We start from the raw sequence: 131,507 nt of genomic DNA on the forward strand, positions 1-131,507 counted from the left end.
AGGGGTTGCTGGGATTGATCCCAGGGCCCCATTCATGTATGTTAGGCAAACACTCTACTGCCAAGCTACATCCTGCCCCCCTAACAAGACAATTGCTAGCAAAGGACTCTCCCTGTGTCCTGAGCTGGCAAGAACCATCCACCTACCCATGCATGGCGTCACAGGACAGAGACAGGACCAGGTTAGATTATTTGAGGTCTATGTCCTCAGACCTCAGCAGCCCATCATTTCTGCCATACCCTGAAATCACTCCTTGTTCTGTTTAACTCAATTGTTTCAATCGACTGAGGCCTTTACTTAAGGGGGAAAAAAGTAACACACCACTGGGCTTTAATGAGCTAAATACATTTAATATGTGGAATAAATACATGAATATTAAAATAATGTCTCCCCATGTTCCACCCTTGGGGTCCAGACACAGCCCAGGAAGTTCCCTTAAGGCCCCCAGACCCCTGTAGAAACTGAATCCTGAGCAGGAAGCTGGGTGGGGTTTGGCACCAATGCAGAAAGAGGCTGAGCTTGTGAGGACAAAGGAAACTATGGACCATCCTCACCATGGAGCCCCATGGAGGCTTTTCCAGTGCTTGGGCGCCCTGGAGACACTGGTCCCCAGAGGATCCCACCTGAGCTGAGTCCTTGCTGTGAGCCAAAGGCTTACCTGGTGAGAGAGCCTCATTTCCAAGGAGGCTTTGGCTTGGGGGAGCCGGCCCCTCGTTGAGGGGCAGCTGGCCCTGAAACACTGCCTGACCGTGCCTTGGGAGTGACCAGGGGACTCTGGACGGTCATCCCTGATGTGGAAGGCCGGGGACTCCAAGGTCCATTGGTCTGGGGGACACTGGGAGCTGGATGACCCATGCTGGGGACACTTAGGTGGGTGAGTGAATGGGAACGTCTCCGCCCCAGAGAGCGGGGAGCATCCAACGCCTCCTGGGATGTCTTTTGGGAGCCTGTCGCCACGCTGGACGCCATCCTGGAGGGTCCATCTGGGTGAATGGCTCGAAGTGGGGTCTCCCTGGGGCGAGGTGAGTGGCCGCCCCTAGGGGTGGCTGGTGGTGTCCAGAAAAGGGTCCGGAGCTTGGCAGCATCCCCTATGGCTGTCCGAGACCCCTCCTTGTTGGTGCCCTGTGGCCGGGAACCGAACAGTGACTCATCACAGTAGGATGGGGTGTGGCCAATCAACCTAGGAAAGGGAAGGGTACAGTGACCTGGGGTGACACACTGAAGCCGTCTCCAACCTCACTGCCCACCAGCTACTGGAAGCAGTTGGACCCTGTCTGGCACCCTCAGGGGGCCCTGACTTAGTCTTCAATAGGCTCATAGGTATTAGCCCAAAGGAGCTTGGGGCCTGGCTCCCTCTTCTCCTGGAGACAGACATGTTGGAGAGGGGAACAGTCCTAAGAGGGACCCTCCCCTGGAGCACCTCATATGAGCCCCACCATCAAGAGTCCTAACTACAGCCATTCCTTGGTATATGGGGGACCACTCCAGAAGCCCTTGTAAATATCTGTCCATGTTCAAGTCTTGGGCACCAAATGACAGACACCCTCCTGAATCTACTCAGCTCCAGATGAATGGAGTAATTAAGCCCGTTAAGTGCCACGCAAACGGTTGTCACACTGCTGTTTAGGAACAACAAAAAACTCTATAGGAGCTTGGGCCAGCAAGATGGTTCAGTGGGTATGGGTGCCTGTGGCCAAGACTGACAACCCGAGTTCGATCCTCAGGACCCACATGGTAAAAGGAAAGAACTGACTCCCCTAAGTTGTCCTTTGACCTCTACCAGTACACACCCCTCCCATACAAAATTAACCAAATACAAATGTACTTTTCAAAAAAGTCTATATGAGCTCAGCAGAGGTGCAAATTTTTTTTTTGGCCTCAAGTTTTGTTTTTTTTTATTTTAACCAAGAATTGCCTTTAAAAATATTTTAAATGTATTATTACTATGTGTGTATGATGTGGATACGTGGGCCTGTGGAGGTCAGAGGACAAATCCATGGAGTCATTCTGTCCTACCTTTATGAAGGTTCTGGCAATCACAGGTCACCAGTCTTTCGAGACAGGAACCTTTACCCACTGAGGCATCTCTCCAGCCAACACTACCATTTATCAAGACCTTCCTAAGCATTCGGGTGCTGTGCCACGGTATCCCCACGTCTCATTTAAAGGGAACATTCATTCTATTATCTGAGTAAACTGCGGCTCAGAGACGTCAAGGTGCTTGCCCACAGCCACACAGCAGGTGAACAGCAGGCTGTCCCAGGTAGCCTGACGGCTACCATGATGGTCAGTTTCAACTGTCAACTTGGCAGGACCTGGGATCACCTGGGAGGAGAGCGGCAGAGAGGGGCGTCTAAGTCAGGTTGGCCCTTGGGCGTGTCTACGGCGGACCTTCCTCTTAGTACCAGTGGTTTATGTGCACGGAAGTCCATGCACCACGTGTGTGCCTGGAGTGTCAGAAGAAGGGGTCGGACGCTCTGGGACTGAAGGGAAGGAAGACGGTGTGTAGAGGAGCAAGCATGTCACGTGACCTGTGGTCTCCAGACCCCACTTCTTAGAACAGCGTGCAACCCAAACTACCGGCCAGACTAAACCCATTCTGGCCTAAGTTTTTCTGCCGAGTGTATAATAATAATAAGAGAGAGACCAAGTCAGCCACCTTAATGTACCCCCACCCTGTTACCTGTATTTGTTTTTCTTCCGTGGTGTGAGGTTTGGGGTGCTGCCCCTGGAGGGGGTAGACTCACTGTCTCTCTTGACCAGAGAGACCTTGGGTGTTCCTGGGCCCACTCCTCTGGATCTGTTACAGTTCTGCACCCAGGGTGGGTCAAAGTCTGGTGGAGCGGGCCGGGTTCCGGTAGGGCTGCCAAACAGGGTCTCATCCACATAGGACGCCCTGGCCTTGACCCTGTAGCCGCTGGGGCTGCGGTGCTGAAGGTGGAGCGCCTGCATTTCCACCGCGGGCCAGTTCCACCAGGATCTTCACTTCGGTCGGTGGTCAAGGGTGGCAGTGGGTGTGCTCTGTCTGCCAGACTCAGCCTGCAAGGCTCCCTGTGGAAAGGGTCAGAGTGAGCTATAGCAGGGCCAGGTAATAGTGGCAACCTGGAGTCTCAAGTCCAAGGGCAAACGGCCTATTCCTGGTGAGGGAAAGGTCTTTTTCAAAGAGGGATTACCATTCAGGTAGCGTCTTGGAAATGAATCACTTTCTTGCCCCACCCCCACCCGGGGTTTCTTGTAGCTCAAGCCGGCCTGGAACTCACTATACTCTATAGCCAAGAATAACCTTTAACTCTGATTCCTGCTTCTACTCCCCACGAGGAACTAACTGCACGAATGCCTGGCGTCTGAGGCTCATGGGTTCGAACCCCGTGGTCTGTGCAAAACGCAGGCTAAGCAGGCACTCCGGTATTTTTAGTTGTCAAGACAGGGAAGAATGCCGTCAGCAAATATTTAATGAATAAATAGGTACACACTTTCAGCCTACAGTGTATGCTCAACAAATATTTACAGTACGACTACGGGCGTACAGGGGGATGGCACCAACCAGAAAGACAAACTATGGTGGAAGCGGGGGAAAGGGGCTCCCAAGCCACTGTCGCTCCCACGCCTACCTTCCGCAAAGCACTTTGCAAACGTCGTGCGTTCTAGTCTTCGCCCATAGCCCCGTTCTCTCTCAAAGATTACATCCATTTTTTTCCGACCACAACTCAAGATTCCAAACAGCGGAGTACCAAGCACCAGTCAGCCTACGAAGCTGAAAGCGCAGGCATCACGGGGACTCCTTGCCCGGCGATTTTCCTACTGGGGCCTCTGGCCAGCAAGCTCCGGCTCCGCCACAAATCCCCGCAGCGGTGCCACAGCGACACGCGCCCACGCTCGCCTCGCGCTGGGCAACAGGAGTGCTGGCCCGCCCCTAGGCCCCGCCCCCGTGCGGATGGTACGTTCTGCAGGCCACACCCCCCGTTTCGTTGGTACATTCTATAGGCCCCCCCGTCTCTCAGGGTCCGGCCCTGCCTAGTTGGTACATTCCTCAAGTCCTTCCACCCGCTCAGTTGGTACGTCCCTCAGACTCGGTTCCCAGTACAGTTGGTACATCCCTCAGAGCTTGATATTTGCACAATCGTTGCGCCCCTTTAGCCTCTATCGTTGGTATATTCATCAGCTCTCACCCCCACTAGTTGGTATGTCCCTCAGGCCCCGCCTCCTCCCAGTAGCATATTCCCGCAGGCCCCGCCCCATTGGTGAAGCCACGTTGACGCTGTGTCCTCCGCGCAGCGGGTTGGTCCCTCAGGCCCCGCCCTTCGCTCTGCTGGTTGGTCCCTCAGGCCGCGCCCTCAGGGGGGTGGAGCCTGGATCCCGCCGCTACTCGTGCGTCCCCCCCAGGCTCCTCCCCCGCGCAGTCTGTGCGTCCTGGAGGCCCCGCCCTCTTCCGGGTCCGAGTGTCCGGCTCGCATGGCTGCCGGCAGACGCGTGGGTCCCGGCCCGCGGTCGCGTGCCGCCATGGCGCCGTGGAAGAAGAAGGGGCTGCGGAAGCGCCGGAGCGGGACTTCCCAGGCCCGCGACAGTGACTCGGAGGATGGCGAGTTCGAGATCCAGGCTGAGGATGACACTCGGGCGCGGAAGGTAGGAACGTGGAGTCCCTTGGTCAGGCCCTCGGCCTGCGCCCTTCCGCTTGTCTGTCTCCCTGATTGTGAGCCCTCATTGGGTACCTTCGCTCAGGGGGCGGGGTTCAATTACCTTTCGGCCAATGGAAAGTGCAAGTGCGAAGGTCCGCCTGAGTTTGGGGCGGTCTTAAGGAGATAAAATAAAAGAGAGGCCGGACTAGACCTCCGAAAAGCTGGTTATAAACTAGTACTTACGGATGTTTGTCGTGGTTTCTGCCTTGCACGCCTAATCAGCACTGTCAGAGAAGGATAGCAGGATTGGAACTGAGGATGGTCTGGTTCCATAGGTGTGCACGTGGGGAGACAGGCGTGAGCGCCAAGGAGGCAAAACAGCCTAAGGGTCGTGACGCCCACCGTCCTGTGCACAGCGGGTGTATTCCTCCATTTCTCCTCCCCAGCTGAGTCAGTGCGCTGCTCAGTAGATGTGCAGAAACTGCTAAAGGCAATGAGAAGGCAGGTAGTCATTGCCAAAAAAGAGAAGGCTGCCCACGTGTTTCGGGACCAAGGGCTTTGCTGAGGCTAAACCTCACTGGCTGTGGGACACAAGAAGTTGCTCAACTTTTTTTTACAAATTAAAACCCAGCCTGCAGGCTCCGGATGTAGCTCAGTTGGTAGAACGCTTGCCTAGCGTGGACAAAGCGGGACTGGGTTTGAGCCCCATCACCACATAAAAGCAGGTGTTGTGGCACACACCTGTCATCCTAGCACCTGGGGTAGGAGTGGTGAGGGCAAGAGGACCAGGAGTTCAAGGCCACCCCTTGGCTATATAGCTGGTAAGAGCTATACCACCAATCCTGAATATTGTGCTTTACAAGGAACGTAAAAGGTCCTATATCCTGGGATACAAGCGTACTTGTTAAAGGTTTAGCATACCCTTGGTGTGAATAGGGCTGGGAGAGCAGTCAGTCCTCACTATACCATTGAGCTGGTTCAACACACACACACACACACACACACACACACACACACACACACACACACTGAAATGAAACCAAAATACTGCATGGGAAGCAGTCTGTCAACTTAGAATCAGTGGGGAAAATCTTTCATTCCCCCCCTCCCCGATCCTTTGTTTTGGTTGGGATAGAGACCAAATCCAGAGCCTTGTATGTGCTAGCCCTCCCTGTACAGGCTCTGCCAGCTCTATCCCCAGGGTCTCTTTCACGTAATCTTGGCACAGGTGTCTTCAAACGAAGGGAGTGGGAATCCCCAAGCAGAATACCTAAACTATTAACAAAAATTCCAATGAGCAAAGCTTAACAATTGTCAAGAAAATTATTTGCCTTATGTTAAGTTTTTGTATTTATTTATTCATTTGTTGTGGTTTTTTTTTTTTTTTTTTTTGGTTTTTTTTTTTTTTTTTTTTTTTTTTTTTTTTGGTTTTTCGAGACAGGGTTTCTCTGTGTAGCTTTGTGCCTTTCCTGGAACTCACTTGGTAGCCCAGGCTAGCCTCGAACTCACAGAGATCCGCCTGGCTCTGCCTCCCGAGTGCTGGGATTAAAGGCGTGCGCCACCACCGCCCGGCTATGTTTTGTTTTGAAAGAAGGTCTCTCTGTGCAGCCCAGGCTGGCCTTGAATTCACAGAGATTCTCCTGCCTCCACCTCCCACGTGCTGGGATTAAAGGTGTGCACCGCCACCACCCATCATATTAAAGTGTTAGATGGAGTCTTGTGCAGCCCTGGGTCGCCTTGGATTCACTGTGGAACAAAGGATGATTTTGCTCTCCTGATCCTCTGGTTTCCTGAGTGCTGGGATGACAAGTGTGTTTTTACATTCTTTCTAAGGCCTGTAATAAGTTATACATATAGTGACCTCTCTCAGAAGTTTTAGAATTTAAAAGTTACTTGATGAATTTCACCAAAAGAAATCCAGTGAAGGAATTGGTTATGGCGCCACACAGCTGTCATCCTAGCACTCAGAAGGTGGAGGCAGGAGGATTTAGGGTTTAAAAAGCCAGCCTGGGCACAGGAGACCCTGTCTAGAAAAAAACAAAACAAAACAGAAAGTTATACAAAGATACATAAAATATGTTGTGTATAAACCCGAAAATAGGTTGAGAGGCCAGAGAGGTGGTCCAGAAGACAGAAATGCTTGCCTGGTAAGCCCAACAAACTGAATTTGATTGTTGGAACTAGGCTGGATGTAGGAGCTAAAGAGATGATTCTTGGTTAAGAACACTGGCTGCTCTTTCAGCAGATTGGGGTTTTGTTCTCTCATTTCTAAGGGATCCAACACCCTCTTCTGGTCTCCTTGAGTACTGCATGCACATAGTGCACATAATCTATGCAGGCAAAGCACCAATACATTTATAAAGCTGGACATGGTGGCATGCATGTAGTCCCAACAAGTGAGTCAGAAGGTGGAGACAGGAGAACCACACAGACCAGCTACCCAGGAGTGCACCACCAGCAGAAACGAGAGAGCAGACTCCTGAAACTTGGCAGTGGGCGCCACCACCCAGGCCTTCACGCCCATGACATGTATCACACACACACATGCGCTAATGATGCACTTTAAAAGAACATAGGAAGAGAGCTTACCATGGCACTTTGTCCCGTGAGAACTCTGTTGAAGGAAATGGCTTACGTCTGTGTTGTTCAGTGTAGTAGACAGCAAATGTGGCATCGTAAATACTTGAGTTTGGTTCATACCACCAAATCCCTGGTATTTAGTTACAGAATCTTGAGTTCATCACATATTTATAGCTATATGACGGTAGGCTTAGAATTCTCTTCTGAGACAGACGACATAATGAAATAAGATTCAAGATGAAAATGAGAGAGGAATCAAAATAGGCCAAGCCTAATGGTACAGGCCTGTGATCCCAGCTGCTTAGGAGGCTGAGGCAAGAGGATCACAAGTTCAAGGTCAGCCTGGGCTACATAGGGAATTCAAGGCTAGACTGGGCAACTTAGTGCGACCTTGTCTCAAAAGTAAAGAGTAAGAAGAGGGCTGGGGGGTAGTTCAGTGGCAGAGGGTTCCGTCCTCGGCATCACCAGAACAACAGAAACATTTGGTCGGGGAGGGAGAGAGTCTTAACCTATGCTATAAAGTGAGATAAAAAGTTTTATAAGGAATGGAAAAAAGAGATAAGTTGTTATTTAAAAAAAAAAATAATCAGAAATTGGAAATGAGGTCCAAGCATAGTGGTGTATGCCTTTGATACTAGTACTTGGGAGGCAGAGACAGGTGGGTGTCTGTGAGTTTGAGGCCTACAGAGTGAGTTCCAGGATAGCCAGATGCCGTGGCCACTTCTCAGGCACACCCAGGCTGCTACACACACACACACACACACACACACACACACACACACACACCGTTGACTTCAGTTTCTAGAAGGGCGCCCTCAGGTTCAGGGAGGTGGCTGTACTGCTGGTAAGGGACGGAGTCTGGCCAGCGAGCCCCGTAGATTTTCTGCAGAACTGATCTGCACCTCTGCCCCAGCCTGGGCCAAGGAGAGCTTGTTGAAGAGTTGGTGAGCTTCCAGGCCTCACACCCTTGTCAGCCAGAGCTGGAGTGATGCCAACTCTCCCTTCCTCCCTCACAGCTGGGCCCTGGCCGAGCCTTGCCCTCCTTTCCTACCTCAGAGTGCGTATCAGACGTGGAGCCGGACACCCGGGAGATGGTGCGAGCCCAGAACAAGAAAAAGAAGAAGTCTGGAGGCTTCCAGTCCATGGGTGGGTAAAGAGGCCGGGGAGCTGGGGCCCTGGGGAGTAGTCTGGGGGTGGGGGTGGGGTCATTGTACCCTCTGTGCTTAGGTACTGACGGCTACCTGTGTGGTGGGCGTAAGTGGATTGAGGTAGTCGAAACAGTCTTCCACAGCAGGCCTGGAAATGGGGGCCACCCCTAGAGGCACAGGAGGTGGTAGAGGGTTCAGTGTCAGACAGGAGGACAGCTTTGAAGAGATGGGCACGGGATGATGGAGTGGTGTCAGGACACCTGTGTGGGGATTACAGCTTAAGTGCTCTGCCCTTGACAGAGCAGTAGCTGCCAGGGCAAGGATTGAGACACCCACTGAGTGGCTTTTAATAGCAATTAGAAAGGAGCTGGGCATGGTGGCCTATGCCATGGCTACATAGTAAGACCCCGTCTCACAACAAAACAGAAATATCTGCAGCCTGTGGGACAGACAGAAGGTTATCTACAATATGCAAAGAGTTCTTACAAATCAATAAGTAAAGGACAGAAGCCCTGAGAGAATGGGATGCAGAAATTGAACAGTTGATTCATAAAAGTGACCTAGGTGGCTGTTTAGATTTAAAGCGAGGTGCTGGCTCTCGTTGATGATCAGGGGGATCAAGCAGAGACAGACATGTAGGTGTGGCGAAAATGAAGCATTGACCAGAAAACAGTTGAAGTTGTTTGCTGGTCACTAGGCCTCCTCCTGCTGGCTCCCCGATCCTCAGCCCAGGTCTGTTAAGTACCCAAGGGCCACTCTCCCACCCGTACCGGTCTTGTTTCCCAACATCACTACCACACCTGTCAGAGTGGCACATGCTTGTGATCCCAGCACTCTGAGGCAGAGGCAGAGACCACAGGTTCAAGGACAGTGTGGGATACATAGCTCAGACAGAAAAACAAAAGTTAAAGAATTCCAGCAGAGGTCAAGTGAGGTGTCTCTGCCTGTTTGGTGTCTTACACTCCTTTGACCTTTGATTTTTTGCTTTCTGATTTTCTTTCTATGTGTTGTTGAACATGGTCCTTTGTCCTATAATATCTGATGGCTGCTGTGCCCGCACCCCACCCCCCAGCCCTCTGACCACTCCCATGTCTCTCTCAGGCTTGAGCTATCCTGTGTTCAAAGGGATCATGAAAAAGGGCTACAAGGTGCCAACGCCCATCCAGAGGAAGGTAAGGAGCTGGAGAGCAATGGGTCGGGGCAGCAGTGGGCAGTGGCCATGTGACAGATGTTCCTGGCCCCAGCTGTCATCCTGCTGGCCCTCTTCACTGCGGCTGAGGCTCCACGTAGCTTAGCCATTTCACGGGGGAGAGGGTCGGGCCCAGGAGAGCTGGAGTTTGAATGTGACTCTCTGCCTCTTGTTATGCTGCACCTGCCCGGGCAGGTCACAAGTGCCCGGGGATCACCCAGCACTCGCAGTGATGGGAGACAAGGTGGAGACCCAACTAGGGAGGCAGTCTCCCGGCACAGGGTGCTCATTCCTGGAGATAACACTGATAGGCCTTTGTAAGAATAGATCTAGAGGCATGGGACTCACCCACAGTCAGCCATGCTGAGGCTGGAGCTGACATTACCTCCCACATGTGTCCGACAGACCATCCCCGTGATCTTGGACGGCAAGGACGTGGTGGCCATGGCCCGGACAGGCAGCGGCAAAACAGCCTGCTTCCTCCTCCCGATGTTTGAGCGGCTGAAAGCGCGCAGTGCACAGACAGGGGCCCGGGCCCTCATCCTCTCGCCCACCCGGGAGCTGGCCCTGCAGACCATGAAGTTCACTAAAGAGGTGCGGTAGCAGGGTCTGTTGGGAGGCTGTGAGGAGGCTGAGGTGGCTGGCCCTCACCTTTGATCCCTTCTCCCTCTCTCCACAGCTGGGCAAGTTCACCGGCCTCAAGACAGCCTTGATCCTGGGCGGGGACAAGTAAGGACCCCTCATGCCGTGTCCCAGCTTCCCCGTGTGGGCACACTTCTGCTCCTCGAGGGTTTCCTTGTAGGCCTGTGCTGCTAGTCACCGACAGCAGCTTCTCAGACAGACTGGCCAGGCGACATGTGGTGGAAGCCGGGACAGGGATCGAGGGACCTGTCAGCTCAGTGTTGGGCCAGGGAGTCAAGTGAGACCTTAGTTGTACAGGCTGTGTCTTTCTCTGGGTGCCCCGCTCAGGCTGCAGTCAGTCTGTCCTGCTCCAGCTTCTAGGAAGGGATGTAGTCTGTGATTGTCAGAAAGCCCAGCCTCCCCAGGCTACACAGAGCCAGGATCCCCACTCCTACAGCTGCTCCAGGGGTGCTTGGGGGTGGGGGGAGGCAGGAACAGGCACTTAGCCATCAGGGATTCAGGGTCCAGGTGAAGCCAGTAGTTCCAGGCTAAGCCACTAGGTGGTACCGTGAGTTGGCGGCAGTGTCTGGAGCCACAGAGGGAGCCGGTGTCTTGAGGTTCTGCGTTGAGTTTCGGCCTGTGTCTCACAATAGCCATTTCTCACTTCCATGCCTGGGTGTGTGGTGTGTCCCATGGCGAGGTGTGGAGGCGCTTGGCTGGAATAGGGCAAGGACAGACTCAAAAGCTCTGTCTTCTCAGGCTGACCCTGCTTCTCCCCCTAGAATGGAAGACCAGTTTGCTGCCCTGCACGAGAACCCTGACATGTGAGTTTGTTGATGGGAGGTGATGCTGGTGCCCTGGGGTCCCTTTCCCAGAGTGCCATGGAGGAGACTAAGGGTGGTGGTGGGACCCTGAGCCTGGGGTGACCTGGGTTGTACATCTCTTCTAGAATCATTGCTACCCCTGGGCGGTTGATGCATGTGGCTGTGGAGATGAACTTGAAGCTACAGAGTGTGGAGTACGTGGTTTTTGATGAAGCAGACAGGTGAGGCTGCAGATGGACCCCTGAGCAGATAACTGTCAAGGTTATCCTCAGGGCCCGGGAGGCAGAGAGAGGGGAGGCCACAGGAGAAGGGGACTGCCTGGGGAGACCTGAATGTGTGTTTGAATAGTCCCATCCCTGGGGTACCTGCACTAGTGATTTTAAGTTTACATCTTAGTACTGAAAAGAATGTTATGTCAACCATGCTGGGCTGTACGAATTGGCGAGTGCTTGCCTGGGACGCGGAAGGCTGGGTTCATGCCCATCACTGGAAACACAAGACTAATCCCTGCACATGGCAGGGATTCTGGAGTGAGGGTAGCCAGGGTTCCAAGCTCTATAGAGTGGAAGCCCCTCTCCTGACCCTCCCTGCCCACTACTCTCTGCAGGCTCTTTGAAATGGGGTTCGCTGAGCAGCTCCAGGAGATCATAGGTCGCCTTCCTGGGGGCCACCAGACAGTGCTGTTCTCGGCCACATTGCCCAAACTGCTGGTGGAATTTGCCCGGGCAGGTGAGCAAGTGGGATGTGGTGCTGGAATCGGGGTGGGGCCTGGGATCCGCCCCTCAGTGACCCCTGCCATCTCCACACCCCAACAGGTCTCACAGAGCCTGTGCTCATCCGTCTGGATGTGGACGCCAAGCTCAATGAGCAGCTCAAGGTGAGGCAGTGTCGGGCCTCTTCCCCAGGCTAGTGGCCAGGTGGGCGCCGCCAGCCCATAGCCGGGAGCCCACGTCTGTCCCTCTCCCTGCAGACCTCCTTCCTCCTTGTACGTGAGGACACCAAGGCTGCTGTGCTTCTCTACCTACTGCGTAATGTCGTTCGGCCCCAGGACCAGACGGTGGTATTTGTAGCCACAAAGCACCACGCAGAGTACCTCTCGGAGGTGAGCGGGCTCTGTGGGATGGAGGAACCCCATTGGGTCTCAAACCAGTTTCATCCCGAGTCCGAAGCTGCACTTACAAAGAAGGCCACCAGAGGGCAGCAACAGAGCAGCCATGAGTCTGGGTGGGGCTTTTGTCAAGGGCCATCGCACACACTGACGTCTCAGACACACGGTAAACTGTCAGTGCCAGTTACGTGGGCGCATCTACTGTCAGCATGTCCCAGCTGGTCTCTGTCTGTCTGCCTTTCTGTCCAGATCATCTGCAGCAACTCCCAGTGGACTTGGATTTTTGGGGGTGGATTTCCAGTGTGTGATGTGCCTGGCACCTAGGCACGATACTCACATGTTAGTGGTATGGTGTGCCCTTGACCTTTTCTGTGAATTCACACCTGTGTGACCCTCAGCTCGACGCAAGTGTGGGGAGTCCTAGCCGCGTGGAAGGCTGGGGGAGGGGCTGACCAGCCGCTGTCTCACACCCCAGCAGCCACACCTGGGCACTGCTGGGGACACGGGTGGCTGGGTCTTGCTTACCCGACATGTAAACGGCGCCTTCCTCCCCCGAGCGTCTGAGACCAAAATAGTAACACCGAGAGAGTGGTTGATACCCTGACAGGCTTCCTGTGTTTCAGACTCAGTCCTCAATAGTACATTAACCCACTTCGTTCTGGGAGGCACAGAAAGACTGAATAATTTGCCCGTGGTCACGCAGATCCTTAAGGCAGCCCTCTTTATGTGTTGTACCCTTTGATGCTCCAATGGCCTCGCAGAGCTGGGAGGTGGTGGGAGTTCCATTTATGCTGTGTCAGGCCAGCCAGCAGGGCTGGGGTTCAAACCCACCACGCGGGGTGCCCCAGCTTCGGCCCGGCCTCCAGCGCTCATTCCTGCTAGGCTCCCCTCACCGCCCTGCCTTTGCTCCGAGCAGTTGCTGACGGCCCAGGGTGTAACCTGCGCCCACATCTACAGTGCTCTGGACCAGACGGCCCGCAAGATCAACCTGGCGAAGTTCACACACAACAAATGTTCCACCCTCATCGTGACCGACCTGGCCGCCCGGGGCCTGGACATCCCCCTGCTGGACAACGTCATCAACTATAGTTTCCCCGCCAAGGGCAAGCTCTTCCTGCATCGTGTGGGTGAGGAACCTGGGGGGCGAAGGACGGGCACAGTGCCATGCTGGCAGCTGAGAATTTGGGGAAACTGGGGCCTTAAGCGATGCTTACTGGGTGGATCCCGACAGGTAGCCCCCAGCTCTGGGAGTTTCCTTTCTTTTGGTGTCGGGGACGGACCCTAGGGCGTTTGCTCTGCCGCAGACCTCACTGAGGTGTACGCTACGTTCACAAACGTAGAGCGATTAAGATACGCGTGGGGCAAAAGATGGGCACAGGGTTTCTTGGGTGTGTTCTGTGTGTGACTGAGTGTGGTTGGCTTCATATGCACCGCTGTCAGGCAGAGGAGGGCAGTGGTGTGAGGACAGCTGCTGGGGGTCTGTCACTGCCCTGTCGGGTTCACAGGAGACCCCAGCTGAGTCTCCTACTGTGAGTCCCAGATAGGTCCATGCTGGTGGCCGCCTGCTGTCTCTCCATTGACAGCTGGCTCCCCATCTTGGGGGTTTCCAGAGCCCTCAGGGGAATTCCTCAGGTGCCACATGACAGACCACTCCCACTGAAACCTGCAAATGAGGGGCTGTGGTGTTTGCCTAAGACATGGAAGAAAGCTGGGCATGGTGGCCGATGTCTGTGGTCACAGCACTCAGGATGCAGAAGCAGGAGGATCAGGAGTTCGAGGCCAGCCTGGGCCACGTAGACCTTGTCACAAACAACAAACCCAGCTGAAATGTGACACTTAAAATTTAGTCGACATAATGTTGGGGCCCATGTTGGGTTACTTTCCATCATGCTGCTTTTCAAGTCACGACATAGTATTACAGATGTTGTCATTTGCTGTGACGTCACTCTTGGTGGGTGGCACATCTTCACTAAAGGGCTGGATAGTGAGCACTTTTATTTTGATGCACTATACCATCTCTGTTGTAGCTATTTAATCTACAGCCTCATGAGGAAAGTTCCCATTGGGAACATGTAAATGAGCGGGCATGGCCGTGTGCCAGTAAAACTTTATTGTACAAACAAGTGGTGGGCCAGGTGCTCACCCTTTCTTTCCTCAGCTCGGTAATTCCCACCTGGTAGTCATCAGCCTGGTGACCAGTCCCCTGTCCTGTCACCTTTAGTAAGTTCTGGCCCAAACCTCTTTTTGTGGGGATTTGCAGTCTTGAATATTCCTTGGGGGAAAGTCCCCTCAAAGTGGGAGTGCCAGGGACTTTTAAGTACTGGTCATGAGCGGTGCTTGCCCTGCTTTCGCTCCCTTGGGCTCTGTGCCCGCCCTGGCCGCCCACCCTGTATGGGGGACAGCAGTTCAGGAAAGGCCTTGGCCTAGCTCTAGCCCTCGGGGAGTTGGGGTGCCTCTGCTGAAACTCGACCCTCCCCTCCCCCGCAGGCCGTGTGGCGCGAGCAGGCCGAAGTGGCACAGCCTATTCTTTGGTGGCCCCAGATGAGGTTCCCTACCTGCTTGACCTGCACCTGTTCCTGGGCCGCTCCATCACCCTCGCCCGGCCTCATGAGGAGCCCTCAGGTGAGGGGAGGCTGGACAGGGCTCAGGTCCTCCTGGAGTTCATAAACAGGCTGGGTGCAGTGGTCTGGCTTTGGGAGGTGGCTGCTGGGTCTGACCATAAGAGATCCTGCCCACCATGTCCTGGGAGGATGGCCTTGGGCGCTGGGACTGCTCTTGGGCTCTTGTTGCCAGAGTCGGGGTCTGTCTGTTTTCCTGTGCATCCCAGGGACTGATTGAACATGCCATTCTAAATGTCTCTCTCATCCGTAACTGTTGTCCTGGGGTTCATAGGCCATGAGGGATAGACATAGGCTGACTCCTCAGTGTGCCCTGTGGCTGGCAGGTGCAGTTGGCCAGGACGGCGTGCTGGGTCGGGTGCCACAGAGCGTGGTGGATGATGAGGACGGCGGCCTGCAGACTGCCCTGGAGGCCTCCCTGGAACTTCGGGGCCTGCACCGTGTGGCCGACAACGCTCAGCAGCAGTATGTGCGCTCACGTCCGGCGCCCTCACCCGAGTCCATAAAGAGAGCCAAGGAGCTGGACCTGGCAGGGCTGGGCTTGCACCCACTCTTCAGTGAGATTCTGCAGGGTGGAGTAGGTGAGGGTGGGTTGGCCCTCCACAGCCCTCCCTGGCCTCACACATGTCCTTGCCCTCCAGGCTCCCGATTTGAGGAGGGGGAACTGCAGCGCCTGCAGCTGGTGGACAGCATCAAGCACTATCGCACCCGCACAGTGAGTGGACGGGGTGGACAGGGGTGGCTGGGGTGCCGGCCACCACACAGCGGGGATTTCCTTCTGAGCTCGCAGCTTCCTGACGTGTCACACTGGCTCTGTCGGCCACCATTAGATCCCCCTTGTTCTGGAGCATTCCTGTGAGCCACAGCAGGTCCGGGGATCACCACTCAAAGATAGATTGAATCTCCTTAAGGGAGTGATGTGTTTTCTGCCTTTCAGAGGCTGGAAGAGCTGTTCATCCTCAGCCTTGACCCTCCCTACCTGTTCACTCCGGGGTACCCACGGGTGGGCATGTGCTGTGGGGTTCATGTACAGAGGCAAGGAGAGCCCAGCCAGGTGGCCGGTAGCAAAAACAGCTAGTGGGTGACACAGAGGAATCAGTGGTTTCAAAGCCAGGTGCACTCAGTGTGAGCGAGCTCTGGGTTCTGGCTCTTCCTAGCTGTGTGGCATTGGGCGGTACTGATATCAAGGGTCCCACCTCCCACGGTGAAGACTTGAAGAGTACCCATACAGGTCTCAGCCGGTTTGGGGTGGGGCTGGGGTGGGTGGGTAGTAGGCAATGAACTTGGCATCCCTTTTACAGACCATCTTTGAGATCAATGCCTCGAGCCGGGACCCAAGCAGCCAGATGATGCGTGCCAAGAGGCAGAGGGACCGAAAAGCTATCGCCAGCTTCCGGCAGGGACGGCACGTGAGGCAGGAGGGCCCAGCTGACCCAGTGCCCCAGAAGGAGCCGCCTCAGAAGGAAGAGGAAGACGAGGACATGGCTGACAGTGTGGAGGTGTGGGCTGCAGGGGCAACCGGAGCTGAGGGAGAGACAGCCAGGTCCCAGCAGCCCTTGGGGCAGACAATGGTGCAGCCCCATGTCCCCATCTCTCCTGTCCGAGGAAGTGGGGCACAGCCTCAGCTTATAGTCTGCAGGAGAGGGGTGTGGAGACTAAGGCAGGAGAACAGCCACAGGGTCAAAGCTAGCCTAGGCTACAGAGTGACGCTGTCTCAGGCTAGCCTAGGCTACAGTGGTAACCAAAGGAAGGGGTGTGGAGCTGGCTCAGCAGGTACGAGCCTGTGCTACGTCACATCTGTCAGCGCACGCCTTTAATCTCAGCACTCGGGAGGCGGAGGCAGGCGGATCTCTGTGAGTTCAGGGCCAGCCTGTAAATAGCAGCTCTACATACTGAGACCCTGTCTCAAAAAAACAAAAAAAAGCCTTTACTGCTCTTGCAGGGGATTGGAGTTCAGGTGCCAGCACCCATATTAAGTGGCTCACAATTGTCTGTAACTCCAGTTCCAAGGAATCTAGCACCCTCTTACACACACACACACACACACACACACACACACACACACACACGAAAAAATAATACGAAAATCTGAAAAAAAAAGGAAGACAGACACACAGAGTCCCTTCCCCAGATGTTGTGGCCTGGGCTCTGGCTAAGCAGTACAGCCTGAGGTCCTGGTGGAAGAGAAGCCCCAGCAAGTGGGGCTGGAAGATATTGGAGTATCCCACTCACAAGGCAGTGGCCTCCTCCTACACGTCCACTCCATCTCTCCTGTCTCACTGAGGCACAGAGGGCCTTAGTCTGAAGTCCCAGCCACAACCCCTTGTGTGCATCCTATTGTACAGAAGCACCCAGAGCCGGGTAGGGTCAGGGCTGGTACTGGAGCACGGTATCATTATTGCTAGCATCCATCCTGCGCCTTCTGCCTGTCCTGTTCCCCAAAGCAGGGGCTGTTGTGTGTGCAGATGAAGACCCAGGGTCTTGCAGGAGAGTTTTTCTGGCCGATAAAAAGGGAAGCCCTGGTCCCTTGGTTCTAGTGGGGCTCCCCAAGGCCAGAAGGATGACACTGGGCGCCTGTTTGCCAGGATGTCTTCACAGAGGTTGTGGGCCAGAAACGGACAAAGCCAGGACCCAACCGAGGAGCCAAGAGGCGGAGGGAGGAGGCCCGTCAGCGAGACCAGGAGTTTTACGTCCCCTACCGGCCCAAGGATTTCGACAGTGAGCGGGGGTGAGTGTGAGCTTGTGGTCCAGCGTTAGGTGCATAAAGAGGGTCTGGGCCCCATTAAATCTCCCACTTCAATCTGCAGGCTGAGCGTCAGTGGGTCTGGAGGGGCCTTTGAGCAGCAGGTGGCTGGTGCCGTCCTTGACCTGATGGGGGATGAAGCGCAGAACATGAGCCGAGGTCGGCAGCAGCTCAGGTGGTAAGTGGTCAGGAAGTGCCAGGCAGTCCCTGTGTCCTTGGGCGTGGCCTTCGATGTCCCCATTTGGCTGCCCAGAGCGGGGTGGTGACTCCTTGCCTGCCCCATCTCCCTGGTCCACTGTGCCCAGGAGGACTCTGATGCAGCTTCCCAAACACTGAGGTCTGGGAAGTGGCGTGGGGATCAAACCCCAAGTCCCCAAACCCCACTCTCCTTTTGAGACCTGAGCCCTCCAGGAAAGGTGGCGAGGTGGTCGAGGAACTTTGAGTGTTCCGTGCAGGCAAGCGTGACTGGCTGTCTTTAATCCTCTACTGACTACATGTGAGGGGCAGGTAAGGGAACAGGTTCCCCGCAGTAGACTCCCTCTCCCTCTCCCTCTCCCTCAGGGATCGGAAGAAGAAGCGGTTTGTGGGGCAGTCAGGCCAGGAGGACAAGAAGAAGATCAAGACAGAGAGTGGCCGGTTTATCAGCAGCTCTTACAAGCGTGACCTGTATCCTGAGGGACAGACAGGGCTGCTGAGGGGCCAAGGGATGGTGGGGCGGCTTCCAACTGCTGCTCTTATAGGAGGGCTTCATCTGGGGGCGGGGTGGCTTCCAGCTGCTGCTCCTATAGGAGGGCTTCATCTGGGGGCGGGGCGGCTTCCAGCTGCTGCTCCTATAGGAGGGCTTCATCTGGGGGCGGGGCTGGGCAGCTTCCCTAGCTGCCCTCTAAGGGGCCTGCACCCAGTTGGATGCTACAGGTCACTTCCTTAATGAGATCCTCAGCTACCAGAAGTGGAAGCAGAAGCAGAAAATCGATGACCGGGACTCTGAGGAAGAAGGGCCCTCCAACCAGCGAGGCCCGGGGCCCCGCAGAGGTGGAAGGCGAGGGCGGAGTCAAGGTGGGCAGGGCAGGTGGTGTGGTCTGAATAGAGGTGCAGAGGTGAATATGGTCATGGCTAGGACACGCAGACTACCGTGTACCCCCATGAGCAAAGCCCCGCCCCTGTCCTGTGGTAACTTGCCCTGACCTCTGTGTCACAGCCCACCCAGCAGACCAGGGCCCCTGGCCTCTCCTACTCAAATGGTGGTACCTAGGGTCTAGTAGCAGGGTGGATGGATGATGGTTCCCTGTGTGCGCATGTGCACACCTAGAGAGGTGGAAGCTGGTGCTTGACCGCTTCCTACCTGGAGCACCAGTCTCCACAGGGGTTGGGACGGGATCTCTGGTGGCCACACTGGGCTGTTGGCAGCCACTGTTCAGGAAGTCCCTCTTCAAAGCTGGCAGCAGCGGCAGCTTTGGCCGAAGGAGCAGGTGATACCTAGGGAGTTGACACTGAAAATGTGGCCTGGCTGAGGTTCAGGTCACTTGGTGTTTGGCCTCTCTGATCCAGCCAGTGGGATTGGAGCCTGCTCAAGCTCTGTGGGTCAGAGTCTGAGCTCCCCAAATCTCTGTGCTGACAGGTGCATCTCTGCCCCGAGCGCCCAGTGCCCCCACAGGCCGCATGCGCTCAGAACTCAAGACCAAGGAACAGATCCTGAAGCAGCGGCGTCAAGCCCAGAAGCAGCGCTTCCTACAGCGCGGGGGCCTGAAGCAGCTTTCAGCCCGCAACCGGCGCCGAGCTCAAGAGCTGCGCCAGGGCGCCTTTGGCCGGGGTGCCCCTTCGAGGAAGGGCAAGATGAGGAAGAGGATGTAAGGAGCCAGACTCGGCCCTGGGGCTTCCTGGTAGCCATGGTGTGGACATCAGGGACATGTTCCCATGTGCTGTTGGCAGAGTCTATGAGGAGCAGTGCTGTATGGCCACAGAAAGCAGAGGGTGCTTTTGATGGGACATTGGATTGGGTCTTGAAGGATGTATAAGAGTCTACCAGCAAAGCCATGCAGACCAAGCTCAGCTGCCGCTGCTTCCCTGAATTCAGGGTTCAGAAGTCGGGACCATGTGGATGTGGGCCCTGGCTGTCTCCGACCCAGCTTTGGGTTTTAATGTAATAAACTTTTGTGGAACACCTCTAATAGCCAGGAGTGCGGTTTACTTGGGGTGTTGGAAGGGAGAGTTGCAGGTCTCAGCTGTCACGGTGACAGAGCACGTGGCCATGCCTGTGTCCCACCTGGCCGCTGAGGTGCAGTGGCCTCCACTGTCTACTGAGACGAGAAAAATGAGACTCTGGGCCCGGTTGCTCGAGGCAGCTCGGGGCCACTGCAGGGTGGAGGCAGGCTCTGAGGGTGGCACTGCCCTAACGCATATGGAGGTAAGAACCGGCCTGTGTCATCTTCATGTCCCCCAACCCCCTGGTGGCTCACCCCACCTCTTGCTTGAGATTCCGGGAAGGTCAAGCATCCCCCAGCAGCTGGACCCCAGCGCAGGCCAGACACACACTGGGGACTACCCTTTTGGGCCCCAAAGAGCTGATGCCACCAGCAGTCACCTCCACTTCACTTAGCAAGTGCCCATCTTGGAGTACACCAGCCCTGTCTAAGCTTGTCTGATGCCCCCAGCCTGCTGGGAGGGAGGCCCGTCCCCAGCCTGTGTGGCGCGTGAGGGACCCAGCACAGCTGTCAGCCCCCGCTGACGGTCTACTTAGTTGAGTGTCCTGTGGAAGTCTCATAATGGCGTGGGCTGGCACAGCTCCATCTTGCCTGGGAGGAAGCATATTCAGAGAGTCATCACGTTGAGCCTGCACACCAAAAGTGTGAGACTTGGTCCCTCAGGTCCCCTTTGCTGCTCACGTGGCCGCACTAGGAGGAAGTGGCTGCAGGCTCAGCCTGGGCAAGGCTGGCCAATGTGGCGGAGAGGTCCATGATAAACAGCTTCACCTGGGGGCAGGGGTGACAAGGCCAGATTACATCCTCTCCCCACCCCTACACAGGGATGGTGGGCCTGGATACTCCACTGGAGAGGCTCTGATGGCGTCCAGTACAGCCTCTCAAAAGTTTGTTATCAAGTACAGCTCAAACTTGTTCTCTAACTCAGGGCAATCCTCCTGCCTCAGTCTCCTGAGTGTTGGGAATACAGGTGTATGCCACTTAGTTGTTCGTTTGTTTTGTTTTTGTCTGAGATGGGGTTTTCTGTGTAGCCTTGGCTGTCCTGGAACTGGCTCTGTAGACCAGGCTGGCCTCGAACTCACAGAGATCGTCCTGCCTCTGCCTCCTGAGTGCTGGGATTAAAGATATGAACCACCATGCCCAGCCACCAAATGATTTGTAACAACTTTGCCGATTTACAACTGGCTACCTGCCAACCCAGTGTCCCACCCACATCAGGTGACATTTCCCTTGGATCAGGCTTTGTGTACTGGTTTCTAACCTCATCTCCATGACATCCTTTATCTTGTGCTGATTGTTCGTTTATATGAACTTAACAGACACCCATAGGCCCACTGCCGTGAACTAAGGGCAAGCTCACAGCAGCCTGTGGGACCCTCTTCATGTCCATCACCTGGGTAAATGTTGAGGACCCAGCACCAAAGAAGGAAAAAGCAGACTAGCCATCCCTAGTCATAACAGTGACAGTGAGGCCTGGTGATAGACAGTTCATCACTGCTCTGGGCAGCCTGATTCCTGGCCTGGAGAGTGGGCAGGAGAGGCCCAGCATCCTCCTCTGAGCCTTCCTCATAGGAGCAGAGGCACACTGAGGAAGGACTAACTCAGCCCAACCTGATGCACGGCACATCTGTAATCCCAGCACTCAGGAGATGGAGGCCGGACAGTGAGGTGTTCAAGGTCATCCGCTACATAGTGAGTCTGGGGTAAACCTGGGCTCTATGAGACTCTGCCAAAGGCAGCCTGATTCACATGACCCTAGGACCCTCCTGGATTTGGCACATGTATCACAAGAGCAACTCATGGGCAAACAGTGGCCTCAGTGACTCTAATCAACCCTGCAAAGGTCACACAGATCCATTTGCAGTGGTGGTGGTTACAGTCCTGGCAGCTGGGTGTAGCTTCCTGGCCCCATAGTAGGTCACTAGAAGGAACCCACACCTGTAAAGGACCCTTAATCCTGAGGTGTCCCAACAGTGGGGTTTCCTCACCTCCTCTAGCTGCCCCTCGGTGTCCTCCACATCCAGGGTTAGGGGCTGATTCTGGCGCAGGCGCACAAGCTGGTACAGGTTGAGCACAGACATCCGAGTGCGTCCCAGGAGCAGCGTCTTGGCCGCTGCAGTGTTCTGGATTTGAGTCCACTTGGATTCCTGCAGAACACACGCCCAGATCGCCAATGAGTCAGGACCCGGCCCTGAGGTCCGGAAGACCCCACCACCCAACAGGTGCACCCAGGTGTTCTGCCGGGCGGGAACAAGCACTGTCTCTGGTACCCTTGGCAATGTGGTGCCCCAGCCCTTTGGTTAGCGCAGAAGGTGGGTCCTCTCCAGCCCCGGGGATGCGCACCCATTGCAGCTTGCGCTCGCGGGCCGCCTCCAACTGCTCTCGCAGCTGCGCACGCTGCTGGCCCAGACGCAGCAGCTCATCCTGCTTCGCTTCCCGAAGACGGTGCAGCTGAGCACGGGTCTCGTCCAGCTCCGCCTGTCGCTTGCGCTCTGCCAGCTTCAGGGCCGCCTGTGTGTCTACCAGGCCGTCGAAGCGCGCCACCAGTTCGGGAACCTCCTGAAACTGGAGAGGGGAGACTCACATGGCCTGCAATTCCCCTGGGCCTCTACACCTGACTAGCCAACACACCTTGGGAGCATCCTCAGTTCAGATATGCCGTGGGACATCTCACGCCCTGAAGTGAGCATAGCAAGAGCCGCTGGATGGGGACTCCAGTGAGCCCTGTTCATGCCCCTCTCGCCTCCATGATCAAACCTAGCTAGCCGGGCGGTGGTGGCGCATGCCTTTAATCCCAGCACTCGGGAGGCAGAGGCAGGTGAAACTCTGTGAGTTCGAGGCCAGCCTGGTCTACGGAGTGAGTTCTAGGACAGCCAGGGCTACACAGAGAAACACTGTTGGGGTGTGTGTGTAGTGTGTGTGTGTGTGTGTGTGTGTGTGTGTGTGTGTAGTGTGTGTGTGTGTGTAGTGTGTGTGTGTGTGTAGTGTGTGTGTGTGTGTGTGTGTGTGTGTGTAGTTGAAGGGTAGCCTTGGCTATGTAGGGAGTGCAAGACTAGCCTGGACTGTATTCTCATGTCTCAACAAACCAACCAAATACACACACACACACACACACACACACTTCTCCCTAAAACCCAACCTTCCACAAATAATAAAATTTATTATCTGTCCCCTCTGTCTTTCTCTGTATCTCTGTCTCTGTGTCTGCCTGCCTGCCTGTCTGTCTCTGTCTCTGTGTCTCTCTGTGTGTGTCTCTCTGTGTGTGTCTCTCTCTCTGTCTCTCTCTCTCTAACACACACACACACACACACACACACACACACACACACACACTTGTTTAACTGCCTAACCTTGAATGTCAATGAACTTCCTGCAACTGTTTTTTGACCTGTAAAATGGGGTTGACAATAACAGGACCCACTTGATCGGACTTACGGGATGACTGGAGAACAAAGTGCGTCCCTATTATACAGTGAGCTCTCAGTAACTGCTGTCTCTTGTATATAGTCAGTGCTGATTACTGCACTGGAACAAAGCGGTCCCCGGCCCCCGGCGCCTCTCACCTGGGGCAGCTGCTCCAGCACGCGCTCCAGCAGGCGCGCACAGGGCTCCAGGCGACGCAGCCTGCGCTGCAGCCGCGCGCGCTCCCGCCGCAGCTCCTCCAGCTGTGCGCGCAGCCGCTGCGCCTCTGCCTCCTGGTGTCGCACCCCGCGCCCCTCCTCCGCTGCTCTCCGCTGCGCGCGGCCCCGCCGGGCCTCGGCATCCTAGGAGGAGGATGGAGATCAGGGAGCCTCAGGACTCGCGGCGCTCTCCCGCCTCCACCAAGCCGCGACATTGGCACTCTAAGCCACGCGCATCGTGGAGGTTGTGTGATTCGGGGTCCTCGCTCCTCCTCCAACCTCTGGAAATCTGATCTCCCCACTCCAGGCGGCTTTCCAAGGTGGGGGCCACTCTTAGAGTGGCAAGCAGGAGCCCCTGCGACCCGCCTCCGGCCCTCAGCATCCACTGACCTGCAGGAATCTGTCAAAGCGGATGAAGGACTCTTTCAGCGCCTGCTCTTTCTGCTCCAGCTGCGCCCAGCGCTGGCTCAGGGTGGCCATCGTGCTGCGGAACTCCTGGGCGTGGGGTGCAATTAGAGGTGTGTGCGTGTCAGGTCACCTAACGCTCCCAGCTGCAGCGGCTCCCTGGCTCACACGCTACACCCGCCCGTGGTCCCTGAATGCTAACTCCCAACCTCTTCACACCTCCTCTCCTCCAGATACTCCATGTTCCAGCCACCTGACCCTCTGAACTTTTTCTTAAAAATATTTTTTATGTTTTGCATTGTGTGTGTTTAGGGGAGGGGTGTGTGCACGTGAGTGCAGTGCCTTCAGAGGCCAGAAGGGGGCGTCGGAGTTGCAGGCTGTTGTGAGCCCCCTGATGTGGGTGCGGGAACCTGAACTCAGATCCTCTGTAAGAGCAGCGAGCGCCATCTGCTGAGCCATCTCTCCACTTCATGACCCTCTGAGCTTTGTCCTTGAATTTTGTTTGTGTGTGTGTGTGTTTAATGTCCTCCTTTCCTGTTTCTTTTTCCTTTCTTCCTTTGCTGCATTATCTGGCTTGCCCTCCTTCAGTCTCTAAGCCCTTCCTCACTTCCTCCAGGAAACCCTGCTTGTCCACTCTCACCGGGGTGTAGAGGTTCCCTCCAGAATCTGACAGTCCTTCCCCAGTGCCTTCCGGCACAGCAACCCCCACCTAGACACCTATTTTCCTCTCCAGACTGTGAAACTCCGGAGGGCAAGGGCCAGTGCAGAGCATGGTACATAGTAGGTGCTCAGTGCACACACATGCATTTGTACCAAGTGCTCTCACTAGATCTTCCTTTGATAGATAAGGACATCAGGGCTCGGAGTAGACTCACCCTAGACGGTGTAACCCCCCCATTGGGCGCCACCAGTGTGTGTCTGGGGAACCCCCAAGTTTCAGTAACTGAGGCTCACCTCCTTCTGGGCCTGTAGACCCTGGTCTGCAGCTGCTAGCTCTTGCTTCTTCTCCAGGAGACGCAGCAGGGGTGGAAAGTGGTCTGCATCCTGCTCCAGTGGCTTCCTGGAGGGATCCAAAGGGAAGGAGGTTACAAGGAGGGCTGGGGCTCCAGACTTCCCGGGGGTGCCTGGAATGGCCCCGCTCACCACCTACTGAGTTAGCTTTTGTTTTCAAAGGTCTCAAGAAGGCCAGATAGCCTTGAACTACCTTTGTAGCTGACGATGGCCTTGAACTCTTGATCCTCAAGCCTCTACCTCTTGAGTGTTAGGATGACGGACATGAGGCTGGCACACCTACTAGCTACTGGGTCTTTGATTTGTTTACAAGTTTGCTGAGCGCTTATTCTACACCAGGCAGTGTACATAGTCACAGCAGTTGCAGCCATCAAGAAGACAGAGCCGGTGGTGGTGGCGGTGGCGGCGCATGCCTTTAATTCCAGCACTCGGGAGGCAGAGCCAGGAGGATCTCTGTGAATTCGAGGCCAGCCTGGTCTACAGAGTGGGATCCAGGACAGGCACCAAAACAACACAGAGAAACCCTGTCTCAGCCGGGTGGTGGTGGCGCACACCTTTAATCCCAGCACTCGGGAGGCAGAGCCAGGCGGATCTCTGTGAGTTCGAGGCCAGCCTGGGCTACAGAGTGAGTTCCAGGACAGGCTCCAAAACTACACAGAGAAACCCTGTCTCGAAAAACCAAAAAGAAGAAGAAGAAGAAGAAGAAGAAGAAGAAGAAGAAGAAGAAGAAGAGACAGACACTTGTGTTGCTGGAAGCTGTACTCCACCAAGGACTACAGATAGCCAACATGGGTAATAATAGCAAACACTGCCCAGGCATGGTGGACTCTGTGGTGCAGACCAGAGACAGTTTTCAACTGGAGTCAGGGAGTCTCTCTGCGCAAAAGGCATTGGGACAGAGCCCCAGGGAAGGAGTTGTTCTGACAACTGCAGGGGACAGAGTCCAGGCCAAGGGAACAGCCAAGAAAGACCCAGGCTCCCAGCAAAACACTTGGGTATGTTGAAGGAGCCATAAAGTCAAGAGTAACTGGAGAGAGGAGGTGACAGGTGGAAACTAAAATCAGAGGTATCCAAGGTCAGACTGTGGTGGGCCATAGGGAAAGAAAATGTTGACAATGACCCTTAGTAAGGGATCTTAGTAAGATGGGAGCCCATGGGCAAGTTTTGAGTGGGGCAGAAAACGCTTGTGGCTGCTGTGAGGAGCTGGGGACCGTGGGTGCTCAGTGGTGGGACTTAGGGACTCCAGAAAGAATGTCATTCTGATCAGGGTGGACAGGGTGGGGAGGTGAGGATGGACCCATTCTGGGTACGGTTTGACAGCAGAGCTGATAAAGTGGGGCGGGGCGAGAGAGGGATAAAGGTGATCTCTGTAGCTGGGAGGATGTCACTTTGAGGGATGGCTATAGCCTGAGCAGGTGGGGTGGTAGAGACGGGTCCCTGCTCTAACCACACAGACTGGAGGCATTCCTCTGTGGGGAGTGGTCCAAGGGAGGCTGATTGTGGGAGCCTGGCTCTCCCGGGAGGATGGGGGGGAGTCAGAGAGAGTCTGACATCTCCCTCAACAAGGCTTGCCCAGCTTTGCATCAGAAGCATCTACTCCCAATTTTACAAGTACCAAGACTGTTGGGGCCGGGGGTGGGGGGGGGCCCCACTGTTCCCAAATAATACATTACAGAACCGACATCCTTAAAATGCAGCTTCTCGGCCGGGCGGTGGTGGCGCACGCCTTTAATCCCAGCACTCGGGAGGCAGAGCCAGGCGGATCTCTGTGAGTTCAAGGACAGCCTGGTCTCCAAAGCAAGTTCCAGGAAAGGCACAAAGCTACACAGAGAAACCCAGCTACTGGCCAGCTCGGCTCTAACGAGACCTTGGGGGAGATGTGTCTGAGTTACAGATTCTATTAGGTAGGGCCTTTGCACCCCACCCCAAGACTGCCGGAAGGCCACCGGGACTTTGGGAGAAGGGATGGGTTCTTTGTTTACTCCCCCCTCCTTCTCACCCCGTCCACCCCCTCATGGCACCACTCACGTAGGCACTCTCTCTTGGAAGGCCAGTCGGAAATACTCCTCCCATGCCACTGCCATTGGCCTACAGGTGTCTCCGGCCACCTTAGCACAAGCCGAGGGGCTTGGACGGAGAGTGCTGCCCCTGCCTGGAACTCCCAGAAACCCAAGCCTGAGCAAGCCCTGGTTGCCTGGGCAGCCAACAGCGCAACACCCTGTTGCCAGGCTGCAGCCTAGGACCCACCCCTGATAGGGACAGACAGCAACCAGGAAGGGAGGGGATGGCTATCCCCTATCTAAATTTGGATGCAGTGGACAGGACACGGGTCTTGGGTCAATATTTCCTTTTCTGGGAGGCCCTTGTCTTGGCTGGGTGGAGTTGGGCATCACTATGCAACACTATGCTCCTTCAGGCCCACCAGAGACTAATCAGGGCTGGACTGGAGCTCAGTGCTACAGCTTTCACTTGGCATATGCAAGGCCCTGGGTTCTGTCTCCAGCACTGTGCCCCCACAAAAGCGTAATTATTGAGTGCCTACTGTTTGCTCGGCCCTGTGTATATTGTCAGTCACCCTGGGGAAAACTGCTAAGGAGGAGCTCCAACCCTGTGGGTCTCTGTGCCCAGGCTGGTGATGGGGCTACATTGTCCATGCCTCACGGAGCCCCAGGCTGGTTTGGGGAAAGCACTGCTCTGAAGAGGTGCTGTGGGAAGGGATTGGTGGTTTTCACTTGAAGGGTGGAGCGGGGAGAGGCTGCCACAGTGTGAGTACTCTGATCAAACAGGATGCCCTCCCTTGTGTGGTGCAACATTTAACCCAAGGCACTGGGACTAGGGGAAAGGACTCAGTGAAAAGCACCCACAGCATATTCAAGTGGAAGTGGCGAGCAGTAACTGGTCACCAGCTCCAGACTGTTCGAATCCCTCCCTTCTCTCTCCTTCCCTCCTCCCTCCCTTTCTTCTGTACTTCCTTGAGACAAGGTCTGACTTTGTAGCCCAGCTTGGCCTTGAACTCACAGAAATCATCCTGCCTTGTCCTCCAAAGTGCTGGGATTATAGACATGAGCCACCTGTTTTTTGAAAATCTCAATTTCTATTTGTTTATTTATTTACTGTTTGTTTGTTTGTTTGTTTGTTTTTCAAGTTAGTTTCTTTAAGACAGGGTCTCACTCTGTACCAAGTATGTACTTACTTAACTATGTAGCCGAGGCTGGTCTCTAACCCATGTTGATTCTGCTGCATTAGCTTCCTGTAATTTCCTCTTTCAAATGAGTACATTTCCTTTGTTTGCCTTTAAACATTGCTTTTATTGCCAGGCATGGTGGCTCATGCCTTTAATCCCAGCACTTGGGAGGCAGAGGCAGGGGGATCTCTGTGAGCTCAAGGCTAGCCTGGTCTACAAAATGAGTTCCAGGACAGCCAGAGTTACACAGAGAAACCCTGTCTTGAAAAAAAAAATTTACTCTGTGTGTGTGTGTGTGTGTGTGTGTGTGTGCATGTGAATACAACTTGTGAGAATTGTTTCTCTCCTTAACCTCATGGGATCTGGGGATTGACCTCCCACCTCCATCTCCCAAGTGCTGGGATTACAGGTGTGCCAGCTAGATTTATGTCAGTTTGACACAGACTAGACTCATCTGAGAGAAGGGAACCTCACTTGCTGTGAGCAAGCCTGTAGAGCATTTTCTTAATTAGTGATTGATGATGGCCCAGTAAACTGTGGGTGGTGCCGTCCCTGGGCTGGTGGTCTGCGTTCTATAAGAAAGCAGGCTGAGCAAGCCATGAGGAGCAAGCCAGTGAGCAGCACCCCTCCACGGCCTCTGCACCAGCTCCTGTCTCCAGGTTCCTGCCCTGCTTGAGTTCCTGTACCCACTGCTTTTGATGCTGTGGAACTGTGAGTGAAATGAACCCTTTCCTCCCCAAGTTGCTTTTGGTCATGGTGTTTCATCACAGCAATAGTAACTCTAAGACCACTATCCTGCTCAATCTGATTGGTTTATTTATTAAGTTAAGGTTTCACTGTGTAGCCCAGGCTGACCTCAGATTCACAATCCCTCCTCCTCAGCCCCTCCAGCATCGGGATTCCAGCCCTGTGCCAACCTATGCTTACTTGTAATGCCTACATCGCTTGAAACGACTCCTAAGGAATTTTGTTAGGGGATATTTTTAAAAAAGAGATCTAAAATAGCCCACATTTTCCCTTTGAGCATTTTGCATTAAATTACCCACATCATCTTTCCGTGTAACCTGATGCGAAGCTTCAGCAAGAAACATGATCTCATTTTTCTTAATTAAAAAAAAAATGGAGGTGTAATTTCTACCTCCTGAAATTCACTCCCTTTTTTTTCACACACGTTTCCATGGTCTGTGGCAAATGTGTAAAGCTGTGTAGCCACCACAAGTAAGACAAAACCCAGGAGACTCTGGGCCCACTTGTAATCTGCCTGGGGTACATCCCAGCCTCCAAACCATCCGGTTTGGTACACATCTGTAATCCCAGCACTCAGGAGGCTGAGGCAGAAGGATGGAGTGTTCAAAGCCAGCCTGGGCTACATGTCAAGGTCCTGTCTAAAAACAAATCAAACCAAAACAAAACGCCCAGGCTATGCTGAGCCGCAATGCAGGTTCAAGGCCAGCCTGGGGAATCTACTGAGATCTGTCTCAAAAGGAAAAGAAACAAAAAATGGGACTCAGTAGAGTACTTACTTAGTATGAGAGAGAGAAAAGAGAGAGAGAGCTGGGTGGTGGTGGCACACGCCTTTAATCCCAGCACTCGGGAGGCAGAGGTAGGCGGATCTCTGTGAGTTCGAGGCCAGCCTGGACTACAGAGTGAGTTCCAGGAAAGGCGCAAAGCTACACAGAGAAACCCTGTCTCGAAAAACAAAAACAAAAACAAAAAAAGAAGAGAGAGAGAGAGGAGAAGCAAGCCTTTATAATTTTGCCTTTTCCAGAATGTCAAAATGGGTATAGTGTTCCGGGGTAGAGGGCTTAGCCAGTGTTCATGAGACCCTGGGTTCCATCCCCAGGATGAGGATGGAGGCGTACTGTGATAAGTGATATGCAGCCTTCTGGGGCTGCCGCTGTCATTCAGAAACATTGCCACGAAGTCAGTCCCCTTTTGTTCCTGGCTGAGCAGTATTTACAGTTTTGTCAACTTGACACAAGCTAAAGCCACCTGGGAAGAGGGACCTTCAGTTGAGGAAATGCCTCCATTAGGGCATTTTCTTTTTTCTTTCTTTCTTTTTCTTTTTTGGTTTTTCAGCACAGGGTTTCTCTGCATAGCCCTGGCTGTCCTGGAACTCACTCTGTAGACCAGGCTGGCCTCGAACTCTGACAAGCCTAGCCTCTGCCTCCTGAGGGCTGGTGCATGTGTCTCTATGGTGGGGTGTTTTCTTCATTAGTGATGGATGTGGGGTGGGCAATCCTTTGTGGGTGGGGCCATCCCTGGGCTGGTGGTCCTGGGTTCTATAAAAAAGCAGGCTGAGCAAGCCATGAGGAGCAGGCCAGTAAGCAGCACCCCTCCTTGGCCTCGGCATCAGGTCCTGCCTCTGGATTCCTGCCCTGACTTCCCTCGGTGATGGATGTGAGCTGTAGGACAAGGTAAGCCCTTTCCTCTTGAAGTCGCTTCTGGTTGTGGTGTTTTATCGGAACAATAGAAAGCAAATTAGGAGAGCTCTGGGTAGTGTGCACTGTGGTTTCTTCAGTCCTCGAATGAAGGGCAGCTCGGTTGCTTCTCATGCCCAGCCAGCCCCAGTGTCCTGTGTGTCACTGGATGGACCCCTGGGTCCTGTCAGCTGAGCACATGGTCCTCTGAGCTGCACTCCCAGGTGGTTCCCACCACCAACTGTCCGTTTCTTGTTGTTTTGCTTTGTTTTTACATATGTATCCCAGGCTGGCCTCAGTGTAGTTGAGGATGACCTTAGACTCTGGGTGAGTGTGTAAGTGTGCGAGTGTGTGTGTGTGTGTGTGTGTGTGTGTATAGAGGCCAGAGGACAACCTCAATGTCATTCTTTAGGCACCATTCACCTTTTTAATTTAATTTAATATTTTTTAATCTATTTATATTTATTTTTTTGTTTGTTTTTCGAGACAGGGTTTCTCTGTATAGCCCTGGCTTTCCTGGATCTCGCTCTGTAGACCAGGCTGGCCTCAAACTCACAGAGATCCACCTGCCTCTGCCTCCTGAGTGCAGGGAGGAAAGGCTTGCACCACCACCACCCAGCCCAAACATTTATTTATTTATTGTGTAGTTTGTGGGGCAAGCTGCGGGCACATTTGTGGAGGTCAAAGGTCAACTTGAGCTGGTTCTGTCACTCCACTATGTGGGGTTGGGAGTAGGGGTAGGAATTGAATTTAGGTCATCAGGCTTGGTGGCAAGTGCCCTTGCGGGCTGGACCGTCTCATTGTCCCCTCCCTCCCTTTCTGTCTCTGCCTCCCCAGTGCAGGGGTTTACAGGAGCTCCATGCTATGCCTGGCTATCTGGGTGGGTGCTGCGCTCCCAGCTCAAGTCCTCATGCAGACACAGAAAGCATTGCTCTGAGGGGAAGATCTCCCCAGCCCCAGCCACCCCTTATTTGGAATTCTAGAATCAGGGAACACTTTATTCCATAAAACAGAATAAATGTTCCAATCCTTGGAACAAAGGAGGGTGGCTTTTAACAGAAGAGGGAGGCGTGAAGAAAGCCAGAGCCGAAACAGACAGGAGGGGCGAGGGAGCTTTGAAATCGTGAGGACCCGGTTCCGATCGGATCCTCAGCTTCCCCCATCAAAAGCTGGGCGTGGCAGAGCTCTGGGGAGGGCAGCTGGGAGGATCCCTGGGGCTCACTAGGCAGCCAGCCTGCAGGGATGGATGTATGAGCTCCTGGGTTAGTGATAGACTCTGTCTCAAAACATGAGGACCCCTAGACATGGACCTCTGGCCTCCACACATACATACATGCACACACACACACAAATACATGAATGCACACATGTACATACATGATGATGCACATCCATGTACACAAGCATATGCACACACATATGCACACACACAGATAGATACAGATACACACACACACACACACACACACACACACACACACACACAGAGTCACTTCCCAGCTCCTCCCCTTGTACAGCAGAGACCGGGAAGCAGCATAGGAAGATGATCAAACATCCTGCTGTTACAGGGCTCCTTTGTGTGAGGAGTAAAGCTGAGAAATCTCTCTCATAATTTTCCATGGAAACTTTTTGGTTGTTATTGCCAATCCTCATTTCGGGGAAGGCCGGACAAACCACTTAATTTTAGCTCAGGGATGTGGAACCTTAACTTGACTGACTCCATTTTTGATTTTTAGCCTGGTTTGAGCAGGAGCGAAGATCAAAGCCACAACTTCCTGCAGTTCTTATTACCATCCTTTTCTTTTTCTTCTTTTCTTTTCTTTTGTTTTTCAAGACAGGTTTTCTCTGTGTTGTTTTGGTGCCTGTCCTGGAACTCACTCTGTAGCCCAGGCTGGCCTCGAACTCACAGAGATCCGCCTGGCTCTGCCTCCCGAGTGCTGGGATTAAAGGCGCGCGCCACCTCCGCCCAGCTACCATCTTTTTCTAGCCCGCATCATGCCCTCTCCCCTCTCTGTCCTCTAACAACCCCTTGTCGCCCCCCCCCAACCCCACCTGGCAGCATCAGCACCGTTTTACCACGTCAAGAATGCTGTCCGGGGTCTGGAGAGATGGCTCAGTAGTAAAGAGCACTCACTGCTCTTCTGAAGGTCCTGAGTTCGATTCCCAGGGTCTTACTGTGTAGCTCTGGCTGGCCTCAGAGCAGCCGCAATCCTCCTGCCTCTGCCTCCTGAGCGCTGGTATCCCAGGTGCCTTCTGCCCTACCAGGTATCCCGGTGTTTGCCTGTATGCTGATAGCCACCCCAGCCCTGAGCCTGTGCGTGGCTGAAAGGCAGGCACCATGTCTTAAGTCGCTGGCTTGTCTTCAACTGCGGAGGCCTGTGCACAGCCCTCCAGCTGCGCACAGCCATTCCCCTCCCAGAAGTCCCCTCTGCTAAACAGGAAAATGTATCTGGTTGGTTTGGGGGCTCCCCTGCCATGCTGTGAGCTGGCCCTCTCTGCCTGTCTCTGTCCCCAGCTAGGGTAGGGGCAGGGGGATGTTGTGTTGAGTGTTTGGTGACAGCAGGACACTTTCCCAGCTGGCCTTGCCCTTGGCCACAAACCCACACACTCTGGAAATATCCACTGCCCTCCTCCCTCAGCCTCACGGTCCAATGACTTCCCTTCCTACTTCTCCATTCCAAGGCGTGGGTGGGGGAGGCTGTCACGGACCTGTTTCCTGGGCAGGCAGCCTGGGGAACGGGGGGAGTATGCCAATCCTGTGTACACCTTCCACCACGGCTGCCTGTCCCCCATGGCGTCTCGCCCAGACTTGTGCCGTCTGGGCACAAACCGTCACAAACCAGGCTTTGTGTCTAGAGACAAAGAACTCCATCTCACCCCCTCACCTGTGCCCGAGACCTGTCAGCCCTGCCCCAGCCAGGGCATCAGATGCTGCTACTTCCCTAGGAGGGGAGACTGGGCCCTGGCAGGGGCAGGTCTGCCACTGGGTGTGGAGAAGGAGGCGTACAGGGCAGGACTAAGTTGCTGCAGGTCCGGACATCATCCCGGACACCTTGGGGACAGAGAAGTGACAATCAGTGGGCTCTGGCTCCTAGGGGCAGTGGCTTGTACCCATCAAGTGTGTTTTGAGTCAAGGTGCCAAGGGTGTGGGAGGCGGCATGAATCAGACATTGTCCCTGACATTTAGGCGATAAGGCTAGTAGGTAAACCAACACCAAACAAGCCATCAGGAAACCAAGGTTATGAGTGTGGCCAGGGGGACCCTGGGGACACTGGGGACGCAGGCCTCTCTGCCTGGACTTCCCAGCTTCTGGGGTGCCAAATGGCAAGGGTCAGAAGGGAGAAGCGTTCTTTCAAAAACAGAAGGAAGTATCTGTAATGCAATTTTCTGATCCTTGAATGTTGTTATTACCAACTATTAGGATATAAAGAAATGAAAGTTAGTAGTTAGACATTATAATAGAACTTGTAGTCATATTAGGTATGTTTTCAAGATTGAGCAGATATATTTTATTTTTATTTATTTTATTTTTTTTAAAGATTTAGCTATTTATTATATATACATATTCTGCCTGCACATATACCTGCAGGCCAGAAGAGGGCACCAGATCTCATTACAGATGGTTGAGAGCCACCATGTGGTTGCTGGGAATTGAACTCAGGACCTTTGGAAGAACAGTCAGTGCTCTTAACCACTGAGCCATCTCTCCAGCCTGAGCAGATATATTTTAGATAGACAGGTCATCTTCAAACCCTTCAGAGATCTACAGAATATGGCATTTAAAATGTTTTAATAACTTAGAAAATTTTTCTTTTTTGTTATGACTATGAGACATGTCGGCTCCTGGCAGTACCAATCTACTTCAGAGAAAATATGGGCGTTGAAAAAACTGCAATTGGAGTTAACTTTCATTGTGGCAAAAGTTAGCCACTGGACAACAAAGTATCCTCGAATCAACTGCTGACAAACAGGACAGACAGGACACGAAACAAAGGACTACTGATTCTTGCCAAAACAAGTGTGGTTATGGCTTTATCAAAAGGCATCTTCTGACGCCAGGACAATATGGCACCATCCCTGAAGTGGCCTTCGCAACTCGGAAAAGGTACAGTGCCCTTTTCTTCGAAGGCAGCTGCTGTGGGATGTATGGCAAATGTGTTGCTAATTAATCAATAAAACACTGATTGGCCGTTGGCTAGGCAGGAAGTATAGGCGGGGCAAGGAGGAGAATAAAGCTGGGAAGTGGAAGGCTGAGTCAGAGAGACACTGCCAGCCGCCATGATGAGAAACAGCTTGTGAAGATGCCGGTAAGCCACGAGCCATGTGGCAAGGTATAGATTAAAGGAAATGGATTAATTTAAGCTATAAGAACAGTTAGCAAGAAGCCTGCCACGGCCATACAGTTTGAAAGCAACATAAGTCTCTGTGTTTACTTGGTCGGGTCTGAGAGGCTGTGGGACTGGCAGGTGAAAGAGATATATCCTGACTGTGGGCCAGGCAGGAAAACTTAAGCTACAGGCAGCTGAACAGGCAGTGGGCCGATGGCTTCTGATGTGCAATGGAACAGCAGCTGAAACAGTTATTCTTGAAGAGTAATTAAGCTCACACCTCTCAATAGTAGAATGGCATTTAATAGAGGGATGTGGAGAAGAACAGGATGCTGAGATGAAGCCACATACACACATAGCCAAGAAGAATGGACAGCTGAATTCAAAAAACATCAACAATTTCCAGAATTTAAAATCCTGAATCATGACATGACACTAGTGGAATTCAGGTGTTTCTGGTATATAGACTGCTCTCACCCAATGTGAGGTTGAACTGTTGACCTTGTGTACATCCTACTTCACAAATGAGTCTGTCAGATACGCTAAGCCTATAGGCTGAAGATGATGCCCCGACACTGATGAGAAACCTCAGATGACTGTCCAAGCAGCTGACTGTTTCTGTCAACTCACAATTTTTTAGAATTTGCTTGCATGTACTTCTTGTTTTTATTTTTGTTAGCTAATATTATTTCCTTTTTGGGTCTCTGAGGGAGTTGAAGATTAGTTAGTTATAGTTGAAGATTAATTAGGATAGAAAGTAAATTAGATACAATAGGATAGATAATGGATTTATTTTCTCTGAATTTGTCAAATACAAATGAACTAGACATTGTTTAGGTATTTATTACTTGTATATATTGTATATAGTTATTGTACTTTTGTATATAGTTTTTCTTATGTTAGTTATAAGCTTTTTCCTTTTTTCTTTTTATTAAAATAGAAAAGGGGAAATATGGTGATATTTTATTTGTATTAAAATGTTATTTGTATGTTAATAAATAAAGTTGCCTGGGGGTCAGAGCTATTAGCAAGCCATGGGAAAGCTGGGCGGTGGTAGCGTACACTTGTAATCCCAGCACTTGTTAGGCAGAGCTAGGTAAGTCTCTGTGTGTTCAGGGATACAGCCAGCATTGGATACACACGCCTTTAATCTCAATACCAACCATAGAAGACCTGGAGGTCTATACAGACAGGCAGTGACGAGGCAGTCATGTGGTTGGGTTTACAACCAATGAGAAGGCAGAACAGAAAGTCTATATAAAGACTTTAACACAGGAAGTAGCTCTCGTTTGGAGAGGTAGGACCACCGCAGGAGGAAGGGTAAGGTTTTAGCTCTTAGCTCTGACCTCTTGGCTTTCTTCTTTGCATTGGTTCTGTGTTTCTTATACAGTAAGACGGTTGGTTACATCTACAAGTATCAATTAACTTCTGATTTTTTTTTTAATTTTTCTTTTTCAAACAGGTCTTTGAGATGTAGCCCAGGCTGGCCTCAAACCTGTAGTGGTCCTGCTAAAAAAATATTGTGTCAGACCCCTATAAATAAAAAAAGAAAATGTGTGTGTGTGTGTGTGTGTGTGTGTGTGTGTGTGTGTGCACTCACCTGTACAAGCCTCGGGTGTCTGCCTGTATTTTTCTCTCTCTTATTTTTTTTTGGTGGGGGCGGACAGGCTCTCTCACTGAGCTCAGAATTGAGTCAGGCTAGCCAATGAGTCCTCAAGATCCACCTTTCTTCCCCACACACTCCTCCCAGCCCTGGGGTTGGTTCCAAGCAAGCTCAACCATAGCCGGCTTTTTACATTGGTGATGAGGATCCCAACTCATGCTTTTCCTGTTTAGCCAGCTCCCAGCCCGGAAACTCCTTTTAAACAGCCGTATACTGTTCCATGGGCTTGGTCACTGAACTGTCTTTGGCCCCACCCTTCACAAGCTTTACTCAATTGTACCATAAGTAGCTGAAGCTGAATGAGGCAGGGGGCTGGATATAAAGGCTCCCCTTGGGTGGGCGGGACTTGAGGGAAAAGGCAAACTTGGGGTGGAGGAAAAAGTCTTGTTTACTCTGGTTTGCTCACAATGTTGCCTGTAGCCTAGGCTGGCCTGGAAGTTGTTACATAGCTGAGGTTATCCTTGAACTACAGTCTCCACCTCCTGTGTGCTAGGTTATGGACAGGTACCCTCCACACCCAGTTTGGGAAAAGCCATAAGGGTGAATTCAGGATTCCCACACCCAGTGATGGGTTGGTAAAGGGGCTTAACATCATAAACAGTCAGAATTTCAACAGGCAAGAGGATCGTGAGTTCAAGACCAGCCTGGCCTCCATAGTGAGCGTCTGTCCCTAAACCAAACCCAAGCCCAGTGTACTGGTTGCCAGTTTCCATGGAGTAAGTTTTCCTTTTCATGGAAGGTGGGATTCCAAAGGTGGTTCAGTCAGATCTCATGGTCAGGGAAGCCCCCTGTGGTACTGCCCTGCCTGCCCAGACCCCTAGAGTGATGTTAGGGTAGGGAGGCTCAGCTCAGAGCCTGTGAGTTCCCCTGGGCCCCTCCCTGCCAAGCATGTCGCACACCAGGATGAGGTGCTGGTATCAGCCAGATCTGAGCGGTGAGCCTTTAGGGGCAGCCAGAACTCTGACCTTGGGATCTCTCTGCCTGGGTTAAAAGAACAAAAAACAAAACCCAGATTTCCCCCAGCTCTACAGTCCAGAACGGACACTTCCTTGTGCTCGCTGGAATGTGGCACTCCCTCCATCCCTGGAATTCTGGGCTGGGCCTGGCACTCTACCTGGCCCCATTCCTGGGACCTGGCCTTGATGTTAAGCCAAGAGGGGCTTCTAGGCTCCGGAGTGAGCTGGGATTCTACATGAGGACCATTACACCTAGTGGGCACTTGCTGTATACCAGGTGTGCTGAGGTCTCTGGGATTCTACATGAGGACTATTACACCTAGTGGGCACTTGCTGTATACCAGGTGTGCTGAGGTCTCTGGGATTCTACATGAAGACTATTACACCTAGTGGGCACTTGCTGTATACCAGGTGTGCGGAACCGACACTTTCTCCATGCCCTCATGCTTCCAGTGAGACAGGTGCTGTTAACGGCCCCAATTCACACAGGAAGAAACGGAGGCATTGAGAGGGTAACCCACCCATCTGAGAGCACCCAGTGCTGGGATTCAATAAGAAGACCGCTTTCCTGAACCTTGAGCCAACATCTTCCCACTTAAGACTTTATTCATTTAGAGGTTATCCCAGGCTGCCCTTGAACTCATCAAGTAGCCAAAGATGAACTTAAACTTCAGATCCTCCTGCCTCTGTCTTCCAAGTACTGGTATTACCGCTGTGTGCCACTGTGGTGCCGGGAAAAGAACTCAGGGCTATGCACATACTAGGCAAGCACTTTACCAACTGCGTGACAGCCCCAGACCCTGATTTTTTTTTTTAAGATGGGGTTTGTCTTTGTAACCCAGGCTAACCTGGACTTCTCCATCTTCTTGCCTTAGCTGCCTGTGCTGGGATGGCAGGTGTGCGCTGTCATGCCCAGGCTTCACCTAAGTCTCCTCATGTCTGCTGTCTCCTGTCTGCAGCCGTGGATGATGTAGAGAGCTGACAGGAACTGTGTGTTTTGCCTTCTAGGAGATTGTGGGGGCATACCACGAGCACCTATTGTGTGCTTGGAACAGCTGGAACAGCTGGCCTCACACTGCCCGTACAAAGGTACATGATTGGTCTCATGCTTATCTGATGGCTACCAGGGCCTCTTCTCCCCTGTCCTGGCTGGTGGCTCCCAGCAAGTCACACACTCTCCCTGGTTGTCTTTTCCCCTGTGGTCCCTGGATAGGGGTTGTGTGAGCAGGATCTCAGCCTCCTGCTGGTTTTAGTTTAGTTTCTTAGAACAGGAAGTGCCTGAGGGAGGGTCATGTAGAATATTTAGAGAGAGTGGCCCCTTGACCTGGTGTCAAGGGAGTGGGTGACAGAACTGGCTCCTTGGAGGCCTAGCTTGACCTGAGGGGGGCCTGGAGTGGGGCTTCCTGTTTAGCTTTGGCTTAAGGATGGCTATGTGACTGTTTGGCCATTATGTTATAGGATCCAGGACTCCATGAGGGTCCCCGAGGACCTGGATGACTTGTCTGAGGTCTCTACAACTCCAGGGGCAAAGGATTCTCCAGGCAAAGGTGTCTGCCCAGGTGTGTGTGTGTGTGTGTGTGGCGGGGAGGGGGTGGGGTGGGGTGAGCAGGGGAGCCACACCCGGGCACACGGCAAGTCTTCTTCCTCCCTAGAGAGATGTGGAGTGATCTCTGAAGACGGTGGCAGGTGGTGATGGGAGCAGGGAGGATGCTGCCATTCTGGACTCAGCCCTGGGTCACCCCTGGCATCCCTCTGGGGATCTGGCTGCTCAGCCGTTCCCAGCAACCAACTGGGAGAGAACCCCAGGGCGCCCACCCACTTCCATCTGGGTTGGGTGCTGGCTGTGGAATGGGGGAGGGAGTGGACTCAGACCACTAGGCTGCTCCTGCTCCTGGGGCTGGGCAGGTGCTCCTGGGGCTGGGCAGGTGCTCCCAAGGCTGAGCAGGTGCTCCCAGGGTTGGGCAAGTGCTCCGGGGACTAGGTAGGTACTCCCGGGGCTGGGCAGGGGCTCCCGGGGTCGGGCAGGTGCTCCCAGGGCTAGGTAGGTGCTCCTAGGGCTGGGCAGGTACTACAGGGACTGGGCAGGTGCTCCCTGTCCTGCCAGTCTGGGCAGTGGCAGGTGACCTAATTCTGCCCTCCCAGGGTTGCCGGGCTCCAAGCTGGCTTGCCAGCCTTTTAAACACTCTCGAGTTAGGTAAGCCACAGACTGCAGGAGGAAGGAAATGTGCCCGTGTCTACCCTGGGACAAGCCTCCTGTTCACATGATCCCGTTTAAAACGTGCACAGGCACAAAGCATTTCGGGAACGGAGCAAAGAGGAAAAAGAGCTTTGCCCGGGATGGGAGGGCATCCTGAAAGCCTTGCCAGGAGATGTGACATTTCAGCCACACCTGGAAGGACAACAATATTAATATTGAATACTTTGTGTGGCTGATTAGGTGCCTACCCACTGTTCTGAGGCCCGTATAGGAGTTTCTCACTTAATTCTCTCTAAACCCTGTGAATGAGACACGTGTCACCCTCATTGAACAGATGAGAAAAACCAAACCAAGGCACAGAGAGGTTGAGTGACTCATCCAAGACCACACAGCTACCAAATCTACCAAATGGCCGGAGTCAGAATTCAGACCCATGCAGGGGACTTCTGGCAAGTGACCCCACCTCTCAGAACCCCAATTTTTTTTTTTTTGTTTTTTGCTTTTTGTTTTTGTTGTTGTTTCTAATCCGCAGATGGACGGCATACACGGCATGCACAGTTGCTGAGGGCTCGGAACTGAGATAATCCACATGAAAGGCTCGGGTGCGTGCCTGGCACACAGTTAAGTGTTCGAGGATTGCACATGGCTCTTATCGTGTCGCCCTGGCAGTGTTATCTCCGCGCCTCCCCTCCCCCCACGGCCTCGGTTTCCTCCCCCGCAGTGGCAGCCAGTGACGTGGGAGCCTCCGCTGGCACACTCCGGGTTTAATTGGAGCCGATGCAAGTGGGGGGGGATGTTCGAGGCCCCTCCCTCCTCTCGCATCAGACCCCCAGGGAGTGTGCGCCGCCTGCCGCCCAGCGGGAGTACTGTTCGGGGACCCCGAGGCTGGTGTTGGGTGGCAGGTGGCGGAGGTGGGAGAGGCGTGGAGGTGCTGGGTTGTGGGCACCTGGGAGACACCCGGGTTCTCGGAGGGCCCGATGCCAGCTCAGTAGCAGCCCGCTGCCCTGCCCGACTGCCCGCGGCGCTCCACTCTCTGACCCAAAGCTCCTGGGGTCCCCGGTTGGGTGCAGCGGGCTGGGGTGCCAGCAGGGGGCGCTCGAGTCGGGGCTCAGGGCGGGCGGGGCAGCTGTGGGGGGCGGGATCGGGAGGGACCTCCCGAGCTGCAGACGCCAGGCTCAGCCTGCCCGGAGGGAGCGCAGCGCACGGCTACCTGTGGCTCGGGGCGCATGTCCCCTTCTCGGGATCCAGCACTTCTCTCTCCTAGCCTCGCATCCAGCCCAGTTGCACCCCGGACCCGGACCCGTGGGAGCCCGGGGGGAGCGCGCCGGGCCCGAAGCTGGTGACATGTAGGGTCACCTCCTGGTCCAACCTTGGAACCTCGGCAGACTCCTTGCCTGGAAAGTTTGGGACTGTGTGCGCCATGGCCAAGAGCGGCTCGCTGAGTATTCGCGTGGTGGAGGGACGGGCGCTGCCCGCCAAGGATGTGTGAGTCCCCGGGTGCCCACTGGGGTGCGTGGAAGGGTTGTGGGGGCCTCCGTCAAGGACCCACCATTGGGGATCCGCCCTCTCTGTCCTGTGAGAGGGGGCACCCAGGCTTAGCAGATGCCGCGCCCTGCTGCCCTGGGAAAGGAAGATGGCTTTGTTCTAGGATGTCCCCAAGTGGGTCTTCCAGGACAGGAGAAGGAATCTCTGGACGAGTCCTCTTAGAGCCAAGGAGGGGACTGATGATCCCTTTCCTTACCTAGAGCAGGTGTTGGAGGTGGGGCTTCTCTGGACGACGGAGCAGGGCTACCCAGAGATCACGGGTAGAGCCCCAGAGGACTGTGGTCCAGATGGACCCCAAGATTTTGCCTGCCAAGGCGTTTAGGTTTGCAGAGTTTCGCCAGGTGTTCTCTAACCCCGAACCCTGGGTCCCCCAGACTTATACCTGCAAACCCATGGTGGCTGTCTCGGATCCCCAACTGCTCTAAAAGCCACTCACTCACATGTACCTCATGTGATGGGGCTGGGGGCGCTGGGTTCCTCTGCCCCTATCCTTGCTTGGCTCTGCTTCTCCAGGGCTGAGTCAGCAAGTGCTGACTCAGCAGAACGGGGTGGGTCGGGGAGCGGGTTCCCCTTCCTGCTTGGTCCAGAGCCAGAAGGGGCTCTGAAGGTGCCAGCACCTGAGACAGGTGCTGCGATCCTTGGGAGGAGCTGTGCTGAGTGACCTTGAACCTGCCTTTTGCTGGCCCTTGGTGTCCCATCTGGAGAGTGTAGAACTGGAAGGAGGTGTTGCTTGATCCCGTGTCCAGCTGGGCGGGTGGAAGACACTGGCTGGGGGGTCAGCTGTGGAAGGGTGAGCAGACGGGGGACCTGGAGTCCTTCGCTTGGGTGGAAGTCCCAATCACCCAAGCTGCAGATTCTGCATTTCCTCCCCCCCCCCCCGCCCCCCCACCTTTGATTTTGGGAACCTCCTTATCCGCCAACACTGCAGCTGTACCGAGAGGGAGCTGTGTGGAGTAATCTTAGTGTCCCACCTTTCTCATCAGCGACCATAAATAAACACACACCTGAATAAATGCAGGGAGCGCGGCACCAGCCACGAGCTACCCTCTCTTCAAGACGTCTCTGAGCATTAGAGATTGCAGAGCTGTGGGGCAGGAGCGGAGACCTGGCATTTGCTGGCTGGCTGAAGGGACCTGCCCAGAAATAGGACTCTTGCTTCACTGAACTCCAGCTGGTCCACCAGTCTTGGGAGAGACTTAGGAACCGATTGCAGATGCTGCTGCTGGGCTAGGATACAGGCTCAGGGGTCCCCTGCTTCTTCTGGAAGGGGCTTGAGTTTTCTTTCCCTCTTGCATCTTACCCTCTCCCTCCAGTTTTCTGGCCAAGGTAAGCTCTGGGGTGGGCCATGCCCCAGAGCAAGGCTGAGGAGGTATCACCGTGCCTGCTGGGCATCCTGCCTCAGTTTCTCTAGTGGTCAGCTCCCTTTCCCCAAAGGGATCTTCTCAAAGCAAGCTGGAGTTCCCCTGTCTGAGAGTGGGGTGTTAGCTGGGGTGTTGTCTCGTTCCCTCTTCTAAGGCAGACGGCCTAGATTCAGCCTGACCCTCAAGGTTAAGGGGGTGGCCGACCCTGCCAATCATCCCTGAAGGCTTACCATGGACAGGGATCGTGTTTAACACTTTGTGTGGGCCGACTGGTTTCTCTGTTTTACAAATGGAGAAACTGAGGACCAGAGAGGCAGTCATGACTGTAAGGTCACGAACCTAAGACATAAACACTAACAGCTTCAGTGTATGAACCATACTGGGAAGTGATGGCTGAGGGTCACATTTTCCCATGCTTGACTCAGACAGGGGCCATGGGAAAGGCCGAGAGTCTGGGGAGACCAGGGCCTGGGAGAGGCCAGCCCTGCCTGCCACCCTGGCCCCTACCTGATAGGAGCCTGATAAGGCCATGTAAGTCATGGCTCTGGAGCAGAACCCTACTCCCTTGAGGGACCTGGGGTCAGCCAGGTTGCTTGGGAGAAGCTGTCTCTCCAAGCCTCCATGCCAACTGATCTCAGTCGGTCTGGGCCACATCTGCCCTGGGGCGGCTGAAGAATGAGAGAGAGGAGCCGTGGAGGGAAACTGAGGGACAGGGAAGGACTCAGCCAGCTAGCCAAAGGCCCAGGTTGCAGCCAGCAGCATCCTGTTCCGTGTGGTTGAGTGGGTGGGTGGCCGGGAGAAAGCAGCTGGAGAAGCAGAGGGGACTTGGCTAGGAGAGCCAGGCTGAAATCATGTTTGGACCATCCATCCCATCCTCCTCCGGAGCCTGTGCTCCACACATCCATTCATCTTGATCTTTTCCTGCAGAACCACCCCAGACCCACGGAGAAGTAGGTATAGCTAGCATCCCTAGGTCACAGTTCAGAGGTTGTAGGGGATGTAGAACATCTATCTATCTATCTATCTATCTATCTATCTATCTATCTATCTATCTATCCATCCATCCATCCATCCATCCATCCATCCATCCATCCACCCACCCACCCACCCATCCATCCATCCATCTATCTATCTATCTATCTGAGCCTGGCTCTCACTATGTTGCCGAGGCTGGCCTTGAACTCCTACCTCACCTTCCCTGGAGGCTGGGACAGTGGGTGTGGCCCATCCCAAATGGCTTGGAGGGTCATTTTAGTCAGTGGCAGTGAGAGACAACCTCTCCAAGGAGATGGCTTTGGGAGCGAGGCAATGGAGACCCAGGTAGGCAGCCTGGGGTTTACTGGTGACTACTATTATAAAGGGGAGGTGGACTGGGGTTTACTGGTGACTACTATTATAAAGGGGAGGTGAGTGGGGCTGCCTTTGATTGGCCTAGGGCTCAGGGCTTTGTGAGAGGGAGATAGCATAAGTATTTTGGGATTTTTTTTTTTTTCCTGCTGGGGATGGGACCCAGGGTTTGAACATGCTAGGCAAACACTCTACCACTGAGCCATACTCCAGCCCTACAGCCATCTCTATGGGTTCAGTTTTGAGGTCCCGAACCCTGGTCTGTGCCTACAAGTCCTTCCTGCTGGAGATGGGGGTTGGGGCAGGCCGAGGAGCAGAGTGTTTAGCTCAGAAGTTGGCATTAGGGTCTTGTCTGTGGCAGGGATCTCAGGGTAACCCACGATCCCTCCTCCACACCTCTCTTTCTTTTAACCCCTCCAGCCCTCTCTGGGGGCTGGCTGGGTGGGTGTTAACATCTGTTGGAGTTGTATAGTAACAAAAACGAGGTCCCAGAGCAGGATGGACATGCAGGCTTATACTGCCTGTGGGTGGTAGGTGACTGGCCCGGGCAGCAATGATATAACCTGCTAATGTTCCCCGAGGTCTTGCCTTTTTGTAGGAGTTGCTGTGTGACCCAGGGTAAGTTCCCTCCCCTCTCTGGGGCTCAGCTTCACTCTGCCTGAGGTGGGAAGTTAGGCTTCCACCATGGCTGCCCCTTCCTATAACCTCCTGGACCTCCTCTTCCCACAGGTCTGGGAGCAGTGACCCCTACTGCCTGGTGAAAGTGGATGATGAGGTTGTGGCCAGGTGCGTAGTCAGCATGGGGTGGGGTGAGGAGGGGAGGGACCCAGTACTTTCCAGAGGAGCAGAGCGAGCAGGCCCTCATGGAGGTGGAGGTTGTCTTTCAGGCTTCAAGGAGGTTACTTATGTCCTGGCCTTTTGGGTACATACACCACCGTGGCTGATGTCAACTGGCCAATATCCTCTGTCTGGGGACCCATGATGTCCCTGGCTCCCTGGGGCTGACTCAGCCAACCACCAGGCTGTGCCTCCCCAGTGGCCTGTTGGGGAGGGGGGGGGGGCGGGGCAGGCATCTCATGCTTGGTTGGTTTGGCTGTCTCCGGGCCTCTGGGTGCTGCGGGTGTCTGGGTGTGTTTTATTCACACAAATGTTCAAGTGGGAACGTACATGTGTGTGTGTGTGTGTGTGTGTGTGTGTGTGTGTGTGTGTGTGCACGTGTGCATACCAGCCTGCTCCTCTGGGGTGCCACAGAGCTGGTGTGAATGCTTCTGATCATGTGTGAGCGTCCGTGTGGGTGTGCAAGTCCACAGGACTCCCGTGGGTACCAGAGCGGGGTGGGGGGGAGGTGGGGGGAGATATGTGCATGTGCCTCAGGTGTGAATGCAAAGGCAGGTGTGTGGAGATCCGTGGGCGCTGAGTCTGGAGGGGACATCAGCTGAGCTGGGCTGCTCTTCCCCCTCAGGTCAAGGGACAGCTCTCTCAGCCCCCATAGACCTGAGGGGGTGGGTGGGTGGGTGGCTGAAGCCTTGGTTTCTATGGAGACGGCAGGATTCAGGATGCTCCTGGCACTAGTTCTAGTCCAGATGGGCTGGGAGCTGGGGGTGGGGAGCCCCCAGGGAATGCTGACCCCTCCCATGGCTCCCCCTGTGTTTACGCTATTATAAGACGCTAGCCCCCAAGCCTCAGACTGGCTTTCTGTATGCCTGGAGGCAGCTGTTCTTCCTTCTCTGGGCTGCAAGGAACCAAGAGAATGAAGCAAGCTTTGCATACTGGTTTGGGCTGGGGCTTTGCTGGGCAGCGTAGAGTCTTTGTCCCCAGGAACAGCCGTATTGGGAGCCCTGTTGGGGTGCCAAACCCAGATGTTGAACATATGTATGTGTGCCTGTGTCCAGCTTGGGCTTGACCCTAGCTTCCCCGGACTTTCTGGATGCCACGAAGCCCTGAGTGTTCTGACCACCGTTGGTCCCACAGTGTCCTGGCCCCTGCTCATACTTACCTCAGGGCCTTTCCACATGCTGTTCCAGCCATCTGGAAGGCTTGTCTTCCCTGCCCAGTTCTCTTTTGCCTGACTAATTAGTGTGGGAAGCCCTCCCCTGTTCTCAGCCTCAGTCCTCCTCAGGCATCACTGAGTTTACCCCAATCCAGATGATGTCTACAGTCTGGGCGGGGGGCCAGGGCCTGGGAGAGAGTGAATGAATGGGCCACTAGGTATTGGTGACTAGTGTATTGTATGTTGTTATGTAAGCATGTCTTTGTGCCCCCTGGTCCAGGCTTGTGTCTATCTGGGACACTGTGTCTGTATTTGCAAACAGACTTCTGGACGTTTCTGAGGATGCTTGTGTGCATCTGTGTCTGTGTGAGTGTGACTCCCTGTGTCTCTGGCTTTCACGGCACGTCTAGGTGTGTTTCTCTGGTTGTATGTGTCTACGTGTTTCCGTGGGTTCTCTCTCTCTCTCTCTGTGTTGGTCTACTTGTGAACCTCTTTAGTTGGTTCTTGGGGACATGGGTATGTGCATGGGTGCCTGCATGTGTACATGCACCCGTCGACTCCCTGCAGCGGTGCCTGCATTTGTCTGAGTCTCTGGTGTGTGTGGGCATTGGGTCTGGATTTGCTTCCCTGTCTGGGCTCATGCGTCTGAGTGCATTTGCTGAATTCCTGGGATGAGGGGGGGCCTGTGTAGATTCTAGAAGCGTGTGCAGATTCTAGAAGTGTGTGCATGGCCATGGCTGTCATGTTTGTGTGTGTGTGTGTGTGTGTGTGTGTGTGTGTGTGCTCCTAGCTGTGTTTGTGGGGATCCCCAGGTCACCCACCGTATGATGCCCTAGCCCAGCACCCCTCTTGCAGGACAGCAACCATCTGGAGGAGCCTGAGCCCCTTCTGGGGAGAGGAGTACACCGTGCACCTGCCACTGGACTTCCACCACCTGGCCTTCTACGTGCTGGATGAGGACACGGTTGGGTGTGTGGTGGGTGGGTGGGGAGTGCCTGGGGATCCCAAGCCACACACCAATCCACACAACAGGAGGAAGTGTGCTGCCTCCAACCCCTGGCACTTGTCCCCACGGCTCCATGGGAGTGTGCTGGTCCTGCTCTGACCCTCTCCTGCCACCTCTCCACAGACATGACGATACCATTGGGAAGATCTCCCTGAGCAAGGAGGCGATCACAGCCGACCCTCGAGGTGAGCAGGGCCTGGCTGGGATGAGAGGAAAAATGGTCTGACCCACAGGGGCCTTGCAAGGACTTAGGGAGTGGCCTCAGAGCCTGAAGGGGGAGGATTCCCCCACTCTCCATCTCTCTCTCTCTCTCTCTCTCTCTCTCTCTCTCTCTCTCTCTCTCTCTCTTTTGTTTTTTTGAGACAGGGTTCCTCTATGTAGCTTTACGCCTTTCCTGGATCTTACTCTGTAGCCCAGGCTGGCCTTGAACTCACAGAGATCCGCCTGGCTCTGCTTCCCGAGTGCTGGGATTAAAGGCGTGTGCCACCACTGCCCGGCAATCATACATTCTTGTCTGTATTCTTTTTTTTTTTTTTTTTGGAGACAGGGTTTCTCTGTGTGGCTTTACCCCTTTCCTGGATCTCACTCTGTAGCCCAGGTTGGCCTTGAACTCACAGAGATCCTCCTGGCTCTGCCTCCTGAGTGTTGGGATTAAAGGCGTGCACCACCACCGCCCGGTGTATGTATTCTTTTTTAATACATCACAGACCCCATCAGTTTCAAGAGCCAAAGGAAAGAAGGATGCCTCAGAAAAGGGTGCCTGTGGGTGCTGGGCAGGTGGACATTTTCCTCCTCTTGGTGGGGCAGAGGGATATCACATCTTATCGCTGGGAATACCAGCGAGAAGGGTGGATGCTGATAAGAGGGACTTCCCAAGTTGAGTTTGGCAGTACATGCCTGTCATCACAGCATTCAGGAGGCTAGCCTGGGCTACATAGTGAGACCTCATTTGTGCATTATCATCAATCATCATCATCATCATCATCATCATCATCATCATCATCATCATCGTCAGTGCTGGGATCACACCAATGGCTCCATCACTGAGCTGCGCCTCCAGCCTCAGCTGCATGCTTGCTGGTTATTGTATTAGAGCTGCAGGGGCTGGAGAGATGGCTCAGCAGTTATGAGGGAGCGCCGCTCCTCCAGAGGTCAGAGTTCAGTTCCCAGCACCCACATGTGGCTCAGAAGGGTCTGTAACTGCATTGACAGAGGATCCGGTTCTGGGTTTCCTTCCAGCGGCAGTAGGGAGCCACCGAGGGTTGTTTGCTTGTTTGTTCGTTTGAGACAGGGTCTGACTTTGTAGCCCTGGCTGGAATTCGGAGCTTTCCATTCCCTGTGACTCTGACTGGAGTGGCCTAAGGGAGAGAGGGTTTATTCCGATTCACAGCTCAAGGGAGAAATTCATCGTGGTGGGAGCTGGTCGCATCCCACCCACAATCGGGAAGCAGAGAGGAATGGTATTTCTTCATCTCGCAGGGTCCAGGGTTCCAGCCTAGGGAATGGTTCTGCCCATATTGGGATGGGTCTTCCCTGCGTCCGTTAATCAGGAGAATCCCCCATGGGTGTCCTCAGGGGCTAACCTCGATCCAGCCGATCCTTCCTAGGTGTGCCTGAGGCCTGTCTTCCAGGCGATTCTAGAGTCTGTCCAATTGTTAACACTAGCCACAGTCACAGGCGCTTTGAGAAGTCGGATGTTTAAAGAGATAAAGGGGCAGCAGGGGGTGAAAGCGTCATCGAGCCAGGCATGGTGGCCTCGGCTGTGACCCCTGCACTCGGGAGGTGGAGGTGGGAGGGACAGGAGGTTCTGGTCTAGCCTGGGATACATAAGGAGACCCTGTATGGAAACAAGAAAGAGAAACAAGTGGGGAAGGAAAGATGTTTGCCAAGAGGGCTTGGGCTGGAAGCTGACTTGCTCATAGCTACAGTGGGAGTCAGAAGTCAATAAACAGTATGTTCAAAGTGTGATGAGGTGTGTGTGTGTGTGTGTGTGTGTGTGTGTGTGTGTTTCACGTTCTATAGCACCCAGGATGACAGTCCAAAGTGTCACCGTCCATGTTCAGACTCCTTCTCTGTCATTTTCTCCCTTTTTTTTCTTTTCGAGACAGGGTTTCTCTGTGTAGCCCTGGCTGTCCTGGAACTCGCTTTGTAGACCTCGAACACACAGAGATCTGTCTGCCTCTGCCTCCCTAATCTCTGTTGTCTCCCAGCTGTGTGGGGTAGAGGGCAGCCTAGTCTGTGCCTCAGTTTCCTCCTTTGACACGGGGCTGGTTCCAGACCGAATCCGAGGTCCTGCATGAGAAACCGCCCGGATCAGGCGTGGTCGTCAGCTGTGGCAGTGCTGAGCTCACGCGGTGCCGAGTGAGCGCAGGTGTTCCTGAAACACCGTGTGTGCCCTGCAGGGATCGACAGCTGGATCAACCTCAGCAGAGTGGATCCAGACGAGGAGGTGCAGGGCGAGGTCTACCTGGCTGTGAAGCTGCTGGAGGATGCTCGGGGCCGATGCCTCCGCTGCCATGTGAGACAGGCCAGGTATGCTTGCCCTGGGGGAGGTGTGGGGTGCTCTGAAGATGGGCAAGGAGGCTAGGGATGTGGCTCAGTGGGTAGAGTGCTTGCCTAGCACGCACAAGGCCCTGGATTCTGTCCGCAGCAGCACCGCCACATAAACTGCATGGTTGGTACACATGTCTAATCCTAGCACCCAGGAGGAGGAGGCAGGAGGCTCAGGACTTAAAGGTCATATTTTTAGGCCAGCCTGGGCTACAAGACACCCTGTTTCAACAAACAAAAACACAAAACCAAGCTGGGCGGTCGTGGCGCACACCTTTAATCTCAGCACTCAGGAGGCAGAAGCAGGTGGATCTCTGTGAGTTTAAGAGTCTCTCTATGTAGACCAGGCTGTCCTCAAACTCACAGAGATCCTCCTGCCTCTGCTTCCCAAGTGCTGGAATTAAATGCTTGGGCCACCACACCTGGCAAAAGCAAAATCTTAACCCAGGTGTTCAGGGACAAATAACAGTCCGCTAGATCCTCGAGGTGGGCAGACAGATGTATGTGGGGGGCAGACAGATGTGTGTGTGTGTGTGAGGCAGACAGATGAGTATGTGTGGGGCAGACAGATGAGTGTGTGGGGGCAGACAGATGAGTGTGTGTGGGGGGGCAGACAGATGTGTGTGTGGGGGGCAGACAGATGAGTGTGGGGGGCAGACAGATGAGTGTGGGGGGCAGACAGATATGTGGGGGGGCAGACAGATGTGTGGGGGGTGGACAGATGAGTGGGGGGGCAGACAGAGGAGTGTGGGGGGCAGACAGATGTGTGTGTGGGGCAGACAGATGAGTGTGTGTGAAGTGGTAGATGAGTGTGTGTGGGGTGGTAGATGTGTGTGGGGGGTGGTAGATGAGTGTGTGGGGTGGTAGATGAGTGTGTGGGGTGGTAGGTGAGTGTGTGGGGTGGTAGATGAGTGTGTGTGGGGCAGACAGATGAGAGTGTGTGGGGTGGTAGATGAGTGTGGGGGGCGGTAATAATCAAGTTTTAACAGCTCAGGGCTGGCGAGATGGTTCAGCAGGTAAATCACTTGCCACTCAAGCCCGGTGACCTGAGTTTGATCCCTGGAGCCCATGGTGGAAGGAGGAAAGCAACTCTTGAAAGTTGTCTCTGACCTCCACACATGTGCATAAATGCACAATCACAGACACAGACAGACAGGCACACACACAGTCATAGACACACACACACACACACACACACACACATACACACACACACACGCCATACATACACAGACACAGTAATAAATGAATAGCAGACATTACTTCTCGGGCAGAGACTTAATTATTGGCTCACTGAGGTGATGGGTGGCCTCAGGCGTGATGGATCCAGGAAGGTGACGTCAGGCAGCGTCTCCAAGTGGGGACATGATAGGCCTCATGGCCTGGGGCTGGTGACCTACCGACTCTGCTTGTACAACCGACCAAGAACCTCACTTTTACAGATCATCGCAGGGTGAATTCTTATTGGCTCGACCTGGGGGTCACACTGGAGTCTTAGGGGCTGAGAGGGAGGGCGAGGAGGAAAGCCTGGAGGACGGACACAGGGACAGGAAAACCCACAGGCAGCCTCTAGAGACCCTTCGGCCTCCCTCCCTGTCCCCCAGCCCCCGTGTCCTCTCCTCAGCCCTCCACTGACATCCCTCAGCTCTCTTACACCTACTCCCTCTGGACATCCTGTCTTTCTGCCCTCCACTCATCCCCCTCCCGGAACCTCCACTCTTAGGTTCTGCCCACACACATTAAGGACAATCCGTATTTCTAGCTTGCTGTGTGACCATAAGACCCTTCCTTGCCTTCTCTGAGCTTCCCCTGGCACCTCTGGATTCAGGTTTCAGCCTCGGCCCCAGCTGGATGTGGGAGGTGTGTGGATGAGGAAATGACCCAAGAAGGAAGGGGACAACATAACAGATTGTGGGCAGGGGTCTGAGCTCGGCTCTTCTGCCCATGACCCCCTCCCCAGACACTAGGCTGTTACAGGTTCCTTGCAAGCAGGAGAGGGACCGATGGCTGTCGCTTAGCAACTGTGTTGGTTCCTAGGAAACCAAAGGCTTTGGATGCCCAGCAAGGCTGGGAAGCAAGCGGGAGGAAGAAACAGCCCCTGGTGGTGGTGGTGGGGTGTTCCTGGATTTGGGGGCCCGCAAGAAGGGGGATGGGGAAACTGACTCAGGTGAGGCTTTGAGTTGCCATGGTAACCACAGGCAGGATATCTGTGTCTTATGCTTTCCCTTTGTTCCTGAGCAAGGTGTGGGCACGGATGTTTGTTGAATGAATAAGTGAGCTGAGTTGAGCGAGTGCTACACTAAGTAACTTGCCTATGCCATCTCATTGGACCCTGAGCTCTGTGAACTTGGTCTGTGACGGTCCTCATTTTCTGGACTAAGCCTCAGGGAGAGGAGGCGACTTTTTCTAATGTCACCCAGCCAGTGAGTGCAGGTTTTGAATCTGTAGGTCCCTGTGTAAGGCCTCTGGGGAGACCGAGGAATTTTTTTTCATTCATTCCCGTTGTCCCTTCCCTTGCTGAGCTCCGTCATACAGAGTCTGATCTCTCTGTGCCTCGGTTTCCCCTTATCAAGGGAAATCTGGAAATCTTATGTTTCCCCGTAAGTTTTGTGTATGGAAACCACAGAGTCTGCATGGCCAGACCCGGCCTGGGCCCCTGTGATGGACAGGCTCATTGCCCTGGAAACAGAACATTGCCATTAGAATGATCTAGTCTGAACTATTTCCTAGGCCCGCCTTGGGTCTGGGTCCTTGAGGGCCTGTGACCGACCACACGCCCCTTCTCTTCCTCTGTCCCCAGGGACCTGGCCCCCCGGGACATCTCCGGCACGTCAGACCCATTCGCACGCGTGTTTTGGGGCAACCATAGTTTGGAAACGTCGGTGAGCAGACAGCCAGGCAGGCGTGGGGCACCCCTCAGTGGGTGGAGCCGGTCACCTCTTCCGCTCACAGCTCTTTCCACCCTCAGACAATCAAGAAGACCCGCTTCCCACACTGGGATGAAGTGCTGGAGCTGCGGGAGGCGCCAGGGACCACGTCCCCATTGCGAGTGGAGCTCTGGGATTGGGACATGGTGGGCAAGAATGACTTCCTGGGAATGGTGAGCGGCCCTCCCACTAACCAATGAATGCCCTCTGTGGCTCCCCATTGCCTGCCCTTAGCAGGCAGCTGAGGTGGGGTCTGAGGACAGATGCTCAAGCTGCCTTGAGTGCCACCACGGCCAGCCTGGGTAGTGGAGTCTCACTGTTCATGAGACAGGCAAGAAAACTGAGACTGTGAAGGAGGCAAAGACCTATCTGAGGCTACAGGGTGGCTCCTGGGCCCAAGGCTCCTGGGTAGACTGTTGCCAGCCATCTGCATGGACCTAACTCTGTCACCACCCTGTGAGGTTGACAGTCATTGTCCCTCTCTGTTCATGAGGTGACGTGGCTTTTCCAAAGCCCTGTGCCTCTTAGCTGTTCTCTGGGAACATGGCCCCGGGCTTGTCTGAGGCTTTGGCTGTGACAGTGGCATTGCGCTCACTCCTGGGTCACCGTGCGGCCCAGGGCAAGCTATCTCTCCAAGCCTTAACTTCCCTCTCTTTTATTTTTTTGGTTTTTCAAGGCAGGGTTTCTCTGTGTAGCCCTGGCTGTCCTGGAACTCACTCTATAGACCAGGCTGGCCTCGAACTCACAGAGATTACTTGTCGCTGCCTCCCAAGTGCTGGGATTAAAGGCCTGCGCCACGACTGCCTGGTGCCTTAGCTCTTCTCAGTTGTAAATTAAGTGTCCTGGCTCGAGAGAGAGAGGAAGAATTGGACCCTGGCTGGCTACATGCCATCTGTGGATGGCAGTCTAAGCGCTCCCTCCAGGTCTGTGTGTCCCCCCCACAGGTGGAGTTCACCCCACAGACCCTCCAGCAGAAGCCACCCAATGGCTGGTTCCGCCTCCTGCCCTTTCCTAAATCTGAGGATTCTGGGTAAATATGGGTGTCCGGGGAAGGGCACCACCTCAGCTTGTGGGCAGGTTACCCTGGGTGCTGGTGCCAGCCCACCCTGTCCCTCTGGCCCTAGTCATACATCCCTAGGATGTTTTTTTTTTGGGCCCACGCAGCACCCCTAGGCCCAGCTGCCCACCATAGACAGGCTCACATACCCAATGCATGTCCAAATGTTGGGTCCCCTCACATCTGCCTTCCTGGCCACATTCCTTGCTTTATTGTATAGTGTCAGGAATTGAACCCAGGGCCTTGGCTGTGCTAGGCAGGGGCTCTACCACTGTTCTGAATAGCTACCACTGCCTGTGCACTTATATGCTGTGCACACAGAGCTCCCTGTCCCCGTCAATCTTTTCCTGGCTATTCCTGTCCACGCTGTTCACATACCTGGCTACACCACGGTGTCCACAAGACCCACGTTTTACTCTCCTCCTTACACTTTCTGTTCTGCCTGTCCTGTGTGTGTCTGTGCACCTGGCCGTGGCCTCCACCTTGGCGTTTCCACACACTGTCTGAGGCCCCCAATCCATCCTCTTTCTCCCTATCCATTTCGGTCCCCGCTGCCCTCCTGTATCCTTACCCTGTGTCTCTTGCCCCTTCCCAGGCTCATGTCTCCTGCTCTGGGCTAGCCTGTACTCATACCCCCTTCCCTATGCTCTGCTCCGTCTAGGGGGAGCCTGGGTGCCCTGCGGCTGAAGGTGCGCCTCACTGAGGACCGTGTCCTGCCTTCCAAGTACTACCAGCCTCTCATGGATCTCCTTCTAGAGTCGGTACAGGGCCCAGCTGAGGTAGGTATAATGCAGGTGCCTCCACCTGGGCTTCCGGGTCCGGGGTATAGCTCCCCTCCCTCGGGAACCAGGGCCAGCTCTTCTGCTTTGGGGCCTCGGGTTACCTGTCGGCTCTCCTGTCCCTGCTCAGGAGGACACCACCAGCCCCCTGGCTGTGCTGGAGGAGCTGGCCTCTGGGGACTGCCGTCAAGACCTTGCCACCAAGCTGGTGAAGCTCTTCCTGGGCCGAGGCCTGTCTGGGCCCTTTCTAGACTACCTCACAAGGCGTGAGGTGGCTCGAACCAGTGAGTTTCCCACTCAGGTGCCCCTCCCCAAGGACAGGTCTGCAGAGGATCTCCAGGGGGGAGAAATAGGGCTCTTTAGAGGACTTTTATGTGTTGAGGTGTCTATGCTGTGAACCCTGGAAGGCTGAGAGCACAGATCCAGCTTCAGATGCTGTGTGACCTCAGGCAGCTTGCCAAACCACTCTGGGCCTCTGTATTTTGAGTAAAATTGACATTTTGGGTTTTTCCTGATTCTTGAGGCTGAAAGAATCATATCTCCACCTTGAGTGAGTGGCGTGAGCCCCCCCCCCCACACCAGCAAACACATCCCCCTATTCTCCCAGATGACCCCAACACCCTCTTCCGTTCTAACTCCTTGGCATCCAAGTCGATGGAGCAGTTCATGAAGGTGAGTGGGGACCTGGCATGTCTGGGTGCATGTGGCTTCCTCCCCCTGCCCACCCAGTCCCCAGAGCCTGCTGGCCTCAAGTGGCACTAGATGGCTGAGCTGGGTGCTGGTGACAGGTGCCTGGCTTTAGCCCTGGGCGGCACCCTTGGACACTGGCTGGCCTGGCTCTCAAATCTCCCTGCACACCCCCTGCCCCAGCCCAGGGCACTCCCTGCCACCCTTAGCCGCTCCGTGTGACCCTTGCCCCCAGCTCGTGGGCATGCGCTACCTGCACGAGGTCCTGAGGCCGGTCATCAGCCGTGTCTTCGAGGAGAAGAAATATATGGAGTTGGACCCTTGCAAGATGGACCTGAACCGCTCCCGGTGAGCCAGACGGGGTGGCTCAGGCCTCCAGCCACCCCTTATTGTTTGTAGCCACCCTGGGCTGCTCTGTGCTGGTTGCCACCTGCCTAGGGACACATGTGTATCCTTCAGGCCTCTGTGTGCTGTGGCAGCTCGGGCTGTTCTGGGCCAACCCAAATCCTGCCTCTCCCACACCCTGTGACTTGGCCCGACACTTGGGGGTGTTGGGGGTGCTTGTGGGTTTTGCATGTGAAGCTCAAAACAGGGTAATGCTGGGAGTGTGTGTGGGGAGATAAATGAGTGTGTGAGGAACAATAGATGAGCATGTATGAGGAGCAATAGATGAGCGTGTGTGGAGCAGACAGATGGGTGTGTGTGAGGTGGTAGATGAGTGTGTGTGGAGTGGTAGATGAGTGTGTGTGGGGCAGTAGATGAGTGTGTGGGGGCAGACAGATGGGTGTGTGTGAGGTGGTAGATGAGTGTGTGTGGAGTGGTAGATGAGTGTGTGTGGGGCAGTAGATGAGTGTGTGGGGGGCAGGCAGATGGGTGTGTGTGAGGTGGTAGATGAGTGTGGGGGTGGGCAGTAGATGAGTGTGTGTGGAGCAGACAGATGGGTGTGTGTGGAGCAGACAGATGGGTGTGTGTGAGGTGGTAGATGAGTGTGGGGGTGGGCAGTAGATGAGTGTGTGTGGAGCAGACAGATGGGTGTGTGTGAGGTGGTAGATGAGTGTGTGTGGGGTGGTAGATGAGTGTGTGGGAGCAGTAGATGAGTGTGTGGAGGGTAGTAGATGAGTGGGGGGGCAGACAGATGAGTGTGTGTGTGTGCGTGCGTGTGTGTGTGTGTGTGTGTGTGTGTGTGTGTGTGTGACAGATGAGTGTGTGCTGGGAAATGATGGAGGCCCACATAGGGATCTTCTGCAAAATGGGTCCCAGGAACCTTCTGTGAGATTGGAGGCAGGCTAGGCTGTGACTAAAAGCCATCCCATACCTCCATGGACTCTTCCTCCTTTCTTTCCAGAATCTTCTTTGCTACAGTCAGGGGGCTGGCTTCCATGAAACCCTGAGAGCTAGAGGCAGGCCATCTGTTAGGACAATAATGAGGAAAACAGAGAACCCACACCTCTTGACCACCTCAGACTCAGGTCTCAGCACCCTCTTTACGGATCCTCAGTGAGGGGAGGTCCCTGTCCAAGGTCACACAACTGGGAAATTGCAAAGTGAAGATTTGAACCCAGGCCCCAAACAGAAAGACAGGGTCGTCTATGAAACCCCCAGGGTATAGCTGGAGACCACGGGAGACTCAGTGGCACTGATGGGGCACTGGGAACTTGGGTGGGGCAGGGTTGCAGATAGATACTGGAGTTGGTCCTGACTTATAATCTCAGGTCTATCACCTACTTGCAAAGTTATGTTGATGGACCTCAGTTCCTATGCCTGTTAAATGGGAAGGTTCAGATACGCAACTCATGAATTACCGTTAGGACCACGTGGGGCAATGCCAGAGGCCATAAGTTGGATACAGAGGCTGAGAACTTCCGACTTGAGGGCTCCAGGCAGTGGGGACTGCAGATGCCGAGGCCCTAGGTTTGGAACATGCATCTGACATGGCCGTGCTGAAGACACCCAGAGCTAGAGCTTGTAACTATGAGTGACGGGGGGTCATGGCCATTCTGAAGAGGTGGCACTTCAGCTGCATGCCAGCATGTTCCAGGGCAAAGGAACAGCCACTGTGAAGTCTCTGAGATGGGATGCTGCCTACTGCCCCGAGTGTTCAAGCTCCCGCAGGGAGTCTGGTGTGAGGGGAGGAACAGTGGAGGCTGGTCGGGGTTCTGAGGCGGCGGGTGTGGTGTTCTGACTGAAGGTTCTGCCTGCTCCCTCCAGGAGGATCTCCTTCAAGGGCACGCCTACAGAGGAGCAGGTGCGGGAGACCAGCCTGGGGCTGCTGACCGGATACCTGGGGTCCATCGTGGACGCCATCGTGAGCTCTGCAGGGCGCTGTCCGCTTGCCCTGCGCCTGGCCTTTAAGCAGCTCCAGCGGTGTGTGGAGAAACGCTTCCCCGGGGTGGAGCATCAGGTGGGCTGGGTTCTGTGGGGGCAGACGCAAAAATGTTGGGGTGGGCCGGGCCCCGTGTTCAGGGTCACACGCAGAGCCAGGCCAAAGGTGACACCAAGACCTGGTGTGTGTGTGTTCTGGCAGAGGGACAGTGTTCTTGGCAGGACCTAGAGCCCAGGGGACCAATGATGATGCCTGGTGAAGGTGGTGGTGATAATGGTGATGGAGGTGATGATGATGATGTAAATAATGGTGATGGTGGTGATAATGTCAATAATGGTGATGGTGGTGATAATGGTGATGGTGATAATGGTGCTGATGTGATAGGGATGGTGGTGATAATGGTGATAATGGTGATGGTGGTGATGATTGTAGCAGGCTTTTTCTTTTAGGCCACCAACCAGCTCCCAAATCATGACACAGAGGCTTATTATTAGTTTTGAATGCTCGGCCCAGCTTAGGCTCTCTTCTGGCTAGCTCTTTTAACTTAAATTAACCTGTTTCTCTTTATCTACCTTTTGCCTTGGGCCTTTTATTTATTTATTTATTTATTTATTTATTTATTTATTTATTTATTTATTTATTTGTTTATTTATTTTTGGTTTTTCGAGACAGAGTTTCTCTGTCTGTATCTCACTCTGTAGACCAGGCTGGCCTCGAACTCACAGAGATCCGCCTGGCTCTGCCTCCCGAGTGCTGGGATTAAAGACGTGTGCCACCACCGCCCGACTAGCCAGCTTGGGCTTTTTAACTTTTCTTCTGTACATCTTACTTTCACAGCTTCCTGTGTCTGCTGCCTGGCTCCTTGCCCCGGCGTCTCTCTCATTCTCCCCTCTTCCCTCTTGAGCCCAGATTTCTCCCCCTATTTATTCTCTCTGTCCGCCAGACCCACCTAGCCTTTCTCTGCCTAGCTATTGGCTGTTCAGCTCCTTATTAAACCAATCAGGTGCCTTAGGCAGGCAAGGTGAAGCAGATGCAACACATCTTTACATAGTTAAACAAATGCAGCAGAAACAAAAGCAACACACCTTTACACAGTTAAAGTAACATTCTGCAGCCTAAACAAATAGAGCCATCTTTGCCCAGTTAAAAATAATATTCCACGCAGATGGTGGTGATGGTAATGATAATAATGATGATGTTGATGGTGGTGGTGGTAATGGTGGTGGTGGTGATGATGGCGGTGTTGGTGTTGGTGTTGGTGATGATAGTGGTGTTAATGATGGTGGTGATGATAGTAGTGAGGTAGTGATGATGATGGTGATGGTGATGATGGTGTTGATGATGTTGGTGATGATGTTGATGGTAGTGGTGGTGATGGTGGTGTTGGTGATGATGATGGTGATAATGGTGGTAGTGATGATGGTGATGGTGTTGGTGATGATGGTGGTGTTGGTGATGATGATAGTGGTGATGGTGATGATGGTGATGATGGTGATGGTGATGATGGTGTTGGTGGTGATGGTGGTGGTGATGATGGTGATGGTGGTGATGGTGATGGTGGTGATGATGGTGATGATGGTGTTGGTGATGGTGGTGATGGTAGTGACGAGAGCAGAAGGGAGGGAGAAGGCCAGGGCCAGGATGAAGGCTCAGCGTGTTCTGTAAGTGCTAGGCTTTCCCAGCCTGGATACAAAAGATGGAAACTGGGGGCTGTGGCTTTGGGCCAGGTGAGGTACATGAGCAGAGCCGATGTGGAACTGTAGGGAGTGGTGGAGTCTGTGGCAAAATGTAGCCCCACCACTTATCTACAGGGACCACTCAGGCCAATGTTCTACATAGGAATGGGGCCTAGTCCCCCTGCTCCTGCAGAGTCTTTTTTTCTCACTGCTATGCTGGGGCTAAGACACAGTCTCACACACACCAGGCAGGTACTCTACCACTGAGCCAAGGCCTAGCTCTCTCTTCACTTTTTTTTTATTTTGAAATAGGGCCTTGCTAAGTTTCCAAGGCAGGCCTTGAACTTGCAGTCCTCCTGACTCACCTTCTGGAATATCTGGGACGACGGACAGGCCTTTGGCCCCAAGCTGGGCTGAGCTGAGCTGGGCTAAGCTGGGCATCTTCTTTCCTTCCTTCTTTCCTTCCTTCCTTCCTCTTCCTCTTCTCCCCCACCCCCAACTTCCCCCTCTCTCTCTTGCCAACTTCCAGGATTCTATGTAAAGTCTCCCAGTTTTGGAACATGAGGGCGAATTCACCCAGACACACAAGCAAAAGTCACTTGGAATCAGTCACCACATGTTGAGGTTGTCCTGGACCATGGGCTGCCGGTCTGAGATCTCCGTTTTGTTTTTGTTTGGTTTTTTTGTTTGTTTGTTTTGTTTTGGGTTTTTTGAAACAGGATTTCTCTGTGTAACAGCCCTGGCTGTCCTGGAACTCACTTTGTAGACCAGGCTAGCCTCGAACTCACAGAGATCTGCCAGTCTCTGCCTCTTGAGTACTGCTGGGATTAGAGGCGTGAGTCACCACCAACCGGCTGAGATCCCTGTCTTAATAATGTTCAGTGCACAATCTGAGGTGGCTGTCAGGGGGAGCTTGGTGGCACAGGCCTGTAATTCCAACTCCCCTGGAGGTTGCAGCAGGAGGAGTATAAGTTCAGGGCTAGCCTGGGCAACAGATAGATGCCGCTGATGTCTTCAGTTACAGATGAAACCAGCAAGATTTTTGTTTTTGTTATTGTTTTTTAGATTTATTTTATTTATGTGTGTGCGCTCACACTCAGAGGCCAGAGGGTGTCATATGAGTCCTTAGCATTCCAGATGTTTGTGAGCCACCTGAAGTGGGTGCTGAGATCCGGACTCGGGTCTTCTGCTACAGCTCCAAGCATGCACTATTAACCACTGAGGCAACTCTCCTGCCTCAGCCGGACTAACTTTTCCCCAATGCTAAATACAGACCTCTTGGCAGAAAGATCCAGAATCCGCTGAACGCTGGAGACGTCACAGTCCAATTCTTACAGCCTGAGTTAAGAGCTTTGAAGATGTATATAGCATCTCTCTCTGCTTTTTGTTTACAGATTGGGAAACTGAGGCCCAGAGAGCTTGAGATTTCTTCCCCAGATTCCCCCTCCTCCCCCATGGGATTGAGCTCTGGCCTCCCATCTAGAGGTGACGTCATTGCACCCCAGTTAGCCTGGCTCTCACCCGGGCCGCCTCAGAGGTGTTAAGTGGGACACACGGCTGAGGTAGGGAGGAAGGAAAGAGATCAGGAGGCCAGCAACCCACTCAGCTCAGCCCAGGAAGCCAACATCAGTGCCACCCACATGTCCCCAGTGGGCAGGGACCACAGACTTTCTCAGATCATGAAGGTAGGAAGCCCTGAGCAGCCTCTGGGAGTGTGTGTGTGTGTGTGTGTGTGTGTGTGTGTGTGTGTGTGTGTGCATGTATGTGAGTGTGTGAGTGTGCATGCATGTGAGTGTGTGTGTGCATATATGTGAGTGTGTGAGTGTGTGTATGTGAGTGCATGTGAGTGTAAGTGTGGGAGTGTGTATACATGTGAGTGTGTGTGCGTGTATGTGAGTGCATGTGAGTGTGTGAGTGTGCGTGTATGTGAGTGCATGTGAGTGTGAGTGTGTGCATGTATATGAGTGAGTGTGAGTGTGCATGTGCATGAGTGTGTGTGTGTGTGTGTGTGTGTGTGTGTGTGTGTGTGTGTGAGATGTAGCCCAGGCTGGCCTCTTCTAACTTATTACATGTCCAAGGATGACTGTTTTCTTTTGCTTCCTACCACTGTGATGAACACCAAGGCAAATGTGGGGAGAAAAGAGCTTGTAGTCTGTCATGGAGGGAAGTCGAGGCAGGAACCTGGAGGTAGGAAATGGAGCAGAGGCCATGGAGGGACATTGCTCACTGTTTTGCTCTCCAGGGATTGTTCGGTTTGCTTTCTCATGCTGCCCAGGACCCCCTGCTCAGGAATTGTGCCGGCCACAGTGGGCTGGACCCTCCCGCATCCATCATGAGTCAAGAAGATGCCCCCACAGCATGCCTTGAGGCAATCTGATCGAGCTGTTTTCTCAATTGGGATCCCTCTTCCCAGATAACTGTAGCTTGTCACGTTCACACACACACACACAAACAACTAGCTAGCACAGTGACTTTGAACTTGTGGTCCCCCTGCCTCCGCCTCCCACATGCTGGGATCACAGGCGTGTGCCACCGCAGCCGATTTCTGCGGCTCAGGGGAGAAACCCAGGGTCCCACGAACACTAGCCAAGCACTCCCGTGGAGCAGATGCACCCACAGCCCTCTTTTTCACTGTTCATTTTGAGACAAGCTATCGCTAACTTGCCGAGGCTGGCCCGGAACTCACTCTGTAGCCCAGGCTAGCCTTGAACTTGTGACTCCCCTGCCTTGGCCTCTGTGTACATGAGATGGCAGGCCTGCACCACCAGGCCTGGCGCATGTGTACCTTGATGAGCTAATGTTGGGGGTTGAAATGATTCGGGGAACCTGCCTGGGAGGAAGTGGTGATCTGGGGACAGTTCAGGGCTCTGACTGAGATGGTGCCCTCTCGCTGAAGCCCTGGGTACAGACGTTGCTGGGGCAAGGCTGACATGCCCAGGAAGCTAGCTCACTCCAGGGTAGCTATTGTCACCGGTGTGGCTGACACCCCAAAATAAACATAGACATACCTACTCAGGCTTGATATAGCAGTGGGGGAGGGAGCTGTGCCCAGTGTGGAAAGCCCACGGAGGGACTCGGGTGGGCTCTGCAGCCTGACTGCCCGGCTCCTCGGTGAGCCTCCTCGGTCTCCTCATTTGGAAAGCAGAGATAAAATGCACTCTTGACCCTTGACCCTCGGGTAGCTGAGACTGAATGGCCGGAGAGTGGTAAACAACTCTGCCTCTGCTGTTGGTTGCTGGGTAATCTTGGGCAAATGACCAATCTGGGCTGTAACCAGCCATAGAGTGAGTGGTAAGTAAAGTCTGTGGGAGGAGAATGTGACCTGTTCTTGCAACCATAGCTCATGGGTCTGGGTTTGAATCCTGACTCCTCTGCTGTGGGACCTTGAGCAAGCCACTTGGCCTCTCTGAGGTTGCCACGATATCTCTCTCTCTCTGGCTGTGTGTTCCGAGGCACAGGAGTCTGCTAAAACCAGTTTTGTTGGCCAGATCAGTTTCGTCAGCCCGTTTTCCAGCTAGAGAAACTGAGGCAGAGAGGAGGGGGAGCACCCTCCTTGGCAGGCTAGGAAACGCCTCCTGACCCGACTCCCTCTCCCTTCTCTGGGCACTTAGTGTTTGCTGCCTCAGTTTCCCCAGCTGGGACAAGGGCTTCAGGGCCTGTCGTGATTCTCCGGCAGGATGTGAAGTACCTGGCCACCAGCGGTTTCCTCTTTTTACGGTTCTTTGCGCCTGCCATCCTCACACCGAAGCTGTTCGACCTCAGAGACCAGCACGCGGACCCACAGACCAGCCGCTCCTTGCTGCTGCTTGCCAAGGTGTGTGTGTGTGTGTGTGTGTGTGTGTGTGTGTGTGTGTGTGTGTGTGTGTGTCTGGGGGGTGGGGTGGGCTCCACCTAGGTCCTCTCAGCTGGAGAGAAGCATGATGGGAAAGATTGGGAAGGTCATCTGGGAGAAGGCCCAGAGGAAGCCAGTTTCCTTCTGTGGGTGTCTCTGTTTTCTATGACGTGGCCTTGCTGGGCCACTGACACCTAGAACTTGCCCTGTCGCCCAGACTGGCCTAGGACTCAGGGTAATCCTCCTGCCTCAGTCTCTCAAGTGCTGAGATTATAAGTCTCATTAAAAACGACCACGGCCAGGCGGCGGTGGCGCATGCCTTTAATCCCAGCACTCAGGAGGCAGAGGTAGGCGGATCTTTGTGAGTTCAAGGCCAGCCTGGTCTACAGAGTGAGTTCCAGGACAGGTACCAAAGCTACACAGAGAAATCCTGTCTCGGAAAACTAAAAAACAAACAAACAAACAAACAAAAAAACCCCACTGTGTCTGGCTTTCATTTGCCCACCCCACCACCCTTTTGGCAGTACTAGGAATTGAACATGGGGCCCTATGCATGGGAGGTGATCACTCTACCGCTGAGCTACAGCCCCCATCCCTGTTGCTCTTTTGCTTTTCTTCCTCCTCGTCTTTATTTATTTTTTTTTTTAGACCATGAAAACTCACTCCTTCCCAAAGAAATGGAGGAAGTAGGCTAGCAGTCATTTATACCTCAGTATGAATTAAGCCATTCTTGATAAAGTGGCCACAACCTGTGGCTCTGACAGGTCCCCAAGGACACATGATAGAATTGGGCAGTGCTGGGTGGGAACTGGGTGGGAACTGGGTGCTGGGAGAGGGGAGATCAGACAGTGCCCACGGTGTACCGATACGAGAACAGAGTTTGGGGTTCCAGAGGTCGCTCGCCTCAGCAGTGACCTTGGCTTCCTGTCTCCTCTGCTCCAGGCCGTGCAGAGCATTGGAAACCTGGGCCAGCAGCTGGGCCAGGGCAAGGAGCTGTGGCTGACCCCCCTCCACCCCTTCCTGATGCAGAGCATCTCGCGTGTGAGGGACTTCCTGGACCAGCTGGTGGATGTGGATGGGGATGAGGGTGAGTCCTGTGGTCCTGCCACTCCTGGCTTGTGACCGCCCCCTGGGGAGGGGAAGTATTCCACATCCCACTTCATTGGTCCCCAGTTCCCCAGCACCAAGACTGTGGACCTGCAGGTCAACTAGTCAGTCAATTAACATTGGTGTCAGACTTGGCATGTGGCAGGGTCACGGCATGTTGTCTCTGGTATGGGTACGCTTAGTAAGTCTCTGCCATGTTAAATAGGCACCACCTCAAAGGCCTGGGGCTATGGCTTAGTGGAGGAGAGCTTGCCTTGCATGCATGAGGTCCTAGGTTCAATCCCAGCACTTGAAAAAAAAAAATACCCTTCTAGATGCTTTGGATAAAGTGGTTAATGAAGGGGAAATGGCTTAGTGAGTGAAGTACTTACTGAGCAAGCTTGAGGACCTGAGTTCAAATCCCTCCACTCACCTAAAATCTGGGCATGGCCGTGCCTGTCTGTAACCCCAGCATTGGTGGTATGGAGGCAGGCGGATCCTCTGGGCTCCCTGACCAGCCACTGGAGCCAAATGGTGAGTTCCAGGTCCAGTAAGTGGGCCTGTGTCAAATCATAAACTGGGGAGCAACAGAGAAAGACTCCAGATGTTGACCTCTGGTCTGCCCATGAGCAGATGCACACACACATGCATGCACTATACACACACACATGCATATGTACGTGTACACACACACACACACACACACACACACACACACACACACACACACACACGAGACAGGAGAAAATCTTGGACTTATTCATAGGATTTCCTTCTAGTGGGGACCAAGCTGTAAGACAACAGCCAGATATACAGAGTGTCGGGGGGTCACAAAGGTGGGGGGGGCTGGTGTGTGGTGGTCCAGGTCTTTAATCCCAGCACTTGGGAGGCAGAGGCAAGAGAGGCCAGCCTGGTCTACAGAGAGTTCCAGGACAGTCTGGGCCACACAGTAAGACCCTGGAGAGAGAGAGAGAGAGAGAGAGAGAGAGAGAGAGAGAGAGAGAGAGAGAGAGAGAGAGAGAGAGAGACAGACAGAGAGAGACAGAGAGAGACAGAGAGAGACAGAGAGAGAGAATGGCCCAGTGGCCCAGAGTGGCCTCCCTAGTGGCACTAGAGTGAACATCTGGAGTGAGCACTGTGACTTTTTTGGAGTGTGTTAAATCAACATCAGCTCCCAGACAAGGACACCTCCAGGTGCCCAGAGAATGGAGTCCACACTTACCCCCCAGTGCTGGATTTTCTTGAAGTCCTCTTCCTGTGAATCACCTAGCAGCAACCCCCTCCCCCCATCACCATCGCCACAACCCGGGAGCTGTTGCAGCCCTGGGTTTAGAGTGCCCCCTAGTGTCAGCACATTGGAGATGACTGCGCGCTCCAACAGGGCAGAGACCTAAACCAAGGGTGGGGGGGGGAAGGGGGGCAGGACTTACAGAACACTCTATTTTGCTCTTATCGGAGATTCTGCTGGCCTCAGAGATACTGACTGGGGGGGAAGGATGGCTTGTTTGGCTCCTGTCTGGGCACACAGAATAGCTAAAGGGCATCTTGGTGTAAGATGGAGACACTCTGGCTGGGATTCGGGGAACTGGTCCCAATGTAAGGGCGATCCAGGCAGTGAACAGCACGTGCAAAGGCCCTGGGGTAGGGACAGAGGGCATCAGAGAAGCTTGTGCAGAAGAGAGAAAGAGGAGAAGAAAGTGGGGCGCTGGAAAACTGTGGGATCAGTCCTCCCAACACCAGTCGGCTCGTGTTGGGAGTGGAATGGTGTTATGCGCTTTTGATGCAGAGGACTTGGGGTTGAGGGCACTTTGGAGACTCAGGTCACATTGGAGTAACCAGGCACAATGGAGACCCCCAGCCAGCTGCAGTCTTACCTGCCGGTCCCTAGGCCTCAGTGGCTGGTGCGTGCGTGCGTGCGTGCGTGCGTGCGTGTGTGTGTGTGTGTGTGTGTGTGTGTAGCAGACAGTTGCAGCAGGCGCCAGAGGCCCCAGACATAGCAGAGTTCCCCACCCCCTCTCTCTATTTCCCAGAGGCTGGGGGGCCAGCCTGCACCCTGGTCCAACCCTCAACAATTGTTCGGGAAGGCTTCCTGCTGAAGCGTAAGGAGGAGCCCGCCGGCCTGGCCACACGCTTTGCCTTCAAGAAGCGCTACTTCCGGCTGAGCGGGAAGGACCTCTCCTACTCCAAGACTCCAGAGTGGCAGGTGGGACTCTGACCACAAGAAGATGTCACTAGGGTACTCGGGGGAAACTGAGACCCAAGGTGGGAGTTGGGGCACCCCCACCCAATATCATAGCAGTTAAGGCAACAAATTCCAAACTCTTGGCTGGCTCTGAGCTTGGAGCCAGCCTGGCCCAGAACAAGGACACATTTCATGACAGGACATTCTGTCCAGGGGTGGACGTGCAGGGGTGGGGGCCACAAGGCCTACACCAAGCATCACAGATGCACGTAGGATCCATCTGTTTGGCTGGCTATGTGCAGGTGCACACACACACACACACACACACACACACACACACACACACAGGCACTCACTCAACAACTCAGTCACCATGCACAAGCTTTCCCTGTGTGCCTGCGTGTGCTGGGCTCTGTCCTAGGCAGATGACACCACTGTCCTCCATCCTAACCAGCCCGAGGGAGACTAGGACTTGGCATTTCATCTGGGTTGCCAGGCTGCGTCCACAGATGGAGTGACTTTGGCAGGGTCGTTGGCCTTCGTGCCTCAGTCTCCCCATCTTCACATTGGGGAGAATAACAGGCCCAGTCTCAGAAAGTGGTCGCGGTCATTGAGTGAGCTGAGGGAAGCAAGGTTCCGAAAGCCGAAGCCCAGTGCCACGTAAGCGACTGCTGTGGCAAGGATGCTGGTGGTGGTGATGAGGGTGAGGGTGATGATAGTGATCCTGGTGATAGTGATGATGGAAATGATGATGTTGATGGGAATGAGGGTGTTAGTAATGGTGATGAGGGTGAGGGTGATGATTGTGATGATGGCGATAATGGTGGTGGTGGTGATGATGGAGGTGATGATGGAGGTGTTATGGTGGTGATGATAATTGTGATGATGGTGGTGATGATGGAGGTGATGATGGAGGTGATGATGATTGTGATGATGGAGGTGATGATGGTGGTGATGATGATGGTGATGATGATGGAGGTGATGATGGTGGTGATGATGGAGGTGGTGGTAGTGATGATGTTGGTGATGATAATAGTGATGATAATGATGGTGATGATGGTTCCAGTGATGATGATGGTGATTGTGGGATGGTGGTGATAATGATGGCGGTGGTGGTGATGATGGTGTCAGTGATGTTAATGTTGGTGAAAGCCAACTTAGACCTGGGAAAAGTCAAGTCACTCAGCAGGTGACAGAGCAGGACTGTGGGGAAGACACAACAGAGCTGTTCAGAACTGAGTACATGTCCTTGGTGGCCCCACCTGGTGCCACATCCAAAGGCATGCCGCCTGTGGCTGCCCACAGGTTCACTCATCCATCCCAGTGTCCTGCATCCGTGCTGTGGAGCGTGTGGATGAGGGTGCCTTCCAACTACCACATGTCATGCAGGTGGTGACGCAGGATGGCACCGGGGTGCCACATACCACCTACCTCCAGTGCAAGGTAAGGTGTCACCACCGTCAGGGTTGGGGACCCTGGGGACCCTGGCTCAGGCTCACCTGCATTCTGATTGGCTCCACCCCTTGCAGAATGTGAATGACCTCAACCAATGGCTGTCAGCCCTGCGTAAAGCCAGCGCCCCCAACCAGGACAAGCTGATGGCCTGCCACCCGGGTGCCTTCCGCAGTGGACGCTGGACCTGCTGCCTCCAGGCTGAGCGCTCAGGTGAGAGGGTGGGCTTTGCTGCAGGCTCCACCCTTCCCGTCGGCCAGTCAGTAGCATCACACTCTCACTTGGGCACCCTGTGCCACCATGAGCAAGTGACTTAATATCTCTGTGCTTCAGTCTTCTCGACTGGGGAGCGGGGTTGAGGATAGCCCTGACCTCCTTGGTTCTATTAGCCGATACTGAGTTGATATACTCAGAACACCGTCTGTGCCAGCTACACACAAGTACTGTTTCCAACACTCCCACTATGTGCGAGCTGCCCAGAGCACACAGTCTGACTTGCTGAGGCTAGATGACAATGATGGTCACCATAACAGATTGCTATGCTGTTGCTGGGATGAATCTCTGGCCCTGAGTGCTGGCTGTACCATAGACCCCATCCCGGCCCCATCCGGACAATGATAATAGTGTTAGAATCATAAAACTGAGGCTTCATAGACTTGGAGAGTGTCTGAGACCCAGCCCCAGGGCAGGGATTGGGGAAGGCTGTCTGGGGGAGATGTTGCTTTGAGTGATGGTGGTGAGTGAGAGTGTGCAAGGCTGAGCAAAGGGGGCTGAGGCAGGACTCACGGGTCAATACGGTCCGCATCAGCGTCCTTTCTGTTTCTGTGATGAAACATTCGGCCCTTAGGGGAAGAAAGGGTTAATTTGGCTTCCATTTCTAGATCACGGGTCCATCACCGAGGGAAGTCAGGGCAGGAACTTGAAGCAGAAGCCATGGAGGAACACCGCTCCCTGGCCTGCTCACAGGCTCACACTTACCCAGCTTTCTTATGCAGCCCAGGACCACCTGCCTAGGGAATGGTGCCACCCACAGTGGGCTAGGCCCTTGTGCATCAATTACCAATCAACACAATCCGCCCCAGACATGACCACGGGCCAACCTGATCTGGGCACACCATTATTTGAGACTCTCCTCTCAGATGAGTCTAGGCTGTGTGTCAAGTTGACAGTTAAAGCTGAGCAGGGACGGGGTTCGTCAGGCCGTAGCTTCTGAATCAGAGTGGAGGCAAAAAGGAGGCTGGAACCCAGGCAGGAGCTACAGGGGGGACCTGACTAAGTGGAGGAGAGAGAGGCTTGCACAGGAATTGGGCAAACTGAAGAAGGCAGGGCGTGATGACCACCCCGCCTAGAATGAGGCAGAGAGGCTGCTAGCTCGGAACAAGACTTTCTTGACCATACTGTATATCCTCAGCTGCCGGCTGCAGCCGCACACACTCAGCCGTCACGCTGGGAGACTGGAGTGACCCACTGGATCCTGACGCCGAGGCCCAGGTGGTGTATCGCCAGCTGCTCCTGGGGCGGGACCAACTCAGGTGGGTGTCACCTGCCTCACCCCACTGTGGCCTCTTTACGTCCATGTATCCCTTAAAAAATGTCTCCCTCCCCAGGGTTTCATGTAGCCCAGGCTAGCCTTGAACTTGCCGTGTAGCAGATGACCTTAAACTTTTCTTCTTCTTTTTTTTTTTTAAAGATTTATTTATTTATTATGTATGCAGTGTTCTGCCTGCGTATATGGCTGCAGGCCAGAAGAGGGCACCAGATCTCATTACAGATGGTTGTGAGCCACCATGTGGTTGCTGGGTATTGAACTCAGGACCTTTGGAAGAGCAGTCAGTGCTCTTAACCGCTGAGCCATCTCTCCAGCCCTTCTTTTTTTTTTTAATTGCAGTTTTTTAAAATTATTTTTATTTTATGTGCATTGGTGTTTCACCATGGGTGTTGGGTCCCCTGGAACTGGAATTACAGACAGTTTGTGAGCTGTCCTGTAGGTGCTGGGAATTGAACCCGGGTCCTCTGGAAGAGCAGCTAGTGCTCTCAACTGCTCAGCCATCTCTCCAGCTCCGATCTTAAACTTCTGATCTTCCCATTTGTACTTCCTTAGTGCTGGCCTTACAGGTGTGCTCCACCATGCCTGGTCTGGCCTTACAGATGTGTGAGCCACCATGCCTGGTCTGGCCTTAGAGGTGTGCGCCACCATGCCTGATCTGGCCTTACAGGTGTGTGCCACCGTGCCTGGTCTGGCCTTACAGATGTGTGCGCCACCATGCCTGGTCTGGCCTTACAGATGTGTGCACCACCATGCCTGGTCTGGCCTTACAGGTGTGCGCCACCATGCCTGGTCTGGCCTTACAGATGTGTGCGCCACCATGCCTGGTCTGGCCTTACAGATGTGTGCACCACCATGCCTGATCTGGCCTTACAGGTGTGCGCCACCATGCCTGGTCTGGCCTTACAGATGTGTGCACCACCATGCCTGGTCTGGCCTTACAGATGTGTGAGCCACCATGCCTGGTCTGGCCTTACAGGTATGCGCCACCATGCCTGGTCTGGCCTTACAGGTATGCGCCACCATGCCTGGTCTGGCCTTACAGATGTGTGCGCCACCATGCCTGGTCTGGCCTTACAGATGTGTGCACCACCATGCCTGGTCTGGCCTTACAGATGTGTGAGCCACCATGCCTGGTCTGGCCTTACAGGTATGCGCCACCATGCCTGGTCTGGCCTTACAGATGTGTGCACCACCATGCCTGGTCTGGCCTTACAGGTGTGCGCCACCATGCCTGGTTTATTTATGTGGTGCTGGGGACTGAGCCTGGAGCTCACGCATGGTGGGCAGACTCTCCACCAACTGAGCTGAACGGCAGGCCCAGCCTGTTGCCTTTCCTTTCTTTCTCTGCTTGTCAGTGCTGGGGTAGAACTCACGGCCTTGCACTCCACTGAGATTCAGCCAAGCCCTATTGATCCATCTTTTAGCACACTGGCTGAGCTCTTAGAGGCGCATGGGCCACAATGGGACCTCAGTGTCCAGGAAGTCAGGTCTTGGAATGATCTGTAAGGCACAACAGGTTGTCTTAGGTTTCACTGCTGTGACAAGACCCCATGGCCAAGGCGATGTCTAAAAGAAAGCATTTAATTGGGGGCTTGGGTTTCAGAGGTCAGAGTCCATGATGGCAGACCAAAGACATGGCAACAGGAACAGCTGAGAGCTCGCATCTCGATCCCAAAGCGTGAGGCAGAGAGAGCTGACCGGGAACAGTTTGAATCTTTTGAAACCTCATAGCCCACCCCTAGTGACACACCTCCTCCAACACGGCCACACCTCCTGATCCTTCCCAAACAGTTCCCCCAACCGGGGGCCAAGTATTCATGCCTATGAGCTAGTGAGTGATGTTTTCATTCAAACTATCCCAGGGAGCTTGGGAGCTTACAGTATGGGAGCTCCAGAGATTTGGGTACGGTTGGTCTCTTTAACTTGGCTTTTGAGCCTCCCTGGTACCTTGGATACCTCCCTCCCTCCCTCTTCCTGGCTTGAAGAGCTGTTAGTTAGTGACAGGTTTGTACCAAGTCACTGTAGGGAAAGTTCTGTACTGACCTGGCTAGTTAGTGGCTGTGTGGTGTTCAGCTAGTCACTTGACTTCTCTGTGCCTCGTATAGCAAAGGAGGGGATAGGGCATTGACTTCATAGTGTTGTCCGAAGAGTCAAGAGCCAATCCAGTAAAAGGACACCACATAGCTTCCCCCATGTAGGAGCTATCATGGTGCTGTGTGAACTTAGGCAAGTTCCTCAATCTCTCTGCGTGTCTGTGGTTTATCTGGAGAGCAGCGTCACCGGTACGTACCTGCCTTGTGTAAGCTGGCTGTGCCATGAAGTGAATTCAGGCGTGTACAGGGCTTCTTGGTGTACAGCCTGCTACTCTAGAAATGTTTGTGGTGATGGAGTGGTGATGGTTGGGATGATGCTGGTGGTGATGGTAATGGTGGCGATGGTGATGGTGATGATGGTGGTGTGATGGTGATGATAATCATGGTGTGATGATGGTGGTGATGGTGATGATGGATGATGGTGGTGTGGTGGTGATGATGGATGATGGTGGTGTGATGGTGATGATGGTGTTGATGGTGATGGTGGTGATGGTGATGATTGTGATGGTGGTGAGGGTGATGATGGTGGTGATGGTGATGGTGGTGATGAACCTCTGATTTCCCCTGCAAGCAGCAGAGAATCTTGGGTAGGAGTAGCACCGTGCCTTGGAAAACAGCTTTGTCCATTTTTCTTCTCAACCCTCAGGCTGAAATTGCTGGAGGACTCCAGCCTGGACCCAGCTCCAGAGGTGGACCCCGGGAAGGACTCTGGTGCCGCGGATGGTAAGGGGGAAGGGGTTCCGTTCTCATCCCTTTCAGATGCGTGCCCAAGTTGGCCAAGCACACTCCCTATGTCCTCCTGTATGCCCTCTTGTTTCCAGTGCTGGTGAATCTGGGGATCCTTTCTGCATGGGGTAAAACTACAGCCCCGGGAAGCCCCTGGGCTCTGGTGACAGCCACCGAGAGCCTGCTGAAACCCCCATGGCCTGCTCTTTCCCTCCAGGGGCCTGCGTGGAGGTTCTGACTCAGCAGAGAGACGCCATCACCCATCTGCTGCAGGTACTTGAAGACTTGGAGCAAGCCCACGAGGAGTTCCAGAGGCAGGGACAGGGGCGAGTGGCCCGCTAGGATGCTGGATGCTGAGGCGGTGCCAGAGCCAGTTGAGGACAAGGAGCCACGGGGCCTCCCCCAGCGCAGTCTGGCCCAGGCATCTCCTCTAGGCTGCCCTTCTTCACTGCTGTGGCCTGGAGCCTCCCAGACAAAGCCTGGTCCTGTGTGCCCTGTGGCCAGCCAGGGCGTGGGAGTCTTTGGCAGGGTCCAGCCCTGTACTGGCCAGACCTCACTGTCTCCTCTGAGTCCAGAGTCTCGGCTTCACTGGATGCCCCTCGGCCAGTGCCGGTGGAGCCCACATCTCACCCTGAGCTGCTGGATACAGCTGTGTCTGAGTGTGCTTTCCTCCTGTCTCAGGCCAGCACCAAATAGGCTTGTCCAAGACCTTCCCTGTTCCCACTTCTGTGAGCCCCGTGACCTCACAGATCCTTCTGTACCCCACCCTCATCTGGCAGCCCCGACCTCAAGCTTCTGGAACCAGGTGTTCTCAGAACGGGGTGGGAGCCCAGCATGCCGATTCAGAGCCTTGAAGCTGGACACGGGCTCTTTCTCCCTCTTTGAGCCTCAGTTTATCCTGTATAAAGTGACGAGTGAGTGTGCTTAGCTGTGAAGTATTAAAATTGGGGTACCCTGGGGACCAGTGAGAAGATTCTTGGCCATAAGCACAGGTTCCCAGACTCTACCCGGCCACTGAGGGTTTTTGGGGGCAGGCATCTGAGTTCTGGGGCTCACAGGTCTGGACTGTGGGCTTGGGATATGTTTTAAGAGTGAGCCACAGAGGGCGAAACGTTTGGGAACACTCGGCTGGCAGAGCTGAAGAGCCTGTGAAGACTCCTTGAAGAAACTCAAGTCTACTGGCTGGATCAGGAGCTCCAGGGACGGTGCAGCGCTATCCCACGTGTGGCCAGCAGAGGTCGCCTGGAGCCGGAGCATCATCTCCCACTGGCTCGGGTACCCCTAGGCTGCCAGAGGCTCTGTTAGGAGGGAAGCTTTTCCTCCTGCCTTGTTCCATGGCCAGGGTGGCATCGGTGGGCCGATATGGTACCTCCCAGCTCTTCCACACCCTCCTGGAGGGCGGCACAGAGTTCCGATCGTCCTTGTCACTCAGGTGTGTGTGTGTTGTGTTGTGTGAGTGCACACGCATGCGCGTCACTTCTGCATCCTTAGTGACTACGAGAGTTTTGCCTCCTTCCCTTGATGCTGCAAGACAGGACAGCATCAGGGCCCATCCTCTGCTTTCTCCCGCTGCCCCGGGCAGTGGTCCAATGGTTATCATTGTCTCCCAAGCTGTCTCTCCCCAGTGTTCCCTAGAAGCACAGTCACCCAGCACCCTCTTGGCAGAAAAAGGCCTGACAAGGAGAAAGACCATTTATTTCTCCACCCACAGTGGGACTGGTAGATTTTTTTTTTCTTTCTTTCAAAAGAGCAATCGCTGGCGTCCCTTTAAAGCTTGGCTGACTTCCATCGCAGCAGCCAATCCTCAGAGGCGGAGCTGGTGAGTTGCCTGGGCAACGGGCCTCTGGTTGGCCTGAGACGATCAGCCGCCCACTGCCCACTTCCAAGGAGCGAGAAGTTAACGCTTTGCCGCCTGCTCTTCGTTTTCAACGCGTGGGCCTGAAACAAGGCCTCCCCTCGCTCCTGAAGCCAGAAGCTACAGCTTTTGGGTCTCAAATGTCCGGAGCGGTTTAGTGGGGGAGAAGCCAGCATAGAGAGAGGCAAGAATGACGCCGTTGCCTGGGATACACAGAGGTCTAGAGATGGGCACAGGAGGAAGAGGGTGTGTGTGGGGGGTCCCAGGAAGATAAATAGACACAAGCACAAAATAAGATAGCCTCGTCCCCAGTGGCCCGCGAAAAGCGACTCTGTAGCCTGGGATTTCTACCCCATTGGCTTGCAGTGCCCAGTGGGCAGGCAGGTGGCAGAGCTGACATGGGTTAAGAGGGTGAGGCGCAGGGGCAGACCGGCCCCTGGAAACCTTACAGATTCCCCATTCCCCCAGCGCTTGGCCCAAATCCTGGGAAGGGGACGAGCCTATATAGATGTGATGGAGACACAGGGGGATCCACGGGATGTGTCGTCAATGGGAGCCTTTCTGTCTCTTTTCCTCCCCCCTGCAGACTGGGGGAAGTCAGAGGCACGTGGGTGTACGTGCGTGAGCGTGTGCGTGCAACAGGACACGTGTGTGTGTGTGTGTGTGTGTGTGTGTGTGTGTGTGTGGCGTGAAGGGCAAAACTCCATCTTTTCCATAGGGAGGTTGCCCTCTCTGGCCATCCTATCCCTGCTGCCCTTGCTGGGGGCCACAGGTTGTTGGAGCCAGCTGGACTGGCATTCCCCTGTCACCCCCACAGCCACCAGCCTGATCCCCTTAGCGCTTCTGGCTCCTCCCACCTGCTGGAGGGAGGCCTATGCCTGGCTAGGGGCAAAGCAAGAGGAAAGGCGGGCAACTCAGGCCTCAGGCCTTAGACGTGGCCTCAGACACACCCTGGGCGGTGAGCTCGGCCAGCACGTTGTCTAGGTAGCTGGCGTCGGGGTAGCCGTGGCCAGTGAGGTTGGAACCGAACTCCGTCTTGTGGTGAATCTCGTTCCACACCACGGTGTCCGACTCGCCCGTGGTATTGGATGTTCCGATGGTGAAGATGAGTCTGCGTTCCCAGGCGGTGATGAGCAACCTCAGCACCTGGAGGGGTTGGGGAGGGAGGGGGGGTGAGAGGTGAGTGTTACTGGCAGCCTGGGCCTCAGCCTGCTCCATGACCATCCATTTCAGAAAGTTCTGTTTCTTTCGGGCCTTGTCAGCAGTACTGCTGGGGTTTAGTCCCCACTCTTTGTGCAAAACAGCCGCTTTGTGAATTAGTTCCCATGATTAAAGGTCTGGAGATTTCGCAGGGAAATCGAAGGTACTAGCTTCTTCGGGTAAACAGTCATTGACAGTCGGACGGCTGAGGGTGAAAGGCTGCTGTGACTGTCTGTAAGTTACGGGCCCTCTCTAAAGTTTTCTTTAGCTGGTGAATGAGATGAAGTAGGTTTGGGGCCTGCTGTTAAGCATGTTGACTTGGGAAGGAACGACGCAGCAGGGATTGTGGACAAGGGAGAGGCAGGCCTAGATGATTGTGGCCGGGGACCCTGCCCTCATTCATTGTTGGGGGGGGGCACCCACCTTCCGGCCTTTCTCATTGTTCGGTAGGTAGCAGTGGCGAGGGAAGCCTCTGGCGGTGAACTTCTTGCCTGGGTTGGGATGTTCAGGGCCCTGTGGAGACAGCAGCGGGAGGGTTCAGATCCCAGAGGGGTGGAGTCTCTGGAGGGGCCAGAGAGTGGGGGCTGTGGTCCTCAGGGCTCACCTGGATGCCCGTGGGGATGTCGTAGACAATGCGGATGGTCTGGGTGTCTGCAAAGCCGGGCAGCGAGTGCGGGATGACGTGAAACTCCATCTTCCCTGGCGGCTGTGTCCCTGTCTTCTCCCCGTAGATGGCTTTGCAGGTGGGGCACTGTAGGCTGCCATCCTGGGAAGGGTGGGCTGGTGTGAGGACCCCTCCCCCGGGGGGTCCCACCTGGGGGGGTCCCACCTGGCCCCCGCCCACTGCCCAACTCACTGCCTGGCGCCCACCCGCTGCATGGCAGCCCACCTTGTGGCCCACCTTGTTACCGTTGGAGTACATGGCCACCAGGCAGAGCAGGTGGTACATGTGGCCACAGCGGCCCAGGCGGCCCACAAGCTCGGGCCGCACGCTCTTGTTCCGGAGCACACCCTCATAGCCGGATGCTGTGACCAGCCGCTCCATACAGATGGTACAGTCCTGGGGGGCCAGGGAGAGACACTGAGGATGGAAAGGGCCATGGGGAAGACTATGGGGTGCGCTACAGAGGATGGGCAGAGCCATGGAGGGACACTGAGGATGAGGGTCATGTGGAAGGCCACAGAGGGACACTAAGGATGGGAAGGGCCACAGGAGGACACTGAAGATGGGAAGGCGGGAAACCTTGCCTCTGATTCCCTCCTCAGACAGCCCCTGAGGAGGGGTTAAATGCTTAACTACCCAAAGCAAAACCCTGAATGGAAAATGTGGCGTAAAACTATCCATCACAAAGTGTGGGAGCCCACAAAGGTTTCCTAGTGAGATCTGAGCTTGCTTTACACAGCAGGGCTGCATTAAGGGATGGCTGGACCACGGCATGGTCACCAGGTGTCTGGGATGGTCTGCACTTGGCTGTGCTGGGGGGAGGTCTTTTGCTCCACCCCTTGGCATTCCTATAAAAGCCCTTTAGAAGAGACAGAAGGAGCTGGTGGGTTTTGACCTAGGCCCTCCCGAGGCTAGTCTGTGTTTCTGTCTGTCTCTCTCCTCTATATTTCTATCTACATATTCCTTATTTCTCCCTGCTCAAGAGTACCCTGGGGGGAAAAGTGGGGGCAGGTCCCCCACAACAAAGACAGACAGGTGTGATGCTATAAAACTTAGGCTCGGGCGGTGGTGGCGCACGCCTTTAATCCCAGCACTCGGGAGGCAGAGCCAGGCGGATCTCTGTGAGTTCGAGGCCAGCCTGGACTACCAAGTGAGTTCCAGGAAAGGCACAAAGCTACACAGAGAAACCCTGTCTCGAAAAACCAAAAAAAAAAAAAAAAAAAACTTAGGCTCCTCCCCAGGGCCTGGTGAGGAACCTGGTGAAACCAGGATGGGCAGGAGGAAGGCAGGCTGGGAGGAGCTGGTCCTGGGAGCTGAGGCCCCCACCTGGTCTGCTCACCTCATCAGGTGGGTTTTTCACCTTCTGCATGTACCTCCGAACCACATCCTCAGGGTTCTTACCTGTAGAGATGGGGGGGACATGTCTCAGGAGGGGTGAGGTGGGGGTCAAGCGCTGGGGAGGAGGTGGGGGAGTGGCAGGAAGGAGGGGGGGAAAGGCGAACTGAGGGTAAGTAGAGGCAGGTGCCTGCTGGGTCCTAAGAGCACTGGGATTGTGATTGGGGTCACACGGGGCCTACTTTTCTTGAGGTGCTTTTTCTTGGTCTTGCGGCACACGCCGGGCACTCCAGGAACAGGCTTCACGTCGCTCTTGCTCACAGGGGGCGGGTGCAGGATGGGTTTGGGGGCTCGAGTCAGGCACACTGGCAGCCCGGCTGCACACAGCAGGATCCCAGTCATCCCTGGGGTGGGGAGTGGGGTGTAGTGATAAGGGGTGGGGTCGTGACAAGTCACGCCCTCCCTTCATGGTTGGACTGATGGGGCAGGTGGATGCTACAGAGGACGGAGGACAGGGTGTCACCCCTGTACTCTGACCCTGCCTACCCCAGAGCACCACCACCCTAAGTTGCAGCCAAACTAACCTAATGGGAAGGACCGCACTTGGGCCCACACACCAGTTCACCCAAGAGGCGGGGATCATAAGGCTGGTGGGCGGGGCCTCACTGGATTGGGTCTTACCGGCCAGTGCTGGGTGGACAGGGCCGGTGCCATTCAAGTTCTTCACAGGAAGCGCAGGAACCCTGTGGGGACGAGAGGAGGTCTCAGCTGGACTCCAGCCCCAACACTCCTGTGCAAGGACCCTGGCTTGTTTTTTACCTCAGGCTTCCTCCTGGCACACCCCCTCTCCTCTGCCTCCGTCATCTGGATGAGCCACCAGGAAACCGCATCCCCGTCTTGAGCTCCTATCAGCAATGGGGCCAACACCCTTAGGCCTAGTTCTGACTCTTGTTTTTAGACATGCTCTCATGTATCTCAGGCTGGCCTTTCACTTGTGTTGTAGCCAAGGATGACCTTGAACTTCGGCTCCTCATGCCTTCATCTCCCATGTGTTGAGGTTGCAAGTGTGTTCCGCCATACCCAGTTTTATGTGGTGCAGGGGGTTGAACCTGGAACTTCAGGATGAGGCAAGCACCCTATCAAGGGAACCACATCCCAGGCTCGAACTCCTCTTCCCCCAACAGATGGCCTCTTTCCACCAGAGAGTGTTTGGGCCCCGGTTCCCCCTCCTTCTCTGGCCTGGAACCCAACTATCATGGAGTAAACTTCTCTTAAGGTTTGTTCTATAGAGAGCCGGTTCCTGCAAAACACTCTGGAAAGGACTCAGGAGTAAGTTGGGAAATACCACACTGTCTCTCGCGCCAAGATTCTTAGCTTATTTGAGCACAATAAAGGCTTGTGAGACATCCTGACACCAGGGATCACATGGTCCCCTCTTCAGATAAAGAGCTCCTGGAAAGAAAGTACTCTTTGTCTTTTGGGGGTCAGTCATCGTTGCTTTTGGTTCTTAGTTCAGCCACTAATTAGCTGGTGACACACAGCACATCATGTCGGCCTCTGTAGCAGTTTCTCTGTCTGTGGAATGGGCATGATGTGGTGCCTGCACTTTGTTTGCTGACAGGAGCATGAATCCTGGTAGCTAAGGAATATTCTGAAATCATTATTATCATTATTATTACTATCACTACCATCGATCGCCATCACCACCATCACCACCACCATCATCACCACCATCACTATCACCATCATCATCACCATTATCATCACCACTATCACCATTATCACCACCATCACTATCACCATTATCAACACCATCACCATCACCACCATCACTATCACCATCATCACCACCATCACTATCACCATTATCAACACCATCACCATTATCACCACCATCACGATCACCATTATCAACACCATCACTATCACCATTATCACCACCATCACTATCACCATTATCAACACCATCACCATCATCACCACCATCACGATCACCATTATCACCACCATCACTATCACTATCACCATCATCATCACCACCATCATTATTATCATTATTACCATCACCATCACCACCACCATCATCAATACCATTACCATCTAGGACCATCTTTGGGGAAGGGGTGGGGACAATCTAAAATCATTATCATTGTTCTCATGGGAGACGGGAAAAGGGAAGAGGGATGGATGCTCTGAGTCCTGAGTGGAAGTGGGATTAAGGCACTGAGCCTCAGTTTCCCTACCTGCAATGAGGAGTCTTGTGAGGATTCAAGAGCTTCTCCTTCTGCAGTGTGGTAGGACCCAAAATGAGAAGGGCTGAGCACCAATGTGACCTGCCTCAGGCTTTGTCACCACCCTCCAAGACCTTGCTGGAGGACAGCACTGCTGTAATTATTACTCTTCATACTTACGGGGCAGCAAAGAGAAGTGGTCACGGTTTCCAGCCTTCCTTCCCACCTGTCTATAAACACTGCATGTGGACTCACCAGTTGAAGTCCTGCCCTCATCTCTGCCTTCCCACTTCCTTTTCCTTTCTGCTTCATGAGAACGCCCCTCTTCTCATTCAGGACAGTGTGTAATATGGGCAGGGAGGAAAATATTTAGCATACACACCACTACCTACTTATCTCCTACCAGTGACAGGCATGACTAATCCATCACAGCTCTCTGAAGTCCAAAGAATCCATCACACAGCTCTCCAGTCAGCCTCTATCAATCAGGATAGTCAGATTGCTATCTTAGATATATAATCCCCAAAGTCTGGTCCAAATAGTTCCCCATCTTGCTGAATCTCTGTCCCTGGGAGGTGGGCAGGGAAACCCCAGGACTTTTGAGATCTTGGCCATACTTATATTTCAAGAAAAGCTTTAAAAACTTTTTTCTTTTTCTTTTTTTTTTAGAGGCCTGGGCTACAGGGGGGAGGGTTGTGTGGGGCCTGATGGTGCGGCATCTCTGTGTGGTAGGGGACAGTCCCCAGGTGGCACACACCCTCTTGCAGTCTGCAAACTGCCGGCGAGAACCTTCCGTGGCACAGTTCCCATGCCGCCAAGCGTGGGAGCTTTGGGGGGTGGCCCTTTTGATGTGGGAGATACCGCTTCCTCCCAGGCATCGAGAATACCTCCCTGGACACGCACTGCCGCCCAGAACCTCCAGTCAGTGGGGGCTAGCCTTCACTCCTGCCCTGCCTGCCTTCTTGGGGGCCCCCGGGTTGGCTGAGGGTCTGAGAACAGGCTTCCCCAGGGCCTGCCTACCACTCCCAGCCCTGGTCAGCTGCCCTGTGTCCTCTGCCCTCCATCCTGCCGAGGCTAGCCCTTTGCACAGAGAAACAGCTGGCCATCTGCTGCGCTCTGAACCTCATTTCCAGTGTACACACCTTCTCGTAAGCTCTACACTAGCTCTGCTGATCTCACATATCCCGGGCTCATTGCCACCCCAGGGTCTTTGCATCAACCCCTTTCTCGGATGGCTCTTTCTGAGATGTTTCTCTTGCACCCTCCCTCACGGAGGTCTCTGGTTCAATGCTGTCTTCCTAGACAGCCTGTTTCTCCCAGTTATACTGTTTTCTTGGCATTAGCATGGTTGTAAGGAAGTCCTCTCTCTCCTCCACACTCAGTAGCTTCTCCAACGTATGGATCCAGTTCCTTTTCTGACCTTTGCATGTCTGTGCCCTCCCCACCTATATCCTCGACTAGGTCTCTCTGGATGACGTTGGACAGAAAGGATGTTCGTTCATCTGATGTGTAGCAGATACTCAACACACACACTCACACCTGTGGTACAAGTGCACAGAACCAGGGTGGGTACTGTGTTGCTCTAAGCACAGGATCAGAGCACACTGTCCCTGGGTGTTCTCTGACCATGTCTTAAGGGAGCCACGAAGCAGGTGCTCAGGGAGCACTTCCTGCAGCTGCCAGGCTGTGATCATGCTGAGATGACAGTGCTCAGGGGGCCTCCTGAAGAACAGCAGCACATCTGCCTTCTCTAAGGACTCCTCAGCGATGGTGTTAATCCCTCGCAAGGGCAGGGTCCACAGCAAGGCTTCCAGAAAGCCTACACTGAACCAGGTTCTCTTCCCATGGCTCAGAGGCTGAGCTTCAAGAATCTCCAGTTGAGGGGCACAGGAAGTCATCTCCCTCCCCAGCCTGAGAAAGAAGGGGCCCATGTGGTCCCTTTCCCCACCAGCCTCCACATCTATCCATTGACCACAGGCTCCACTCCTTTTTATCCGTGAGGGACAGAGTTCATCTCTTAGTGAGGATCTAGGCATTTTCCATCTTGTTTTCTAGTTGTGTGGTTCAACTCTTATCTCGTCTGCCAGATTTCAAGCTCTGGGAACCACCCAACCCTGTGACCCCAGGACTGAGGGTAACAAAACAAGCTCCCAGTACTGAACAGATAAGAAACTAGCTTACTACCTCTGGGGTCGCTTGATTATCACTAGAAACAAGGGCTCCAGTTCCAGATGTTCCTCCCCAATCTCCCAAACAAGATCGGAACAGATGTCAAATAAATAACACGCGTACCACTATTACCAAATTTGCACCCATGGCAGACATCAGCAATCAATCCCAGCACTCCTTCCTACACAGCTACAATGTAACTTGAGAATCACCCTCAATACCATACTCTAGGAAGTCTGTACTTCCCGGGCAAAGACACACGTGAGATGGTCAGTCATGGACCCTGCACCTGACAGCGTGAAGCTGAAAGAGAGGAAGTGAGATCACTTTGGCCCCCTAGCTGACTCGTGATGCTCTTGGCAGCAGGACTTGGAATTTCTGGGCCCAACTCTGGGCTGACCCTACTGGGTTGGCCAAGGTTGGGGGTGTTGTGGATCTGAGACCTATGAAATTAAGTAAAGTCTCAGAGCTGGACCCACAGAGCTAGCTCAGGGGCTGTACAAGTGACCTCATGATAGGTCATTGGTTGTCCATCAGAGTGAGTCACCACCTTTGGGAACAAGAGCCCCGCCAATGCCCCTATAGATCTCCTGAGTCTTCATCTCTCTGTCTTTGCTCTGCCCCGGAAAGCCTAGGCTTGTCCCCTTGTTCCCACGAGCCTCAGACCTTCTGAGGATGCCTAACATGTACCCAGCAGCCCCCGGGGAGCCCTCAAAGGCTCTGGTCTCCATTCAAGTGAAGAGGAGAGGGCAGAAGTGAAATCATGTCATCTGGGGAGAAGAAAGTCCCCTTCCCCCTCTCTAGAAGCTCCTGTGAGGATGCTCTTGTCACCTGCTGCCTTTTAGTCTCACTCCACCTTGTAGCCAAGTCCCTGCCCTCCAGGTCACCTGAGGCCACCCCCTGAACACCCCATCTGTGGAGACAAGGCAAGGCCTGGGAGATGGAGCCTGAGTTCAGGGGTCCACCATCTGGGGCCCTATGTTCATGTTGTTTCCCCCATGGCCAGCTCTGACCATCTGCAGGCCTCAGTTTCCCCTTCTACCTCCCAGGGTACACTCCACAACTCGGAGCCCTGACTGGCATTTGGGGATTTGGATTTCTCTCCGGGACCCTGGGGCTCAGTCCTGCTTTCAAAGATTGATTTATTTTGTGTGTCTATGTGTTCTCTCTCAAGGTCTGCCCTCCCCAGAGCTCCGGGTGGAGCCCAGGTAGGGGAGGGCGGGCTGGTTGCTGTTCCCACGCCCCTGGGGAGCACACAGTGCAGACAGGAGTGTGTGGCCTGGCTTCCCAGGGAGAGGGCAGGAAGTGCTTCAGGTGGGGGCTGGTTGGGGAGGCTTTGGGTTTGACCTTGTGGTGAGGCTGTGACCTGCCTCACCACAGCTACCCTGGCCAGGAAAGGGGGATGGGTGGGAAGCCAAGGCCCCTCCTTTCCCAAGTTCAGGCTCCTGCAAGACTTTGGGACATAAACATTTTAGAGCCATTTAAACACAAAGACCTGGAGAGAGAGAAAATGTGGTGCCATGCAGCAGACATAAAAATCACAAGAAATAAAAATAAACAAGGGTTGAGGGTGTAGCTCAGTGGGTAGAGCGCTTGCCTAGCATTCATGGCATCCTGGTTTTGACCCCCAGCACCACATAAACCTGGCACGGTGGCACACACCTGTAAATTGAGCATTAGAGAGGGCGGGAGACAGGAGGACCAGCAGTTCAAGGTTATCCTCAGCTATGTAGTGAGTTCAAGGCCAGCCTGGGCTACATGAGACCTTGTCTTAAATCACACACACACACACACACACACACACACACACACACACACACACACATATAATTCAAATCACCTCTCCTCCATATACAATCGAGACCATCTCTCCACAGCTGAAGACTCTTAGCACTGGATTAAGCAAACCAGGTCCCACAGCCTCTACACACCCCATCCTCTCTAGCTACTTGGGCCTACCCCATCAGCTCAGTTCCTGACTCCTTTGCACAGTCTGTTCCTACTGCCTGGGAGACTTGTCCCTCCCTCCCTCCCTCCCTCCCTCCCAGGCACGCTGCCCACTCCCCCCCCCCCCCCCCCCCCCCCCCCCCCCGTCTCAGTATCGGGCCAGGCTGGCCTGTCACGATCTGTACACCTCAGCCCCCCAAACGCTGGGGTGATAAGTGTATGCCACCAAGCTTCTTTCTCTCCCCAACCCCATTTATTATTTTACATATGTGCACATGTGCGCATGTGCCGTGATGGGCATGTGGAGGTCAGAGGACAACTTCTGGGGGACGGTTCTCTCCATCCACCATGTGGCTCCCAAGGACTGAACTCAGGTCATCAGGCTTGGCAGCAAGTACCCTTTACCTGCTGAGCCCTCTTGTGGGTCTCCTGTGGTGGAACATATTACTTTAACTGTATAAAGGTGTGTTGTGGTGATATATTGTGTACCCTAATAAATTTGCCTGAAGATCAGAGAACAGAACAAGCCACTAGATTAAACATAGAAGCCAGGCAGTGGGTGACACACACCTTTAATCCTAGCACTTGGGAGGCAGGGATCCGTCTGGATCTCTGTGAGTTCAAAGCCACCCTAGACTACATGAGATTGACTCAGTCTAGGAGAGAAACAGAGCCAGGCAGTGGTGGCACACACCTTTAACCTCAGTACTTGGGAGTCACACGCCTTTAATCCCAGCACTAGGAAAGCTGAGACAGGAAATGATATGGATGGGTGGAGAAAGGTATATCAGGTGTGAGGAGACAGGAACTAAAGTCTTTCAGCTGAGGAAAGCTTTTTTAGGCTGAGGAGTCCTAGAGGTAAGAGGTGGCTTGTTCCTTTGTCTCTCTGATCTTCAGGCAAATTTATTAGGGCACACAATGTGTCGCCACAGTGTGTTACATTTGTTTCTGCTGCATTTGTTTAACTATGTAAAGATGTGTTGCATTTGTTTCACCTTGCCTGCCTGAGGCACCTGACTGAAGTAATAAAGATCTGAATGGCCAATAGCTAGGCAGGAGAGGGATGGGGGAGCTGGCGGGCAGAGAGAATAAATAGGAGGAGGAATCTAGAGAGAGAAGGAGGAGAGAAGAGGAGAAGAGAATGAGGGAGAAAGAGAGGGACATGCCTGGGGCAAGAAGCCAAGCAGCTGCCAGACAGACAAGCAAGACAGACAGAAGGAAAAGTAAAACACCCTGAGGCAAAAGGTAGGTAAAGAGAAACGGGCTAATTTAAGTTATAAGAGCCAGCCGGAAAGGAGCCTAAGTCAGGCCGAGCACTCAAAACTAATAATAAGTCTCCGTGTCATGATTTGGGAGCTGGTTGGTGGCCCGAAAGAAAAAGCCTGGTATAGTCCCTCTTTTTTTTTTTTTTTTTTTTGAGATAGGGGCTCGCTATGTGTGGGAGCCCGTTCTTGGGTTCCTCGTGGCTTTACCCAGCAGGTCCGCATAGAGGATGATTAGGACCACGGGCCTGAGTGCAGGTGTCTGAGATGGTCTGCACTTGGCTGTGCTGGGGGAGGAGGTCTTTTGCTCCACCTCTTGGCGTCTCTATAAAAACCCTGGGGCAGAGACAGTCAGGGCCCGTTGGAATAGGTTCCAGGCCCTCTTGAGGCTATCCTTTATTTTCTATCTGTTTATCTCCGCGATATTCTCCGCAATAAATCCTTCTATCTAATATTTCCTGCTGCTCGCACTCAAGAAAACTCTGGGGAACTGTGGGGGTGGTGGGTAAATGCCCCATAGCTATGTAACCCAAGATGGCCTTAAACTCCCAGCAATCCTTCTGCCTCAGCTTCTGGAGTGCTCAGATTAAAAGTGTGCGCCGCCATGCCTGGCTCTGGCTGGCTTCTTTACTCCCACTGTCTCCTTGGCCAAATGCAACTTTACTTTTTCAAGAAAAGTTATACCCTTCTTAAAAATAAGGCCATAAAATAAGACGTCATCCCTGCCACCCTTCTCTTGCTGTGTGTCCTCCGTAGCACCAAAACCACCTTCTAGCATGTTCTAGGATCCATTTCTTTTGTGTTGTGTTTGTCTCGATGAGGCTGTGAGCTCCTGGATGTCAGGGCCTGGCTGCTTCACTGGCTGCTGTGTCCCAGAGTCCCCCACGGTGCCGGCCACACAATGGTTCTTTAATAAATGGGGAGTTGATTGACAGACAGAAGTAAGTCGTGCTGGGAGCTGGGGGAAGATGTCCGGTTAACGCTGTCATGGCAGGGAGAGTGTTTACAAGAGCAGAGAAGAAAGGAGCAGGGGGAACAAGCCAGTCACGGGCCACAGGGAATCACTGAGGGTCTGCATGCAGGAAAAGGCCTGCTAAGACCCAGGTGTTCAAACAGCGCTTGCCTGGTGCCTGGCACCTGTTCAGTTGGCAGTGTTGCGCAGGCTATAAGGGATGGGGGAGCAGGGTGCAGCCTGGGAAACACGGGGAGCCACGTGCCAGACAATGGCCTGTGTGGTCAGTCCTGTTTTCACAAGTTGCAAAGACGGACGACCAGAGAGGGCCATGGGTTCAGCTAGGTCACACAGCCAGAGAGAAAGTTGAAGCTGGGCCGCAACTCGGCCTCTCGCTTCATCCTCTCTCTGGGGGCTCTGTTATTGTCTGGGGCCACAGCTCGGAACAACATGGGCAGGTGGGGGGAAACGGGACCCCATATACCCCGGCCGACTTAGGTTCAAAGTGTATGACCCAAGCGAGTGTCATGGTCTTTTGGAGCCTCGGTTTTGCCCTCTGAGAAGTGGTAGCAAGAGGAGCAGTTGTCGTGGGTTTCTGTGATGGAGATGGGTGATGCCGGTGGAGCTGTGAGATGGGACTGGGGACACGGGGTCGGCTCTGCAAAGGGAAACAGGCCTGCAGCTGTTCCCATGTGGGGCGGAAAGCCTGACTCGGTTCCTCCACCCTGCAGCTGTGTTCCACAGCAATGGACGGACGCTGACCTCCCGTGAGACAGGGCGGATCTTCCCACCCTGTGTGTCTCCCAGGCCCACCCTGCCAGCTGGCTCCTGGCCCCAGCACAGGGAGAGTGGAAAAAACCCTGGCCTGTCCCCACTGTGACTCTGGGCAGGTCGATCCCCTTCTCTGGGCCTCCCTCCTGGTCCCCCTCCAGGGATGACATGAGCATCACATCATAGACCGAGGAGTCCTTGGCCCCCCTGCACTCTGATCACATCCGATAAGTGTAAAGATTTCATACAGCCCTGGACAGGTGTGGGGTGGGACTCTCTGTGTCAGGTGGGGAAACTGAGGCTGAAGAGGTGAAACTATCCTGAATGTCACCCAGCTGGAAGGTGGCAAAGAAGGAGAAGGGAGGGGCTGAGAGGAAAAGGAATTGATGGGGGCAGGGCACGGAGAGCTGTGGAGGGAGACACAGAGACCCCGGGGCCTAAGCACTGGATCCTGGAATCCCAGAACGGATGAGGATGGACGCAGCCACTTGATGAGACACTGAGACACTGAGGCCAGCAAGGGCCTAACCCAACATGGCCCTGTCCTCCCGAGAGGAGGCAGTCTGGACTCGGGGCCACCCAGAGAGAAGGCAACATGAGGACCCCAGGAGACAGGACACCCTGAAATCCAAGGGACGGGACCTAGAGGACAACCAGCCCCACCCTGTCCTCCATCTTGGGTTTCTAGAACTCAGAAGTTCAGAATTCGAGTTCGGCAGCTCAAGCCCTTGGGTCAGTGGGTGAAGGAAAAGACTCAGAAGTAAAAGCTGTGAGGGGGCTTGGGGAGTGGGCTGGGGTGGGTGAGTGGGGGCTGCCTGGTCCACGGAGACACCCCCGACTCTTTCCTAGTCTAGTTCACAACACGACAGGACCAGGGGTTGGGGGCCCCTCCCTCCCCCTCCCTCCCCCTCCCTCCGCCCTGGGATCCACCTATAACCCATGATGAGCCAGGAATCTATTTCTTGGGGCTCCTTGGAGAGGAAGGATTGGAGGGCCTTGACACCGACTTGTCAGGCAGGAGGAGGGGCGTCTGCATGGCCACAGAGCTGAGACCTCAGGATAGAGGGGCATGTGTCTAATGATTAATACCCCCAGCAGACCACTTTCTTCTCTCCACGGCCCTCTCTAGCTCAAGCACACTCTATGGTTCCTGGCTGCACCCCAAACTCTCTTGGGGCTCCCCAGTTTATCACTAAACTCCCATTTAGACAACTCCTCTCCTCATTCTACGAAGTAGGCTTTACCTCTGTGTGGTTTCTAGAAACTTCTAGATTTGTTCAGCCTCCACTCCTATGCACCTGCAATGCCCAGCCTGGGATGCCCTTCCCACTGCTAGGTACAGAACACCTCCAACTCCTCCCTAGACACACCATGTCCTCTGAACTCCCTAGAAACAGCCTCTTCATATGCGCTCCTCCCCATGGTGGCCTGTCCAGACCATTCACTCCCTCCGGACCACACGCCACCCTGTTCCACCACCTCCCCAGACCTCCCCTCTCCTCCTAGGATTATGCCCACTGACTCCCTTGATCTCTGTGTGTCTGTCTCCTGTGTGTGCATCGTGAGAACTCAGTCCTCCCCGACCAGTTCAGCTTTGTGAGCTCACACCCATGGCACACTCGTGGAGAATGGACACTGGGCAGGAAAAGCTGAGTGGTTTATATAGCATGTACCGCCACTGTCCTCACTGACCCACAAAATATGTGCAGAAATGGGGCCTGCAACACAGCTCAGAGAGGGTAAAGATGTCTGCCGTCAAGCCTAATGACCTGAGTGCCATGCCAGGGGTCAGCACAGTAGGAGAGAACTGATTCCCGCAAGTTGTCTTCTGATCTACACCACACCCTGTGGCACACACACACACACACACACACACACACACACACACACACACACACACAAATATATAAATGCAACTTTAAAATATACGTAAAAGTGGCCTCAAAATGCAGAGAACACTGTGTGTGTGTGTGTGTGTGTGTGTGTGTGTGTGTGTCTGTCCGTCTGTCGTCTCTGTGTGTACACATGTATGCTGGTGCCTGCAAAGGCCAGAAGAGGCCATTGGATCTCCTGGAACCAGAGTTACAGATGGTTGTGCCGCCATGTGGGTGCTGGGAACTGAACTTGAGTCCTCTGGAAGAGTGGCCCGCGTTCTCCAGCTGCCCCGTTCACACACTTGAATCCAAAGCTCACTGGCTGATGGAGCTGTCACAGCAAATGGCCCAGGAGGGCGTGTGTGTGTGTGTGTGTGTGTGTGTGTGTGTGTAAATAGCCAGACAATGGTAGTTATGGACTCCCCCAAGGTCTTGTTTGCCAACCAGCTTAGTTGGGACACCTTCCAGCTGTAAATGGGATGATGGTGGTCCCTGCCACCATCATCACACGTGCTCCACCACAAAGCGAGTCCGTGAGGGGTGGCCCACACCTTACCTTTTTCACCCTAGCGTTGGCCCTGGTGGGCAGTGGCCCCTGGGTAGCTAGCTCCTTGCTGGGGATGGCCCTGGGTGCCCTTCCGGAGGAGGTGGCAGGGAGGGGGGGGGGGGCGTCTTACCCAGGCGGGATAGAGGCGCGTGCGCTGACGCTGGTGGATCGCTGGGGTCCTGGCCGGCTGAGGTTATTCTGGCCCGGGGCGGGCGCTCCGTTGGGGGCGCTAGGACTCCGCGGGGGAACTCCTGGAGGTGGCGCGGGCTCTGTGGGACCGGCGGCAGGTGCGGCCCAGAGCGTAGCCCCGGCGGCGGCGAAGGTGGCGCTGGGGCGCACAGCGAGTGTACCCGGAGGCCCTCCTGGCGGCGGCGGCAGCGCTGGGGGCGCTGGGGGCGCAGCTGGCGCAATGGGCGCCTTGCGGCGCTGCGAGGCCAGGATGGCGTTGGAGGCGGCGCGCGTGCTGTTGACCAGCAGGCACTGCTGACAGGAGCAGGGCTGACCCGAGTTGGCTCCCACGGGCCAGGACTGCGACTTGGGGATGGAGCCGACCGTGAGCGGGTAGGCCAGGTCCAGGCGGCGGCGCAGGCGGCGGCGGCGGCGGGTCTGGCGGTTCATCTGGGACATGCTGTTGAAGTAGATGAGGTAGCAGAAGCCGAGCGACGAGAGGTCGAGCCACGGGTGCTGCTTCTCGTACGCGTTCTGGATGGTGATGCAGATGTCCATGTCGTAGGCCGTCCACGCGCCGCCGTCGCTCTCCCACTCCCACACGATGCCCTTGCCTGGCGCTGACGACGGGTCGTAGAAGTTGCGTCGCACTGGCCGCATGGTGCCTGCGCTCAGAAGGGAGAGGGGTGTCAGTCAGCACAGGCCCCCAAGGGGACCTTCAGGGCCAAGAAGGGGATCTGGCCGGGCGGTGGTGGCGCACGCCTTTAATCCCAGCACTCGGGAGGCAGAGCCAGGCGGATCTCAGTGAGTTCGAGGCCAGCCTGGTCTACAGAGTGAGTCCCAGGACACATGGGGACTGGGCCGATGAGATGGCTCAGCAGGTCAAGGTGCTTGCCGCCAAGCCTGACCATACGATTTCAATCCCATGATTCCAATCCAATCACTGGGGGGAAGGAGACAATCAGCTCCTTCAGGCTGTGAACTGTCCTCCAATCAACTAATAAAAGCAATGAAGTTTTAAAGAGTATGGCGGCTGGGAAAGAAGCAGGCAGAGGCCCGCCCAGTCAATATGTGGGGTTACAGGGGCATACATGAAGGGGTAGGTCATAGAGAGTCAAGGAGGAAAAAGCAAGGAGTGGGCCCTGGAGAGCCAGCCCACCCTCTGCAGGGGCAAAGCAGGCCCTGAAGGTCCTGGTTATCACAGGAATAGCAAAGGTGGGTAGTGGCCACACACGGAGAGCAAGGCCCATCTACAACCCTCCCCCCAGCTCCCTCCCAGACTCCCAGGGTGCCCCCAACCTGACCATTTGTGGGTTTCTGCATTCACACACAGAGCCCGTTGGATTCCACACTTCTCCCATTGGTCCGTTCATCGGGCCACACTTTCATTATCCCCCACTTCATTCATTCAGCCACGCCTTCTTGTGTTCATTCACACCCGTATGTACCCTTTCTCCTTCACCGCGGGCTTTTCCGTCCCCTCCCCCTCCCCTCTCTGTGCTCCAGCCCTGGGTAAACCGGTGCTGAGTACCCGCTGTGGTATCCTGGCCTGAGGTTCACCCGCGCTGTGGCTCCCGGCTCCTTTGCTCTGCACTGGCTGAGAGCCACCACGCTCTTGAGGAAGCTGAGGTTACCAGCGATTGAACAGGGAAGGCTGCAGGACTTCTCAGGGCCTTAGCTGGCTGACTCTGGGCTGCCTGGCCCAGGGGCCACAGCACAGACATTATTCGCCTGGGCATGCAAGGCTGCCACCTGCTGCAAAGCTGTGGGAAGCCCCCTCCCCCGACCCCCCCCCCCCCCCCGCCCCCATGCCTCTCCAGGCCCTGATGACAATGAATACAGATCGTTGACTCTTTGACAGGGCCTAGCATCCATGACCTAGGAGCCAAACCTCTGAGAGTGTCTGGGAGGGAGTTTCTGGACTGGGTTGGTTGAGGTGGGAAGACCCATCTTGGATGTGGGCGGTACTATCCCTGTGGGCTGGGGTCCTGGATTGCATAAAAAGGAGACGGGAAGCTGAGCAACTGGCATTCGTCTCTCTCTGCTTCCTGGCTGTGGATAAACGTGACCAGCCGCCCCAGGTTCCTGCAACCTCACCTTCCCGAACTAGGAGTCAAAGTAAGCCTTGTTCTAGTCAGGTGTCTTGTCAAGGCAATGAGACAAAGAATTAATCTGCTGGCCTCATCTTGACGGTGGCAGGGAGCTCCCTGGCCCACGGTGCCCCGCGCCTGCCGGGAGGACTTGAGCGCAGAGTCTGCGTGAGGCCCCGGGGATGTGGCGCAGACAGCCCTCATCTCAAGTTCCCAGGCCTGACTCTCCCGTTCTGTAACCACGTTCAGACGACTTCCTCTGTCAGCCTTGGTTTCTCATCGGGGTGGGGGTGGGGGGGAAATGGTCCAGGTGGGCGGAGCTGCCTCGGCTTTGATGCCGTTAGCTCCGCCCCCTCTCCTGAGAGCTCCCCTCCCCCACAGGCGTCAAGCAGGCTCTTGGACCGCTCTGTTGCCTGATTCCCTCCTGCTCTGAGCCACACTGTACCTCCTGGGCTTGGTTCCCAGCAGTAGACGCATGCCCTTGTCCCCACCCGGGCAGCCAGGGCATCCTGTCCAGCCCACACCACATCCATTCTCAGAGTCCTCTAGGGCTCCCTATGACCTGTAAAAGCTGAAATCCTCATGATGACCCAGCTCTGACGTCCTCCTCTCTGACGGTGTCCTCCTCACCTGGTCTCCCCGCTGCTCCCTGGCCACCTCAAGCCCTGCGAGGCCTCAGGGCCTTTGCCTTTGCACTGGCTGTTTCTTCTGCCTGGATTATGACTTGGCCATCCTCAGACTTCTTTAACCGGGGTCTGTTTGGATGTCACCCGGTTCAGAAGCACACCCCCCACTCCCCACACATACTTGGCTTCCCAATAAGCTACTCTATGCTGCCTTGTTCTACCCCACTCTATCCCGGTACCTGCTCATTCTGGCCATAACAGGCTCTTTCCTCTGCCTCCACCCCATGGCCCACCCATCAGCTCAGGCTCACAGGGGGCCCCTCTGCTTAACCCTCCAGCTCCCCCACCCCCACTCCGGGCACGGTGACTCACTCAGGGGGTCCTCACAACCTGAGATATTTCTGCAGCCAGACGGGGGCACCCAGTGTGGCGCCCTGCTGGGAGGTCCCCCTTCTGACCACAGACCCTATCTGGCTGTCCCTCACCGTACTGCCACTCAGGTCTCAAAAATCTCGTCCTCGGCCTTGCCTTTTAGAATGTCCAAGGCTGCCCTTGACAACAGCACAGGCCCTGGGAGCTGGGGAAACTGAGGCACAGAGCTGTATCTGTGGATAGGAGAGGTGCAGGATGGAGGATGCCAAGAAATAAGGTCCCTGGGCAGCAATAATGTCCCAGCCAACCACTGGAAGACTCCCCAGGGCCCGGAGCTTGTTTGTTTTAATGGAATTCATATTGATTTTCTGTGGTTTTCTTGGTGCTGGGAGCAAAGCCTTCCATGTGTCTCACAGTTCCCATCTGCAGAACCAGGAGCTGTGTGAGAGATGAACCTTACGTGCCGTGGTCACCTTTCGATAAAGTGACGGCTGTGTTCTTTAGATGGGACAGGAGGAAAAAGGGAATCGCCCTCCTTGAACCCCATCTGTTGCCCAGGTCGGGTCCTGAGCCAAAAGAGGGTCCGGGGGCAGAATGTGTGAGGAAAGTGGGGGACAGAAGCCGCCAGTGGACTGGAGAGGAACCCTGGTTCCTCACACAGCCTCAGCGTTCTTCTGTGTAAAATGGAGGTAGCAATACCCACCCCGAGAACTTCTGGGTTCAAAATAAAAGAAGGCATGACAGGTGCTTAGCACGTGACCTAGCATAGAGAAGCGATCCTTGAGTGTTGGCTGTGAGGGCTGCCATCATCACACACTTGACCCACTTCCAGCGTCCCCGCCTGGTGAACTCCTAACCATCCCACTGAGCCCCTCGCGCGCGCCCGGCCCCTCCAGCAAAGCCTTAATTCTGTTGCTGAAGCTGGCACGTGTGGCTGTTGTCCTGTCCTTGAACCATTTCTGCTTGTGTCTCCTGAACTGGCTGATACCTTCTGGGGTGACGAAGGCCAGATCAGCGCCAACGTGTTCCCAAAAACCTGCCCCGAAGAAAGACATGGGCCGCTGAAACCCAGGCCCGTGGAGCGGGAGGGGAGGGGCCAGGCCTGGCAGGGAGGAGGGGAGGTGGACCTAGGGCCGTGGTGGGGAGAGCGCGCTGGAGAGTGCCTTGGCTACTCTGCCGCAAAGGATTCTGGGAGCTGTCCAGCCCGCATCTGCTCCCCGGGGCTCTGTTTACCAGGCATGGATTTTCTTGCCTGTTTAGTGGTAGTTATTAAAGGCAGTGTCCCTGGAGTCCTTTTGAGAACGGATCGGAGCCTGGAGAGCAGGAGTAATTAGGGCGGCTGTGCCCGCCCTACCCGACCCAGCACGGCCGCGCCCGCTGCTGCCAGGCCACCCACCCCTCCAGCCCAGGGTGGCCATGAACCAGGGGGGCGTGGGAGGGGAGGCAGCTGGCTCCCGGTGTCTGCTTGGACTTGGGTCTTGAGATTTCTTAGCTGTGCCGGCCTCTTCCAGGGTGGCCTTGGCCTAGATTTGTGGGTAGAACAGTGAGTGAGCCCAAGACTGGACGCCCAGTGTGTGAGCCTGGGAGATGGGCCACGGCTCAGGCTTCTCCGGCCCCGCCGGGCTGGCCACCCGGGGCGGGATCCCAGGGCAGTCGGCCCCTGGGCAGAGGACTGTCCTGGGCCTGCTGCTGTCTGTCAGCTTTTTGGGGGCGCTCCTTCCTCCTCTGTCCAGTGAGAATGGACAATTGAAAACTTGCCTGAACTGGTGAGGGGGCTGGGGGCCAATGTGGGCGGGAGTCTGCAGGGAGGTGACGGCCAGACAAGGGAGGGGGCCTGGGTGACAGACAGGGAGAGAGAGACAGAGAGACAGAGACAGAGAGAGACAGGTAGACAGGCAGAGAGAAACGGGGACATACACAGAGAAGGAGGGCAGAGAGAGACAGAGAGAGATAGAGACAGAGAGACAGAGACAGACGGGTAGACAGGCAGGCAGAGAGAAATGGGACATACACAGAGGAGGAAGGGGGCAGAGGGACAGAGACAGAGACAGACAGAGAGAGAAACGGGGACACACACACAGAGGAGGAGGGCAGAGAGAGACAGAGACACAGATAGACAGGCAGACAGAGAGAGACATGGGGACACACACACACAGAGGAGGTGGGCAGAGAGAGAGAGAGAGAGAGACACAGATAGACAGGCAGACAGAGAGAGACATGGGGACACACACACACACACAGAGGAGGTGGGCAGAGAGAGAGAGAGAGAGAGGGAGGGAGAGAGGGAGAGAGGGAGAGAGGGAGAGAGGGAGAGAGGGAGAGAGGGAGAGAGGGAGAGAGAGAGAGAGGGAGAGAGAGAGAGAGAGAGCATTCACTGAGACTGTCAGAGGCGGCAAAATCCTTGTGGGAACTGGAGGGGCAGGTGCTGTATACGGGGCCAGAGAGAGGCTGGAAGCCTAGAGGCTGCCCAGCAGAGTCAAGAAGGGCCGGAAGCTGAGGCTGAGTGAGAGAAGGGAGCCACAGCACCACCACAGAGCTTCAGTCTGTATGCCCTACTGTATGCCCTTTGCCGAGCACCTACTAGGTGCCTCCGTAGGTAGCTCATTGCTGTCCTCTCCCTCCGTCTCTTTCCTCTCAGGCCACACAGACCTGTCCCCCTTTTACCTCTGAGGAAACAGGTCTAGAGAGGGGAGATAAGGAAGGGTGAGAGTTTTGGGCAAAGCAGGGCACAACAGAGCATGGCTTGCCTCCTAAGGCTTCCAGCCTAGCCAAATGGTAGCCTAACCTAGAATTCCTCCACTCACGGGGATCTCACTACCTCAGTTTGCTTTCCAACCTGGATAGCACCTCCGCCATACACACACACATGCCTTAGAGGTACAATATTGGGAAGGGTCTCTGCCCCAAGCTCAAGCTCTTCAAACAGAGTGGCTTTGTGAATAGAAGTAACCCTTGCTTGCCCCTCTGGCACTAAACAGTCCCCAGTAGGGGCCCCTCCCTTTGGGGGCGGCTTCCTGGAGGGAAATGACCTCAGGTAGGGGCACCCAGACCTGCTGGGAAGGAGGGCCTGTGGGAGGCAGCCATGGACATCCATCAAGTGGGGGCCTCCGCCCGGGAGTGAGCAATAAGTGGGTTGAGCAAGTTTGAGCATCTCTGGATGCTGGGCTCGAGGAGGGATGGGGTGGGATCTTCAACCATCCCAGAAACGAGTGGCATTGGCAGTAAGCTTATTCTCTGAGCTCGCTTGTCCCCCACTCCATCCTCAACCACGCTCTGAAATGGAGCTGGCTGCCCTGGGTACAGCTGAGGATGCACAGGTGCCGGGCAGTTCTGGGACACACACGGGATTGTCCACAGTTAGTTCCCTGGTCTGGTTGACTCCAGCCTGGGGCCGCCTGCCTTCTGTGGCTGCTCCTTCAACTGTGTACATTCACAAGTCCCTGCCACCACGGGGGAAACTGAGGCACACAGGCTACACCGCATGTAACAGACATGGCTGAGGTTGAAGGGAAACCCCGGGCTGCAGTATCACAGTTTTGCAACTCAGGCTGGCTTCAAGGCTGGTGGGATCTCCTGCAGCAACAACAGCTGTCTTCCCGGGGGGGGGGGGGCATTTGAAAACTAGGGAAACTGAGGCTCCTCAGGAAAGACAGAAGTAGTTCAGCCCTGGCACTGGCTGGCTTGGGTAGAAACAGCTGGCGCTGGGTCAAGGGCCTCCCGCTCCAGCCGCGATCAATGCACGGGCAGATTCTGTTTCCCTCCAATTGCTCCCAGGGGACTCTCAGGCTTGGCTCTGGCTCATTAGTGGTTTGGGCACGGGGCTGCTCTAGCTCTCTGGGGGGGGGTACTGCTTGTGGTGGGGTGGGGAGGACTCAGGCTCCCACATTTCCTCCACTCTGCTTGGCCACTTATGGCCCAAGGCTGCTGCAGTGTGTGTGTGTGTGTGTGTGGGGGGGGGTCCTTGTGCACCTCATGGCTCTGGGGCCTCCCTGACACCAATTCCACGCCCAGGATTCAGGTGCCCTGGCTCAGCAGCAGCCAATGGGAAAGGGGAGGGGGAGGAGGCAGCACCAAGGGGCCCTGAATCCTCCTCCCCTGGATCCCCCAAGCTATTCCCTCCAGGCTGTGAAACAGACACAATACTTAATAACGGTATACTTGGGGGCTGCCACCTGCTAAACCTTGTCTAGAACGTTCTTCCATCTTCCCAGTTTTTCTCCCTGCTGAGTTGAACTTTCTTGGCTCAACTATGTACTGGAATTTTCTCCACGACCTCAAAGGAGAATCAAGGAGTCTCCCACAGGCCCCCTCAACATACTGCATTCTCTAGCACCAGAAGCTGGATCACTAGACGGCAGGGTGGCCTGTGTCCCCTTCCGTCTGGCCATGCCCCTTGCTCAGAAGGTCAGGCTGGTTTTCTCAGCCTCTTGCGAATCTCAGCATAGTCAGTAGTAGCCCAAGGTCAACACTGTGGAAACGACAGCTGAATATGAGCAAATGAATGATGTAACGAATGAATGATGCATTGAATGAATGATGTGTTGGATGAATGATGCATTGAATGAATGAATGATGCAATGAGTGGACATGGATGATGCTAATTGGGCCATTCCCACCTCCAGGCTGGAGGCTCTCACTGGAGAGAATGTGGGCTTCCTCTGCTCACCCACTGCTTATGATGAGAAAAAAAAAAAATCGTGAGCAACATTTAAAAACTGGCAGTGTAGGCAGGCAGAGTGGCGCACGCCCTTAATCCCAGCACTCAGGAAGTAGAGGCAGGTGGATCTCTGCCAATCTGAGGCCAGCCTGGTCTACAGAGTGAGTTCCAGGCCAGCCAGGGCTACATAGACCTTGTCTCAAAAAAAAGGGTGGTGGTGGTGGTGGAAAGGACACATATTAGCCTACTTTTCCAGAACCTCAGATATCCAGAGATGTGGCTACAAGGTTTGGTTTCCCTAGCAACAGGTAGCCAGCGCTGGGTCAGGGCCACCCTGAGCGTGACTTCAAATTTTTTTGGTTTTGTTTTTTTTTCCATTTGATTTGGTTTTCTCTTGTTTGAGATTGGGTTTCACTAGGTAGCCTAGGCTGGTATCAAACTCATAATCCTTCTGCCTTAGCTCCGGAGTGCTGGGATTACAGATGTAACACTGGGCTCAATACCTTCAAGGATCTATTGAGGACCTACTATGTGCCATGTACCGGTGAGCAAGATACTCTTAGACCCATCATTTTTCCAGCATAGAAAACCATGCAGTGTTATTCAGTTAGACAATTGAATCTGCAGCCTCTGCACAGACGGGAAAACTGAGTCCCAGACAGAGGAACTTGATAGTCAGACAGAGTTTGAACTCAGGCTAAGAGTTTGAATGGGGCCAGGCCACTCACACCTTCACAGGAACGCTCCTCCGTCTCTCTACCTCCATGTGGCCACTTGACTTAAGCTCTGATACCCTTGGTGGCCCCACTGGAGCCCAAGAGAGAGGGACAGAGACTCACAGGGGCCGTGCCACTGTCACTGTGGACGAGGTGGCATGGTGTGGGCAGGCTGTCTTAGCAGCCACCTCTGATGGCTGGGTCCTTTGTTCTGCAGCTCAGGGTGCCGGGCTCCAGGGCTCCCTGCCAGGCTCCTTCATATACCCAGTCACTGAGTGCTACTGCTGTCTGGGCAGGTAGAGGTGGCAGCCTGGACCAGTTCCAGAGAGACTGTGGGAGGGGCCCAGAGAGGCTCTGCCATCGAAGCGGAGCAAGGGCACAGCCAAGCAGGATCTGGAGGAGGCTTAGCCCCGGTCTGGCATCTGTGTAGGCTCAAGGTCAGTGACAGCCACATGTTCCGAACTTCTGTGGTACCTGGCTTCCTGCACTGTCCTCCTCACCCCACCAGAGCTGAAACACCAGAGACAGGTCTTCTGCGTGTGCCCTGTTGATGTGACATTCCTAACACTTGCACACAACAGACGCTCAGCAAATTCTTGTTGACTTTTTTTTTTTGAGACAGGGTCTCATGTACCCCAGGCTGGCCTCAAGCTCTCTACGAAGCTGAAGATAACTTTTAATTTCTGATCCTTCTGCCTCTGCTTCTGTCTCCCTGGTGTTGGGATTACAGCTGTATTCTCCACCATATCTGGTTCATGCAGGGCTGGGATTCGAACCCAGGGCCTTGTGCATGCCAGGGTAACATCACTAACCGGGCAGCATCCCCATTTCCTGTGGAATGAGTGAAGACTGAACAGTCTGGCCACAGCTGCTGCTGGGTCCATATCACAGATGAGCAAACTGAGGCTTGGAGACGGTGTGGGCCTTGGCCAAAGTCACAGCTTCTCACTGTGCTTAGTTAGGAGCTCCTGGACCAGACCTGGGAGCCCTGTCCTCACCCATGGGCTCCCAAGGCAGTCTGTGTTAGGGTTGGGGGTCCCCAGACCCTTGGCTGAGTGGGCTCAAGGTAATGAGTATCTTGGGAGCAAGGCTGTCCTTAGGACTGGCCAGTGCTGGGTGTGACACTGTCGTCAGTGGCTAGGCAGAAGGCAGGGACACAGGGGTGGAGCGGCATGCAGAGAGGCCTCTGGGGTCCCTGAATGAAGAGGGATTTGGGATGTTACTGCCCCCAAACTCCCACCACGACTCTTCCTTCTCATTCTCATCTCTATGAAAGCCCCACCCTCCCCTCCAATTCCTCCTCCTCCCCCCTCAGGTCCTTATCTCCTCACTGGCTTCCTCCTTCACCTTAGCCACGCCCCTTCTTTATCACCTGCTGCAAATCTCTTCCATCAGACCAGCACCCTCATTGTGGCTTTAGTAACCCCTCACATCTAAGGTAGACCCCACAGCTGCCAGAGAAGAGGGGAGGGGAGAAAGGCCGGGGACACTGTGACCAGGACCCCTCCTTACATACTCAGGACGCTCATAGCCATCCAAGGTATCACAGAGCAGTCCTGGGGTTTGCGGTGGTGGGCGGTGGGTGGTGGGTGATGGGTGGTGGGTGGTGGGGGACTCTGTCCCAGCCCCCACCTGTGTCTCAGCCCCTGGCTGTGTCCTGGAGCTCCCACCTCCCAGCTTCAGCGATGTGTGCTGTCACTCAGGGGAGCCCTACTCACTGCAAAGAAGCCTGCCCGCCCTGGATCACCTGTGCCAGCCTCTCAGGGCCTGAGATTAATGATGCTGGTACTGCACACTGGCTCTGGGTCCCTCGGGGCCTGGCCGCTAAAGGGCAGCAGCTGGTAGCCATGTCTGCCAGGTCTTAAAGGCCCCAAGGGACCACCTTTCCCATCCCCTGCTTGTCATGGCCTCCCTCTGTCCCCAGGCCTGAGTCTGGGGCTGGCTGCTTCTCCTTGGACCCTCACACAGGTCCACAATACCCTCAGGAGCCCACATCGCCCGCTTGGTACGTCAGAAAGCACCTAGGTCGTTCTCCTACCTAAGTGCCCATAAGAAGGATACACAAGAGTGCTCTCCAGGCTTCCCATGAAACCGTCCCAGGGAAGGATTATTCCCATTTTACACTGCAGGAAATGGAGGCCCAGAGAGGTTAAGTGGCTTGCCCCCTACCACACAGCCAGCCAGCAGGTGGGCTTTAAACATCTTTCTATTGGCCTCAGTGCCAGAACTGGGGTCACAAGTCATTTCCATGATGTTCTGGCTTTTATCTCTCCTAGACTCTGACACAGATTTGATAGATTGATAAGACCTGAAATGGATTGATTTTGTCTGTCTCTCTGAGACCCCCCCCCCCAAGACCCAGACCAGGACCAGGCCCTGGACAGCAATAATGTCTGTCCAATAGAATGATGATGGAGTTGGGCAATCAGGAGGCTCGTGGGCCTGACCAACAGTAGACCCCAAAGAACCAAAGTACAGGGAGGTACCGTGGACTGTGACAGGGACCCAGAGGCACGGGGCACCCTGTGGATGGCTTAGCCAGACCTGATAGGAACCTCCTTCTAGTCCTTGCTCGGGCATCATGCCCAGCCCTAGATCTGCTAGGAAAGGGCCCCAGAGATGTGGGAGCCTGGGACTCAGGCCCTAGAGGCTCCATGGTAACTCAGGATGTCCCTGCTTTAGTTCAAACCTTGACAACGAGCCCAACAGAGCTCTCAGAGGACAGGGAGAAAAGGGACACCCAGCCCTCACCTTCATCCCTGAGACCTGACGTCGGAGCCTAGTTTTGGATTGAGAGTGAAATGCTGTGTGACCTTGGGTAGGTCACTCACCCTCTCTGGGGCTTTGTCATCCCATCTGGACTCTAAATGTTGGAGGTGCTTTCCATGGCAACAGCTGCCCTTCTTCTCTGGGTGACCTCACTGGTCCTCCTCAGTCCAAGTGGCGCAGGCAGGACCTACCCCTAAATGGCAGGATGCAGGGTGAGGGAGCCCTGGCCGCCCAGGGAAAGGGTGTAGGGCCCCCCGTGGTGTCTGTCCCCAGTCTAGCATCTTGAGACACCTGAGACAGAGCTGCTGGTGGAGCTTCTGACATGACCTCTGTCTTCGCTGCGTCTCTTTACAGAGTGGATGGAAGAGGGAAGATGGGAGACGCATGTCACATAGGAACCCTCTAATCCCTGCCAGCCACAGAGACCTGGGGTTTACTATCCCCAGGGACCAGATCACCCATTTCTAGCTGTGTGGAGAGGGCCTGGGGGGGAGGCGGCGGGCAGGCCCTGGGAGCTGCTAGGCTGTGTGATCCTGGGCACGTGACTCACCTTCTCTGGGCTTCGATCTTCCTATCTGGAGTCTAAATCTTGTAGGCCTCAGAGAAGTTGTGTGTGTGTGTGGGGGGGTGGTGGTGAAAGTCATTCCTCACCCCTCACCCCCACATCCTGGTGGATCCCCAGCCTCTGGAAGCCCTCTTGACCAAACCTCCTCAGGCCTGACTATTCATTCGCAATCACCTAGGTTCATCTGGGTGAGGAAGCTTCAGATAAAAAGGGGGTAAGCTTTGGGAGCCCAGCCGGGCCTGGTGGGGCAAGACCGTCATCTCCATCTACTCAAGAGACTGAGAAAGAAGGAAGGCCACCAGTTCAAGGCCAGCTGGGTAGAACCTGTCTCAGAATGAACGCTAAAGAGGGCTGTTGATGACGTAACGCTCAGTGGCAGAGTGCTGGCCCCAGTGTGTGTGAGGTCCTGGGTTCAAATCCCAGCATAGAAAAGCAAAGCAAAACACCGCCACCCACATGGAAGTGTGAGGGAGACACTAGCAAGCAGCCCAGGGGTGTAGCTGTTAGGGATCTAATATCCTGTGGCCAGGGGATGTAGCCTCTGCCTCCATGTGAGGGTCTACAGACTGGAGGGTTTCAAAGGGAACCTCCCTCCTCCTCCCCTCTCTCCCTCCCCCATGGGTAAGAGTGGAAACATCTGGGGCAGCTGAATAAACAGCAGTCCCCATGTGACAGGTCTGTCCTCTCCACTTGTCCCCAAGCCTGACATCTGGCCCCCTTCCCTTCCCTTCCCTTCTCTTCCGCTGGCTGCTGCCGAGCAGATCAAGCAGACAGACAGGACATTTGTGTGCCGCCCGCCGGCGGGCGGCGGCTGATGAGCAGGCTGTGGCCGTGTGTGTGTGTTTGCGCTGAACATGAGCTCTGTCTGGCACATCCTGAGGCGTGCCTACATCATACCGGGTGTTCTGGGGTGTCAGTCCCTGTCACACCCCATAGGCAAGATTAGAAGGTGCTCTGGCAGGGGGTGGGGGTGGGGTGAACCGCAGCCAGGGGAGGGGGGTGGGGGTCGACACACCCACCTTAATTTCTGCCTTTTCAGAGATTAAGAATGGAAGAGTGGCTTTTACATTTTCAAACAGTTGTTAAAAAAAAAGATAAATAATACTTTATGAGCCATGAAAATGGCACAAAATTAAAATGTCAGTGGTGGCCACAGTGTTTATGTCAACCCAGCCACAGTCACTCATTTGCATACGTCCCAGGCTGGGCTCATGCTCCAGGGGCAAGGTACGGGTTCCCACGAGGTTAAAAAGCCTACCAGCTCCTGCATCAGGGCAAAACCAGACTCGTATTTCCCCACCCCAAGGCCAGATCAGCTTCCAGAAGCTTCCAGGAATTTTGATACCAAGCAAGTCTAGATGGGAGTCCTGTGCATTTCAGGGCACGCGTGCAAGTTTTGGGTTTTACGGCTTTACCTCGGTGGGTTGTTTCGTTTGGGCCTCATTGACCCCAGGTTAGTCCTGAGCTCACTATGGCTGAGGATGACCTTTAATTTCGGCTCCTCCCGCTTCTACCCCTGTGTGCTGGGCTGACCGGTGTGCACCACCACATTGCCTGTGCCTGACCTATCAACTGAGCAAAAATCCCAACTCCTGGCATTTGGATTTACCAGCTCCCCCCCCCCCCCACACACACACACAGTGTGCCCAGGTACAGGTTCACAATAGGGCAGGAGTTGGTCTGTGAGACAGGCTCCATTCTCTCTGACCTGCTGGTGTGGAAACTGAGGCCTGGGGAGGCGAGGCCTCCTGGCCTGGTCCCCCAGCTGGTCAGAGCAGAAGGGAGACCTGTATACATCTTGGTTCTTTCCTGGAACTGGGGCAGCGAGGGCCAGAGGCCTTTCCTAAGTAGCTCAGCCCGGCCTGTCTGTCTGTCTGTCTGAGGAGAGGCAGCCCCACCTCCAAGCTTCCCAGGTCTCCTAGCTGTTCCCAGACCCTTCTCCTTCCTTGTGGCGGGGAGGTCTTGGCAGGCGCACAGAAGCCTTGTCCTGTTTCTAGCTCACAGGCTGGAAAAAGAGAAGACTGGACCACGGAAGGTTGCTGTGGAGTGTAGGGGGGTGGAGCAGGCCTGAACCTGTGGACTTGGGAGTTGAAGTGAGGTTGATGAGACTTGAAGAAGGCCCCAGGCAAAGATACTAATTTGAGGACCTTGGCGGTGTGTGTGTGTGTGGGGGTCTACTTCTGCTTCTCAGGACCCCCACCCTCCAAGTTAAGTCCTGGAAAATCTCTATAGCCAACACTCTGAGGCTACAAAGAGTTTAGCCAAGGTGCTGGTGAGGGGAAATGCCTTCTCTCAGACCCCACCCCCAGCCTCCTTTCCTCCTGAGAAGGAGCTTAGGGTGTCATCTCCAATTCTCAGGCTCAAATCCAAAGTCCTCACCATCCAGGCCTACATCTGCATGTCCGGAGCCAGCTTCTCTGCCTCCCAAACCCCATAGAGGCAAGCATGCACAGTTCCTTGTCACCTCAGGACCTTTGCACGGGCTATCCCCTTTTTTCTGGGAACACCACTTCCTGACTGGTCTTCCCAAGTACCCGTGCGTGCGCGCGTCTGTCTCACAGGCTCCTGCCTCCTGCTTGCTCCTTGACCACACAGGGATGGTTACTAGTGGTCAGCCCCGGCCAAGAAGGGTCTTGCTCCACACAGCGGCGCTACAGTACACAGTAGGAGCTCAGTAAATGTCTTTAGGACAGGCATGGCCACGGCTGATGCCCAAAGCTATGGAAAACAGATACATTAAAATGTCACATTGTTGAGCTGCTGGGGATGCGTCCCCTGGGTGTCTGAACTTCTATAGCTGTCACTGGTAGCCCTGGAAGGCCACGCTGAGGCCACACTGTACCCTGCCTACTCCCGCTCCTGAGTGATTGAAGTGAGGCTACATGGTGATGTGTTTTTTTTTTTTTTTTTTTTTAAACTAATGTGGGTTAAAACAGCTACAGGTGGGCAGGGAGCTCAAGGAAGGAGGAAGAGTCTATTGTCCCCAAGGTAGCTGCCTGCGGCGGCAGTCACCCCCCCCCGCCCCCCGCCCCCCCCCCCCCCCCCGGGAAGTGCAGAGGCCTCCCTAGCCCCCATCACTGCCCCTGGAGGTCAAACACACCAAGGTTCCCACAAGGCAGGGCCTCACTGGCTGCGCAGTGCCTGTCTCAGAGGCCGCCCAGTGATGTGGCAGAAACTCTCCACGGAGGTGACAAATCCCCCGGAAGAGGAGAGAGGGCCTGAGAGTGAGGCCATCTTCAACGTCACTGTTACTATAGTACTACTACTGCCATCAGCAGCCACCACCCACACCATGGGGCCACCAAGATGGCCAGCAACACCCCCTCACCCCCAACCCCCACTCTTGCATCACGGGCCACTCTGAACATCCCTCCCAGCAGGACCACCAGCTTCAGACCCTCAAGGAATCCCACACGACATCGTCACCAAGCCACCATCACGCTCTCCTCCCTCACGACCCCACCCCCACCATGGACACACCACGGCGCCCCGGGTATCACCTGGACCATCACCACATCCCACCCCTCCCTCTGCACCAGGCTAGCTCTGGACTCCCAGCTATCTGGATTTTGATCCCAACTCTGAGTGCGATTCACTCAGCTTCTGGGAGACTCAGTTTCTTTGCCTGTAAAATGGCCCACTAGAATTTGTTTTTGTTTTTTGTTTGTTTGTTTGTTTTTGTTTTTTAAATTTTGAGTTGGTGGAGAGAAACCGAACAACCCATGAGTTTGAGAAATGGGTGTGTTAAAGCGCTGAGGGGCTCAGTGCTGGGGGAGGAAGACTCACTTAAAAAAATCTTTACATAGCTCTGAGAGACAGAGATCCATCCACTTTGCAGGTGAAGAAACTGAGGTTCAGAGAGGTGATTCGTTTATCCACATCTCCCTCACCCCCACCCCAGAACTAATACGAGATAGGGCTGGAACCAAAGTGTGAACCTAGACCAGGCCACACTGTCCGTTTTCCCAGTGGAGGGAGAGGGAGGAAGCCTAATTGGCCGGCAGGATCTTTGGAACCCCAGGCTCCCCTTTCAGGAACGCTGGGAGGGGGGATTGTTGCATCCCCCCCCCCCCCCCCCCCCGCATCCTGTGAGAGGCTGGCCTGGCCCGTAGAGGTCTACTCACCTGTGTCTTGACGGAACTGATGCATGGATTGTAGGTCGATGATGTAGGGCACCAGCTGGGCGTCCACCTGGCCCAGGACCACGGAGCCCCGGGCATCCTCCTTAAGAACATTCTCGATGTGGTGGCACACGGTGGCCGTGTAAGGTCTCCAACGGTTGTGTTCATTGAACCACTCCCACACCACCACCCGGGCCACGTTCTGCGGCGGGAAGCCCAGCCCGTTCACCGGTACCATCACACCTTGGCCTGGCCGTGACATGGCCGCTGCCGCCTGGGGGGCCAGGTCACCACTGTTGCTGGCCCAGCTCCTCCTGGGCCTGGGAGCACCGGGGAAGCGTCGTCCTCTCTCTCCAGGGCGGGCGGCGAGGAGTGTGGCCTCTTTTCCAGCTGGGCTCCTCTCCAAGGCCTAGAGGCCTGGGTTAGGGGGATGGGTGGCCATCCAGACGCAGCAGCGAGGACCCCCTTCCCGCAGAGCGCAGCTGTTGCACACAGGGGTGCGCTCAAGGCGACGTCTGTCCTAGGTGGTGGGGGGGATGTGCTCTTAGTTCCTCGGTCCCCTCGGTGCAGGTGCGGGAGTGAGGCGCTTGCCCCTCTAGGTCTTGCCTTTTCCCAATTCTCAGTGGTTGCTTCTGTCCGCCACGCAGGGCCTTGTCACCCGGGAGGCCCCGGTCCCAGCCTGCTGCTCACTGCGCGCTCAGCTCTGCGTCTCAGACCCCGTGCCTCACTCCTGGGTGACTCGGTTCCGCCCCTCCCGACGGCTCCACTGTAGGGGCTCCCTGCACCCCTACACCCGTGTCTCCTCTCCTGGCCGGCCCGAGTGGTCACAGATCTCCCAGGGAAGGGGGCGGAGCGCGGGGATCGCTGCTCTGGAAGCAGAGTCTGGGGGACCCCGGGGGGGGGGGGCGGGGGCCGTGGGCACGCCCCACCCCACTGGTGTTCAAGACCTGCAGGGGCGACAAGAAGGGGAGAGGGCCCTTTAAGAAGAGAGCAGCCCCCTCCCCCTCCCGGGAGCCGCGGTGGAGAACAATGGGGTGCCGGTGGGGGGGCGGCAGGGGGGTTCGGGGGTCCACGCCCTGTGGTCCCTGGGGTGCCTGGAGAAGAGCAGGCACGGGACCCTAGACTGTCACCCGCAGTGACCCGTGCTCGGTTGGAGCTCGTCCCCCGCCTCGGGCCACGCGCTACCGGGGGCTGCGGTGTGGGATGCGGGGATGCGGGATGTGGGGACGCAGGATGTGGGGTTGCAGGATGCGGGGACGCAGGATGTGGGGATGCAGGATGTGGGGATGCGGAATGAAGGATGAGGGATGCAGGGATTCGAGTTCAAGATGAGGGATGTCGAGACGGATGGAGGGTGCCAGCTGCAGCCGCGACCCAGTTCTCCTCAGGGGTCGCGTCCCCAGAGGCGAAAGAGCCGCAGGTCCCTATGTCCCTTCCCGGTGGCATCTGCCCGCGGACCCGCCTGAGCCAGGGATGTGGGGTCCCTGCACTCATCTCTCACCGTGATCTCCCCGCGCTGGCTCCTTCCCTGCCGGCTCCCAGGAGGGAGGGAGGGAGGGAGGGAGGGAAGGAGGGGACCGTCCTGCCTCCGCCCCAGCTCGGACCTCGCCCGCCGAGGACAGACCGACAGACAGATAGACAGAAGAACGCAGCAGCCCTGGCTCGCAGACGCGTCGGACGCGTCGCCGGGATCCCGCGGGTGGAGGCGGCCTCGGGGCGGGGCGGGTGGAGGAAGGGGAGGAGACCGACCCGCCCAGCCGCCCTGACACCCGAGTCACTGAGTCCCCGGCTGGGCCGCCGTGAGGCATTGGGTCCAGGCAGGGAGAAGGAACCCCCGGGTGTGTTCAAGGGTCCCCGGTCCCAATCCATCATCTTTGCATTTTAGCAGCTAGGCCGGCGCCTGGTATACATAACAGGCGCTCAATAAATGCTTGAATGAATGAATCTGCTTTAAAGATAGTCTAAGGCCTTCTGGGGTGGAGAAGCAAAGGGCCCAGAAGGCCCATTTTAGAGCCAAATGGAACCATGAAGCCTGGAGGGCTCAGAAGGAGGCCTACATAGGATGAAAATCAATTAAGAGCACTGACTGCTCTTCCAGAGGACCTGGGTTCAGTTCCCAGTACCCACATGGTAGCTCACACCTGTCTGTAACTCCAGTTCTAGGGGATCTGACTCCTTCACCCAGATGTACATGCAAAACGTCAATGCACAGAAAATAAAAATAAACACAGCTTTAAAAACTAAATAAAGAGCCAGGCGGTGGTGCGCACCTTTAATCTCAGCATTTGGGAGGCAGAGGCAGGTGGATCCCTGAGTCTGAGGCCAGCCTGGTTTCCGGGACAGCCAGGGCTACAAAGAAAAATCCTGTTTCGAAAAACCAAAAAGAAAGAAAGAAAGAAAGAAAGAAAGAAAGAATCAAGTCCCACATCAATGGAGCCTGAACAGCGACCAGACCTGCACCCCTCTCTAATTTGGCTTCAGGACCCAGTTAGCACTTTCCTTGACAGCCACCGGCTCTTCCAGGCCAGAGGGATGGGGATGGCATCTCTCTGTCACAGGGGGGCAAGGGACCAGGCCTGGAGGCAGACAAAGGGAGCGGGAGGGCCTCAAACCAAGACCCTTGTGGCCACCTGCAAACAACAGGTGTTTCATAAATGCAGGGTGGGCACTTGGGACAGCAGTTCAAGGGTTAATGGATGCTACGATGGGTCCTTTGTCCTCTGGCAAGCTGGACACAGCAGCTGAGGACACACACACACAGGGGCTGAGAGGAGGAGGCCCTCCCGAGCCTGTGGTGTTTAGATTGGCGAAGATAAGGACTTGGCTGCTCAGGCTGTCTTGGAATGGGAACTGTGGCCTAGGCAGCTGAGCAGGGTCAACGGGTCTGTTTGGGAGTTAGCCCAGAGTGGCCCACGCTTGCTCCTCTGTCTCCCCAGGGGGCAAGGTCAAGGGCAGGCTGCACTGGGCACTTTCCCAGAACCAAACTGGGTCAGCTGGAGTAGTTCCTCCCCGGCCCAGGCTCCCCTCTGGCCCACAGGGTCAGCTCCCAGATCCTGGGCTCTTCCAGCCGGAGGTCAGTGGCCTGTGGGAGGGCTGCCTCCAGGTCTGCAGAGACAGCCTCCCACAAGACTGGGAAGCACTGAAATTTTAGTTCAGAGTCTTCAAATGACTTCCGGGGAGGGTTGGGGAGGCATAAAACACAACCTGCACCAAGGAGCGGACTTAAGGGATTATTTTTCGGAGAAGAAAGCCATTTGCAATCATTTGTAGCCACTGCTTAGTGACCACCTTGTGGCAGATGGGAGCCAGAGGTCGTTGGGGGAGGAAGACATGGGCTCAAAGTCACGCAGGGATTTAGCAGCAAAAAAAACGAAAGAGGAACCCAATCTAGGGTTTTTTGCTTTATGCAGCTTAAGGCTCAAGCAAACACCACCACCTCCAGGCAGCCTTCCTTGATTCATCCATCTTCCTCTGTGATGCCCTGTATCTCGCCGTCAGTTTCTTAACCACTTACATGAAATGGCTCAAGAGGTGCCTAAGGACCCCTGCTCTGTTCACATCTGTGGCCTGGGCTCGCTGCATGGTGGATTCTGTTTATGGAGTGGCTGTTACATATAGCCCCTGGAGGAAAGACTAGTCTTCATTTTACACGCGGGAAGCAGACTCTCCGGCAGCTTAGGGAGGTCACCTGATTTGTCCAAGCTCCCACAAGAAGGAGCAGAGCTGGGAGTTGACTCCCTAGATGCCTTTGTATCTTCCACGGCAACGTGCAGCCCTGGTGTTTGTTGAGTGACTAATGAGTGGAATCTGGCTGGATTTAGAGCACAGTGAGGCCTTTCATGGAGGATGGCTCAGAAGACGGGATAGAAGCCGTGAACGGTTAGCCACCTGTGGCTCCAGGCCCCGGAGGGGTTGTGTCTCGGGGTACAGTCCCTAGGAGCACACATTTGTCCCTCCTGTCCGTGACCCACAGAACAGGGTGGATGCAGGCTTCTGGGCTCTTCTCAGCCCCTCTCTGTCCGTCCAGAGCTGGGACTAGCTGTGCTCTGTCCTTCTGCGACTGTGAAAACTTTAAGTGGGGAGCAGGAGGCAGAGTGTGGCCAGTTTTTAATGTCTTTGGGGCCCTTGGAAGTCAGGGGACTTCTTGAGGCCATAGGGCTGGGTGTGGTGCAGGTGGATTAGCGGGACCCCAGAAAGGTGACCTGTGAGGCCCACCCCGGTGACAAGGAGGTTCTGTGTTGATGATCACATGTCTAAGCTGTGGCCCAGGATCCGTGCTTTCCCATCAAGAGGTAAGGAGACCAGGCTGACAAGATCCTGTACCCACCCTGAAGTCCACATCCAGCCCAGCATCCACCTGTGAATGCTAGTCTCCCCCCCCCCCCCCCCAGTGCACAGGAAGTCTCCCCGAAGAGTTCTCAAAGACGACAAGAGAACAAGCCTCACCTAAGAAACTGAGGTTGGCCTTGGATCTGATTTGTTTTTCTGGAATTGAAAGTGTGACGCGGAGGCAGGTGGAGTCAGGGGGTCTGCAGTCTGAGCCCTCCCGGGGCCATCCACAGTTTGGTTAAAAAACATTTATCCTGGGGCTGGCGAGAGGGCTCAGTGGATGAAGGCACTTGCTGCCGAGTCTGACACCTGCGTTCGATCCCTGGGGCCATTTGGAATGGCAGGGAGGCTAGCAGGCCTGAACATGGATGGGTCTGTCCTGAAGATGATGGAGCAGAAGGAAAGAATAAAACAGGCTGAACACTCCTGGGTCCCCAGAGGGGTCCAGATCCATATTCGGCTGCCTCAGTTACTCCTGGAATTGTATGACCCCGGACCCAGAAGTTCTACCAAGCCAGTGCTGGGCATGAGATGCTGGCAGAAACGGGTCATGTCGAATACATTCTGTGAACCAGGAACTCTGGTAAGCCCAGCGGGCATTGCAGCAGAGCACACATCCCAGGACCTGGCTATTGGGCTGTGCATCCGAAGACACAGGTACATAACTTCTTCATGGACCCCCATCTCGCTACTCCATCATGGAGGCTGGACTTAGCACCTCTCCCTTTGGATCCAAGTCTGCTGGCTGCCCGGCAAGGTGGGTGCCCTTCCCCTGGGCTCCTTTCCCCATCACAGAGGAGAAGGGCAGAAAGAACCAGCCAGTTCATGTGACCCAGCTGTGCTCGAAGTTTGGTGCCCCTGAAAGAGTTGGTCCATCTGTGGAACAGGAAGGCTGGCCAAGGGAAAGACAGAGGTCTATCCACCTCCAGGACCCGGGTCCTTAGGTCCTCTAGAAATTTTAGGCCGGGCCATGGGACGAAGTAGGAGCTGGTGCAGATCGCCCCCTGGTGGCCAGAGTTTACTTCCTTGCTCGCCTGCTGGCCGCCTTTTTAGGTAACCTATTTTGAAACGTATTTTAAATGCTCCTTATTATGGCAAAAACTGGGAACGTATGATTTCTCCATCTCAGTCACACCAGAGTTTACAGTTGATCAGGCACCACGTAGGTTCCTGTTGTGCAAATGACCCCTCAGGGGCTTTGTCTTGCAAATGTGAAGCTTAGCTCCCAGACTCTAGAGTAGTGCTCCACCGTCCAGTCCGTGCTGTGCTCCCGGATCATTTATCCAACCACCCCCCACACTGTGGGGCGCGCGGAACAGTGGCCAAGAGCACACAGGAAAGTGTCTCTTTGGGATCTTGCTTTCAGTTCCTTTGCCGGTGTCCATTGTCAACACAGAAGGCTCTAGAATGACCCGCCAAATGGCATTGAGTGTGTCCCTGGGGGAGTTTCCAGGTAAGAGACCTGCCTCGAGTGTGGACCACATCATCCGGTGTGCTGATGACCGGGACAGCATGAGGGGAAAAGAAGGAGCCGCTGGAGTGCTGGCCTTGTCTCCTCCTGGGCGTCCCGTGATTTGAGTGGCTCATCTCTGTTAGTCCCTGTCCTCCTCCTGATGGATGGGAGCCTGGGAAACCGCCAGTCAACCGCTCCTTCCTCCCTCAGGCTGTGTCTGTCAAGTATTTTGTCCCAGTGATGAGAAAATCGAACTAATGTTAGAGACTGAGCCACGCTCCCACCCAAATTCGTAAGCTGAGGCTTAACCCTCAATGCATCAGGGGACACGGCTCTAACACAGCAAATGAGTTAGGGGAGCTGGATGCTGAAACCTCAGTCCGCTCCTCACTGTATCTCTCTGTCTCTCCCTGTCTCTGTCTCTTAGTATCTCTGTTTCTTTCTGTCTCTTGGTCTCTCTCTGTCTCTGTCTCTCTGTCTCTTGGTCTCTCTCTGTCTTTATCTCCCTGTCTCTGTCTCTGTCTCTCTGTCTCTTGGTCTCTCTCTGTCTTTATCTCCCTGTCTCTGTCTCTTGGTCTCTCTCCGTCTCTCTGTCTCTCGGTCTCTCTTTGTCTCTCTCCAAGCTACATGATCATGTACATATAATTTTTTTTTTTTGTTTTGGAAACATCTGAGATCAGATCCACATAGGATATCTACTTACCCAGAAGCACTCTGGTCCCTATGTGCTGTCACGAGGGAGCCCCGGCGACCACCACAGTTGTACAGTACACCTGGCCACCATGTCAGCTCCCTGAAGCCTCACTCAGCCCAGGAAGGGCATCCAGACCCAGCAGCGGAAGAGAGAAAACCCCCAGGTCACCCATCTCAGCTCAGCTAAGGGAGGCCCAGCTGGTGCACGGGTTTATGGGAGATCATTTCTGGTTGCTGTTTCTGTCCCCTCTGGCCGAAGGGTTTTTTCATTGCAGTTCGAATTGATAAAGCAGGTGCAGTATCTGCAAGCTTTGGGATACAAATTTTTTAAAATAAATCTTATTGGGGGGGGGGCTGTGTGTATCCCAGCATATGTATTTAGGTCAAAGGGCAACTTATGGGAGTCAGTTCTCTCTTTCTACCATGTAGGTTCCAGAAATTAAAGTCAGATCTTTAGGCTTGGTAACAATTGCTCTTACCTGCTGGCCCAGGACTCTTAATGGGGAGCCTCGGGGAGGTGGGCAGCACCTTCGATTCAATGATGCTACAGAGAAAGAGAACTGTGTGTAATGCTCTCCCTCTGGCCCTCTGTCTTCCCTTCCTCTCTCCCTCCCTTCCTCCTTCCCTCCCTCCCAGTGAATTCCTATGACCATGGAGAGGGACCACAGGGCAGGCAGGAGCTCAGGGAAGAGCTGACAACTGTGGGTCACAGAATTCTTTCTTCCTCCAGGGACCTCAGTCTTTTTCTCTTGAGACAGTCAACTGGTTGGGTGAGGCCCACCCACGCTACGGAGGGTCAACCTCTTGCCTCAGTGCCTATTCATCCGAATCTTAACAACGCTGTCACAGCACCACGAAGACAGCTGGGTGTTGGATCAAACATCTGGACACCATTGCCTAGGCCAAGTCGACACCTGAAACTAACCATGCCCGCCAGCCAGATTGGCACGTCAGCGGTAGTGTTATCTCCTCCATGTCACAAGATGGCCGCTGAGACGCTGGAAATCGCAATCCCAAACAAAAGTGTCCAGAGCAAGAAGGGAGAAAGAGTAAACAGATCTTTAACTGGTCCCTCTCTTTCGTAAGAGGAGGAAAATCTCTGATCTCATGGCCGAGCCTGCTCCATTTCCATCAGCCAGCACCCCAAGGGGTAGCCTGGCAGGGACACAAGGTGGCCTTATCACAGTGGAGACCCGGCTTCTGGGCTCAGGTGCAGTTTGGAAAGCTGGAAGGGAGGAGGGATGATAGTGAGGTTGGGGCATGATTGGTGCTGGTAAATATTCTGGGAGGGGAGGAATGGCAGGTGGAGTGTGGTCCAGACAACCCACAGAGGAAGGAGCAGGGAGCAGGGAGCAGGGAGCAGGAAGCAGGAAGGCCGAGTGTAGAATGGGCTAGGTCCTCTTACAGCTTCCGGATGGCTGGCCCAGGTCGCTTGAGACTTCTCCTGGTTGGGTGGGTGGGGAGACCCAGCCGCCCTGGAAGTGGTCACCCCCCAACCGTGTTTTCCTCTGGTGTGATCATCTGCTCTTGTCTGTCTGGGCTCCGGCCAAACGCTGACACCTGGTCAGCCGCCTGCGGTCAGCTGAAAACGGAGTCTGCCTGGGGAGGCCGTGGAGAACACTGGGTGGGAGCCCGCGAAAGGGTGATTCCCCACTCGTGGAGGAGGGCGGAGGGGGAGAGGAGGGCGCAGACGGACACATGGGAGCAAATGGCCAGGTTTTGGGAGAAGGTGGACGCATTGGAGCACGAAGTGTGGTGTTGAGTGGGCCACTGGAGGTGGGCGTTAGGGGTGTGCCTGCACGTTTATGCATGTGCAGGTGCACGTGACTGTGCACGCACATGGAAGCCAGAGGTCACCGCAGGTACTTTTCCTCTGGAACAACCCACCTTGGCTGAGGACCGGAACTTCATTCGCGCTCGGGACCCTCTCTCCAAGCTTCTCATCAGTGTCATGTGAGGTCACCTCACAGGCCAAGCAGGCAGAGGACACTCTTCTAGACCAGACCTTCATCCTGTTCTACTCCCTTCTTGCTGCTGCGAAGTCCGGTGGGGGAACTTAAAGAATACAGCTTCAAATCCCGGCATAGGCAGCTGCGCCCCCTAGAGGCTTCCGGGGGAACCATTTTCTCTTTTCTCCCTCTTCTGGGCATGGGATCTTTCCTTCATTGTCAAAGCTGCCGGGGGTCTTCCGTGGGCACCAGTGTGACATCCTCATTGTTCACAAGGACTTCCTGCTCTTATAAAGACTGCCATGAGGACCTTGGGCTGTCCAGAAAATCCCAGGTGATCTTTCATTTGCTACACAGATCGTGCCCAAACGAAAACCCCCTGTACCCAGTGAAGACATGGGAATAATTATCACTGGGGTTGGCATGCAGCTGGGGCATTTGTCCAGCTACAGGTCCCTGGCTGTTCCCTGCCCTTCTTGTCACCTCTTTCATGTGTCTGCAGAGAGTGAACCCCTGTGGGCTTCGCCTGCCTCAGTGGTAGCATTTCAGAGATTTCTGTGCTTGCCATATTAAAAAAAATATACTTATTTTTATTTTATGTGTATGAGTGTTTGTCTGTGTATATGTATGTGCACCACATGCATGCAGTGCCTGTGAAGGCCAGAAGAGGGCATCGGATCCTCTGGAGCTGAAGTCACAGACAGTTGTGAGCTGCCATGTGGGGGCTGGGAATTGAACCCGGGTCCCCTGAAGGAGTGCTGTTCACCACTGAGCCATCTCTCCAGCCCTACCTGTTGTTTCTTATGGTGTACAGGCTCCTGTGTTTGAACAGCTGGTCTTTAGCGGGTGGCACGATTTTGGGAGGTTGTGGAAGCATTGAACTGGGAGGTGTGGGCCATTGGAGGTGGATGTTAGTGGTGTGTGAGCATGTTTGTGTATGTGCATCACATGCAGATGCATGTGAATGTGCATACATGTGGAGGCCAGAGGTCACCTCAGGTACTGTTCCTCTGGAACTGTCCACCTTGCTTTATGAGACAGATCCTCTCACTGGCATGAAGCTCCCCAAGTAGGTTAGGCTGGCTGACCAGTGCTAGGGGATCCTTCTGTCTCCATCAACTCCACACTGGGATCATCAGTGTATGCCTCTGGGCCTGATTTTTGTTTATTTTGTTTGTATTTTGTTGTTGTTGTTGTTTGATTTTTCAAGTCAGGGTTTCTCTGTGTAGTTTTGGTGCCTGTCCTGGATCTCACTCTGCAGACCAGGCTGGCCTCAAACTCACAGAGATCAACCTGCTTCTATCACTTGAGTGCTGCGATTAAAGGCATGTGCCACCACCTCCCGGTTTTAAATGTGGGTTCTGGAGATGCTGGCAGGGCAAGCACTTCACCAGCTGGGCCATCCTCCCCTGAGCCCTGGAGGTTGGCCTTTGAGAGCCATAACCTGGACCCACTCCCTGCCTGGGTTCTCTGCTTGGAGGTGAGAACCCCTGCCTCTGGTTCCCACCACCGTGAACTCACCCATGCTTTCCCCATTATAAACTGTGTCCTCTCAGACTGTGAGCCAGAAGGGGAGCCCGTCTCCCGTAAGCTGCTTCTGCCAGGTATTTGGTCATTGTGCAATAAAGCAATGAACATACCACTTTCAGGCAAGAGATGAGCCTGTGGACCCTGGGGTCCTGCCATTCCAGTTAAATAAGGCTTTAACTCTTCATTGCTGTGTGACTTTGGACAAGTCGCTCTACTTCTCTGAGCCTGTTTTCTCATCTGGAACACGCGATGGTACTAACTGCTATTTCTTCACAGGCACAGAGTGGAAGGACCGAGTTGTCTCACCAATGCCGAGTTCTGAAAACACTACCTGATTGCCAATAACCTTGGTAAATGTTAACCAGCTTTGAAAAAAAACACTTCATTATTGAAGAGAGAACATTCTGTCATTTACCATCCGCCAGGTTGCCTTGCTCTCTTCTGGCCCTGAACTTCAGGGTCTGAGTGTTCCAGAGTGTTTAAGGCAGTGGCCTTAAGAAGACAATGAGATGGAACAAAAGGACTCTCTCGGGAACAGACCAACCCTGGAGACCACACTCCATATGGCTGGCTTCCTGCCTTGCTTCAGGACTAAGGTTGTGGGCAGGTTCCCCCCATCTCAGGCTCTTGGGGCTCGGCAGCCCGTGGCAGGGGTGGGGTGGGGTGGTGGAGGAGTTCTCTCTGCATCAGCCCCCCAATGGCCCGGGTTTGGAAGTGAGCCTTGGGTTGGAACTGGGCTGGCAGAGGCCAGCACAGGAGGGGAGTGTGTGCTGAGTCAGGGGGAGGAAATGGTTCCTGGGGAGGGATGAAGAGGCAGCTGCTGTGCCCCAAACCCAGGCAGGCTTTGGGAAGACCATGTATACTGACCCAACACGAGGAGCCTGCAGTGATGGTTCTGGATGCAGCCCGGTGTCAAAAATCGCAGGTGCTGAGGCTGGGCCAGAGTCAGACAAGATGGAAGGGAGCAGAACTAGGAGATTTTGTGAGAATGTGAGGAGCCTGAGAAACCTCCAGGCTGGGGTTCCTCATCCGGGGTTGCCTTACTTAGGGTTTCTGTCCCTGTGGTAAACACCACACACCAAAAGCAACTTGGGAAGGAAAGAGTTTGCTTCAACTCACACTTCCATATCACACTCTGTCACTGAGGGAAGTCGGGGCAGGGACCTGGAGGCAGGAACTGATGAAGAGGCCATGGAGGGGTGCTGCTTACTGGCTTGCTCCCCATGGCCTGCTCAGCCTGCTTTCTTAGGGAACCCAGGACCACCAGTGGGCTGGGCTCTCCCCACCTCAATCGCTGATCACGAGAATGCCCCCTCACAGGCTTGCTCACAGGCCATCCTGACGGAAGCATTTTCTCATTTGTGGTTCTCTCTTCCGAAATGGCTCTAGCTTGTGTCAGGTGGACGAAAAAGATTGAAACAAAAACAGAAAATTGGCACAAGGATTGGGGGAAAAAGAGAACGGGAAAAGAAAAGTGGGTGTAAGGGAGGCAGAGGGGAGGGGATGAGAGAGAGAGCAAGGAGTGAGGGAGGACGGAGAGGAAGGGTGACACCATAGGAGGGAGAGGGAGGGGGAAGAAGAGGACCTGGGAGGAAGGGACTTTCCATGCTTGTTCTAATCGATTTCTTCTAGTCCACTTTCCAATCAGCTAACTCTCTCTTCAGCCACTTCTAACTCACTGTTTTCTGGCTGCTGCTTCATTTGCGTCTTTGGATGTCTGCTTCTTTCCTTAGCAAATCCATCACGTCACCTTCTATGGCTTCTATTACCTGCCATTCCAAGCTGTTATCTCTTTGAATGCGTGATTCCTAGTTGTTTTCTGTTGTTTTTCTTTTTTCTTTTAGTGTGTGTGACATGGGTGTGTGTTGTGTATACCTGTGCATGGGAGTATATGTGTAGGTGTGTGCATATGCCTGTGGATGCCAGAGATTGATGTCAGGTTCTCAGTCACCCTTACATATCCAGGCAGGAGTGTGCTTCCTCAAGTACCTAGAGCTTGGAAGTAGGTGGGTGCCAGCCGATGCCTGGCCATGCCCATCATTCAGAGTACCATGGCGGACCAGCGCTTGGGTTACTGGACAGCTGCACTTGGTCAACGTGCTGGCTTCTGGGTGTCATGCTTGTTTCCTTGTCTTGGCTAAATGTTTGTCACAGCTCCAGCTCCATATAGATGTTCATGGCCAACCAAGAGGATCTAGGGTGGGGTGGTCAAGATTGCCCCTTCCTTGGAAAAATTCATGTTTTTAACTCCCTCCCCCATACCTGAAGACCCCCTCCCCAGCCTCACTGGTCTGCACTGAGACCCAGTGTAGAGTCAGGCCAGCTGCCGAGGAGCTGGACACAGTCGGAGGGATTGGGTACTGTAGTGAGATGCGTCGGAAGGGAGGCATTGGGATTGACAGTGGGCATGTGAAGTCTCAGTGGCTCAGTTGCATGAACTCTGTTGGTGCCTTGGAGCCGTTCACCTGCCTCTTCTCCCTTCTATCCCTCCCCCATATGTTTCCAGGTACTTAGCAGTTGCTGGCTCCCCCCTGCCTCTGCCAGGGCCTGCTTCTTGGATGTGAAACCTGGGCAGCCACATGGTGACTGACCCATGGATCAGGACCACCATGGCCTTGATGCTCTGTGTGACATCTTGACACTCTGAGGGATCCCATAGAGCATGGAGCCTGGCATGATGCCCCCGAGAGTCCAGGGGCTCCCCAGTGTTCCATATGGCATCCTCAGGCGGCAAAAGGCTACAAGATGCCAAAGCTGTCCCCAGAGATCTGACCATGGTGATGAGACTGTATGCAAATGTCTTCCTGCCCTAAGAGACGTGGGGAGTGTCTCAAGTGAAGGATATAATTTTAGTGGGGAAAAAAAAATGAATGCTTGATTTAATCTTGTTGAAGAGCTGGTAATTAATTGGAACATAATGTAAAATATGCTAATTGGAACGCAATGTAAAATATGCTAATTGGATCATATTGTAAAATAAGTTAAATGTCATTTAAAATGAGCTTACTTTCAAGTAACCCATCTTCTCACTCCCACTTACAATGGCATTTTCCGTCTGTGGGCTCAGTTTAGGGGCTCTTCCTTCCCCCCCCCCCGTGTGTGTGTGTGTATGTGTGTGTGTGTGTGTGTGTGTATGTGTGTGTGTACACGTGTGTGTCGTGTCCATCCCTGTCTGTCTGTCTATCTGTCTGTCTCTCAGGTGTTTCATTAGGGTTGCTTACAGGAGCATGGGCACCTTATCAATGTCTACATCACTGAAGAAGATCCCTCTCTCTCCCCCAACAACCATTAACTGCATATAAATCCTCATGAAGGGGTGTGGTCTCATGAGCCCCTCATCCCTTCCATGGCAGGCTGTCAATGGACTCAGTCTTGTTCAGGCCTTGCAGGTAATCACAGCCGCTGTGTGTCCAAGTGTGCAACAGCCCTGCTGGACCCCGAAGTTAGCTTTTCCCGCCCCTGCCATCTCCAGCTCTTAAATTCTTTGTGTCCCTTCTCTCCTGATGTTGTCTGAGCCTTGGAGGGGGGTCGTATAGATATCCCATTTCTTCTCTTCTTCCTTTAAAGTATTGTTTTGGTTTTTGGAGAAGTCCCTCGAAGTTCCATATGAATTTTAGGATATGTTTGTCACCGGGATTTTGTGAGGGCCAGACTCGATCTGTGTGCCTATGTGCCATTTTAGCAAGATGGAGCCTTCTATTCGTGAGCAGCATGGGTCTCTGCTGGAATCCTTCAGCATCTACAGCTTTCCTGATGTGACGAAATAACTCAGGAAGCAACTCAAGAGGAAGTGTGATGGTGCACGCCTTTAATCCCAGCTCTCAGAAGGCAGAGGCAGGAGGATCTCTGAGTTCAAGGCCAGCCTGGTCTACAAAGTGAGTTCCGGGACAGCCAGGGCTTACGTTGGTGCTGACGATTCAAACTCAGACAAACACTGAGTGATAACTCCCCCCCCCCCCCCCCCCCCCCGCCCCATCTTGGAAGATAACTATCAAAAACAGGAATTCTAGACCTGTGGTCCCAGGATTTAGGAGGTGGGGAGGAGGGCAGGAAGATCAAGGATTCAGAGTCATCCTTGGCTACTTATAGAGCTTGAGGCCAGCCTGGGCTACAGGAGACCCTTTCTCAAAACAAAGCAGCTAGGAATCTTCTGGAACTTCAAGCTGTGAATTCACAGGGTCAAACTTGAGATCCATGGGAAAGAGCTGTTTCTCATAGATAGAAGAATGATTTCAGAAAAGCCACAATGTTAATTGGGGTTATTTCAGGCATCTGTCCAATGTCCTTTGGGCATGTAGATGCCAAGGAAGAGAATAAGAATGTCCCAACCTGTCCCCCTCTCCCCTAGTACGGTATGTAGACCCTGTGGGTTACGGAAAGATGCCTTAGTTCGGAGACGGCCAGTCAGAATGGCCCTCTGTGGCCCAATCCCATTTCAATGGCTTCTCCAAGCACCTCAGCACATCTTAGGGCTTTACTGATTCCCGCTTGGCAAATTTAATTCTCTTCAACAACACAAGGTGGCAGAAAGTACAGTCGCAGCAAGAGCCAGAGCACCACAGTAAAGGAAGAGACCCAGGAAGAGGGGAGAGGAACGGGAGGAACAGGAGATGGGCATGAGGTATGGGTAGGCTGCAGCTCCCTAGGGACAGTGTGCCTGTCCTTGGTGGGTCTCAGATGCTGGCCACAGGTGTGACTCTGTCCTGAGCAAGTGGTTGACTGACAGCTTGTTCAGTAAGACTGTGTGCAAAACCAAAAGCCCAGTCCCTAAGACATCTCTGTCTTTATCTCTCTCAACAGTTGCAACATCGTATCTAAGACAGCCCTCTGGATGCCAGAAATGTTTCACCCAGAATGTCACCCAGAGCATGCAGGAGGGCTCCTCAGACAGCTCTGGGTCACAGTGGTGACACTGGACCCACCAAAGCTGCTGAGTCACTGTTGAAGGTTGCTATGGAGACAGATGAGAAGTCATAGTGCTGATGTGATTGATGGGTGGCTGGGTTCAAGTCCCAGCCTAGCCATGTCCTTGATGATTGACCTTGACTTTGGGCTCCATCTCTCCAGGCCTCAGTTTACTTTTCTGTCCAATGAAGATCTAATTAAATGGCCCATCACTCTTTAAACTCCCCACCCCCCAAGTCTCAGCTTCCCAGAATGGGAATATTAAAGGTGGAAGGGGTGAGGGAGGTGCAGAGGGATGAAGAACAAGATGGAGTGTTTTAGGGTGGGTGGGGATGTCTCGCAGGCTGCAGCATGGGTGTTTTGGGGTGTGAGGAGCAAGGAATGCTTTTGTTTTATTTTAACTGGTATAGTTTTGTTTAAATTCTACTTTGATTTTGGGGCTGTGTGCTTCTGCCCCTCTTACAGGGATCCCTTATAATGCTAAGAAGGAACTATGTCCCCAGAGATTGGAACACTCTCTCAGATAAGTGCTCTGCCCATGTGACCCTCAGGACTCCTCTAGGAGCTTCAGCTATCCCCCGCCCCCACGCCACCCCTGGAATCCACAGTTGCCTCCTTGTTCCAGCTGGAGACACTTGCTTATGGTCCAGTCTTTGTGGGCTTGCTCTGCAGGTACCTCTTGTGGGGCTGCCCCAGAACTGCCTTGCATTCCCCAGGATCACCCACCCTTTACCTATTTCAGGATACCCCGGAAACCCAGACAAGTTTGGCTGACCCGCCAAAGTCTTGTCGTTTCCATTGAGACGCTGGAAAGAACCACATGAGGGCTTGAGGTTGAACAAAGGGGGAACAGAAGAAAGAGGGCCAACCCCATGAATTACTTTTTCAAGCAGATAAAGGGCAGGATTCGGTACTGGGTCTCAGAGAACAAGAGGGAGAAAGCATCCAGATCCTGGCCTCTCCATGCACCTGTGCTGAAAGTCCTGGGGGAATGCGGTGCTCCTGGGACTCTGTGCCACTCAGGGCCCATGATAAAATAGTTGTGACCAGCTTTGGGAGTCCTAGGGTACCTTCAGCTTTCCTTTGCCAAAATCCCACAGGATCGGGACAGGGCATTTCCGTTCTCTCCTGCTCCCCCTCTGCCCTGTCCCTGGCAGGCTGATCTTTCTCCTTCGGACGTCAATCAAAGAGGCAGAACGGCCACCCCTAAACACTGATCTCAGATGGTTCTGCCACACTCTTGAGGGACCGATGCTTACAGAATGGGTCCCAGGCAGCAAGCTTAATCAGGGTGCATGCACACAGGCATGATGCAGCCTGAATGTGGAAGTTAGAGAACCACTTGAAGTTGGATCTCCCCTTCCATGTTAGGCTTTGGGGATCAAACGCAGGTCACCAGGCTTGGCAACAAGCCCCTTTTACAGACTAAGCCATCTCGCCAACCCCCCCCCCCCTTTACTTTTCTGAGCCAAGGTCTTTCATTGAATATAAAGCTTGTTTTGGCTGGCCTGGCTGGCTAGAGAGCCCCTGAGCGCCTCCTGTCTCCTCCGTCCAGCTCTCAGGGCATGCCGCCATGCCTGGCATTTGTGTGGGTGTTGCGACCTTGTGTTTGTTTGTGAAGCAAGCACCTAGCCCACCGAGCCGTTGCCACGGCCCCTTCTTTTGTTCCTTGCAGCTAGTGCCGATGAAACGATTTTGTCAAATCGGCAAGAACACACGGGTTGTGCTGTGGGCTACATGCCGGTTGACTGTCTTTCTCTCCGTTTTTAATCTTTCGTTGTTTGAGGGCGATGGAACCCAGGGCACACCTCCAGCTGCACTACCCACTCCTTTCATTGGTGTGATTTAGCTGTGGGCTGGGAGGTGACCTCCAGACCCAGGTTAGAGTGTCCCCATGGGCATGGCATCTAATGGCTCCATCCAGTGACAGCTACTCCCAGACCATTACATCACCAGAGCTTACAAAATGGTGATGTTTCTGATTTGACATTCCTTCCGGCACTGATTGAATTTTCCTGCAAAAATATAATAATAATAATAATAATAATAATAATAATAATAATAATAGTAATAATAGTATGTTTTCCTCATTAGTTCTGGCCACTTGCTTATCTTGACATGATTGCACAGGTGAGTTTGATTATTTCTTGTTCACAATCATTAATTGTCAATTTTCTGAGAAAGGGCTGGCGTACTAGTCCCAGCAATAACCAACTTACCTACAAGATGTTGAGAGGACACTGTTGGGAGAGAATGAGGGGTTCCCTTGGTCCCCTTTGAGTCTTTCACTGTGCTCTTTGTGGGTCTGTATTTGTGCGGGTTACCCATATGACCCCTTCTGGGTTCATAATTTATTGGGATGGCTTATGGAGGGAAGAAAGGATGTATTCAAGGCCATCATTTATTATAATAAAGCATAGACATGAACGACCAGCTGTGATATGTAGTGTGGAAGTCAGGAAGGCGAATGACCCAGGAGTGTCTGTCTCTATGGAGGTTTGTTGATGGTACCTTCTTGATATACTGGGATGATTATCAGTGGGGAGGCTCTTGGAACCTCCCTATCCAGAGACTTTGGTGGGTTCTCAGCACTTAGGGGTGACTGGTTCCATCACTGGCCATGAAATTTGACTCTTGCTCTAGATCCATCTCTACCCTGCAGAGGGGGCCACGTCTCATATTCTGGCCCTCTAATGACTTGCTTGGGATTTCTGTCTGGGCAAGACCCCTCCCTTGAAACTCTCTCAGGGCCCACCCTGAGTCATCTCCATTGCTTACATCCAGAGATGGACAAAGGTAAACTCCCTGGGGCGTGGCAGTTCTATGGGCCAGGCACGGTCCTCAGTGCATCATCAGAGCAAGCACAGGCAGAAAAGCCTCCACCTTGTGTGGGGATGCATGGGGCATCAACCTGATGTTGATGTTCATTAACCAATGAAGTTAAAACACCGAGGTGAGGGCCCTGGGCAGCCGAGAAGGTAAGGATAGCAGCTGTCGGCGCTAAGGCGGGAGCTCTCAACCAGCCTTGGCGTGTGTGAAGTGCTGTACAGGGCTACCCTCTGAGCCAAACTGCCTCCATCTTCAGGAGTCCACCTGAGCCTGCACATCAGAGAACACCACAGCGGGGCCTATTGACTGCTGAGCTTCCCTCTTGGAAAGGCAGGATGCTGGCAGGGCAGAAGATAAAGTTAAGTTTAGGGGAATTTTTTTTTTTTTTTATTCTTAGGTCCTGGTAATTGAGGGAGGGGAGTCCCAAGGCCAGGGAGAGGTGGGGACAGTGATTCTCTGAAGTGCGTCTGACCTGCTTGAGGTGGATCCAAGTCGACTCCCCAGAACGTATAAGAATTCTGAGCCGGGCGGTGGTGGTGCACGCCTTTAATCCCAGCACTCGGGAGGCAGAGCCAGGCGGATCTCTGTGAGTTCGAGGCCAGCCTGGGCTACAGAGTGAGTTCCAGGAAAGGCGCAAAGCTACACAGAGAAACCCTGTCTTGAAAAACCAAAAAAAAAAAAAAAAAAAAAGAATTCTGAGTTTACAAAAAGAGATGAGTTTTGGACACATTAGAAAGCAACCAAGGGGAATTTAAAATCCTGCGCTTGTGGCAATGATCCTATAACGGTAGAGTCTAGGGGTACAGTACGGTAGTTTGTACTCTGCCAGAGCTAGATTAATGGCTTATCAGAATTCTATCGATTAATGTTAAGGTTATGAACAGTAACATGATGAGAGAGAGAGAGAGAGGAATCTGGAACATGTTTCACTCTTTTATACATCTCAACTCACTTTTTTCTTATCACCACTTAAGCTTTCCTATGTTCACATAAAAAAACAAAACAAAACAAAAAAACACCTTAAAGCAACTGTTCCTTTCCCATCACCACGGCATCTCCTTGACACCCAGGAGACACAGGTGGTTGTTTGCTGAGGGCAGTCCATAGTTAAAAAGTTACATTGAAGTCTGTTCTGTGAGTCTCTTTTCCTGAGCCTGGGGGGTGTGGGTATCTCTGGGGTGCTGTGGTTTCTTACCACCCGGGCACATTTGGTAGTCTTTATACCTCCAGCTCTGTGGTTAATGGTGGGTAGTCCTGTAACAACAGCTAATTAGTGGTTTGATTAGGGATTTCTGAACGTGTCATTGGAGATACGTAGAGAGGGAACTGATGAAGCAGGGTGTGATTAGTAGAGGCAGGAGAACGTGGAGAGGGGTCAGGAAGGAAAACATTTTCCATATGGGGTTCTCAATTCAGTAGAATTGAGTACAGCTGTGGGGTGAAATGTCATTCTTCTGGAATTGGGGACAAGGTAGTTGATCTCAATTTCCTCTGAAAATTAGGGGAGCAGGGCCCTGTTGGGGTTGCTGTGTATGAGGAAAAATTACCTTGTGTGGATGAGTAAAGGGCTTGAGGTGGGCCAAGTGAATCCAATGAGGAGACCCTCAAGCTTAATGGTTGTGGGGGTTACAAGAATGACCTTGAAGGGGCCTTGCCATTTAGGGGAAAGGGGTGAGGGGCATTGGTCTGGAGGAGAGAGAAGAACCTGATCACCAATGTTGATTGGGGGTGGACAGGGGTAGGGAGTGGTCAATAAAGTTCCATAGGAGATAATGGAGATGATAGAGTAGTGGGGTGAGTAGGTGATCTGGAAGAGGTGAGGGTTTAGATGGGAGACCAGGCATTAGAACTGGCATCCCATACATGAGCTCAATGGTGCAATTGAAAGGGGTCACTTGGGGAGAGGCCAGAGCCAAGAGCTTTACCCAATGGAGGTGAAGTTCCTGTGACATTTTAACAAGGGTGTTTTCTAAGGATCAGTTAGTTTGTTCTGTCTTTCCTGGGGATGGTATGGGATATGAAAATGCCAAGGAATGTTGAAGGCTTTAGATGGGATTTGGGAAATCTGGGAGGTGAATTCAGGACCATTGTCTGACTGGAGGGATGTGGAGGCCCACAGAGACTTCCTAGCGAGACCTTATTCAAGGTCAAGAATCTGAGCTTGCTTTACCCAGCAGGGCTGCAGAGTGGGATGGTTTGGCCATGGGTGTGGTTACCAGGTGTTTTGAAGGGTCTACACTTGACTGTATGTCATGCTTTGATCTGGAAACAAGGTCTTTTGTCTCTCCCCTTGGCATTGTACAAAAAGCCCTTTGGAATAAACCTCGAAGTGACTGGGTATTGACCCAGGACCCTCCTGAAGCTATCCTGTGTCTCTGTCTTTCTTATAATCTCCTTCTATTTTTTCTAATACTTCCTTATTCCTCCCCCCCCCCCCAAAAAAAACCTTAGACAGGTCAGAGCTGGAATCCAACAGACCCTCATATATGGTGCCTGGACATGGAATTTGGGTACAGAGGATAGACAGAAGGAATACTGTCGGTTAAGTGGGCATACTCGGATAGTTAAGTGAGGCGGTGATACTCTTTTTTTCTTGTGATACTCTTTTCTTCAGGAGTAAAATTGTAAATATAAAGCAGAGTAGTTCAAGTTAGGCTGCAGCAAGTATCTTTCTCAGTCTCTGTCTCTCTCTGTCTCCCTGTCTCTCTGTCTCTGTCTCTGTCTCTCTCTACTAATATAAGTAAGGCATAAATGTTTTGGTGAAGTTTGAGAAATGTAGGCTAAGGTAGATCAGAATGTAATTTAGGGTAGAGTAGATTTTCTTGAGCGTAAGACCTGGGTCGTAGAAAGCAGTATCCGGGGCCGAGCAGCTACTGTGGACTTGGCGGTCTGAGAATGGCTTCAGAAGCCCCCACTGCAAGCAGCAGCAGAGGGAGCAGCGGCTGCCCCAGCCAAGCATTGGCATTGCTGAGACCCTTGAGGCATCATGGAGTCACAGGCAGCAGACACCGAGACAGCCAGCGTGAGCAGCGAGTGTCTGTGAATTTTCTGCCATGAAGAAGCTTCGGTGAGGAGAGGGCAATCAGCCAGAGCGCTTATAAGAGCCCAACTGACGTGGCTAGAGGCTAGCTCTGCGACCTTGATGAGCCAAGGGGAGATGCTGCAGGAGAGAGGTGAATGGGAGGCAGCATTGGTGGCTTGGAGAGTGCAGCAGAGACTTCAGACCCCAGTGGCCAGAGCAAGTCTGTCCCCAGGAGCCAGAGTCCCCAACAGCCAGAGCTGAGCCCTGAGTGTGGGATGCCCTGGGAAACTGTGGGCAGAGAGCCCAGCAGGCAGCTGAAGGGCAAGTGCATGGCTGCTCGAGAGACAAAGCCTCCAGAGAAAGATGCCTGTGGGGCATGCACCCGGTGGGCCAGGGAGTGGGCACCTCTGTGTCTGAGTATGTCCAGCTGGCCGTACGTTCTGTGGACACTGAGGTAGGCCTGACTACCATGAGCAGCAGTGAGCAGCGGAAGCCCTGCAGAGCAGCATCCCCCAAGGGCAAGACCATGGCAGAGGCAGTGCTGCAGACCCGAGGGAAACTGCTAGCTGACAGAATGCCTGGGTGAGACATACTGGAACTCAGGCCAGGCTAGGCTCCCAGCAACGGGGTGAAGTGAAGCTGTAGGGCTGCCCTGAGGGCTGGTGTTCAGCCATGCAAGCAGGGCAGAGCACAGAGGCTTCCAGGACCCATGGTGCTGAACAAAGAGCCACCTGGCAGAGCAGGTAACAGGACCCAAGGAAGCATAGCTCATAGTGGCTGGGAGGCACTTTCAGCCCGGGTGGCTCAAGGAGATTGAAAGCCTTTGGGCCCCGGGACCCAGGGACCTTAGGACTTGTGGGCCAGAGAGGCAACCAGCACTGCAAAAAAGCTGAATGAGAATGGAGTCATCAGCCAAAGCCACATAGCTTCTGTTTGCTAGTGGTGAACAAATGTGTGGCTCCTTTAAGAGATGGCTTCCTGGTTCATGCTGGCTGAACAGAGAGCTTTTTTGAAGAGGTCTACAGTGGCTCAGCCACCTTCACCCTGGGGCAAATTGCCTAGAGGAAGGCTATGGCTGGAAGGTGCCGCTGTAGCTGAGAGCGAGGTTTCAGAGACTCTTGTTTGAACTAGGTTGTTGCATGCTAGGGAACTGAAACAAGTTTTGTTTGTGGGTCTCTTTGCATTTGGAGCTTTTTTGCTTCAGATTCATTATGACTTGGAGAGCTATACAAAGACTTTAGGGCAACTGGCAAGCCAGGCCCAGATCTTGAGCTTTCAGTGGAATGTTAAGACTGGTATCAGAACTGACTTTTTGAACTTTTCAGACTTAAGAAATGGGATGGACAGGAGTGGTTCAATTGCTATGGGACAGTTTGATTTCACCTACATGCACACACACACACACACACACACATACACACACACACACGTGTGTGTGTGTGTGTGTGTGTGTGTGTGTGTGTGTGTGTGTATAAACTGTTTTGTGTAGGAATAGAAAATTTTGTTTTTTCTACCCAGGCTCAAGATGAAGTTTCAAAGAATACAAAGTAAGGGGGATTCGTTATATTTCTCAGTCTCTTTAATTAAAATTTTTTTTCTTGTTCTTTGTATGGAAAATGTCAGCCTGTGTTATTGTACCCTATGTTTTGTTAGCAATAAATGCAAAAAGTTCTATTAAGAAATTGCTTTTGGATGTTTGCTGAAGTTTATGAAGTGTAAATAGCTCTAGTAGGAGTTTGCTTTTGGATGTAAGTTTGTGAGAATTGTAATTGTGTATTGTGATATTCATGCTAGAATTATAATGTTAGCCTGTTGATGTTAACGGTGATTCTAAGGAGTCTTTAGATATGATGCAGTTGCATCAGGAGTTTATTAATTTATTTGATGCAATTGCATCGGGAGAATATTGATTTAAAAAAGGTTTGATGTAGCTAAAACTGCTACAGACATCTTAGACCATTTTAAAAATGCCAGTCTATCTTGATCATCCTCTACTCCTTTACTAGGAGGCACAGCAGCCATAAGGAGCAGGTATATTGCTATGATTATTCCAGCTACTTGCAAGCTCTTAGTGGAAAGCTGATTCAGAGCTGCATAGAGTTAAGCTCTGCACGCTCACTTGAGACCTTTATAGTATTAAGAAGGGGGAACTGTGGAGGCCCACAGAGGCTTCCTAGTGAGACCTTATTCAAGGCCAGAGAATCTGAGCTTGCATTATGCAGCAGGGCTGCATAAAAGGATGATTTAGCCATGGGTATGGTTACCAGGTGTTTTGAAGGTTCTACACTTGGCTGTATATTGTGCTTTGATCTTGCAAGGGGGAGGTCTTTTGCCTCTCCCTTGGGTAGTGGATAAAAAGCCCTTTGGAATAAACCTCAAGGCAACTGGGTATTGACCCAGCGCCCTCCTGAAGCTATTCTGTGTCTGCCTTTCTTGTCATCTCCTTCTATCTTTCTCTCTAATACTTTCTCATTCCTCTCTCCTTCCCCCAAAAACCCTTTGACAGATCGGAACTGAACTCCGACAGACTCCCACAGAGGAAGGTGGGGATTCTAAATCGGGGAATAATCTCCTGGAGGAGGTCAGAGACTGTGTGAACCTTTCTGTTAGTGGTTGGGAATGCCTTCACCCAGCCTGAGAATGTGTCCACTAGGAACAGGAGGTACTTAATTCATCTGATTGTGGGCATGTGGGTAAAGTCATGCTGTCAGTCAGACCCTGGGAGGGAGCCTCTGGCATGGTGGGTAGGAAAAGGGGGTGGCAGTATTTGGAGTTGGGGTCTGACACTTGACAGATTTTACAAGAGGCAGTAATAGTTCTTAAGAAATGTAAGTTCTCAGGGGTGGGCTGCAGGTGGGCCTTGACAAAGTCAGATCTTAGCTATTAGGATGAAAGAGCTGGTGTAGATAGGACAGAATTTGTCAAGTTTCAGGGGGTGACAGTGGGGATGTGGGTTATAGTGCAAGGATTCCCTGTGGTGCGTGAGGTGAGTCTGGGGCTTGGGGGCGCTGCAGCTCTAGCTGCCTCATCAGCTCGGTTATTTCCCTTAGAGATGATGGAGTTGTTGGTCTGATGAGACCGGGCAGTGAATAATCCCTATAGCTGTGGGGAGATGGGAGGCTTTTAGCATGGTCATAATTTGACCTGAGTTGGTTATGGACCCTCCTTTCGTTGTAAGTAGCCAGCACTCTTTCCAGATGGCAGCGTGGGCCAGGAGGATATGAAAAGAATATTTGGAGTCTGTGTAAATGTTTAGGGTTTGTCCTTGTGCCAATTGGAAGGCATGAGTGAGAGCTATTAGTTCAGCCTGTTGGTTAGTGGTGTGGGCAGGGAAAGCCTGTGCCTCAACCACCTCAGTATCTGACACTATGGCATAGCTTGCTTTTTTGGGTCCCCTCATGCAAAAAAAGGACTGCCATCTGTGTACCAGGTGTAGATGACCTGAGGCTATGTGCCCTCCTGTATGTGTGATGGATGGGGCAGTAATTCCTCTAGGGTTTCAATGCAAGAATGAGATGGGGGAGTGGTCAGCATTTGGTTGAAGCTCCCACTTTGGCTAAAAGATCCCTTCCCAGTAAGGGTATGGGACAAGTTGGCACAATCATAAATGAATGGGTGAGAGGAATACCCCTGAAAATGCAATTGAGTGGTGGGGTCTGATTAGGTAAGTAAGGCTGTCCCTCTACCCCGACAATTGGGAGATGAGATGGAGAGGTGGGACTCCAAAACTCCATCAGGACCAAGTAAGTGACCCCAGTGTCCAGGAGGAAGGAGATGGACTACCCTGATACTGTTATGACTCTTTGGGGTTCCCTGTCAGAGACAACAGTGGTCAGGCCAAGGGAACTCAGATCCCTTCAGTCATCCATGGCCAGGTCTAAAAGCTTGCTGGAGGGTGGTCTGTGTCTGATATCCCCATGCCATGAGGGGCGTGGGGGCAGTCAACAGCCCAATGTCCCTCTTGATGGCACCTTGTACATGGCCTGGGTAGCCTGCAGGGATTAGGACAGGCTTGGGCCCAGTGACCCTCCTGACCACATTTGAAGCAGGGACCCGGTGGTCCTTGAGACACCAGGGGGCAAGAGAGCCTGGACAGTCACCAAAGCTGATTAGATGGCCATGGGTAGCATTTGGTATTTTTGTTTACAGGCTTTTTTTTAAAATCTCTCCCATGGTACACTGTAAAGGCCAGTGCTAAGGGTTAGGGGTTGGGGTTAGGCTCCCTCTCTCCAAATGCTTAAGCTTGGCCCTAATGTTGGGGAAGCTCTGGGAAAAGAAATAGGTCATAAGGAGTTGTCTGCCCTCTGGGTTTTCAGGGTCTAGATTAGTATACTGTAAGAGGGCCTTTGTGAGGTGTTGTAGGAACTGAGATGGACTTTCCTGTTCTGGACAATTTCTTGGAGTTTTTCATAGTTAACCATTTTGAGGGTAGCCTTATGGAGACTAGCCAGGTGGCAGGTTGATCTCTAGCTAGACTGCCCCCTGGGGTATTATAGTCCCATCAGGAGGTCCCGATTGGGGGCGTTGGGGGCTTCTGCAGCATAGCTGTGTCCTTTGGTGGATTTCCTCTGCATGAGCTCTAGCCTGCTCCCAAACTTGCCTGCGTTCCTCAGGAAGTAGGTTGTTAGCTAGAATTATATCATGGAAGGTAGGACTATATGATGGGATGATATATTAGAATATATGTATGTATGTATGTATGTATGTATGTATGTATTATGTATACAGTGTTCTGCCTACATGCATGCTTGCAGGCCAGAAGAGGGCACCAGATCTCATTACGGATGGCTGTGAGCCACCATGTGGTTGCTGGGAATTGAACTCAGGACCTCTGGAAGAACAGCCAGTGCTCTTAACTGCTGAGCCATCTCTCCAGCCCCATATTAGAATTTTTTAATGAAAGAGGTAGAGTTAGATGTTTAAGAAAGACCCAAGTTTTTTTTTTTTTTCCTATCTGAGAGAGTTCACTTAATGAAAAGGGGGCATGCATCTTAACCAGTCTATCCACCCTGGCAACCTCTCGCAAAGGGAGAACTGTGGCTGGGTTGGGACGGGTAGAGAGAGATGGAGGGGGTCCTACAGCTGCTCAAGAGTGAGTAACAGGAGGAGTAAAAGTGGGTGTGAGAGTCGGATGGTTAGAACGGCAGCCCATTACTGGAGAGGAGGAAGAGGCGGAGGAGGCAGAAGGAGCAACTGATACTGAGGTTGAAATAGTGGGTGTTTGTTAGCAGGGTCCAGAGTAGTGGAGGGTTCCTCTGGTTTAGACTGCACAGACTGCTAGGAGGATGTGAATGGTGGAACAGGAAGAACAGGGAGAGGGTTTGGATAAGAGAAGGCTTGAACATAGGGAACCTCCTTCCACTTACCCACCACTGGCAGAAGTTGGGAAGGTCTTCTGGAGTCTAAGTTGCCAGTAGCCGGCCATTTTGGTTGGTTATCTAAGAGGTAATGGGGCCAGATCTGACTGCAAAGGAGAACATGTTTAGAAGCCCTTAAGTCAGGTGGTAAGTGTAGAGGTTTGAGGTTTTCTAAAAGGCATCCCAGAGGTGAAGGAGGTTGAACTTACGGGTGCTAGGTGCAGTTCTCAAGAGTAAGGCCGAAAAAAAAAAAAAAAAAAAAAAAGACTCAAAAGCCTGGACTTTCCAGTGTCCCAGAAATTCAGGGAGGATCGGACTGAAGAGGCACAAACATTCCAGTAAGTAGTCACATAAAGGGCAGAGGCTAAGGGGCTCTGAGCCCCCAGAGACACATGGTTGCCTGATACCAGGGTTGGGTGGCAGGGCCAAGAGATGAGAAAACCATGGTCAAGAGATGAAGCCTCACTCATGGCCAGGGATGATTGTAGGCAAAGGGGGCCAACTGTAGCCTTGAAGGCTATGATTGGGGGTTCCTGCCTCCAAGAATGCCAGAGAGGTGCCGGATGGTCAATGTCACTCCTATGTGTCCAGGGAAAGGTTTAAGCCAACCGGGAGAAGGGAACTCATCAATCATGCTGGTGTTGGATGGAGGGCCCAGGGATGGTAGTTGGAATGTGAGCCTGACATAGGTAGACTGGTTCCAGGGTCCCAGTGGTGCCTCAGTCTGCCAGTGGGCAGGAGGAACCACTAGGAGAGCCTGTCAAGTCTTGAGGCACCAAATGTTGTAGTTTAGCAGTGGCGAAAAGGAATACCATACAACGGAACTCACCTTGAAGGTTTATTGGAGGGGAAGGGAGAGAAGGGGGTACAGAGGCCTGCCTCTGGGAGAAAAGAGTTAAAGGTAAGGGGAAATGGGCTGGGTGGAGCTTGCTTTTAAAGCGGGGGTAGGAG

The 131,507-nt window shown here is 53.9% G+C and overlaps 5 protein-coding genes across 8 annotated transcripts; 2 read left to right on the forward strand and 3 right to left on the reverse strand.

The window, feature by feature from the left end:
- Positions 1-363: 363 nt before the first annotated feature.
- Positions 364-3,899, reverse strand: Rita1 (RBPJ interacting and tubulin associated 1). Its single transcript, XM_059249264.1, has 3 exons — positions 3,612-3,899; positions 2,684-3,051; positions 364-1,180 (listed from the first exon to the last, which is right to left on the reverse strand). Exons 2-3 carry the CDS (start codon positions 2,950-2,952, stop codon positions 673-675), a joined length of 777 nt encoding a protein of 258 aa, XP_059105247.1. The 5' UTR covers positions 2,953-3,051; positions 3,612-3,899; the 3' UTR covers positions 364-672.
- A 516-nt stretch (positions 3,900-4,415) lies between these two features.
- On the forward strand, positions 4,416-19,615 carry Ddx54 (DEAD-box helicase 54). Its single transcript, XM_059249416.1, has 20 exons — positions 4,416-4,623; positions 8,213-8,342; positions 9,446-9,516; positions 9,939-10,127; positions 10,213-10,262; positions 10,937-10,978; positions 11,104-11,199; positions 11,586-11,707; positions 11,794-11,855; positions 11,949-12,080; positions 13,003-13,213; positions 14,574-14,708; positions 15,031-15,261; positions 15,346-15,419; positions 16,006-16,203; positions 17,290-17,432; positions 17,512-17,625; positions 18,009-18,113; positions 18,388-18,503; positions 19,066-19,615. The coding sequence occupies exons 1-20, from the start codon at positions 4,453-4,455 to the stop codon at positions 19,296-19,298; spliced, it is 2,625 nt and encodes an 874-aa protein (XP_059105399.1). The 5' UTR covers positions 4,416-4,452; the 3' UTR covers positions 19,299-19,615.
- A 657-nt stretch (positions 19,616-20,272) lies between these two features.
- On the reverse strand, positions 20,273-26,765 carry Cfap73 (cilia and flagella associated protein 73). Its single transcript, XM_059249862.1, has 7 exons — positions 26,710-26,765; positions 24,625-24,730; positions 23,656-23,760; positions 23,209-23,409; positions 21,989-22,210; positions 21,634-21,792; positions 20,273-20,416 (listed from the first exon to the last, which is right to left on the reverse strand). Exons 1-7 carry the CDS (start codon positions 26,763-26,765, stop codon positions 20,339-20,341), a joined length of 927 nt encoding a protein of 308 aa, XP_059105845.1. The 3' UTR covers positions 20,273-20,338.
- A 14,085-nt stretch (positions 26,766-40,850) lies between these two features.
- On the forward strand, positions 40,851-72,439 carry Rasal1 (RAS protein activator like 1). Of its 4 annotated transcripts, none has more exons than XM_059249384.1 (21): positions 40,851-40,915; positions 44,413-44,469; positions 46,529-46,642; positions 46,803-46,864; positions 49,082-49,211; positions 52,030-52,111; positions 52,198-52,329; positions 53,101-53,186; positions 53,875-53,992; positions 54,123-54,276; positions 54,600-54,664; positions 54,915-55,027; positions 56,888-57,080; positions 62,355-62,492; positions 63,453-63,597; positions 65,627-65,799; positions 67,084-67,221; positions 67,308-67,443; positions 68,642-68,762; positions 71,519-71,595; positions 71,816-72,439. In XM_059249384.1, exons 1-21 carry the CDS (start codon positions 40,851-40,853, stop codon positions 71,938-71,940), a joined length of 2,424 nt encoding a protein of 807 aa, XP_059105367.1. In that variant the 3' UTR covers positions 71,941-72,439. The 4 variants fall into 4 exon arrangements, with proteins under 4 accessions (XP_059105367.1, XP_059105368.1, XP_059105369.1 ...); XM_059249385.1 differs by having other exon boundaries at positions 71,519-71,583; XM_059249386.1 differs by having other exon boundaries at positions 67,168-67,221; positions 71,519-71,583.
- An 837-nt stretch (positions 72,440-73,276) lies between these two features.
- On the reverse strand, positions 73,277-105,418 carry Dtx1 (deltex E3 ubiquitin ligase 1). Its single transcript, XM_059249426.1, has 9 exons — positions 104,493-105,418; positions 88,536-89,238; positions 77,334-77,395; positions 76,895-77,056; positions 76,657-76,718; positions 75,555-75,713; positions 75,258-75,419; positions 75,077-75,166; positions 73,277-74,599 (listed from the first exon to the last, which is right to left on the reverse strand). Exons 1-9 carry the CDS (start codon positions 104,749-104,751, stop codon positions 74,375-74,377), a joined length of 1,884 nt encoding a protein of 627 aa, XP_059105409.1. The 5' UTR covers positions 104,752-105,418; the 3' UTR covers positions 73,277-74,374.
- Between the last annotated feature and the right edge of the window lie 26,089 nt (positions 105,419-131,507).

The sequence above is a fragment of the Peromyscus eremicus genome, chromosome 23 (genome assembly GCF_949786415.1).
Source record: "Peromyscus eremicus chromosome 23, PerEre_H2_v1, whole genome shotgun sequence".
Lineage (NCBI taxonomy): Eukaryota > Metazoa > Chordata > Mammalia > Rodentia > Cricetidae > Peromyscus > Peromyscus eremicus.

Excerpts from the sequence above, each read along its gene's own strand:
- Ddx54 (XM_059249416.1), top strand. The coding sequence starts at position 4,453 with ATGGCTGCCGGCAGACGCGTGGGTCCCGGCCCGCGGTCGCGTGCCGCC. Across the intron at positions 13,214-14,573 it reads GCTCTTCCTGCATCGTGTGG|GCCGTGTGGCGCGAGCAGGC; the intron begins GTGAGGAACCTG and ends CCTCCCCCGCAG. Across the intron at positions 17,433-17,511 it reads GATTTCGACAGTGAGCGGGG|GCTGAGCGTCAGTGGGTCTG; the intron begins GTGAGTGTGAGC and ends TTCAATCTGCAG.
- Rasal1 (XM_059249384.1), top strand. The coding sequence starts at position 40,851 with ATGGCCAAGAGCGGCTCGCTGAGTATTCGCGTGGTGGAGGGACGGGCG. Across the intron at positions 49,212-52,029 it reads TGCCATGTGAGACAGGCCAG|GGACCTGGCCCCCCGGGACA; the intron begins GTATGCTTGCCC and ends CTCTGTCCCCAG. Across the intron at positions 65,800-67,083 it reads CCAAGACTCCAGAGTGGCAG|GTTCACTCATCCATCCCAGT; the intron begins GTGGGACTCTGA and ends GGCTGCCCACAG.
- Dtx1 (XM_059249426.1), bottom strand. The coding sequence starts at position 104,751 with ATGTCACGGCCAGGCCAAGGTGTGATGGTACCGGTGAACGGGCTGGGC. Across the intron at positions 75,420-75,554 it reads TGTACTCCAACGGTAACAAG|GATGGCAGCCTACAGTGCCC; the intron begins GTGGGCCACAAG and ends CACCCTTCCCAG. Across the intron at positions 75,167-75,257 it reads ACATCCCCACGGGCATCCAG|GGCCCTGAACATCCCAACCC; the intron begins GTGAGCCCTGAG and ends CTGTCTCCACAG.
- Rita1 (XM_059249264.1), bottom strand. The coding sequence starts at position 2,952 with ATGCAGGCGCTCCACCTTCAGCACCGCAGCCCCAGCGGCTACAGGGTC. Across the intron at positions 1,181-2,683 it reads CGGAAGAAAAACAAATACAG|GTTGATTGGCCACACCCCAT; the intron begins GTAACAGGGTGG and ends TCCCTTTCCTAG.
- Cfap73 (XM_059249862.1), bottom strand. The coding sequence starts at position 26,765 with ATGGCAGTGGCATGGGAGGAGTATTTCCGACTGGCCTTCCAAGAGAGA. Across the intron at positions 23,761-24,624 it reads GTCTACAGGCCCAGAAGGAG|GAGTTCCGCAGCACGATGGC; the intron begins GTGAGCCTCAGT and ends CCCCACGCCCAG. Across the intron at positions 21,793-21,988 it reads GCGAGCGCAAGCTGCAATGG|GAATCCAAGTGGACTCAAAT; the intron begins GTGCGCATCCCC and ends TGTGTTCTGCAG.